Source organism: Vidua macroura, chromosome 2 (genome assembly GCF_024509145.1).
Source record: "Vidua macroura isolate BioBank_ID:100142 chromosome 2, ASM2450914v1, whole genome shotgun sequence".
In the NCBI taxonomy this organism is placed as follows: domain Eukaryota; kingdom Metazoa; phylum Chordata; class Aves; order Passeriformes; family Viduidae; genus Vidua; species Vidua macroura.
This window is the reverse complement of record NC_071572.1, coordinates 16,494,977-16,599,371: the sequence shown is the minus strand read 5'-3', so window position 1 is coordinate 16,599,371 and position 104,395 is coordinate 16,494,977. Positions and strand designations below refer to the sequence as shown.

The 104,395-nt window shown below is 39.9% G+C and overlaps 1 protein-coding gene across 1 annotated transcript; it reads left to right on the top strand.

Annotated features, from left to right (window-relative positions):
- Window positions 1-8,048: 8,048 nt before the first annotated feature.
- REPS2 (RALBP1 associated Eps domain containing 2) lies at window positions 8,049-103,925 on the top strand. Its single transcript, XM_053970170.1, has 18 exons — window positions 8,049-8,284; window positions 42,157-42,280; window positions 44,503-44,651; window positions 46,173-46,296; window positions 49,083-49,180; window positions 50,829-50,967; window positions 52,462-52,525; window positions 54,847-54,989; window positions 58,049-58,143; window positions 61,414-61,483; window positions 63,350-63,415; window positions 67,699-67,741; window positions 70,648-70,784; window positions 82,063-82,127; window positions 93,233-93,316; window positions 95,866-96,011; window positions 98,077-98,182; window positions 98,777-103,925. Exons 1-18 carry the CDS (start codon window positions 8,069-8,071, stop codon window positions 98,843-98,845), a joined length of 1,938 nt encoding a protein of 645 aa, XP_053826145.1. The 5' UTR covers window positions 8,049-8,068; the 3' UTR covers window positions 98,846-103,925.
- The last annotated feature ends 470 nt before the right edge of the window (window positions 103,926-104,395 follow it).

Sequence of the window (104,395 nt, the reverse complement as noted above, 5' to 3'; positions counted from 1 at the left end):
CCCACCAAAACACCAACCAACCAACCAACCAAAAGAACAAACCCCCCAAAAACCAAAACCAAAAAAACCCAAACCAGGGTATCTGAACAATTCTTACTCCTTCAAATTAACTACACAGCATGTTCATTAAATTATAACCAACACATTGGAAATATTCCTCCCTTAAAATATGCACAGTTTTGGAGGAGGCAAGTCTTGCCAAATGTTTATGATTTAAACTAAGTGCAAAGTACAACAGTGTTCAGAAATACAAATGTTCAAAAATGCTTGTCTGCTTGCTAGGAAGGAGGGTACATATTCACTACAAACCCAGGGATTCCAGGAGCAAGGGCTTTGCTTTTGAGCCATCCTAGTTTGAAATGCTTCACCTGTGGCTTCAGCAGATCCATTTGAAGTTTCCACAGGGCTACAAGACATGGACACTTTTAATAGCTTGATATGTAAAAGCAAAAGCACCAGACATCCGTGGAAGTTTCAATATAGAATGGCAATCTTTTGTAAAACCTTTTGTCTCTAGCTGTGCTTTCTCAGGACAGAACTCATCCTGAGTTTCACTGCAGTGTTCCTGCACCTGAACAGAAGGGATTGAAATATTAGTTATGAGCAGAATTGGAATGGTATTGTAGGAAATATTTGTAATCACCTAACTGACCAAGCACAAGAGAGTAGCTACACATCCTGTGGCCCAACTCCAATTGGTTTTCTAATATTAGGGCCAGGAGCAGTTGATGTACCACACCCAGAGTAGTAAACAGGAAAGGCTGCATCTATTGCTTTGTCCTGCAGAGCTTCATGACAAGGGGAGACACAGGATATGTCCAGGACAATCCATGCAGGCAAGGGGAGACACAGGACATGTCCAGGCAGATCCATGTGTGCAAACCTGAGCTCTTCAGTGCTAATGCTCAGACAGGAGACAGGTGGAACCAGTGGAGAGAGCTTAAACTCTGCCTATGCAGAGATGTCTTTCTCTTTTTTTTTTTTAATATTTGGTCCCCTTCACCCTTTCAGAACATCTCAATGCCCAACAATCTCACAAGAAATTGCCTGTATCTCAGAGGAGATTGCCTGTATCTCACAAGACTGCAGAATGATTGGAAAATGTTTTCTTTTACTACTACTAAAGAATCTGCAGGATTGCACAGCAAATGTAGCAAAGGTAGGAGCAGTACCACACTTTTCTGAGTCTTACTCAGAAAAATCTTACACTCCTCAGTCACAAGACTAATTTATCTTTCTTGCACACACCTTTGAGATTTAATATCTCATCTCTGTACTGAATAATAATATGTCATCTGTCAACTGCCTGGAATTCCTACACTGAAAAGATGGTGAATGTATATAAATGACAAAGCAAGTAGTGCTCTAACAATATTTAGTCTTTGTCAATCAAATACTGGCAATAAGAACACATGTAACTAAAAATATATGATTTTTATAATAACTGACATGATATTGGCTCAATAGCACAAAAAGTATATATGCACAGACTAGCCTTTATTTCAGGCCTGATTCTATTCCTATTTTAAATTGTTCTTTAGATACCTCAATATCAAATCTATGAAAGACTTGAAATATATTACAAAGAATAGAAGCCATTTCTTTTCTCACATTGCGGCAAATTAAGAATACCTTCAGTGAAGTTGGTCCAGAGTTAAGAAGCAAGCTGGCAGTACTCTGTGAAGAATGGGTCAGCCAGCCCTATTCTCTCCTGGAGTCTGTGAGCAGGAGACATAGTTTAAAGAGGGAGTTGGGGAGACCATCTTGCTCTATTCTGCAAAAGGCTCTCAGGGGAAAGCTGTTCCTGTGACCATGCCATAAACCATTTGTGTTTTGTCTTCACTGTGGCCCAGGTCAAGCTGTGTAATCCATGTGGGACCTCTTGTGTTCAACTCTGCAGCTCAGCCTTCCACATGGGAGAGAGGCACTGAATTACCTCTGTGCTGCCTTCCCGTGCTTGCTGGCTGCTGACCGCTGACCAGGAACAGGCTGGTGATGTTTGGGCTGGCAGTGACACTGAAAGGCCAGCTATGATTTCTGTTATTTTTCCTGTGTATCTCCTGTTTGTGGCCTCAGGGGCTCTGACTGTCCAAGGCTGTCCCTGCTATGAGAGGGCTTTACTAAAAAATGAGATCTTCTCCTGTGCTGCTGAGAAAAAAAACCTGATCCAAACGAACACCACTCAGGTCTCTCAGGTTTCTTATCTTTGAAAACAATATCCCAAGTATCTGTTGTGAACTTAAAAGGGAGGGAGAAGGGAAAGGAGGTTCCTACATGATTGTGTCAGAGTGGTTCTGCAGCCAGACTGTGGCTGGCACATCGCAGAGCTGTTCCACCAGCCTGTCCATGCTCCTGAGCTCTGTCCCACTGCCCTGCACCAGGCACAGCTGCCCAGCTCTGACAAACCCCACTTTGTGGGAGGTTGGAGGAGGCAGTGAGGCCAGGGCATGGTGCTGCGGGTGAGGGAGATGCAGCTCTGGCTGCTGGGGAATGTGAACCACTGTGGCTTTCTCCGTCTTGGCATGTGGGATTTGAGAGCTGGAGGTTGCTATCACATTGCAGGACTGGCTGCTGTTACACTGCCTTTTGCATAAAGAGCCTCGCAGTGACAGTACAGCCCTTCTCAGGCTGATGCTGAATGAAAAGCTTTGTCATGTGCAGGTTACAAGCTTTACAGCACAGTGCACACTCCTGCTGAAAGTGCCTCCTACAATACTTTCTGCAGCTGCAATGGAGTTGTTGTAGCTGGTTTTAGTCTGGGAAAATGAGTCGTAAATAGAATTTATTGTTGGTTTATCTCCACTGTCTATACTAACAGCAGAGGCCAGAGTGAATTGCAGCTGATTTGTTTGTGGTTTATATTGAGTTCATGGATTAACTGAAGGACAAGATGGACCACTTGCTATGTTAAAATGTAACCAGGAAAATGGCATAAGGGCATATACTATTTGCCCAAAAGGGAACAAATTTAGGTCAAAACTGCATAGGAAACTTGAGACTACAGTAGCAGCACTGAAAACCCCTTAGAGTCAATAGGTTATTTGATAACTGAACACTTACTAGAATTTGTTTCCAAGTCTGGAGGCAAAATTTTGAGCTGCAGGACACACAGAGGAGTAAATGTACAGTGATTTATCACCTATACTCTTATAATAGCCCCTACTGCCTAACAGTTTCTCTCCTTGTCCATGAGAATAGAGTCAATTTTCAGAATATATTGCAAGTTGTACATTTTACCTTGTGTGTGTGCGAGAAGACATTAGTAAGTCCTTCTTTTATTTTACTTATTTACTTTTTTAAAAATTTATTTTTCTGTGTGGGATTTCTGGGATCACATAGATTTTCCTCTGGCAGCATTTCTTGGTTGAGGCATTCAAATGTCTGATTATAGAACCTTTAGAAATGATCACCCTGCAAAGTAAGTTTTGGTGTGTTCTGGGTGAAACCTGGTTGAATAGTTTGAATAGTTGCTGAAGGCTTTGTGAATTTCCTAAGTTGAAGGACAAATGATAGAGGAACAACGTGTTCTAGTGCTTGGTTTGTTGAGTGACCTTTTGCTTCTGCAGAATACAAAAGTAACTGGATATTTCAAAACTAAAACTAAACTAAAAACAAACACGCACCTAAATTGTTTTACAATTTCACATGAAACCATTATTTTAAAAGAAATAAACTGGAGGCACTATGATGGAAATCAATGGAAATGCGGCTGTATTTTCCCAGAAAGTTACCTGAACAGCACTGTACTGTTTTTGTCCTTGCTCTTACAAAGATGTGTGCATGGGCTTTGCCTTCTGCAACTAAAACTCATACTATATGCATAAATCTTCATAAAAGGACTTTACAAAAAGACTCTCTAAACACAACTAGTTGTAATATCATTTTAAGTTACAAAGCTTTCCTGGAACCAAGAAACTTTAATACCAGTAAATCAAAACAATTCAAGCATTTATTGTTTGCTAGAAAAAATAATGTCAGTTATGTAAACTGGATTGAAATTTGACTTATGAAAGTATGGCTTAAATCTGTGTGTGGTCCTCTTTCCCTCCTTCCCTCCTCTCCTCCCAACTAATTAATATACGGATATTTGTCATATATTTTGTGACACAAACTCTAATTCTCCATTATGTACTCAGCTGCTTACAGAAAACAAACAACCTGCCAGGAATTGCATCTTCCACAATGTGCAATTTATGATGCTATCTAATTTTTGAAACAATGAATTGGTCAGAGTAGAAAACAGTTACTATTTCTTAGTCTTCTTCATGCATTAAAGGTGTTAACAAGCTGGAGAATAGAGAATCAAATTGTACAGTTCATTAAGCATTTCTCCTGTTTTTCTTAGAAACAGGATCTCTTCATGTAAGCAACAATGCAAAGAAGAATATGAGTATTTGCATGCTGAATCTATACACTAAACAGCAGGCTCGTCAAGTATATTCCAAGCATGTCTGATACCATGGTCAGGAAACATGCCCCACCAGTTGCTTGCCATCAAAGTCTTCTTTGATTTTGCAAAGAAAGTAAATAAAAAGAATTGTTATGAGGAACACTGGGTGAGATTCACTTGAACTGGTTTGGGAAAAGCTAAATCACAGTTTTCCAGCCAACCATTTGCATGAGTTTCCAAAGCTTTACTTGGCGATATATGGAGTGTTTCCACTGTCAATGGAAAGCAGCTGCCAGCCAGATCTCATTCCTTTTGGGCCAGGACAAGTCTGACATGATCTCAACCCTAAGACTTGTGAAATAACACATGAATTTGAGTGACTAGTGTTTGGTTGTACTGGTCAAATAAAAATTCCCAGGATCTCCTAAATACTAATATATTGGGAGATTTTTTTTACTGGAGGTTATGTTTTATGTCATATTATACATGATAATTTATACCAATTTATATCCTGAACAAAAATATGCCTATCATTCGTATTACTGTTATTTCCATTAGCACATCTTTGGAAGTAGTATTTGTTTTGGTTGGGTTTTTTTTTTTACTACGACCTCTGTCTCCCTCCCACACGTGATCACACAATTATTTGCAGGACTGCTGCTGGCTGACTTCAGAGTAAGTAATTGCATTACTAGTTGGGTGGGGAGGGAAGGAGGACCACACACAGATCTAAGCCATAGTTTGATAAGTCAGATTTCAATTCAGTTTACATTACTGACTATTTTTTCCAGCAAAAAATAAATTCTTGAATTGTTCGGATTCTGATACTTATATGCAGTGTTTCTTAGTTGTAGGGAAGCTTTGTAACCTGTAGTGATGTCAAAACTTCCATGTAAACAGGAAGGCTGAATATCTCTTCCTATGATATTTGTATGGCTTTTGTTATCATTAAGTGCCTCTTAGTCTGAACTAATGTACCCTCACAAGAACTTTACAGCACACAAAGGCCATAAATGTCATTGCACAGGGTGCACTGGACTGTACAGAAAGTGGTTCTGGCACATGGGGTGGGATGAAACTCCCTATAAGGAGTGGGTACAGCAGAGTAAGTCGGTGTGGTTGGTATTGCTGAGTGCAGAACACCTGCAGGGAGCAGGCAGGCACTTGAGCACTCCCTGTAATCCCCAAAGGCGAGCAGGGCTGGTCAGCTCACACCAGGTACAACTCTCAGCTCACACGTACTTTGCAGGCATAAGAGGCATGGATTTCCCTGCCTCCCCCCTCAGCTTATGGGGGTTCACTTCTTTCATGTCTTGGAGACAACATGTTGGAAATAACAACACTGGGGTAGACTGGTTGTGAACACAGTTACTGTGTAACTTCTGATGAGAGTGGGCTGTATGTAGAGAGGAATGCAAGTTTTAAAGGTCAAGGAAGAAGAGAAAAATGTCCAAAGGAAAAAAAAAAAAAAAAAAGCAGCTGTATGTGTTGGCAGTAAGAGGTGTAGCTGGTGAAACAGACTATTGTGTTCTGGACTGTGTGTGTTTCCAAAATCTTCTTGCCAGGTTCCACCTTAGAAGAACTTTGAAGAATTGACTAACACATCAACCAAGATCAAATGGTGTCTGCTGGAGTCTTGGCATAGGGTGTATTTGTTGTGATGAGACATCACAAGTATTGAGCTGGTCAGTTACAAATGAGCATTTTCAGGCACAGAAAAATGCACAATTAGCACAAACTATTCACATTGTTTTCTTTTGCTTGTCAGGGTAACATCTCTCCTGTTCAAGTTCACGTGGAAGCCAGCTGTTCTTCCATAAGCTAGGTTGAAGATATTTTATCATGAGAGACATGTAGTTAAATATGGCAATAGTTAGGTATGGCCCTACTTCCTCTCCACATGGCTGGCACCATTTCCTCAGAGCAGTACCTTGTACCTGGCTGAGATACAGGAATAGGCCAGTGACATCTTAGGACTCTCCAGATGATGTACCTTGCAGTCGGGGGGTCATTCACTCTCTGCTCTGCAGAGCCTTCTCAAGTGGACTTGCCTAAATTTTTTTAGCTACTACAGATATTTGCCACTTTAAGTTGGGCTACAAGATTCAGATACTGAAATAGTCTTGCCCTCCTGCATAACAATATGCTTTAAAATGAGAAAATGCCATGACAATCTCTGTCCCTAAAAGAAAAAAGACTTCTCCATGAAAGTCCATCCTTAAACACATGTAGAAATTATTCACCTGCTAATAGCTGTATCTAACAACCCATTCAATGTGTTCCATACACTGAGAAGGCAGGAACAGATCTTCACTTTGGATTACAGAAATTAAGAGTTTGCATGTTTTGTGCAAATGAGAAGGAGGCACAGATATGTGGTGTGAAGATGATAAAGTAGCTTAAAAAAAGTAGTTTTAAAAAGAGGTAACAATGTTTGATTAACAAGAATAGAAGTGATGAGATCGTAATTTTATTTTTGGCTTTACAGACCATAAATTGAACTATTTTCTAGTAAAAATGTTATGTAAAATTATTACATTTGGATTTCATTTTTTTTTCTGAATTAATAGTAAAGAAGCATATAAAAATTAAACCACATTGACTTCCCAAATGTTTTGCATTCAGGAACACAAGTAACAACGCTGGCCCAACATTGCTAATGGCACAGGATGGAAATAAACAGGACGTAGTCTATTTCTCCTGGGCCAGGCCATGTCTATGCACCAAAACTGCTGTGAACAGAACTTGTTGACTCCTCACAGATATTTACAAGGATCACCTCGTAAATATCTGTGATCAGCTTATTCCTTGAAATTCCCTAAAGAACTGCTGCGAAGAAAGGCTGCAAAAATCAGTATGAGACACACAAACAACCTCCTGGCTGAGATGTCCCCAGCCCTCCCACCTCGGTTGTGACCTGCCTGACTTTTGAGGTGTTGCTCGACCAGTAAAGGGAACATTTACAGTGTCACTGCTGACTAAGGAGTAATAAAGAGGAATCTTGTCTCCATGAACAAGGGGCTTTGCCCTTCACGTTAAAGCAAACACGAGAGAGAGAGAACACGGTGAGATGCTTCTCTCTCAAACTGTCATGGTTAATGGATTAGGACTCACTGCAGAGTATCGAATGATGCCATTTCTTTTCTGTGGTGCCCACGTGGCACGTTCAGCACCGGGTGGTACTTTGAAAACGCTACTTGTGAGGGATGCCCCGTCGCTGGCAGCGTTCAAGGCCACGCTGGATGGGGAATTGAGCAACCTGGTCTAGCGGGAGGTGTTCCTGCCCATGGCAGGGAGGTGGGAACAAGACGTTCTTTAAGGTCCCTTCCAATCCAAGCCATTCCGTGATTCTACGAGCTGTGGAGAAGCCCGCGTGCTGCTGAGCGCCGTGAGCGCCGTCCCGCAGCGGGGCAGGAGCGGGAGGCGCGGGAGCGCAGGCGGGCAGCCGGAGGGGCCGCGGCGAGGGCAGAGGCGGGGCCGGCGGCAGCGGCCGGGGCACTGCGGAGCCGGCGCGGCGCTCACCGGGCGGGGACTGCACCTTCGCCGCCGCAGCGCGGCACCGCCCCCGGCCCCCGCCACACCTCCCGTCCCCCCGCCCGTTCCCCCGGCCGTCCCCCCGCTCCCCGGCGGCGCGGCACCCGCTGCCCGGCCGAGCGGCTGTGCCTGCGCCGCTCCGTCATGGAGCAGGGGCCGCCGGGGGGGTCCGGCCCCGCTGCTGCCGCCGCTGCCGCCGCCGGCACCGGGGGTCTGCTCCTGCCCCTGAGCGAGACCGAGCAGCAGCGCTACTCCGAGCTCTTCTCGCGGTGCTGCCCGCCCCCAGAGGCGGCCGCAGGGGGGAGCAGCGTGAGCGAGCTGTTCCGGGCCTCCCAGCTGCCCCCGGACACGCTGCACCAGGTGGGTCCGGGACTATCCGGTCCAGCTCCCCCCGGATCTGCGGGGCGCGGGCGGTTTTGGGGGGTGCGGAGCGGGACCTGGTCCCGCAGCCCTTCGGGAGAGGGGCTGGCGCTGCCTCCGCCGGGAAGTTGGGGGCTGCGTGCCGTGGGCCGGTGCCCCTGCGCTGCCAGCGGGGCCGCGACGAGGCACAGCCCCGTCGGCAGCGGGGCAGAGCGGAGCGGGGCCGGTCCCGCCCCGTAGTGGCGATGCTGGGGCCGCTCCGTGCCCGCTTGTCTCCTCCAGACAGGCGCTGGCAGTGCCGGCGCGCAGCGCTCCGCGGTTCTGAGGGGTTCTGAGGAGCCGCCCGTGCCGCTCTGTGCCGCCCTGTGCCGGGCTGCGCACCCGAGAGCGCTGCGCACCCCCCGGGCTCTGGGCGGGCTCTCCTGTCAGGTCGGTAGTGCCGTCGCCTTTCTCGAAAGGGCCCCGAAAGTCATAAAGGCAGTTGTAGGAAAGGACGTGCCATGTGCTAAATTCCTGGTTTATCACTGAGGGTTTTTTCCTAAATGTTGTTTCAGTGGGAAAAAAGTCCGCAGGTAAAATGATGTCGCGGTGTTTTATGTCAGTTCATGAGCGCGAATACAAGGTGCGAAGTGAGAGAGTCTTCCCCGTCAGAGCAGCAGAGCCCCAGAAGTGGTCCCCAACAGGGGCTGAGAGGCGGAGCGCTCCTGCTTTTTGAGGAAAAGCTTGTCCGGGGTGGGAGAAAGCTTGTGCCAGCCAGTTTCCAGGAACAGGGAGGAACCGGATTTGGGTCTTGTCCACCTGCGGATTAGTAATTTAACTAACGCACTCTAGTTGCCTAATACTTACTGAACAGAGATAGGATATTTCTGATTGTTTATTTATTTATTAATTTAACTTTTATTTACAGGAATTTTGTTCTTCAATGACTTTTACTTACCATGCAGAAAAAAGTTATGTTGAAATGGAGGTCATGTACCTAGGCACTGCCCAAAGGTAGTGAACTCAACTGCTGTCCTGATAGCTGGCAGATCATCTCTTAATGGGTTATAGATATTCATATTGCACAGGGGATTCTGAATGAAAATTGTGGTGTTTCAAGAATATTTTTCTTCCTATTTGTGCTCTTTACCAGATCAATTAAACAAAAACCTTACCAAGCACTGTATTACTACCTTGTATTGAGCCACACTATGACCTTGGTCTTGCAGGTGAATGGAGTAGAGATTTTGCATAGATACAGCACTAGGAGTGTTCTTCCTCTTTCCTCTTTTTGCAAAGAGGAAGAACAGGACATTTAATTTCAAATAAAAAGGCTTGTCCAAATAGCCACTTAATTTTTCCAAGAACTGTGGAAAAACATCTTATTTTAGCTATGTAGTTTCTTTCCCTATCATTTAAGTGAAATTTGTCATTATATTACTATCATAGTTTTTTTTCAGGGTCGTTTTGGTACTAATATGTGATTTAAGCCTGGAAATGGTGAGGTATTGATTTTGGTTTTGTTTTGGGGTGTTTTGTTTTTGGATTTATTTGTTGGTTTTGACATTCTGGGATTTTTTAAACTATTTTAGATTATTTCCAGGTATATTTGTGTTGTGGTGAGAACATTACTGGCAAAGAAGCCTGTAATTGGCTTCAGGAATATTCAGATAATACGGCCTTTGGGATCTGGGTCTCTTTCTCTTTTTCCTTCCTTCCCTCCCCCTCTTGTTTATAGGGCACTAATCACAGTGGCATTCTGCTCTACTGCTGGTGTGCCTGTCCTCAGAACCCACCGCTGCCAGGTATTCTTACGTTTGCTGAGACTTAAGGAAAAATGAATTAATGGAAGGAGTTAAAAAAATAAATTGCAAATGGGGATGTTTTGATAGGGAAAATCTCACTATGTTATTTGAGATATTTTTCTGATGTTTTGTCTTATTATATTCCAAAAATGCATTTTAATATTTCCACATTAAAAAATCCCACCATTCTAACAGTTAGGGGAGCAGTACACAGAGATTCCTGGTATACGTTTTCTGCTAGTACAGGGAACACCTATTTTAGTCCAAGACAGCTCATTTGGGTTAAGATAACATGCTTTCTTTGATATAATTTTTGAGTATGAATGTTTTTTGGGAGTTTTTAATGCTTTTCAAAATCTCCATCTGTCACTCTTAGTGCTTTGTATACAGGCAGCATCCTTACTGACCAACTGAGAAATGATCATGCTGAGTTTATTCATGTCAGAAATGGGGAGATTCGGTTTCGAAACCAATTTTGGATTTCTACTAAGCAGATCCGGCACAGTCCGGGCAGGTACTTAACACCATTTTGTGGCCTTGCATGGGCGATGGCAAGGGACAGTTATGGATGGTTTTGTAAGCAATGTGCAATTTGCAGCTTTTTATTCTCAAGACATTCATTGAGGAGTGGTTTTACAAATCAGGATGCTTCCAGAACTGTCATTTAGTGCTGTGGCAGTCTCAAACCTGTGCTGTTGTCTTCAGTTGAACTTGTGTAATAAGTGGGAGAAATCTCTGAGAAAGAACGAGCTTTTCCTTCTACTCTTTGATTGAGATTTATTACTCATCAGGATGATGCTCAAAAGCATCACAAGAAATCTCCCCCCATTTCCTTACCTGTAATGGCAGGGTTTGCTGTTAAGACAAAAATCAGTGGGTGCATCCTGGATGGAGTAGTGCTGTTTGGGATGTCAGTTGGTAGGGGAAAAGCAGTGGTGTGTGCTCTCAGACAGCAAACAGGCAAGGGCTTGGTTTGGTTTAAAGGTTAGTTGGCTTAATCCAAGAAGATATATGGATGAAATAGGCTAGGTAACAGAGAGCAGGTAGGGAATGCCAGAGCATGTGGTAGAAGAGGAAATGCTGGAATAAATGGAAAAAGTCCAAGAGCAGCCGGGTCAGTCGGAGCAGATGGCGTGCACCCGAGAGTCCTGGGTCTTGCTAAGAATGAAGTGATTGAACACAGATTCATTACACCCAGGCTCATTAAAAGCAGCAATTCTGCTAGGCAGTAGGGTTCAGCAGAGCTTGTACTGATTTCACTTTACTTACAGACAGGATCGAACAATGAACTCAGCAAGAGTTATTTCAGTTCTGGAAAAAAGGTTGCAGTTAGCACTAAAATTAAAAATGTCAGACACTTCATAGGACAGAGAAGGGCATGACAGGGACAGAACAGCTTGGGTTTTGTGGACTGTATAATCATACCTCCCCAGTGTACAGAAAGTCTTTGGCTAGACATATTGTTTGGTTAAAGACAGAGCCATTAAGATTGTATTTAGATTTGAACAAAGCCTATGGCAGATCTTTTACCAGGGGCATTTAAAGTAACTCTGCAAAATGTCTGTAATTATTTGCCTGAAAGGTCTGTGCTGGGTTGTTTTTATTTTTTACAATATTTATGTTGAAGGAGCAGACTAGTTATGCACCAGGCACTTACGTAGACTGTCAGAATTAGAAGAAAATAAATAGCATTTGCTGGATTTAAATGTTTTTGCATATGTGTTGATGAGGTTGAAAATTGTGTTCTCTGTGCTTTAGGCTCCTAACAAAGGGGAAAAGAACTGAATTTACACAAAGAAAAAATAAACTTTGAAAAAAGTAAATGTTTTGGACTCACTGGGACCACAAAAACACCAGTGATCCTGCAGCATGCTTTGTTACATGGATCAGTATCAGTAACCCTTCCAACAAGGGGAAACAGCAGGCAGAGGTGTGGGAGGAAGGCAGGAGGCACCACTGTTGGTCATCAGTGGATGACTAAAACAGGTTTGTGTGGCCATGTGGGCAAACTCTCTGGGTTTTGGGGCCTATTCCTTGGAAGAAGATCTGTTGGATTATGCTCCCCAAGTGCACTGAGGTGTCAGTACTCCACACGGATGGCTATGCCAGGTGCTGATAATGGCTGGTTTGCCCTGTCTCATTTGGGGCAGTTGATTTGTGACCCTGTTTTGAAGCTGGTCACTAGCAAGTACACACAGCCTCTGCTGTTTGAGTCTAGGACCCCAAGTGTATCTGTTGGTAGTTAGTGCCAACTAACAATGGGCTGATGTCTGCAGGCATCTTGGATAAAATAATGCTTTACACAGTCACTGCCCTCTGATCAGCAAAGGAGAGAGGTAACCTTGTGCTAGTTTTACTGTCTGTTGACATTACTATTGTCTTTGAATATTTTGTCTTACGAAATTGAGGAGCAGAACTGGACTCAAGATTTACATTAAAATGCATATTTCTTTTCATTAGTTTCCAACTTATTTGATTAATTCTCACTTGGTTGTCTGACAGTATCTTTTAATTCTCACTTTTATAAACCTTAATTGTATTTGTGGACTTGGCGCTATCAGTACAGAGATCCAATTTTCTTAAGAAAATGCATTCTTTCCTCTGCAAATGAACACACTGTGTTATTTTGAGCTCCAAGGATGACAAGTACTAATTGTGTGATGCTGGAGCTGTACAGGCACTGCATTTTTTAGCTGGGACTCTCCTTCCAGCACTGTGAATAGGGAACACAGACAAACCATCGTGCTTTTCTTCCACAGACTTAGTGAGTTAACTTGTGTTTACTGTGTTTTGTCTCTATAGTTACAACTCTACACTTTAACTGTATTATGTTCAAAAAGCAGAAGTGTGAATAGACTAAAAAAAAATGGTTAAGTTGATATTTCTTTGGAAAAATGCCGGTAAGGATTGGCTTTCTGAAATTTGTTTTTCTTAATTCCATAAGTATAAATTATTATCTGCATGGTAGCTGGGGTGGAACTAACAGTCTGCTTCGAACAGGCAGAAAGGAAAAAGAACCGTGGCAGCTACAATGCGAGCTGTTTGAGTGAGGAAAGTCTGGACTCAATGTTACTTTACAAAAATAAAGTTCACTCTATTGCAGCTGCTGACAGAACGTGGCATTATGTGTGTGCTGGCCATGTGATTTTGCTGAGTGAACAGTTGATCCATCAAGAAATGGTGTTAGAGAGAAGTTGCATCCTACTGATGTCTTTGAGTCAGGAAGAAACAAAAGCATGGTACATCATTGTGTAAGCAGTGCAGCAAGAGGAGGAAAGGGAAACTGACATTTCAGTGTCAGTACTTCTGACCACAATCTCCTAAGTTGTCATTGCCTTTCTAGAATCACAAGCAAACTTGTGTTTGCATAAGTAGGAAAATGAAAAACCCAGATGTACAAGCTACAGTAGTATTGTTACTAAGAAAATTTCTAAATTTTAACAAAGTAAAGGTTAAAACTTCACCTGGAGCTCTTGCTGAATTAAAAAATATAAAATAGCGATCTTAATACATCTTGGAACTATTTTTATGATGTAAACTATCACTTCATAGTCACTGCTTACAAGATTAGTAGTTCTGAGTGCCTCAGTGTTGACATACACAGAAGATGATTTGTAGAAGCCATTCCTTCCAAGTGTATTTCAAATCACACTGTGAAACAGACTCTTAGACCTGCCTGTCGCAGACATGCAGTGGGATGGTCAGAATTAGTCTGGTCAGGGCCTGCAGCCTTTAGTAATTAACCCTTATAACAGCCAAGTGTCAATTAATTATTGAATATACCAAGAAAATAATGCTTTTCCGTGCCAGCGATTTAAAATAATACAAAAGAGATGAGGGAAAAAGATCCACTGGGGTGAAAAAGAGTTAACTTTCTTTATGAGAGGTTACTGCAGTATGAAACTGGGACAATGAAGAATGGTTTTCATTTTTATGTTTTCAGTGAGTGGTTTTGTCATGGTACTTACATAAGTGCAGTGGGGTTCACCAAACAGTTGAGTATAACCTCTTCTAGTCTTGTGTATATCTATAGCAATCTGCTGTCAGTATTGTGATGTTTATACACAGATTGATGATGTTGCCACAGTGTGTTTTGCAAAGGAGATGCTGAACACAATTCACTTTAGTGTCTGAATCTGGCTCAAACACCCCCTGTGAGAGAGGGATGGTATAAAGTCTGAAAACATTAATTTAGCTGAGCTGGAAAACTTAGCCAAGATAGATTAATGAAAGATGGAACAAGCATTTCTTGAGCAAGGAATCAGGATAAATGACCAGGATAAATGAAAATACTATAATTTGAGAAATACATCTGATATAATATTTGTAAAGCAAGATTCTTTGATGTATTAACATCTAAACATACCAACAGTATGGTAAAATAAAACATTAATGAGCCATATGTGCTAGTTCAACTTTTGAGACAGTCAAGCAGTTTAACAGCTGAGTTAGTGGATAATTAACTAGAAAAGGTTGCTGGAGTAGAAAATCAACTGTGGACAAGTAGTAATCCCCTCTTCCTGAACAGGGGGAATATTTTCTTTATCCATTGTATTCAGCAGCATTATTGGGTGACACTGCATAAAATTGAGAACTCTGTTGGGAATAACTCTTTTTTTGTTTATAGTTATTTTTTAAATTTCATTTTTATGTTTTAGATATGATGCCTTTTAGATATGATAATGAGGTGGAAGGTTGTAGTGGGATGAGATCCATTAGTTCTCTGATCTGGTAGGACATAGTGACTAGGACTAATCAACTAAATTATTAACTGCAAATTATATTTACTTCATTTATCAAAGTGTTTAAAAGGCAAAATGTGTTTATAAAGTTCCAAATCTTTGTATATATGTGAAATGTGTAGTTTTTGGTTATTTAGCAGATGAAAACTGTATTTTTAAATGAATTCCAGTTTTCAGCTAAATTTAACTTTGCACATGTTATACATAAATACATACATACAAGTAGGTGTTGCTCTTATTAATGATTATAATGGAGCAAATTTCTTATTATAAATAAGAAATTAATTATTATTATAAAAATTAATAAAGTAATTAAACAATTAAATAATGAAGTTAATTATTATTATAAAATAAGAATTAAGATGTATATTAGGTGATGTGGTTGCTCAAATATATATTAAATTATTACTTTATGGTAAGAGCAAAAATGTTACAGTATTTTTTAAAAAAAAGTAAGAGTCTTGTTTTAATGATGACCAACTAACAAGGCAGGGCTTTATCTAGATAATTATGAAATTAAGGTCTTATCTCTTTGGACTTAAATAATGTTTTAAATAGCTTATTTTTCCCAAAAATCTGCCTTGCAAACAGTGAAGTTCAGACACTTGGTGCTGCCAGTTGTTTCAGACTGGGTGGTATATTTGCAGAGGGGTGTTGAAAATGCTCCTCTGTCCCCTGGGCACTCTCTGGTCTGGATCAGGCTGCTTAGAACCTCTCTGAGATTACACAGTGGCTGCCTGTCCAATCATCTCTTGTGCCTGTTTGAGCCATGCAGGCCTTTACAATGAGCACACATTGCTGAGCAGAGCTACAGGAGTGCCCCATGTTCAGCACTGTGGAGCCTGCAAAAAAAGGGGGGTCTTGAGTAACTTTCAATAGCTTGACTACCAGAGCACAGCTTCAGTCTTTTCTTCTGCTTTATTTTTTACATCTGTAGGATTTTTTAATTTTTTTTTTTTTGCCCTGCAGTCTTTCCCCCATCCAAAAAAGCTGCAAATACTGGTTCTAGTATTTTAGCCCTGCCCTTGTGTAGTCCTCCAGTTTGAATATGCAGGACTGGGTTGGTCACCTTCACTGTCAGGAAGGGGTGGGGAGATGCTCCTTTAGGCCGAGCCATAATAAAATGCTGGATTTGGGCCCCATAATTCCCACTGGCTTGGTGGCACTGAAAGTTTAGTGCCAACTAATAGGAAACACTTGGCTGAGCTTGAATTCAAACTGTCTGAACATGGTCCGTGGTGTCTGCTTGCTCACTCCGATATGAGTCATGAAGCTGAATTCTACCTCCAATAGCAAATGTCTGTAGCATTACTTTATTATTATGATTATAAATTTCAAGTGGTTTTTTTTTGTGTGAGCCTTTCAAATTAATTTACCTTTTTTTTTTAATCCTTTCTTTTTCTTAAAATCTCTTTCCACACCGAGAAACATTAGATCAGCTTTGGCATAGGCAACATTTCACATTTCATGCATTATTTACTTCTGGCATAATTTACACAATGATGTCCTATGGAAGCCAAGATGATGGTATTCGGAACAAAACAATGTGTCTAATCATTTGCGAAACAGGGTGACTGCTGTGGGCTAACAAACAGAGTCAAAATTATTTTGTTGAGAACAGTAACAGCAGTGGAGCAATAAAAGGTGAAGTACTTTGAGATCCCAAATGCCAAAAATAAGAATAAAAGGGGAGGGAGGCCGAAACTCAGTTGTGTGATTCTGTATGTATTAAAACTTTTTCTTTTTGCTTTCCCTCCTCTGAACAATTGTTGTCTTTATAAGAACATCTGTATATTTTAATAGTCATAGTCTGCCTTTCCTTTATTGTGTTCAGATAGAATTGGAAATAGAAATAGTGGTAGGAGATGTGGCATAAATGCTGGCATACTGTGTACGGAGACAGTGTCATCTTTGACTCTAGTGTTGCTGTTTTGAAATCCTATGCTCTTTAGCTGAATTGAGGACAAACCCTTGGTTTGGACACAAACAAGTAGATTCTTACTGACTGAAGGATGCATTTCTGCACATAAGGTGCAAACATGTTGGGTGAAGTAGTGATAATTTTAGTGTTTTGTTTAGTGGTGCGGAAGAGAAAAAATTTAACCTGCTTTTCCAAAAGATGTGTTGATTCCAACTAGAGGTAAACGGGATATGAGATCAAGGAAGGGTAGGAAGTGTCGTCAGCATACACCACGTGCAATGGAATTAGGAACAAGAGTACACCTTCAGTTAAGAAAACTTTTGACAACTCTCCAGTCTTAAAAAAAAAATCCGTAACTGTCAACTAAAGAAGGGTTTTAATAAATATTATTGATTAAGATAACTGCACAACTGTAGAAGATAATGTTTTGTGTGTTTGCTGCATTGCCTTTAAAAGGACCTGCTGTAGTTGGAAACACTAGGGAAGTGAACTCAGGAAACAAGCCAAATATGATAAAACAGGAGGGGTACAGGAAGCTTCAAGGTTTTATTGGTGTATCCAGTCCAAAAAATCACATATCAGTAACTATGGAAGAAAGAAGCTCGTTTGAAATAAAAAATATTTTGATGGAGTGGGAGATATGTCTGTAAGAGATTTGTTTATGGCAAAAAGTCATAATGTGTCACAGAATTTCTGTTTATTTCTGTATTAGTTAAGTCTCATTTTGCCTGAAAGCAGAACAAAACCCAGAACTGCATTTTTATAGGAAATGCCAGAATTTCTTCCTGTCTTCCAGGGCAATGAATGTTTGCAAGTAAAGTTGCTTTAGAAATGTTTAAAAACTTTTAATTTGTTGAATTAAATCAAAACACTTTGTTTTGAACTGCTTGGATGTTGAAACACTGTGACACCTTAAACACATGATTTTTGGGAAAGAGGTTGTTCTTGTGCATCATCTCTAGTTCTTTTCTGTTCCTTACACTAATTCTGCCCTTACAGATAGAAGTGGTGGTGGCCGGGCAGCCTGTTCAGAAGGGAGACTGTGGTGCCTCAGAGATGTCATCTGCTGAGGAACCACAAAGGTGTGAAACATCAAAACAACAGCTTCTATGGGACTCTGTGGTACCTTTGTGTTAAGGTGACCTGAAAAGAACCCATTTCATTTCCTGGTAGAAATTGGAAAGGTTCTTTGGAATCCAATTCATTGGAATTGGTTTGGTTTGTTGTTTTTTTTTTTTGTTTTTTTTTCAGGAAAAGATTCAAGATATTGCAGTATTTTCATTTAGTCTTGTTCAAGATGACTAGATCTGGTGACTACCATCTAGCTAGGGAGGATTTCTCACATTTTTCATGCGGTGTTTCCTACTTCCTGGATATTAACTACAGTGGTTTTTTCAACTTCAAATGCTTTCAGACGCTGCTTTTAGAATGAGGGAGACACCAGCTGTCAGATCTGCCATGCAGAGTCATCCGTAACTCATTCTGATAAGCAAGAAACAAATTTTTAAACCTCTGAAGAATGAGCTTTTTCTCTATTATTGCTAAAGGTTGTGGGAGACCTAGATAATTGTAGCTGCTAGAAGTGTTCTCCTATTTAGCTGCATGGACATGTCCCCTACCTTCAGGCTGTCGCCTGTAAACTCTGACTTCAGTATTAATGGAAACAAATTTGCCTTTGGACCTAATATACAGTAATACCCTTTTTAAGAAGCGTGAGAAGGAGAAACAAGCCTATTCCAAAGTAGGCAGTACATATCTGCAGGTTGTGGTGGGCTGATGTCTGGGTTACTGGTCGGGTTCCTTTCTGGGTTTGGTGCTTGTGAACTTCATGCCTCCCAGCAGCGTTTTGTGCTTCTGGTACTTAACAGGAGATCCCTTATGGTTGGAAGCATAAAGAATAGAAAGGCTGAAATGAGTTTTCCCTTTTAAGAATGTATAAACAATGACCTTACCTGAGGCTGAGTGAGATAAATACAAGCAGGACAGCAGTGAATGGCATTGCTAGCAGTGGATGTGAAAGATATTGGAGGAGCCTGAAGGAGTCATCCTGGTGGCCAGTGTTTATTGGGGCTTCTCTGGTTTGGGAGGAGATCAGAAGGCAAAAATAAATAAAACCCAATTATGTTGTTAACAGCTGCTCTCTCTCTTGTTGAGTAATAAAAGGCAGGGTCCAGATAGCTGCTTTTTTCTGGTTTTTATTAGATGCTTTAGGTATCATGGCGATGAGTAGGTTATAAATATAAATGTCTGCTGCAGATGGAAGATGAAACAGGCTAGAACCCAGTAACCTTTAAAGAGAGATAACATAAGGTTTAAAACTGTGCTGAGACCTGAAGCTTCCTACAGTCTTTGGGTTATCTCTTGGAAAGCCTGGCAACAGCAAGAGAAGGACCAAACCCAAAACAAATAAACAACCCCTCAAAATTCCCCAAAACAACCCAAATTTTGGAGTCAAAATCTAACCCCGTTTTTAGGTTGAGTTTTTCACAAGGCGCTGCCAGGGTGAAAAATGAAGAGAGCCTCAGCTTTCTGTTTTCTATGCTTAATATATGATGGAGATGTACCCCTGTAACAAATAGTGTGCTTGGGGGTTTTTTTGCAGTTGTACTGTACCCTGCTGCTACCCTCGCTTAACCATGGAATTCTTTTTAAAAACAGCACTACATTATCATTCTGGAGATACAGTATACCTCGAAAATAATACGGCTGTGAAGTCATGCCTGTCAAAACATATTTTGAGTGTTGTGAGAGGAAGGAACTAGGATGGGGAGCCTGGGATTGACGATGTTACAGCACCTGCTACCTACAGCCTGACAGGTCCCAGGTTTACTGTCCGGAGCAAATGTTTCAGAACAAGAAAGAGCAGCATTGGGTAGTACTGATGTCAGCAGGAAAATAATTCTTAGTGTTATTTACATCAAGTTATCAGTCCCTTATTTTCTTTCTCTTTCTCTCCTCCCCCTCCTCTACCCACAGCTGTATTATAGTAATTATATCTTTTATTTGATCTAGTCTAAATCAGGACTGTCCTTGAGGAGTATATTCTCCAAAGGAGTATTTTTCCATAGGAAATACTCATTAGCTGTTTTTAGATTGCATTACTTACTATGCATATATTTGATTGCAGGGGAAGTGTGCAAGAGGTAAAGCTTTAGTTAAGTCTAGCAAGGCACTTTGTATTCAGTATAACTACTGAATTTAAGCTCTGCAACAAAAGAGATTACTCTGGAAATGGAATGAAGGTCTTCTGTTCAGGTACTGAAGGATGGAGTTTAAAGTAAACATCTCTGAGTGAGGGAAACTTCCAGAAAGGCAGAAGTAAAAGAGACATTGTGAATATTTTTCTTTCCTTTTTACCCTTACTACATTGTTTAAATTTTATAGTTTAAATTATTTGGGAATATGTCAGTGCAAATATTAGTAACCATCTAATTAATAGTTGAGCACCATAATACTTTTATAGTCCTTCTAGTAAGTTGGTCAAGTTAAGTTTCAAAACATAGGTGTTTCACATTTTAATGAAAAGAAAGAGGAACGATGTGTCAAGAGCTGTAGATGTGAAATACATTTAAGAAAGTCGATGAGTAGTACTATCTAGCTTTATGTGTTCCTGATTCCCATCCATATGGAGAATTCTGGTAATATTTAGGGCCCTAAACGGAGAGTTGCAGGACCATCCTATGGTCAAATTGGCATTGGCCCAGAAAAGCATTTCTGCAGTTTTCACAGCACTGTCTCATTGAGTGGCTTGGGTCATATGTGACTCTACAGAGAAAAACTTCATTTGGAGCAGTGAAATTATTTGGGCCAATTTTAAATACCTCAAATTCTGCTTTGCTTCCTGATGACACTTTCAAGACAGCATGTCTTGCAAGAAATATTGTATGGAAACTTTCCTTTGCAGAAGGATATTAAGCTATTTCAAAAGCATTTCATCATTGCTCTAAGATGGCCAGGGCTGTAGTTTTATGATGAAAGAGTATAATGGAGTTGTGTAGTTCCAAGAAAAGCTATGTTTGAATCATAAGCTAATACACATTGTCATAGTGGACCATTTCCCAAACTTAACACCTAAAAAATGTTTAACGTCAAATGGCTTTTCAGTACCATGTAATATAAAATGTTTATTTTGCTCTGCTGCTGATGTTTCTGTTCTGTTAGAATTTTCTGTCAATGCTTTTAATGGTGGTCTCGCTCTCTGCTGAGTTCCCCTTTTCTTGTGGTCTATCTAGAACTGCTGCAAGCATACTGCTAGAAGTACTTATTTGCAGTAGAACATTCAGTTTACCCCTCTGTAGCAGCAGTCGCTCATTTATTACCAAGGTTGCAAGGAGAATATGAAGGCTATTTATATCCCTGTGTGAGCACCCATCAGTCTCATTAACCATTAAATGGTCAAATGGCTGAAGACACCTTTGAGTTTCTGAATGTGTAATGTATACTGCAGGAAAGGCATCCTTCATCTGGTTTCACATTAGGAGCTGGCTTAATATGTCACCCTGTTCTTTATTCAATTCAAGATTTTATCTCCTGCTAGCAGTGACCTATCAGCTCATGGTCTGTTTGTTATCACTATATGACTATCCACAAACCTATATTCCTGAAAGGTTTTGCCATTTCCTACATAGCTGTGTGCTTTCAGCAAAAAAAAAAAAAAAAAAAAAAAGGTCTCCTTTATTACTACTTATTCTACTTCACTTTTCTTACTGTAATCTAAAATTTGTCAATTTCCTATGTCAAGGGCTGAGGTTTCTTTGGTCTGATTTTCAAAAGGGGTAAGGCTGGTGCAATGATGATATTAATTCAGCCCTGTAATAACTTCTGAATTTCTTAACTATTTCAACAAAATTTCAAGAAAATTGAGAGACCTTGAAGAGTACCTAATAGTTATGTGGAAGACTTAAGTCCTCTGGTGAAAGAAAAGCCTGTTAATTTTGCTGCTGAGATGAAGGTTCCATAAGGAAATGAGCCCATGGTTAACATTAAAGAATCCCTATAGGAATGTCACCTCAAGACAAGGGTTTAGAGAACGTTGGGGTTTATTGGTTCTACTGCTCGAAGACAACTCCTTGACCGATGTAGGCTGCCCAGGGAAGCGGTCAAGTCACCGTCCCTGGAGCAGTGCTGGATTAACAGTTGAACTCAATTAGAGTCTTTTCCAACCTAAATGATTCTGTGATTCTAAAGAGTGTTGTGGGCATGAGGTAAAAGATGGCTGTAAAATATCATTTTAAAAACCACTGTAGTAGTGAGTGGAGAATAGCAAAAGGGACAGGCGAGTGTCTCCGTATCTGCTCTGTGTCGCTATTTTTGTGCCCCTCTTTGCTCCCGTCTCTTCCCACAAGGCTCCACCTGCACTGCTCTTTGTTCCCCTCATTTCCAGCTGGCGACTTCCACCAGCCAAGAGAGCTGCTGGTTCAGCACTTCTCTGCATCTGCCAGGAAATAAATAAATAGAGGGATGAGAAACGGAAGGGATGTGTTCTTGCTCTTTTTGTCAGCTTTACTTAGGGCTTTTTTTTTAATTGTATGCCTTGCTAAAATGCATTACTTTGAGAAGATTCCCTTGAAACTAGAGCTGAATCCTATCGCCTCCTTGGTTTCCTTAGTTTTCTGGCATTAAGAAAAATTCAAGTGCTTGGACATTGGTGGAGATGGGTTCTCATATATTCTGCTATTAAATAGGCCACAGGCACCAAGAGACTTAATGTTGTCCCCTAAGGGCTTGCCAGGAGTTCTGTTTGCAGGCATGCCTTGCCCAGGGAGTGCTTTGTAGGATGACCTGCACCTGCACCCCCATTTGATCACTGCAGGGCTTTAGGAGATGTCTGTCCTATAAATTCCCTCTAACTCCCCATGAAGCTGAAGACAATGTGCCCCAGCACTATTCTTCTTCCTTTTGTGCCAGTTCTTTCTCCCAGTGTTTTCAGCCTTTGTGACTGCCATCTGCCTGGGAGCATCTGGGAGAGAATGTCTGTTCCTTTCCCCACTCCTCCCCACCCTTTTTTTTTTTTTTTTTAATTATACTTAGGCCCAGGTTTCTGGTGACCACAAGTGATGTCTCATACTGGGGATTGAGGTGAACAGGTAGATTATCCTTGGCACAGTAAGGAGATGAGCCCCACACACAGTGGGCCAGCTCAGCATATTGCAGTTGATGGCTACTTCTAAATTAAATACCCAACATCGTTGCCATTTGCTCATTCCTCACTTGTTTGTGTGAGGAGGTATTAATTTCTTCAGCTATGTCTAAGAGGTCTAGATCATTTAGTGTTGGTTTCACTGCAGGTTTCACTGCCTGTGGTGAGAGAACTGCCCTAGTTGTGCTGGTGTGCAGGAGTTTCTTCTGCTTGCTTAAGACTCCTTTGCAGCAAGATTATGTCTTATTACAAAACATTTCTCTTGTGATATATCTATCTCATTAATTATCTTCGTACCTATTTCATCCTTGATTAAGAGGATTGTGGAACCTTCTGAAAGTACTTACAGATTTTTTTTATCTTTAAAAAAATCCAGTGGTTTTTATTATGAGCAAAAAAGAGTAATAGACTTTCCTTAATTTCTTATTATTCCTCTGCTGTCTGTTTTTCTTTATTTGGAAGGAACATTTGTCTTACTTCAAAACTTCTGTTATAGAAATGTTTAAGTATAAACATTGCAGGAAAGTACTTTTTTGTACAAAACCTTCACAAGTATACTCAGTGGAATTTTAAAATAACAAACTCCACCATTCATTTCATGGCAGAAATGTTTTTTGCTGATACTAAATCCTGGAAAAAAAATTATGTAAGGTTATCTAATTATGAGCCAAACTCACCTTGACTATGTATCTTTTGACTTTGTAAATGTGTTTTTAGATCTTTTTAGATCTTGAGCTGTATAAAGTGTTTGCTTGAAAGACTATTTGGAATGCAAAGTAATTTCAGAGGATATATGCTTGTGTTTAACCTGCTTCCCCAGTCTAGAGAGATGTTTGTGCATGTTCTGAAAATGCCAGGACTGAACTTCCTCTGAGAAGCAGGATACAAGCAATGGGCAATGCTCACCTTCATCCCTGCAGCCCTGCTCATCTGGGTCTGGGTGTTCCTCTGCTCTCTTCTTCATTACTGACTCTGCTGCTTTTGGAGCAGTAAGCTGGTAGGGAGGAAGACCAGTGAATCTGGAGTGATCAAGGATCCCTTTAGTGTACAAAAGAAAGAGGGTTTGATCATTAGGAAGAGAGGCTGCCCAGTAAGACCAGACTTTGTCATTTTCACTTTTATGATAGGGAATAAAAGAAAGGATAATCAGTAAAAGCATGTATGAGGTTTTGTAGATGTTAGGTGTCATTGAAAATTAGTGGTCTTCCTGTACTTTTTTCTTGAAATGGCTGCTGAGGTATGGACCAGTGGACAGTCTTGTCTTTCAGGTCTTAGGACTTGTGCCCTAAGTTGCCCCTGGGTTGCCATCCCTTGCTCCTGGCCTTCTACACTGCCTTTTCATAGGAAAAAGGCAAGTGGCAGCATGAGCACAGCATAGCACTTTTCATGGGCCAGTGGTAGCAGGAGCATTAACTGCTTCAGAAACAGCTCGTGACACCTGATGGCTGTGTTAGCACAGAGAACGGGCTGAGCTGTGTCAGCAATACCCATAAGACCTGTGAAAAATCATAGTCTGGGAAATGCATTTCTTGACACCTCTGCCCTTCTTTCAAACCAAATGGACACCGAAGCTTATGAGTTCTGAAAAGTGTTAGAGAGAGTATTGTATGGTGTGATAACATCAGCCACATCTTTACAGGACGCTGAATAACTACAAGCATGGAAAGGACCTTGGACCATCCCTTTCCTGCCCATAGCAAAATCCCATTGCCATGTATTGAGCAATTTGTTAATCCTTGCTGCTAACTCTGCAACTTTTATAGGTAATGGACTTATACTGCTGCCTTATCTTTGGGTTCAAGGTTGTTTTTAAGCCTGATGTTGTTTGTATCCAGGGTAAAGAACAGATTATTCGTCTCCTTCAAGGCTACTGCTACCGTGCCTCCTTTTAGTTTAGTGCTGCAGACTGACATTTACATTTGGACATTTCTGCAAGAAGTCTTGGGAAAGTGCAAGCAGAGAAAGCTTTTCATCAAGAATCTTGAGGTAGCATTTGCTAGTAAGACAGAAGACAGTTCAAATGGTCACATCAGATGTAAGCATAAAGCCCATATGGGAGTGATTCTTCGAAGAAGTGAGAATTCCACTGTGGCTTTCCTCTGGGTTCTGAATGGGGAGTCCCTTGTGCCTGAGGCACACTGGTATGTTTTCAAAGGCCTGGGGAGCTGCAGTGGCAGGAGAGGTCCTCCCTGTGGACAGGGCTGTACCGCCCATTCTGCTAATCACAACCACGGACCACAGCCCTCAAGACAGTCAAAATGCATCAACCAACTGCAGGATCTTTACTGTCCATCAGTGAACTGTGTCTGGGGTCATTGCCTGCCCCAAAACTGTCTCCTTGCCCAGTGGGCTAATCCATAAAGAGTTCATGAAGATTTTGAGGTTCATAAAACCATGTTAGTTTCCAGCAAGGCAGGGTTGTGGTTTCTACACGTGTTGAAATGGTGGATTGTGTTGTATGGTGTGTTCACCTGTGTCTGTGTTCTTTCCTTTAAATTTTAGTTTTAAAAATATACTACTGTTAGTAGCTTCCTTGTGTGGTCTTGTACACTTCTTGTCCCTGAAACCAGCATTGGTTGTGGATCAGAAAATAAAAGACTCGTAACAGCACCCAGTGTTCAAAGGGCCCTCAGCTGGAAATACTGGCACCAAACTGAACAAACAACCCCAAAATTAAAATCCACACAACCCCCCTCAAAAGTCATCCCTCAGTAAGGGAATGAGTTCACAGTAAATTCCTTGTTGAGTCAGAAATGTTTCTTATTAATTCCTTTACAAACAAGTCATATATGAAGCTCTTGGGAGCCAAATAAGTTGGATGATTGCTTCTCATATGTCTGTCAAGTCTTATAGAAGATCAGCAATTACTGTGCAAACAATTTCATTACAGAATGCTTAATAAGGAGACTTAGGAAAAATGTTAAACTCTAGAATTAGTTTTCTGTTACCTTCCATTTTGTTCCTCCTATTCTCAAAGTTTCATCCAGTGTGGACTCGTTCAATGTGTTGGGTTTCCATATGCTGCACCCTCACCTGTGGGCTGTGTTGTAGGTTGGGAACCAAATGGACTATAAATGTCTTGCTCAGGAATACAAGTTGACCTCCTCCCAAAGTATTTGTAGAAAATCAGTTTCCTTTGGGGAGTGTCAAGGTTTTTAAAGTTAATACTCTGTGGAAGTGCCTCCAGCTTTTTTAGCAAGAAGGGGAAAAAATCTGGCATTTTTATGCAATCTGAATTAAATTTGTATTGTTGATGTGCAATAAGTACAGTTATATACCTCATTAAGAGTTCTTGTTTAAAAGGACAAAAGGTTTTGTATTCATTCAGTTTGAATTAATTCCTTTTGACATTAAAGTATAATGCCAAAGATTTTCAGTGTTGTGGGAATTATTATTGTGAAAGCAGTTCTGAGGGATTTAAAACAATAAGAGCCTGAGTAAGGTGCCCAAATATTGTGACATTAAAAAGAAAGGTACAGAATACAAATAAATTCTATTATACACTGTAATTTAATTGAGTCATTTTTGCATGACTTGTTCATTGTGAACAAAAGTTTTTCTGTATTTCTGAATCTGGAAGGATGAAACACACAAGTAAGCACATAAGATTCTAAAAGGGCATGGGTATTTTAAGAATAAGGTTACCTTTCTGATTTTTTTTTTTAATTGGTGTTACTAACTGTATTGTTTATGTGGCATTTTGAATGTTTTTTCCTGCTTAATGCGTTGTGACATTTGCAATTGTCACAGTTTTTTTTGTGATTCTTTGCATAGGAACATACAGATTATCTGTAAATTTGGGTAGTTATTAGGGTTTATTTGAGAGGAAAAGGTAACACAGTTTGTTATTTGCCAGAGTTAAAATCATCCTGCTTTTGCAGGTACCTCAAGATCACTGGAACCTACAGGCATAAAATTCCTCAAAGCTGTATTTTATATGTCAGTATTAAATACCTTCTTTGTGCCAGTAAGGTATGTACTGTGCTGAGAGTCAGAATTATTTGTGACATCAATCCCAGACAGGGTTTTGAAATTGTAGTGAGTAAAAGCTGTGTATCTGCCATACATGTTCAGAAAAGACTTCTTTTTTTTTCCCAAATACTTTAAGAAATTGTACTCACCAGAAATTTTTCTGAGAATTAGGAAGTTTACATTTTTAAAAATGTATAATGGACAGTGCTACTTTTAATTTCTTGTTGCTAGTTTGAGTAGGCAAGTCTTTTTAATTCAGAACTACTGTCATACCATAGGTTATTTTAAAAGTAATTTTATCTTGATGTTTCACTTTTTAATAAAATCTGAGAGTCTTTCAGATAGTATTGCAAAATATGTATGTATATGCAAAATATGTATAAATATGTTTGCACATATTGCAAAATACGTATATTGCAAAATATAGAGAAAAAGTGCTTGTGGATAGATAGTTTGATTTTTTTTTTTTCTGCTTAAAACAGTTTTTTTAGAGGCTGAAACTCCTCTGTACAGATACTGTAGAGCAACTTAGAACGTTAGAATGGCTAAGGACTTGAAGAAAAAACAAACTCCCATTCATACTCGTCAGCAATGAGCTCACAACTGTGGTGAGAAGCAGATCATCAATGGAGGTGCTTTTTTGTTTTCTTGGTGGACAAGTCACCAGGAGAGCAGATGTAAAACTGGCATTTTTCCTCTGCCCCGTGCAAGCCTCAGCAACTTAAAACACCTCCCTCTCCCTGCAAAAATTCCCAGAATCTTGCATCAGCCCTTCTCTCCCTGTTAGCCTACCCTCAAAACCAACAATGAAATGTAATCTATATCTATTTTAAGTATTTACACATGGAAAAAACACTCCTGCTTTCTGACTGTAGACGCAGTTTCAACAGCAAAATAAAACTAAGCCACAGTTGAAAAATGACAAGTGAAGAAATGTGACAATAATGTGTTTTCTGTTGTATTCAAATATTTTCCTCTTCGATTTAAACTTGCCTTCAGTAAGTTGTCAGTAATAGGAACAGCTGAAATTTAATTTCCCAGTAAAATAAATCTTGAGATATCCCAAACTGACAGCACTTTCTGTGGTAGTCTTGCTAGGCAGCAGCTGGGGAGGTAGAGCAATATTTGTTAGGTGGGACCGGAGTGAAGGGCAGTGTTGGGAATAGGACTTGCCTTGTTATCTTGCTTCTCATGCCTAACAAAGTGGTTGTTGTAAGTCTACTAAGCCAACAGATTCCTGTGCAAAAGCACTAAGGGAATTAAAAGCTTAAGCTGTTCCTGCACTCTGAGGAGTTTAAATGGTTTAGTCAAGGAAAATAGGGGAAAGAGTATTTATTTGTTAAGTACTTCTGCTTGTTCTCAGGTAGGCTTCAAACTAACATAGCAGTTAAGAGACTCAGGGGTTTTCAACCCTTGAGCTTTCCTAGTGAATTTTCATGTGGTTGTTTTAATGTGAAGAGAGAAATTTAGAAGAAAAGAATTTCTAGCTCACTTATTCAAAGACTGCGTACTTAGTAAAATACAATTTTATTAAAATCTTCTGCAGTTTGTTTTTTCTTGCTTTTAAGCTGCTGTACTTTGGCTTCTTTGTGAATGTGTTGTGGGGTTTAATTGCATGATAAACTATTTGCGCTGCAGGACTCCTCTTTCATTTAGTGCAGAAATTGTGCAAAGTATAGGGCAGAGGGTTAGGAGAAGGAAGAGAGGGTGCTGCCTTTAAGAATTGTTGTGCAACACAGGCTTGGGTTCTGGTATTTAGTTTTCATTTACTTTAAGCAATAATTTGCCTGGAGACATCTGCCTAAATATAAAACTTCCCAGTATTAAAGAACAAGAAAGAAAATAAAGCAATTGAAAGGAAAAATGATTGCTAACTAGTTCATTCACTGTCCTGGTGCATAGGCTTAATTTTCAATACTGAAGCAAAGTAATGCTAAAAACGAACAGATATTTAGAAAAGCTGCATGTGACAAGCTTTTGCAAATAATTTTTTATTCTAATATCTAGTAATGGGTACAGATGTCCTTTTGTTTTTCTAGATTAATGCCAGAAAGTCCTGTGAAAGTCATAAAAGCCTTACAGCTAATATTCTTAAATACTTTGCCTGCTGTGTTTTCTCCTCAATAATAGAGGTGCATTAAAATAAGCATAATGTTAATTGTTGCATTAAGACCAAAAAAATGAGAAAATGAATAATTTTGCATTTCAAACACCTTGTGAGCTCCTCTTGCGCAACCAGCTGTGCTGAGAGCTGGAGAAGGTGTTTCAGCAACAGCCATGAGTGGAACGGTACACACTTGCTCTTTCCCAGTGCATCTCTGCTGAGCTTCATTTTCATGAATGATGGGCCAATGCAATATAATTGCTTAATAGAATAGTTATTTAGAGCAGATTGTAAATATTGAATATGCAGCACAACAGCGGACAAGCATGGAACTGTCTTCTGGTGGCAAATGCAGACTTATTGTCCTGTTTTTGGGTTATGTTCCATTTGTGAACTGATCCATTTGATTGTAGAAGGATTTCTTGCAGGGTTAAAGAAGTGCTAGCTCATGTACTTTGTGTCAATCACAAATAGATCTCAGTATAGCTCTTTGTGATTCAAGTCTCATTTGATACAGAATTCACAGAGTTTTTTGAATTCTATATCAAATGAGACCTGGATCACAAATCACTATACTCATATTCTTATAAAATCACTAAGATTTGACTGGACCTTTGTTTCTTGCTTTGCAGATAGTAGTACATTTCCTGCAGTGATCATTAGTGCCTTTGGAGAGCTGAAATCAGCATGCGGCATTGGTCACTGATCTCTCTCCATTTTACCCATCTCTTCAGAATCAAATAAATCAGCAGTCTTTTCTCTGCACAGTGTTTTAATTTCTCCCTTATTAATTTGCTATTTTGAGCTATAAATTTTTGTTGAAAGTTGTGCCAAGATTGGAGAAATGAAACAGGGATTTGCATACCCATCACGAACCTCTGTCATTGAGTTGCTCCCCTCAGCTGTGCAAGTGTGTGAGTTCCTTGGTTTGGTGCACAGATACCCTGTGTATCTGTGATGTCTTAGAAGTCCAAAGCAATATCTGATAGTCTTTTGCAAGTGCAAGTTAGGCTGTCATTATCAGAACAGGAGAGAAAAGTTGAGCAGGAATGGCTGCTGCAGAGATCATGCAGCATCTCTGATAGCAGAGAAATAGGCTGCACCATTAAGTGACTTTTGCCTTTCCAGAGTGAACCAGCCTAAGCTGTTCCGCACAAATTGCCACTGACCTGGTGGTTAGAAAATCCTTTTACAGAATTTCACTCCTGAGTTACCTCTTTGTCAGTGAATTATGCCCATTTCAATTGAGTGCAATGCTTCTAATAACATGTCAATTAATTTTAAACTGCAGAAATCTTCACTCTGCCATGAAGACTTGGAAAACAAGCTTCATCACTTACTCCCTCTGGGGTTTTGGAAAAGGCATAATTTAAAACACTCTCTAAGATTTTTGGTCTCCTTTTCTAATGTACAGAATTTAATTTTTGTAACCACAAATTTAATTTTAATTTAAATTTAATTTAATTTTTGTAACCACATTGGTTAAAAAAAAGAGTAGTTTTTCTAAATAGTTTCTGAATCTTTAAAACCATGTTGCTCGAGTTTAATTCTGGACAATTATCTCTTTCTGTAGTGCTACAGAAGATTTTGCAAGACGGTGTTCTTAAGTGATGTATTATTTATTTTTGCATATTGTGATGTTTGGGTCTTAGAGTTGTTTTAAGCAATTAAAGAGTAGGGAGGAAATGTAATGAAAACAAGCGTAAAGGTGTTGCTGAACTGAATGTTTAAACACTCATCTGTATTGCACTGGCTGGAGTGAAAAAATCTGGTGTTATAAATCATATGTTAGAGAAAAATGTGTAAGAAAAGCTTTATTCCATTTCTTTACTGGAACCAAGGCTCACTGAAAACAAATAGATCCAGAGGGGTCAACTAGAGTTTTGTCTTGTAGAAAAATCTTGCTGTTGAAGAGTCTTGCGTGGGAGAGGCCATCCAGCTTTGCTCCATCTGCCAGGCTTTCAAAAGTTCAGTCCAGAAACCTGGAGCTGATAACTTTGCTGCTGTATTTTTTTGGCCAGCTCTGCTATGTATCACTGGTTTGGTTTGGGTCACTATATTTTGGTGGGGTCTGAGAATATTTCACAGGTGCATATCCTGGGAATGCCGTCTGCATGGAAGTACCGACAGGTACTCCAGGAGTACCGCCTGTCCTCCTGCCATGGCCCTGAGAACCCAGTATTCCAGTGGGCTTTTGGTAGGGCAATCTGTGGATCCCATGGGCAGCCAGAGACATGACAGTCATGCAGCTGATCCACAGTTCAGCACAGCTGCACAGAATTCAAGTCTCAGCTCTGTTTAGGATCACTACCTTTGCTTTTATTTCTTTCAATAATTATGGAAGCTGGTTACTCCTCCTGCATTTTAAAGGTCTTGTCCCAAAAGTCCTGAAAAATCTGACATAATTGCCAATTTTTTAGAGCAAAGTGAGCCAGTTCTAAGCCTTTGTCAGCACATCTCCCAAAGGAGGGGTTTTCCAGACTCCTCTGAAAACCCTCAGTCAGGGATATGAGCTCATGGAAGTGGAAGGTCTGCAGCCGGGCGCTTTTGGGTGCAGCCTGGCCGCCAGTGCCCTGAGCTGCTGGGGCTTCTGGAAGGGTGGGAATGAGAAGTGGCAGTCTCTTTGGGCTAGGATTTTGTAAGGGTTTTTGCAAGGAAACCTGAAGAACAGATCAATGCACTTGTAGTCAGCGGTGCTACTGCTGCTTGAGGCCAAAAGAGCTTGGCAAAATGAGTTAAGTGCTGATGACAGCTGAAAGGCGAGTTTTGATTACTGCCTCTGCCAGTGACCTCTGCCTATGGCTTTTTAGTTTTTCAAAGTGCCTTGTTATTTGGGTATTTGTGTATTTGTTATTTGGGTATTTTGTGTATTTGAACTCAAACAGCAGAAAACTCATGTTTATACTGAAACTTCAAAATATTTTGAATTTCTTCATGGGCCTTGTACTGTAATGATGCAAGTTGTCACTAAAATGTAAAAAAGCTAAACACTGGATGTTTTTCTGCAATCTTTCTAAGCAACATTAGGTGTCCTCTGTGTTTGATCTTTTGTTATCTACAACCCACACAAAAGTTTGTCCCGCATGATTAAACCGTGGCCCATGTGGCTCAGCATCCAAGTGTTTTGTCCCTTGCAGAGGGGAATTGAGTGAGGTGCCTTGTTTGAGTATGATCAGAGATGAAGAATTTATTTAGATCTAGTTTGTGAGTGGGTGCATCAAGACTGCAATGGTGGCTGGAGGAATTGTGTCCCATCAACAAGTAGGAAAATGATTGCTAAGAAGAAAAGGCTGCTCTCCTTCCAAGATAAGTAGAGAAATGTTTTTGCCTGGATATGAGAAGATAACAGCAATTGTGATGAGGTTTGCTGTCGGTCGCTCTTGGTATGCTTTTCAGCTGTGAGAACGCCTACAAATGGAACAGATTGTAAAGTTATCCTGGCATAGCATCTGAGAGTGAAACTCCTGAAGTATTTCCTTGTAGTTACAAAGAAATGTGGAAATAATAAGGCAGCTGTTGTAGAGGCAGCAGGAGCACACTGCAGTACTGTCTGTAGGCAGTCCACTAGACCTCTCAGTGGTGACTTAAAACAACTCTGTTTTCTGAGGTTCACTTATAGCAATGCAGTTACTTGGATAGAATGGGAAAAGAAAGATTTGACTGTAAAGGCACATATTTTGGGTAGCCTTGGCTTGAATTTAACAGTGGAACTGTCAAAAGAAATTTCTGATAACAGTTATTTTTTATACTTTTACAAAAAAGTTACAAGACTTTTGGCACGTTTTCCTCACTATACTTGACTTCAGCATTTATCTAGCAATGGTTTCCATAGTTTTTCTTTAGGTGCTAAAAGGGTCTCTGAATTTGAGAAGATGTTTTGATTGTTCATAAGACATTATGGTGTTTCCACAGGAGATGTTATCTCCTTAATGCTAAGCTTTTTCAGCATTTTTCTATATACTCTTTGCACCTCGTTGCACTCACCCAGGTGAGTTTGGCAAGCTTCTTTATGGGTGGTGGAGCAATGATTTCACAGACTGTTACTTATACTGAGGCTTTTTATGATGATGTTTTAACATGAGAACAAAACGGACTTGTATTGCAGAACTTCAGATGTTACTCACTCATTGACAAGTAAATTGCAACAAAGAGTTGATGTTTGCTTCTTCGAAGGGTAAATTAAATCCTGTCTAGCAACACCTTATGGAATTTTTTGTAATATGCATTTGTTTTGTAGGAGTAACAGCCAAACTGAATTTTTACTCTAACAAGAAATAAGACATCAATCCAACCAATGAGTATTTATTTTTCTCTTCAGAAAAATCTGTTATTTCTCAGTCTCTGGTATGCTGCTAAGAGACTGAAATTTAACAAAGGTAGGATAAGGATTCTCTGTATGAATGACAAACTACAAGATTCATATATATGTTTTTGTGCATACTTGGAGAGTCCAGCATTTTAAATGGCCTCAAGTTCCATTATAAAATGTCAGTATTTTCAGTTTTTTTTTTTAGAAAACCCTCATGTTAGGTATTTTAATTCATATCTGAACTGCAACAATGGAGAGACAATTATTCCTTTTGTGAAAAAAGCCTTGGACAGATTGCAAAAATCTTTCCTTTAAAGGTTTGATTTTTTAGGCTGGGTTTCAAGTTATATTTAATTTCAGTTTTGCATATGTACAGACACACAGCCTTTTGAATAGATTTTGAAGTACATTGGATTAACAATGAACTCAAGCTTATAAATGAGTGCTGTATTTTTAAGTCAGTGAAAATGTACTCTGAAGAACAAAATATGCTAACAGATATGCTGCTTGTGTAAAGTATTACTCAAAATAATAAACAACTTTGTTGCCGAAGTAGTCTAAAATGCCCAAACCACAAGGATTTTGCATGGCAAAAGTAGTGTTGTCCTTTAATTTTACCATGATCATCCTGTATTTCCATTCCTAGAGGATACTGGTGCAGCTCCTGTGCAAAACATGGCATTTCCACTTGAGCTAAAAAGCAGCTTCCCATTCACTCTAACTAGCAGTAAGATTTAGATATTATTTTTGTTCAACCTTCAGAAAATTAAAGTGTTAGGAAAAGATGGATATTTTGGTTGGCCTAGTTCCAGCCCTGGCCAAATTTCAGTGTGGATAGTTACATCCTGCCTCCATCAAGCTCTTGCAATGTCAGTTGCTTGTGGGTAAGGAGAGTTCAGGATAGTCTCTGCTCAGTGGACAAGAATTGGAGAGTCTGGGTTCTATTCTGTCATGTCCTGGACTTCTCTGTGTTATATCTCTAGATATGCTCTTGAAAGAGATGAGGTGAGCAGGAAAATGAACAGAAATCCTGGGATGACTAGTGCCTTTACCATATTTGCACTGTATAAAACATACAGTGTTAACCATCTGTAGGATGAGCTTTATGAAACCCATGTCCAAGAGAATTAAATGCTCTTGGCAGGGACTTGCATGAGAAGAAATTTGGATAACCCTTGTGGAAATTTTCTGCATTTTACTTGTTTGGATGGGGCAGTGTGACAGCTCCGTGCTTGCCATTTTACTTGCTCTTACTCCCTTGCTTCCACAGTCGAGATTTGAAAAGCAGATAAAGCATGTATAACTCAATTTTGTTTACTTTGTAAATTTTTATGGATTTTCAGATTTTAACAGTGATTTTTGGCAAGACTGCATGCAGCATTTCAGAGAGTGACCTGCTGAGTATCTGTGTTGCCATATCTAGATACAAACTGATTATCTACAAAGAAAGTGAAGCAGTTCAGTGAATAAATGGATTTATATAAAAAATGTGTAGTGATTGTTGACATCTTTGTGCCAAGTTCTTAAAGCTGGAGTAACCTGTTCTCAGACTTTATTTTTGTGTTCCAAGCATTACTAAAATTTTACTTATACTCCTACACATATTTATTGACATGTGCTGTATTTATCGATCTTGTTAATACGGATTTGATACAGACAGTGATGAAACACAGAACAACTTTAGATCCATGAATGCTGTTCTTGGAGCATTCATTTTCCAAATAGGGAGAAAAAAAAGGCAAGGAGGTTTTGAAAATAATTTGCTTCATCTCTTTCACCTCTGTAGGCTTTTCACACGCTCCTAAAGGTATGTGTTTGGTGAAGGTCGTGCTAGGTTTTCCTATTAAAGACAGAATGAAGTATCAGCAAATGTGTGTAATGACCTCTGACTTAAGGCCCGTAGGCACTGTTATCATGAAACGAATTTACTTGGTTTGGTGATTGTCAGATGTTTCTCAGGAATGGGGCTTCTTAAACTCCCATATGAAACTGATGTGAGATGAAACTATCCAGTGTTTCCACATCACATACAGGTAAATGGTTGAGTAGCCTTTGTGTATTAAAGACCAAAGGTTGAGCATGGGAGATGGCATTTCTTTCAGGTACATTTCAGTGGTTATGAGTATTAGCATGCATCAGCAGCCTTTATTCTCTGGCAGATTTTTTTCTTGTCAACACTCCTTAATAATTGAAATCTTTTACTTATCAGTGCTGACTCACATGTCCTCACAGCTGTATAATTCAGATCAATAGTTTGTGACTTGTGGTATGCTGGCATTACGAGTCTTCCCACTTGAAGAGAAGTACTGCATGATTCACATGCTTGGGTTTCCTTAGGCATCCACAGCTCACTGTTAAACAAGAAAGAGGACTGGACAGACTCTTGTACTGACCAAGTGTGACTGTCCTGCTCCTGTCCTGCTCCTGCTCACAGGCTCTTTAAAGATTGAAACCATTTGTGTTACAGATTGGGGTTATATTTAACCTCTGCTAAGGAAGCAACATTTTCCAGTACATAAAATGGTTCTGCTGTTAAGCTTCATTGTCAGACTTGGTGTTGTTTGAACCTGATTTTTGGTTTATTTCATGCAGTTCTGTTGGTGGTGTTGCGGACAGTGGGCGCTGAACCGTGAGCCTTGTGGTTCTCAGTGTTGGTATAAAATGTTTTGCTTGGAGCTGATAGAAATATATTTCCCTGTTCCCAGAGTGAAGGCTTTCCCCTCAGATATGTAAAGGTGTGATGGAGCATTAGTGCAGGCAGATGTGGATGGTTCTGGGTCATGCCAGGAGGAGAGACTTTAGGGAAACCCTGATGATGCTGTGAGCAGGTTTTTGCCTAACTCAGGGGGTTGCTCTCTGCTGCTTTTAGCACTATGTTTGTTATGTGAAGTTGTGAAACTTTTGCAGTTTATCTGTTGCTTGCCTTGCAATTTAAAATGATGGTGTTCTTAAATGTAAAGTGATGATCATGCAGAACTTAAACAATGAAAATGTATTATAGTTAGCTCTTTAAAAATATACTATGTATGCGGTGTCTTCTATGCCATAAACTAAGCTGTTTTAAATTTTGTTTTAAACATTGGAACCCTGCTTGTTTAAAATAGCTTGATTTTTAGTAAGCATTTCAGGTGATGCTTAAAAACATCCAAAATAGATAGAACATCTGTTTTTAAAAGTCAAGATGACAGAAGAAAATAAATAGTTACAGAAGCACCACTGATATGATGGAGCAGAGGTAATGAACCTAATCCATGGCAGAGCCTCTTCCTATGTACTTCTGGGAATGTAATGCCCCCCAGCATATTCTTAATGCCTTCCCAGTCAGTAATCCTTGATGTGTTGTTTCTTACTTTGCTTTAAATATTGAAGAAACAGATATGTAGCCCTGAGCTCCAAATAGTATTACAAATGTCTGAACAATGATCCATTGAGAGAGAAATACCTGTTTAAGAATGTAGCAAAACTTGTCTGTAATAAGCAGATCAAAGAGTCTGTAAACACAAATTAAAAAAAAAAAAAAAAAGAAAGGGTAAAGAGGGTCAGATGCATGACACAATTTTGAGATAAGCTGTTGATAAGCCACTGCTGCAAATATTTGCCTTTGAAACTATTATAAGTGGCTGGCTGACCCAGAAGGGAACCTGAGGTCACTCTGTGGTTGAGGACTGAGCAGTGGCATCACGGTTGTCCTCGGGAGAGCGCTGGGTGAGGTGTGCATTGGGTAATGGCAAAAACTTTTCAACATTTTTTCTAAAATTGAGAGGCAGTTGATAAACTGGAAAATATTTCTACCTCATTATAGATTGAGCAAAGACAAAAAAAATAGATGTGCATTCTGGGTTGTGCTGAGATGGAAATTGTAGAGACAAAATTTCCTTTGACACAGGAGCCAGTGATGGTCGCCTTGTTTTTCTCTCCGAATGAGGTGACTCATTCAGCTCCCATGTGCTCTTGCAGGATCCCTCATCCCACATGGAGTTGTGAGAGCCTTTGAGCTGGATTTACCCATGAATGACCAGCAGTGACCATCTATGTGGCAGGTATCAGCAGGGTAACAGAGAACAGACAAAAATTGTGTGCCAGCCTGATACAGAGGATGCCACAGAAGCTAAATGAAAGAGCAAAAGCCCCAGATCTACCTTTGCCTTGAGGCTCCAGGATGACCGTTTCAGCCTGGCCATAGGAATAGGGTATAATTATTTCTGATCATACTCCTTTTTCTACTTATTAAAAACAAGCTTCAGCTCTTGGCTTGTATTCAGTTTCTGAAGTTTAGTTCTTGCAATCTAAATTAGACCTGCCCAGTGTGTTTGTGAGGTCAGTGCTCTTGGAGACTGCAGTGGAAACTTGTTTGGAGAGAACTGGAAAAATGTCAGATTGGGCTGGGAAAAGCTGCTTCATATGGGATGTCTTCAAGGAGCAATTATAAAAATAACACTTACTGTCAGCCAATAGAGCAGAGCAGTGAGTGGATAAAAAATACAAAAAACTGCTCTGTGTTCCAGTACCTGAAGATGTAGAGCTTTTCTATTAGAAGTTTGCATGGAGCACAGTGGTTTCAAACAGCATCTCTTCTGAAGAGCTCATGGCTACTTTTCAAATTTTAATGTTTATGAATTGGAGATTTTTTTTTTAATATTTACTAAAAAGTATATATTTTTACAACCCTAGAAAAACTTCTGACCTGTCAGAAGGTGTGCAGGATTATAGATCTTGCTCTTGCTCTCCTTTTTATGGGTGCTTGGTAGAGAATGTGGTGCAATTCCTCTACAGAACAAGTGTGTTAAGGCTACTTGCTGAATACCTATTGTCTACTCAGCAGTGTTCTTGCCTCACAAACCATTGAACAGGGCAATTTTCCATGACTGGAATATTGCTGCAGGCCACCTGATTAGGAGAAAGAATCAGTGAGACCTTCTACGGACAGCTGGAAGTACCCTCATGATCACAGGCCTTCACCACCTTCTTTAACCACTCTGGTATCTTCTGGAAAGACAGCACAACTGGACACACAGACCAGGACAGTCCTGCAGAGCACTGGTGATCACTTTTTGATACAGGTAGTAGAGGAGCTAGCATGAAGAGGTGTAGTGCTACACCTTGTGCTAATGAAGAAAGAAGGGCTGGTTTGGGATGTGAAGGCTGGGGCAGCCTTGGCTGGAGTGACCATGACATGGTAGAGTTGGAGAACCTGTATGGAGGAAACAGGGCAGAAAGTAGGGTCCCAGCCCTGGATTTCAGGAGAGCTAAGTTTGGCCTCTTCAGGGTTCTGCTTGGAGGAATCCCATGGGTTAGGGGTCTAGAAGGTATGGGATGGGTCCAAGTGGTTAAAGTTCAAGCATCACTGCTCCAAAGATGACCAGGGGACTGGAGCATCTCTTAGGAGCAGACTGAGGGGCCAGGACCTGTTTAGCCTGAGGAAGATGGAGAAGGGATTTTATCAATGTATGTAGGTATCTGAAGGGAAGTGTCAAGAGGATGGAGTCAGGCTTCCTGGTGGTGCCTAGCAACAGGACAAGGGACAACAGGCACAAAATAAAACACAGGAAATGCCTTCTGAATGAGGAAAACTTCTTTACTGTGAGAATGGCACATTCTCCTTCTCTGGACATTTTTGGAACCTTCCTGTGTGCAGTCCTGTACAACCAGCTCTAGGTGATCCTGATCTCCTGAGCAAGGAGATTGGACTTGAGGATCTCCAGAGGTCGCTTCCAACTCCAGCCATTCTGTGATTCTATGTGATTTTGGACTAACTCTCTTTATTGTCCTGAGGTTAGATTTGGCAAATAACATCTGTAACCCACCACCATGGAAAATTATTTCCAATACATTCTTGATTACACTTCAGTATTTTGCTATCACTGGAGGATTTCAGTTTTCTGCTGGAGAATTAAAGGAAAAATTGTAATATAAATGGACAGTCAGTTGTTTTGCATTAAAATCCCTTGAAGTACCAAGGCATGCAGGTTGTTTTATTTATATGTGCATCTGTTTAGCAGCGCACAAGCAGAAAATACCAGTTCTTTTCTTGGTGGCTTGCTAAAAAACATGCAGCCCAAACTGACAACAGATTCAAGGATTTAAATGAAAAATTACCATATCACATTCCTATGCAGTGCCTTTAACTTGGATGGACCTTGGGAGATTCCTAATAGTATATCACACAAACTAACTTAATTTCAGAATTGCATATCACTAAGTGTAATCTGCTCATCAAAAAGCTATGTGCACTGACCCTGTGAAAGGTAAAACCAGGAAAAAAAAATAATGCAGTGTTGAGTTTAAGCTGCTGTGAAAATTTGAGCAGGCAGCATGTTCTGAGGATTTACTTTTGGATAAAGGCTAATCTGCTACCAACTTCTGTGGTTGCTGCAGAAGAGGGGCTGCTCTGTTGGCACCTCTGAGCAGGGGTTCTGATGCAGATACTGTGAAATGCTGGCTGGAAGGAACTCAAGACCCTCTCATTTAACTGGACAAGGAACCTGATGCGAGTAAATGCCTGTAGCTGCAGTTAATCTATATAAATACACACAAATAATTTATAATAAATTTGCCTACTCTGTCAGCTTCCATCTTCTGTTCTGGACCATTAACAAATAATTCAGAGTCTGGTTGCACAAATAACAGAAGCTTGTGTCTACAAAATTTATTTCTGTTGATATCATCAAAAAGCAAAATTACAGAGAGGCAGTTTCTGGTTGATTGGCTGTAAGTATGTTTTTGAGGGGTGAGATATCCTTGATAAAAATTTTTAGTCTGCTTGTTCAGAATAAAATATTAATGTTTCCATATGAGGAGTAAGAAGAGCATTTGCAGCATTCAGCAACCTTAATATTTCAAATTATAGAAAATATATGGAAAATGAACTCTTTGGGACGGTAGTAGCATCTCTGTGAAAGTCCCAGCTGCTCAGTATTTCCTTTTTCCAGCAGCCAGCAGGAGGAAACACATCATGGTGACACTGTTGCTCCATGTCAGCAAGCTTAGGCAGGGCAGGAAGTGTGGCCAGGGCAGGAAAAGAGCCCAAGAGGAGAAAAGTCCCTATAAGGTATACCCTGTAGGCACAGCCAGGGACTTTGTGTGCCATTTCTGCCCCACAGCAGGAGCCATGCCAGGCACTGCCCGTGGGTCACGCAGGAGCTGAGCACCCGCTGCCTCCATGGGAGGGCCTGGCTGCCGGTGGGTGCCTAGCTTTTGCCAACTGCCTTGTTCAGTGCTGGCATGTGTTAAACAAACATCTCCATTACAGACCAGAGCTGTGAACCCAGATTGAATTTCAGCTTGGTTGTGACCCTTCTCCATCTGCTTCTCCCCAGGCTGGTGACTGGTGGCTTGGATAAGCTGGTGGCTTCTCATATACCTGCCACAGCAGCATTGTCCCCAGAGCTGCCGGATCCTGGCGTGCCTGGAGGTTTTGCCCATGAGGAGCAGTCTGAAGTGCAGCTCCTGTGCATGTTCTGTGTCCATGGTCCAGTCCAGTCATCTGTACTCCACACCACTGCACCAGGCAGAGCCAGGGCATCCAGGACCAAGGGGAGAACCCTGCGTTGCAGCTCAGAAAGGGTAGCAGGGGTGTGCCCAGTCATCCATCTCCGGTGCATCCCAAGTGCCTTGCTTTCCCACTGGAAAATGAAAGAAGCAAGGCCAGTGATAGAGGGAAGGGCAGAATAAAAAAAGGATGCAATAACAGAGAAGAAAGTAAAGGAAAGAGAATGACAAATGCTTCTGGTTAATTGAAACTGTCCTTATACAGAAACTCAATCTCCCTTTTGATCAAGCAGTAAGAGAAAAAAAACTATTTGATGTGTCTTGTGACCAAGTCTGAAACTTGTAGGAAGAGAAAGTAGCCAGAGCTCATTTGGTCAAAGCAGAGGCCACATACAGAAAAGAAGGGGTTTGCTTGAAAACAATTGTCTCTGATTAGTAAGAATTACCATTCCAAAACATTTGATTTTTTTCAGTAATTTTTTGACCTGACATTTTGCCACTGTGTATATATGTGTATATATACATATAAAAAGAAATCAGAAAAAATAGACTTTTCATTTGTGCTGTTTGCTTATATGCATTTTAATACTTTCTGTCAGGCTGTTGTAGCTTGGGAGCCAATCCAGAGACATGGCTTTCCAGAAGCAACACTTGCCCATGGAGAACTGTCACAGAGGCGGCAACTTGCCAGCCAGTAGACATTGCTAATGTCGGTGTATTTTCAGGAAAATAATTTGAGATTTCCTATTATGTATGGGGCAAATGGAGTTTTGTTCTAACCCCAGTGCTTGTCTGAGGTTTATTTGTGAACATCTGGTAGCTCCAGGCATGGGAGAATTTGTGCCTATGCTTAAAATCTGCTGATACTTGCTGTTTAGGCATTGTCTGAACATGGTGCTCTTTCCTTCATGAAAAGTGGCAGAGTGAAGCAAATAATGAAGTATACACAGAATTTAAACTTCAGTGCTGAGACCATGTTAATTTTTCACACAAAAAAATTTGTTCAAGTGGTGTGCTGGGGTCTTTTGTTATGTTTATGTACCAGTTATGGTAATTATCTGAACTCTTGTTGTTAGGGCTAATATTATATATAATTTTCCTGGTGGAAATGTTTTACTGGACAGTGTACTTAAGAACTTTTAGTTTCTCCTGCTGCTAAATCTTACATAGTATGAAAACCCATCACTTGTTTTAGGATAGCAGTGTTAACCAGCAGTGCCTCTGAAAAGCATAACAGCTACCAACCTGTCTCTCACGTACTAATGCTCTGAGTTGAAACAAATACATGTAGTAGAAAGCTTCAAATACAACAAGCATTTTGTGTTTTTAAAATTCTTTCTTTGTTTATGTGGAGATGTTGACATCTGGAAGAGCAAAATGCATTTAACTGACAATGTGTCTCTTCTCTCTCAGATTACAGAAGTTTGTGGAGCCAAGCGTGTGGGTTATTTTGGTCCTGCTCAATTTTACATTGCTTTGAAGTTAATTGCGGCAGCACAGTCAGGGTTCCCAGTACGGATTGAGAGCATTAAGAATGGTAAGTAGCAAATTTTGCTTGCAGTGCTATGTACTTGTTTCTCCCTTTCTTTAATGCTTGTCAACTCTCCATGGTAAACTCTTTCTCCTTACATTTCTATGAACAATTTTAAGGAGCAGAGAAAGAGTGGAAGGTAATGTTACATGCTCCAGGTGAGTGGTGGAAAATTGCAGAGAATTACAGATATGGGAGATCTGAGATGACATCTCCCTCTGGAAAAGGCATTACAAAGGAGCAGCAGGAATGACAGATGATCAGTGTGGAAGATGCATTTCTCTCTCACCTTCAGCCTCTAATCTTGTCAGCTGTCCAGAGTGAGAGCTGATAGCTGTTTTGGGTGGAGGCGCATTGTGGGAGACATGGGCAGGTCAGGGAGTCTCTCTGTGCAGGGCAAATTGTAACACTCGCCTGCTTTAGCAAATAATCCTACTGAAAGAAATGGGTAGTGGTGATAAAATCATAGTGCTTACTGTGAATAGGTGTGAAAATGTATATTAGATATATTTTAAAACAGTTTTATTCTTCCCAATGAATTGACAGTAATATAAAATGTACCATTTTTGTTGGAGAAGAAAGCTTCTTGAAATAGTCTTATCTAACCCAAGCTATGAAGAGAGAAAGCAGGTCCCTTTCAGCTGTGAAACCTTGATAGCAACTTGGAAGGGGCTCAGTGTTCTTGCTTCAGTGATGCACACTCTGCCTCAGCAGGGCTCAGGCTTCAAAACACATGGCTTTTTGCTTGAGCTGGAACAGGTTGGAACCCTTATTTTCTGTATCCTGGGTGGACCTTGAAGTCATGCCCTGAGGCTGTGCTTGCACCATCCCACTGGAGGAGCAATGCAACCAGCTGCAGGATCAGAGAGAAGGCTGGAAAGGCAGCACCTACTCACAACTCTGCGGTCAGGTCGCTGCTCTCAGCACAGCTTCTTCTCTGCTGTCCCTGATAAGGGCAATGAAATGTCAAATCCATGTGTGTTGCAAGGCACAGGGAGGGGATTCCCAGGTCTGCCCCATGCCAGGGAGGGAAGGCTAGAATGCAAGTACATGATGACCTGTGTGAGCTGAGCTCCTGTGGTGCAGAGCTCCTGGCCAAGTGTAGGGCATCAGATGCAGCTGGCACAGTTCAGTTCAGTGCCTTGCTGGAATAGGAGCTTGAACCAAGGGTGAAGAGGAGTGGCCTGGATTTGTCTGTCAGTTTTCCTTACAAACAGCTTGTGCACTCTCTCTTGCATTGCTGTCCTTTTAAAGATGTTAATTAAAAAAAAAAAAAACACCAAAAAAACCCAAACAACAGAAAACTCTCAACAAATTAAATTAGAAACCTGGACTGGGATTTACTCTGTATGTTTTACAAATCCAGCATATGCAAATAATCCACAAATTTGAGTGAAAACAGGTACTTGCAGTCCTTGTATTGATATACTGCTTACTTACTGTTTCAATAAAATTTTAATAAAACTTTTTCCAGTGCTAATTACATTTTCTTTTGAAAATATGAGTGCCTTTAGAGTGAAGTGAGTAACGTGTACCAAATTCCAATTTATTTATTTTTCTCATGGTTGTAACTGTAGGTGTAAAAGATTACAGAGTTGATGGATGAATAACTTTACTTGGTGTTGAGCATTCTGTTAATTTTGATAGCATTGATCTTTTAGGGTGACTGTGCACAAACATAAATGGTGTTTCTGCAAAATAATTGGGAATTGTCTTAAAGAGTGAAAAAGTGTCAGTCTCTTGCTCAGCACAGCAGATGCAACGTGGGACCTTTTGACACAGCTGTCTTTCTAGGCCTTGGTGTGATCTCTGAACCCTAACTTTTTTGATTTGTTCCTTTTATGATGGCAGTATTGAGGATACTCTGATCCTCCTGATTGATTAATTTATCTGTCCCACAGTTTCTGTGGGAAACTATTCTTTTCATTACAGGAAAGGTTTTGAAGGCAGGAAATGAGTTTGCTGCTTGCTTTAATAACATGCACAAGGCTTATTTCTTTCTCTTTGCATGGAGAGATTATATATTAAGCTAGTGAATGTAGCTTTGTGTAACATTCACATTTTTATTAAGACATAAAACAATCAAAGGAGTCCCACACTTTAAAATGTTACAAAATATAACTATCAGTCTTTTATAGATAAATTTTCATTGGTTTTAAAAGATGATACTGCTTAAAGTGCTTCTTATGTTCTGTAGTCTCAATTGAATTTTCTCTCTCTTAATACAGAATTGCCTCTACCACGATTTATGGCGCTGAAAAATGACACTGAAGTACGTTATGGGACTGCAGCAGAATTCCATGGAGTTAAATTTCAGGTTCCACATGCAACTTTAGAAAAAAATTCCTACAAAAGAACAGATGAAGGGGACAAACAGGTAACAGCCTTGTCTCCTTCAGGCCAACATGTCATTATGGATCCTCCTTTTGGGTCCAGCCCTGTAAATGATTACACTCACAGGGGCTTACTCAATTTTCCAGTACTCTACAGGAGATGAACTCCTGATGTGCAAATAATCCCCATCATGCCGGTGTTCTAGTTTTGATGCATTCCAGTTGCTTCCCTGAAGAAAATTCTCTATATGATCTTGTATAAAGCTGTCAGCCCTGTAATATTCTGTGTAAGTTCTTTCAGTGTTTTCCTCCTACTTAATCCAACACTGTTTCTTGGAGAGGAAGTGTGAGAAGCAGCAAATAGAAATCTGTGTGTGAAAGAGAGCAGGAAAGTGCTGTCATGGCCAGTATGGTAATGGTCCTTAGTCACTCTAGAAATATTCAATTGGAGACGAGGTGTTCAATCATGAGCCACTATTTTTGGGTGGGGTAAGGACCCCAAGTTTTCTTTCATTTTTTTATCTCCCCAAGGGAATAGTCCAGAAGATGCCTGCTTTTCTTTTTTCCTGAGTGAAACGTTGTCCCATCATCTGTTGTTCTGAGATGCTAGTTTAATGAAGCATCCAAGGGACATTCATATTACCTGTATTTAGGAGAGTAAAGAGCACTTGTTCAGATACGAGAAGCTTCACAGTGCTGCATAATTTTCCTAAAAACTGATTTGCATAATTTTCCCCAGGCTTAACACCTTCTCCTCTGGTACTGTATCAGGTCATGTTCTAAATGCCTGGTGGAAGCACTTTTACCTTCCCAAAACATGTGCCCACATTTATCATGGGGTGCACTGCCATCAGTAACGGCGTTCCCAGCCTGAGGTCAGCCAGCAGGAGTGAGCTGATCACAAGATGCACAGGTGGAATAGCAGGATCAGGAAGAAGAGCATGTATGCCTGTCTTCTGTGTACTGACACCCAAGCAGAACACTGCCCTCAAACCCCTGGCTCCATCTGGATTATCTGTGTTGTGTTATATTTTCCTCTTTTTTCAGTAAAACCTTTCAGGCTTACATTCTTTTCTCAAGCAATCTCAGTAAATCAAAGGAAAGAGGAAGCGTTAGGATAATTACCCAGTGAGACTTAAAAATCCACAGTGTTTAAAATACTGATCCAGATATGAATTTTAATTTTTTGTACATTTTTTTTAATATGAAAAATGATATCCCACAAAGAATGCACTCACGCTATGTAAATTCAAAGCTATCCACCCACACTGAGCCTTCTACATATACTACTTCAGACATCTTTGGAAGTAAAATACATGGAGCTGACCATTGTAAAGCTTTGTTATAGCACTGCCATGCTTTATCCCTCAAAGGCTCAGTACCAAAGCCTGTCTTGTCTGTTTTAAGCCTTTTCTTGGAAATAAAGGGCCTGAGCATGCTGCAGTAGTTTCTTCTTGTTTGTCCATCATATTGTATGCACTTGGACCACTTTGCAGCATTACTTGGTTGTTTCTTACAATTTTGGTCTCAGACTTGTGTTTTGTGTTGGTGTGTTTTTGAAATAGGAGCCCAAGTCTCCTCCGATGTCTCCAATTTGCTCACCTCCTGCTTCTCCATCTACTTACCAGAGAATACCCCTAAGTTATGGATATGGTAAAGCAAGAAGTGGGCTGGAACAGCAGCATGGAGGTAGGATAAAAATGGCAATGCACATTGTATTCAAATATATTTTCTTTTTTTTTCCCTTTATGAGAAGTATCCAAATTCTAAATGCCAGTGACAGTCAGCCTAATGATTTTAAAATTCAGTTAGACTCATGTTTTGAAAAATTATTTGATCAGTATATTTTGACTGTTCAATCCTGTCTTCCTATTCACTTTCTATTAAATTAGATTTATGTCTGACTGCTCACAAATGCTAATACCTAATCTCTGACAAGGCTCTGCAATATACCCCAGTGGCAGAGAGCCTGCAAGGATTGTCAGAGTGCATGATGGTTTTGGTTTCATTAGAGGGCAAGAAAAGCCTGCTCCCGATTTCAGTAGATGCATATTAATTTTCAGATTGGAAGTGAACCATCATTTGCAGGAACAGATAATATAATCTGTGCTTTTGTAACAGAAATAATAATAGGATGAGAGTATAGAAGCAGTCCCACAGTGTAACTTCAGCAATTCAGACAAAAACTAGCCACTATGTAGGTTATTCTGTCTCTCATTCTGGTGCCATTAGAGTAGGTGGGAAAACGTTCAGATTTTAATAAGATGCTAATGGAGCAGAAACCATTTTAACTATGGCTTTACAGGTTCCTCTTAATGGTAAAGCATCTGTGCTCTGGTAATTGCAACATATGGTGACCAAGTTGGTGGCAATAGGAGGCATTGGTGTATACCATCATGCCTCCTACTTTACATTAGTGTGTTTGTAGTGAGTGAAGATTGAAGCATGCTAGTCCTTCACCTTTTGTCCTTATTTACAAATAAGTGACAAAAGAGTTATTCAACATGTTGAAACTCAGTACAGCTGTGATAAGAATGTGTTTGACACTATAAAGTGGCCTCCACCTGAAAATTGTACCAGTACTGAGTCACAGGCATTCCCCTGCTGTGTAGGTAAACTGCAGCTTGTTCAGAGGTGGGATTAATTCTGAAAGAAGCACACTAGTGCAGTTGCTTTCTGGTACAATGCATGTTCTGCCCCAGTGAAGAAGAGTGGCAAAGAGCCCGTGCTGTGGAGAGTTGGGCAGGGGGTGTCTGTCAGGACTGGCTGACCATGTACCTGTTGAGTGCTCTGCTCTTTTCTGGCACTCTGTCCCAGATCTGTCAGTGCTGTGCGGGAGTATTTTGGGTTTGGGTTTTTTTTTTTTTCCTTCTAAATTTGTTTGCAAATGTAACTTCTGTGAAATTTCTCATGGACTCAGCAGCTATGCAAAGTGACCAGGGACAGCAGCATCCAGTCCAGCTGTCAACATCTTCCAAAATTAATTATTTAACTGCTCAAATTTCTAAGGGAATAAAATCTTAGAGGTGCAGAACAATGGCTATTTTTCAGAAAGCAATTTTTCCTGTTTTCCAGAAAAGGAATCACTCCTATTTTAATCCCACTGGGGATACTTCAGCCGAGTGTATTCTCAATGGCAGTGAGCAGTTAACATTTTATGACCTATGCTGTACCAAATGCCAGTCCTAATGCAGGACCTGCTGGTTCTTCCTGGCCTTTAAGATTAAGACCATTCCAGTTTCCTGAAGAGCACTCCAAAGGGCAGCTGTGTGTACTGCGTGTGGAGGAGGTTCTTGTGCCCTGCCCTGGGCTGGGCTGTAGTGCAGATCTGACCCTGAAACTAGACAGGATGTCTTCAGGGACAGCGCTTTGCACTGCAACCACGACTGTGTACATTTTATAGTTCTGAAAGTTTTTCATGCTAGCAAGCATGTAGCCATGAGGCTTCATGCTTAAATCTCCCCTCTGAGGGCATCTAAATGTTTCTCACCTTTCACCTTCCTTCCTTTTTTTTTTTTTTTTTTTTTTTAATCTGAAATTAGCAGTGAGTTGTACAGGAATAAAAATAGATAACAGTACAGGATAAGACCCCTTAGGAAAACAAGGGGGTTAGGGGCATAATTTTTAAGCTCTTCGTGAGATCAAAAATTATAAGATTTCTTGGACTCCTTTTTCATCATGAGTCTTTAAGGTTCTGAGTATCTAATGTAGACTTTGTAATGGTAAATTTTAAATAGGCTGGCGGCAGTTCTCAGCTGTGTAAGGGTTTGCAAGTGAGTTGCCTTTTTGTTTGCATGCTTTCCCTATTTTTAAAACATTGTTCCTAAATGTGTTGTTGTGTCACTGCTTACTATATTTGCTGCAGTGGAGCCTAAGTGACTTATTTTAGCAAAAGAAGAAGAAATTTTTACTTTTCTTCACTAACTTTACTCCAAATAGCACAAAGTGGTGAATCGTGTATTTTGATTTTCAACAGAAATTAGGGAAGGGAGAGGAAGAGTATATGGAGAAGTAATGGTTTGCTATTTTATAGCATTGTCAAAGCATATTTTTTATAGACCAAATGAATTATTTCTTCTTACTTAAAATAGTTACTGTGCTAAATGTGGTTATAAGTATATAAAATGTATAAATGCATGGGCAGGCTGTATAAATGTATATTTAAACATGATGAACAGTGATTTCTGTTGTCTAGCAGTATATAAGTGACAGTGTCTCAGTAATGTCTGAAGGAGAATGGTGCAATGAGAAAGACAAGTATGTGGCTGGAGTTTTGTTGCATAAGACAAAATGAACTTTGATACTATGATACTGGGTTCACTTGGTAGATGCTTGACCAAATGGACTTTGATGCTCAGATACAATGTTCACAAGCTACATTCTTGATCTCGTGGTATTTAATTATTTCCTTTAGCTTAGCAGTATTTTTTTATTATCCTGATGTTTATATATTTAATTTTAAATATTTATTGTAGCTCCTTATGAAGTCAGACACTCTACTCACCAGCAGGATGGACCATCTTCTGGGAATTATGGAACCAAATCTGCACTCACCTGTTCAACTCCTAACAGGGTAATGAACTGTATATTTTTCTTTAGTAGTACTACTAACTAAACAATAGAGAAATTTTTAAAAAAGGCAGAAAGTTCTCACTTTGAAAATGAAAAGTGGTGTTTTTATACTAGAGACTGAAGTGTGCTTTTTTTGGTATATGAGGGAAAAAAGCTGATGGGATGGAGAAATTAGAATAAACAATCAAATTAATTAAATCGCTAAAGGTAAATCAAGGTAAAACGTTTTCATTGAAAGTACATGAGATTTCACAGAGATTCCTTCTTCATTTAGATTGCTATCTGTAACACATGCACAGTATTTATGGCTAACTTTCTGCATATTTTGGTTTTTCACCCCAGTTGGTTAAATTGCACCTTAAAGAGAATATATTAATTTCTGGGCATTTGTTTTTATGAAAATGGGTCTTATATTTTCCTGCTGGTTGCGAAAGCAGATCTTTCCTGTGTTCCAGTATGCCTGCTGTGCATTTATTATGCAAACAATTAGTTTGCCCTAAGGAAGGGCAAAGTTCTCTTAAGCAAGAGATTTTCCTAAATAAGTAAGACTCAGAGACTCTACCTTTTCCTGAGTGCCTAGCACCTCACACCCACAAAAAAATGTCACCTAAGCCTCCAAAAGAGATCTACAGGTAGTGTCACATGATTTGTGCCAACTTGAAATGAAATTGGGTGCATTTGTGTAGCACTTTGAAATGAAAATTAATTTGCAGGTGTATGATGTTGCCTGTTTCAGGGATCTTTTGATGTATTTCAGAACTGGTGTTTTGCATTTGATTCTTGGGAAATAGACAGGTATGTCAGAGAAAGGGTTTCACAGCTGATTGTTGTTCATTCTTACCCTCCCTTTTTTAGACTGTTATTATGCAGGCTTAAATATTGAATACTCATTTATTCCATTTTAACAAAGACACCAGCTGTACTGGCAACCTTCTTGTAGATACCTCCATCCAACCTGCAAAAGGTACAGGCCTCTCTTAAAAAAGTTAATCTGAGAGCAAAGATAGAGCAAAGAAATAATTGGATTGAATACCCTTCTCCAGAATATTCCTTTACCCAAAGGTAGATTTTTGCTTAAACTTTGGGAAGTGATAGAAATTTGAGGGGGTCTCTAGGGGCTTGTGTGTCTCCCGAACTTAGCATAATGAGTGCTGAGTTACTGGGGTGAGCACAGGGTCCAGAAGTGAAATATTTCCATAGTTACAGCACCATTCCTAGATGAAATATGTAGTTTGATAGCGAAGATAAATTTTCATGCACAAAGCTGCATAAATGCAGCTTTAGGGGCTTTACTGGTTCCATCCATTTGAGGTGTACAGTGTGCAGTTCAGGGTTGTAATGCATGGCAGAAAAAAAGGACCCCCAAAATGAATCTAGAGGTAATAAAATATGACTTGGACTTTTAGTGGTCAGCAGTAGCCAGATTTCCTTTGGCCATTGGTCATGTAAAGCTTTCTTTAATTGCAGGGGTAAAGGTTTGTAATAATAGCCTCAGCTTTCACAGGTAAGTAGTGGGATGGTGATCGGTGTGGCCATTTCTGCTTCTCGTCTTCTGAAAATCTGTCTGTGCTACATAGAAGAGTGTGAGTCTGGTTTCTTGAGGTTCCCAGTGCCCTCCCTGTGGCTGGTGCCAGTGTCCCTCCCTTCAGTCTCTTTCAGTGGAGCGGGAGCAGCAGGACAGCAGCACCCAGTACTCAGATGACCCTTGGAGGATAACGGAGGAGCAGCGAGATTACTACATTAACCAGTTCAGGTCCCTGCAGCCCGACCTCAACGCCTTCATTTCAGGTAATTTTTACCAAACACTGTGCACATTGAATAGGGGGACCAGGCTGGGAGGTGAAAAGTGTAAGTAAATAAATTATTTTTTGTCTCTGGCAGTGCATTTTTAAGAGTTGATTATGTTTTCTTTTTAAAGGCAGACTATTCAAATCAATATTGTGACCCTTACATTTTCTCCTAAATGTCCTGATTTTAGAAAAGTGGTTACATCTAAGGGAGAAGTGTTGACAATTTGTTAAAAATTAAAATTAACTCTCTTCATTTGATGTGCTGTATTTGTGGATCACACCTGCAGTGTATATTGAGTTGAAAAACCCCTGAGGGTTGTGCTGGCTTATCCAGCAGAATTGTGGCAGTGTCCATGTGATGACAGTGAAGCATGCAGTTAACTGCCATGGGAGGTCAAGCCTGAGGGTTTATGGTTCTAGAGGACTGAGATTTTGACCTCTAGGTAATTAGGAAACAATCCTGGAGAGCACACACATGATTGAAGTATTGTTAAGAGCATACTGAGATGGCCCTGATCATACTCAGATTTCCATCCTGAATAGAAGAAGGTCCAGACTTGGCCATGTACAGACAGCTGGTTTGGCAAGGAATATGTTACAGGTTTTAAACTGAGGCAGTTGTAATGAGCCTTGTCACTGGGGTTCAGGAGGCTTTGATGCAACCAAAAGTTTAAAGAAATGACCTGCTGCTAACTGAAATTATTGCTTCAGCAGTTCTTCAACTCAGTTAAGTCTCCTTCATGCAGTTTGCTTCAAAGAACAAATGGTTGTTCAGTGTTGGTTCTTTCCCCAATGGCTGCCCAAGGGGAAGAGGATTATTGTCCCAGAAGTCTGTGCTTTGTTTCCTTATGATTTGTAAGCGTGTACCCAGGAAGAGCTTCCAGGGTACCCCTGACAGCCTGTGCATATGAGATGGTGAAGAAGTGTGTTTGTTAACTTAGAAATATGAGAAGGGCTGCTATGGCAGAGTGAGTGAGGATGCCTGCAGTAGGACAGGAGCTGTGTGCTAGCTGAATCTTCTGCAGTTTCTTTTTTATTTTTTTTTTTTTTTCCCTGTGTAAAATTTTCACTGCAGGGAAAAGTTATGGTTGAAGCAGCACACTGGGAGAGCAGTGCAGATGTCAAAGCACCATACTGCTGTGCACATGACTTCTGGGTGAACAGGGCCATTTGTGTCTGTTATTTAATCATTGGTGACATACTTGTTATGCAGGTTAGAGTTACTAGTACTAAAGTAGGTTTCCCTTTATTTATTTTTCCCATATGGAGGGAATGGAGAAATGAGGTCAACAGCTCTGTCTGACTTTCTCTGTCAATTACTCAGAAGGAGACAAATGGTCCAGCATCTATAGTAGCATCCGATTAATCTGAGCACCTCTCAGACATAAATTAATTGTCTGCTTCTAGCATGGCAGTCCTGATAAAAGGAGAATTTGGAGAATTAATTGGAGAATTAATTTCCAGTGGTTGATGAGGCATGCTTTCCCAACAGGTTCCGTAGCAAAGAATTTCTTCACAAAATCGAAGCTGCCCATCCCAGAACTTTCTCACATCTGGTGAGTACTGTAATATTTTTGGGGATGCCTATCACATTTTTTTAAAAAACACTTAATTCAAGAGTCCTTGTTAAATTTTAAAAGTGTCTTCAATTATAATTATTGCTCTTCTCTCCAGAATCACTTTGAGGCCCAAGCAGCAAGGGAGGTCATTGGTCTTCCTGACACACTTGTTTTCTGGAGAGATGTTCACCTACTCAGCAGGACTGGGAAGGTTTGAACCACAACGTAGCTGAGAGCTGTTCTTAAGTGTATTGTAAGCAGCATCATTAGCTCAAAGAACTGGCATTTTTCATGAAATGACACAGAGGAGAAGCACCTCTGGAATGTTTTAGATGTGTTGTTGGTTTTATGTTTCTGTCTCTGTTCTGTCAGAGGAGGCCTAATTAAACAACTACATAATTCATTAGTGCTTTTCTAATGAACCAGTGCTCTTACTTTTAATGAGCTTATTGCGAAACAATTGTGGATGGAACTGTACGTGATAAAATTTGACAAGGATTCTATTATATTTTCATCAACAACATGGTGCTTTGTAATTTGTTGTCATCGTTGCATGTCTGATAGGAGGAACAAACAGTTTTAAACACGGATCAGAAATGCTGATAGTGATTTTGTTTTTATATATGCTTTTATGAAGAGAGATGAGAAGAAAAGCTTGCAAGAGCCTAAACATCTGTCAGGGTCAAAGGATACGTCTGGAATCTTTTCAAAGCGGATTGTCAGTTGTGAAAATAAAAAAAAAAATAACTGAAGAAACGTAGTGCTGGGGGAAGTGAATATTGGAATTTAAATTTAAGATTATTTAAAAAGAATGGATTAACCTAATATGTTAGCAAATCAGGTTTTTTTTCTATTGCTGACACAAGTTGTTCTCTGTGCAGAGTTTCAAGAAAAGTATTCCTTTCTAGTAGGTGCTTGTAATTTTGTGGCATTGTGATTTATCAGGTTGTGTTGCTGTGTTAAACACATGGGATGTTTCAGTCCTTGTCACTATAACCTCAACAGTTTGAGAAATGCTTGTTACTTTCAAACAGTAAGAAATTGTATGTTTATTTTAGACCATGTGCCCAAGATAAAATATTACTCAATTTTTGCAAAGAGTTAATTTATAAAATTGAATTCTTGAATTTCTGAAGTTTAGTTTTTGTGAAGTGTGCTAGAATTGGAGAGAAACGCTTAGTAAGAAGTTAACAATATTTAAGCTTGTCAAGAGCATTAATTTTACTCTTTTTTAAAAGTTAGTCAATGGTGCTGAGTAACCATTGCTAAAGTCCATATTTAACTTTTTCTGCTTCAAATGTTTTAAGATCCTGCACGGATTAGCCAAAGTGCTTCCTAATATTGGAAGGTTAATTTCATCCTTGGAACAATGTGCAGTTAATTGCTGCTCAGATGGCCAACTACATCCTGGGCTGCATCAAAAGAGATGTGACCAGCAGGGCAAGGGAAGGATTCTGCACCTCTGATCTGCTCTGGCAAGGACCCCATCTGGAGTGCTGCATCCAGCTCTGGGCTCCCCAGCATGAGAAGAACATGAAGCTGTTGGAACAAGTCCAGAGAATGTCCACCAAATTGTTCACAGAGCTGGAACACCTCTCTTACGAAAACAGGCTGAGAGACTTGGAGCTGTTCAGCCTGAAGAAACTGGTCTGGGAGGTCTTCTAGCTGCTTTCCAGTACCTAGCGGGGTCCACAAGAGAGCTGGAGAGGGACTTTTCACAAGGGCATGCAGTGATAGGACAAGGGGAAAGGGCTGTAAGCTACAGGAGGGCAGGTTTAGATTAGATATTAGGAAGGACTTCTTTACTATAAGGGTCATGAGGCCTTAGAACAGATTGCCTAGAGAGGTTGTGGACTTCCCATCCCTGGAAGTGTTCCTGGCCAGGCTGGATGGGGTAACCTGGTCTAGTGGAAGGCTCCCTGTCCATGGCAGGGGAGTTGGAATTAGATCTGGAATAATCTAATGGAATTGGTTGGAATGGTCTTTGAGGTCTCTTCTAATCCAAACCACCCTATGATTCTATAAGTATAGGTTATATGTTTCACATTCTAATATCCACATACCATCATATTCAATGGCATGATGTATTAAAGAAATGTACTGAAAAAGAAAAAAGTGGTAAGTCAGTTTCAGAAAATCAGCTTGCTTCATCTTCCCGGAGACAAATGTGCAAGTCAGGATCAAGTGTACATGGCAGAGATGCTTGTCTTGTGTTAAAACATCCCTTCTCAAAGTTGCATTTTTGTCTCCTTTGTGATGGCACACATATGTTTCCCTGAGGTAACACCTTGGAAAACATGTGCCTGTTTTATCCACAGGGAGCTGAGTGATGTGGATTGTGATGGGGCGCTGACACTCCCGGAGTTTTGTGCCGCTTTCCACCTTGTGGTTGCAAGGAAGAATGGTTACCAGCTGCCTGAGACATTGCCAGAGACACTGCTGCCCGAGTACCTTCAAACAGGTAAAGCTCCTATGGCAAGTCATGTCCCTGCAGTCATCTTAGAAATCCAACGTGTGTGTAAGACAGGTTCACTTTCCATCCTGGAATGGGCTTCTATGCTGTGTAATGATTCTCCAGCTGCATTTAAGGCATGTGTTTTTAATTGTGCTTCTGAGGTGATTGCTGAAGAAGTAATATACCAAAGCATAGAGACAGGGATGCAAAGTGGAACAGTTTCCTGCCTCTTAATGTCTGCCCCTTTGCTCCATTGTGTTTCAGGTGTCAGGACAGAGTGCCTGTAAAGCAAAGGGAGCCCAGTAATGGCTTTAAACTGAAAGAGGACAGGTTTATGTTAGATTTTAGGAAGAGATTGTATACTGTAAGGGCAGTGAGTCACTTGAACAGGTTGCCCAGAGCAGCTGTGGCTGCTCCACCCCTGAAAGTGTTCAAGGCCAGGTTGGATAAGGCCTAGAGCAGCCTGGTCTAGTGGAAGGTGTCCCTGCCCATGGTAAGGGAGGTTGGAACTAGATAATCTTTAAAATCTCTCCCAATTCAAACCATTCTGTGAATCTATGATACAGCTTTTAATTATTTTGATGATTTTTCCTTAAAGTAGCTATCTATTGAAAATTTGTTAAAAATGATACTGGACTGCATTAGAACTTAATATCCTAGTGTATTTTTTTAGATGGAGACACTGGTTATATCAAAGGTTTCATTTTTTTGTAATTTATTTTATATAATCCACAGGTTCTTCTGTGGGTAGTTTGCATTAATGACAGGAGGATTACAACAATTTGGGTAGCACAAGGGTGAATTAATCCAAAAATATAACATACTTCAGTAACAATGTGCAGTGAAAGACCTGCCCTTTCATTTGTTCTCTTCAGTTATGTCTCTTTAATTATAAATGAATGTTGAAATATATACTGTTACGTCTAAAGCTGTGCATGACTCTTGAGGGCAAGGAGGATTAATCACAGATGATAATTACAGTGCTAAGGGATAATATTTAAGACCTAATAAAATCTCCATTAAATTTGATGACACTGAATATATTAAAAGGCAGGAAAAGAACAAATCAAACTGCAGTTAGGAAAATTAAATGTTGACCCCATATCAGATTTGTGAAATAATTTCTGATGGAGTCATGTTCCCTGTAATCCATTATATTCATATCCAAAGCAATAAGCTCCTGGAAAACATGCACTGCCAAATCTTCATCACTTCTAGTCTCTCTGATTACGTTCCCCTGTCATAATTACAACTACCCTTTTCCCTCCAGGACCACCACTTTGTTCACTACTTTCATACCTGGTCTCGTGATAAATTGGCTTGTAAACTCATCCATGCAGGTTCTTTATGATGTGTCTTCACATTGAACCTTTTTGGGTAAAACTGCAATGCAAATAACTATCTCTAGTAGCAGGGAATCATTATGTCAATGGGAGAAATAGCATGGTAAGCTGCAGTTGTTCCCTGGGAGTCCTCTTTTTCCCTATTTGTTCCTTTCAGCACTTAGTTCTACCATTTTCTTAGATGATTATTGTTTCATACTGTTGCACGAGACTAAGCATTTCAAGCAAATCTACATGGAAGAGGTGAAAGGACTAATTGTTTCTTGTGGGTCCTTTAAATACCCCAGCTACTGAACTAATTCTGGTTAATCTGAGGATCTGAAAATATCTCGTGCTCATTCTGCTTTCTGGTAAGGATTCATAAATCTGTCTTTTGAAGGACTTGCATTAACAAAAAGCAGAACATCTCAACACACTGTGAAACTGTGAATCACAGAAAGCATAGAGCCCTGGTTGTATTACTTCTGAAATAAAAGCATTGACAAGAATGGAAGTTCCTCATACAGTTGCCTAAAATGTCAAAAGCAATTTTCAAGAGAAATCTTGTGTATTAATGTTTTCATCATTTGATTTCTGTGAAATTTAGACATTTTTTTCAAAATTCTTTGGCTTCTTAGGACTTCATAGAAGAGTACAGTTTTTCATTAGGTTGCTGTGTTAGTTTCAGAATGAGGCATAATTTGGTTCAATTGAAGTATTTGCATCTGAGAAGAGTGCTGTTAAAGCTTCAAATAAAATGACTGGGAGCAAAAAAGCATTTAAGAATGCATTAATCTTGCTAGTTTTATGGCTTATACCGTGAACTACCAGCACAACTGGTCCAAATGCTCTCCTGGCACAGCTCCATTGACAATTTGACCCACCACCTTTTTTTGGAAACTTTTTGTTAAAACTAATTTGCAAAATCTCAAAAGCTATTTGCCCTTTGTGTAACCCACTGTACTGTAAATTAAGATTGATTTCCAAGAGCTTAATTTACTGAGATAAATAAATGCTAGCCAAAAACTAGAAATGTGGTTGTTCTGCCTTTAATATATTGATCTTTAAAAAAATATGTTTTCCAGCTCACAAGACAGACTTATCTCAGAGGAGCTAATCCCAGAGTGATACCAGCAGAAGGATCTGAGCTGTGGGATAGAAATTAGCTTGTTGTGAATATTCCTTTGAGAAGTTAGATGTGATTTTTTTTTCCTTCTGTTTTTTCTCCCATGCTTTCAATGTTGTTTAGTTGAATGTGGTATATACTACAGCATCCACTCTGTTGAGTGCTTTGCTTTTTTCTGGCCTTCAATTTTAGAGTACAATGTAGATTCTACTATACTTTTCAATATTCAAAAAGTCAAAATTGCAGATGAAGGTAACATAAGTACCTTTAACATTGCTGAGAGAACAAGATTAAACTATAAGATAGTTGATACTGGACTGGGAGAAGAAAAAATGTCTTCCAAATTTCACCATTATTTCTACAACAGAAATTATACAAGCTATCCGTTTCATGACACTGACTTACTTAAGATGCAAGATACAAAGATTTTCTTCATGGTGTTTGTCATCCATGTCTTATGGATTAGGTCTGACATGTAGAAATGAAGAGCAGAATTATGCTAGAACAGGTTTCTAAGAAGTATGTATTAACCAAGGACTTGGTGTGTCTCTGTGTTTGGCTTTGGGTTGATTTGTTATTGTTTTGGGGTTTTTTTTACTTTTTTCTTTTCCCTGCAGCTTGTTTGAAGCCCATGCGTGACTGTGCACTGTTTGATTCTTATTCTGAGCCATTGCCAAGCAGTCAGCAGACTCGGGACTTCAGTCGGGCAGAGGTGAGAAGCTGTAAGCTGGGTCATTACCTTTTAGAGGGGAGGGGGCTGCACCAGCTTCACAGAGACTGTGCTATGTGAGCAGCTGGACTGTGAGTCTCTGAGAGGACTTTAGGAGTATCTAAGCTTCTTATTAAGCCACCTCAAACCCCCAGCTCAGCCATTTCTTCTGTGTATGGAAAGGGCTGACAGACTTTTCAAGAGGTATTTCCACATAACAGAGTTCACAGTAGTCACTGAGGGACTTGTGAGATGCTGGAATCTTCAGAGAAATAGGCTCTACCTGTTGGTGTCCTGCAGGGCAGCTGATGGAGGGGCAGTGGGGCATATGGGCCTTGTTCAGGTGAAGTATCTGCTCAGTCTGAATTGGTTGAAAATATGAGACTTCAGCACAGACCTAGAATCATAAAATCACGCAGTTTGGAAAAGACTTCCAGGATCATCAATTCCAACTGTTAGCCCAGCACTGCCTTCTTTCAGATAGTTGTAAAGAGCAATAATGTCACACCTGAGCATCCTTTTCTCCAGGATAAACAACCCCAGCTCCCTCAGGCATTCCTTCTGTGCTCTGGACCCTCCACCAGCTCCTTTGCCCTTCTTTGAACATATGCCTATGTCCTTTCTTGTAGTGAGGGGCCCACAGGTGAACACAGGAGGTTTGTTTGGATGGAACAGGAGCTTTGGACTAGATCTCCAGAGATCCCTTCCAAACCCAACCATTGTATGATGCCGTGAAATCTGCTGCAAGCAAAACTGAATTAAGGAGAAGAGTTTAGCATTGAGGTTAAAATCCCAAACTTTTAAAGACCCTATAGAGCTGAACTAATAATCATGGCCACTGAGTTGTGCCTGAATATTGCAACTCTCAGTATACGTGCTGTGGGATTTAAAGGTTTAGTGTTAAGGTAGTAAATCAAGTGGCAGACTGACTGCAGGAACCGGCTCTTCTGACACTCTTCCAAGTTTAAAAATAATGGTATGTCATGGCAGCTCAGCAAGGCTGTTCTCCAGCTATTTTCTCCCAGTGCCTTGCTCTGGGGAGTCCCTGGGCCAGAACACAGCTGCTCCCTCATCAAATCCATCTTGACAGTGATACCACCAAACAGAATCTCCTAAGGTTCTGTGGAGTGCAGTGTTCACTTTGGGCAGTGCAGCCAGCACATCGAGCACCCATTGTATCTTCTGGAACTGTTAAAATTTATGTTGTATCCCTGGGAGATGTTGCTCCTCCTACAGCAGCTTGGCCAAAGCACAGCAGCCATGCTGGGCTTTGGAAGAAGCACTGCAGGTCTGGTACTGCAGGGTGCAGGCATGTTGGCAGCATGGGCAGGTCTTTTACCAGAATCACCTAATCCCTTGCTTATGACCTTATTTTGGGTGGCTTGCAACCTGAAATATAAATGAAGATACAGATATAATATAGAATTAAATTATATTTGAAATGTAAACAAATATATGATTATGTATCTTTCGTACACATAATTTAAAAGCTTCAGTTTACATTGTCCAAGATTAATGGACTTTAAAATCTCCTCAAAAGTGATTTGAGAATAATTTCGACTTAATTTTCTTTTGTTCAACTTATGTTTTTACATTCAGAATTAATTCACTGTATGAATACCATTTGGAAGGTCAGTAAGTCATCTTCCATTCATCTCCCTCAGTGGGAAGTGCAGCAATTCACTGTTGCAATTTCATTTGTATCTTGGCTAGTGGAGGAATTACACTTTAGATACTTGATCACTACATTAAAATTATTACATTATCAATGCAATCTGTTATGCATTACTTCCATGTCTTTTTAAATTTCCACCTCTCATCCATTCAGGCTATTTAATTTCATTTCAGATGCCTGTTTTTACTGTGACTGCTGAATTACAATAGTGCAATAAAATAGAAGCAGTTCCTGAATGCATTCATAAAGAAAATAATGGCAGGAGACATGTCACCTGCATGCTAGACTCTGTTAAACTTGAAAAACACACCAAGGCTGCTGATACTATGCTTGGGAATGGCACGGGTGACTGATTTCTGTTTACCAAGGAAGGTTTGTCTTCTTTTTTCTCAAGTTTTTGTCTCTCACTCTCATTTGGTTCTTTTCTGCAAGTTTTCTCACTGCCAAAATCCTAAAGTTAAAACATGCATAAAATGACTGGCTGGGGTTCCTCTGGGCTCCCTCAGAAATGTCATGCTCACATTTCATTGAAATCTCTGAAAGTCATTCCATCAATTAAAGCATGCATTGAGTTAGGTCTGTGGTCTCATGTTCTTCACTTGAGTGTCAGGGCTAGCTATGGATGTGAAATATTTTGTTCATACATTATAAGAGTCCTCAAGCCATATTATTGTTGTGTTGCTTTCTCAGAAGTACTAGGGTATCCCATTCCTCAGAAACTTTATAAAACAAATCTCACAGACCTTTACTGTGGAGTTTTCCTTTCTGAACTGACTTGAGATTTTTGTGGTCTTTTAAAAATGTCTATGAAATCTAGGTTTCTCAATTCATTTATTTAGGCCAAATTTATTTCAGGACATTTTCAGGTCAAACTTCTTCTGTGCTCCCTGGGTGAAAAACAGCATCACTTAATATTTAGAGAAGTTTAGGGTTTCTGATATTTGCTTGAATATTTCATTGCAGAGTGTATTCTTGTTCTTACAGATAACAGAGGTAGAATTTGTTCCAGCAGAAGCTCCAAGAATAATAAATGCCTATAAGTTGCTGCTGAAATAACAGAAAATCAAGGAATAAGACTGGAGAGAAATTCCCTGTTTTCCTATCAAAGGCCTGAATGGGCCTCCAACAGACTTGCTAATGAAATTTGTTTTTCCCATCTCTATGACTGCATGTTGAAAGAAAAGAGTAGTTCAGCCAGGAGCCTTTAAAGCATAACCATCAGGCTCTGCAGTACAGCTGGAGTTTTGGTTAGAGGGACTTTTCTCATGGAGACCGGAGAAGCTTTCATCTATCCTTACACAGGTGTTACATATGGCTCTGGTGGGAGAAGTCTCTCCTTACACACAGTCCTTACCTCCTTCAATTGCTCACTGTTGAAGTGCTCCTTTAACTGATGTCTGGTGTGGAACTGCTGTACCTTGAAAAGTAGAGTTATATTGTCTTTCTATAGGTCCTCTATACTTCTTTATCTAACAGAGAAATTGTGGTGCAAGAGCAAATGTCACCGTTATTTATGCTGATCTGTATTCTTAAATATTTGACTGTGGAAAGGTACGAGCTGTAACAATCAGTGTAATTAACAAATCTTCTATCTTTAGAAGTCATCAGCTGAAGAGGTACCTGATAACTCTGCCCTATTACAAGATGGAAAGAAAGATGACAAACAAGGTATTCAAATAAATAACTTTTTTCCATTAGGGATTGAATTATGTGTATTTTTAGTAAACCCCTATGTTTGCTGGGTGTGTTTAATTTCTAAGCTGACTGTGTGTTGCTAAAAATTTAAAGAGACAGCTCACCACAGCTGAGTTGAAGACAAATAAATGGAGGGGTTTGCTTCGAAATTAGTTAAATTATATGTGAATGATATGAAATGTACCTCCTAAAATATGTCTAGCCCTAAGACAATTAATGTTGTGCTTTTTACTTAAACAAAATTTTAATTGTTATCAGGAATTTTTTAAGAGTAAAGATTGCACTGTGCCAAGTTTTCAATTTCCATTTTTGCAAGAAACATCAACACTTCAAAATCAGTTTTTACTCCTAATTGAAAAAAATAATCACTGTATTTTCTTGCAGAACGAAAGTTTTAGTCAAATTGGACTGAAAAAATTAATTGATTCATTCATTTCATTTGACATCCATCAGCAGCAAGTCATGTGAAATTGAAGTGATCGTTCTCTTTTTTGCTGCAGTAGCTTTTATGGCTTCCAGAATTGGCACTGGATCATCACACAGCCATTCATTCCCTTTTATATTCCCTTTTCCTAATTCTTACTTGCTGTCCCTCTGTTGCAGAAACAAAACAGTTGTGGGTATTTTGTTGCCTGATTCTCAGAGCTGCAGATTATGTATGAATTAAAATAAAAAATATCTCGACCTCCCAGATGTCCACACGTTAAGGTTGCTTCAGAGCTGTGAGACCAGGTAGTCCACATTCCTGATTCACCTTCCACACTCAGGTGTGACAGAGTTTGACAGATTCCCAGAGTCCCTCGTTCAGAGAAAGTTTGTAAAGGATTGACATATGTTTGTAAAACATTTTAACACGTCGGCATATTCCAAGAAATCAATGTTTTGTTGACAAGGTTTGTTTTGTTGTAAAATGTATAATGAACCAGAGAAGTACTTGAACCTTGAAGGTTATTGCTTTGAAATGTCTAGGGAAGATTTACTTTTTACTAAGGGAATATTTTTTCCCTCTTCAGATGATGAAGTTGTGCTTTTATTTTTGTAGCTGACATGTTAAGTCACATGGGAACCTGTTTTGAGACATGCAGTCCTCCTTCAGGGCTGAAGATATGCTGTATTTATGACACAGATTGCTACTTTTTTAGCCAAAGAACAAATACTTTTGTTCTACCTTTTATTACTATTCTGACAAACATGAGAACAGATCACTCTCCTAACTGAGGGGATCTCCCCAGAAGTCAAGAACCTGCAGTTCAGGACAGTAGAAGCAAATTTTCCTACATTTTCAAAAGTATCCAAGTAAATAAACTTCACTTTGGTTATAGTGTAGTTAACTTTGGAAGATAATGTAAATTGGACTGGGTTACATGACCCAAAACTTTTCCCACATGTTTTGGTTGATAAAGGCAGATCATAGAGCTGGTAAGGTTGGAAGAGACATCTGATTCAACCTCCTTGCTAAAGCAGGCTAATCCTAGAGCAGGAGAGATTTAATTCCAAGTGGTCATTTAACACTGAGTGTTAAAGTTCATCAAAACACACTACGGTGCATTAAAAACTCCATTAGAAAGGATGTGAAGGGGAATGTGGAAGGGGAATAAGCACTCAACCCCACAAATTCTCAAAATTTGAGATTATTTGGGAACTTGAGCATAGCTCTTTCTTTCTGGTCTTGACTTTGTGCTCTTGGAAATTGAGTACTTCAGTTTTCTGAGGGTATTTGGCCACTTTTCAAGTATGCTTGGCGTTATAAGATGTCTAATACCAGTTTAGGTGTTCCTTTCTCAGACCTGGGTTTTACCCACACATACTTAAAGTGATTATCTTTTTTCTTTTCTTAAGCTCTTAAAGTAAACACTACTCTCAAAACTATACCAAAGGAATTTCAGCACTTGACTGTGAAAGCAGGTAAGGAAAAAATTGCCATGTGTTACTTGCATGAGAATTTTGATCGAGTATTTTAAATCACAGTAAGCCTTAATTAGTGTAACTTGATTAATTTTTGAAAGAACATTTTGCACTTGTACTACTTCCCTACTGATACTAGCTTTTACCTCATAATGACTACTATTTGTAAGATAAATATTAATTACCTTTTCAGGTTGTCAAAAGGTTTTCTTGCCTTTTTTCCCTCATTGTTAGTGCATGGGTTCTTCCTGTGTGGAAGATATTTTAAGCTGTTTTAAAGATTCTGAAGTTCTTCTGTGCTACAAACAAGATGCAAGAGCATGAATATTGTACCTCTTGGTAAAAACTCATCTAAAGTATAGAATAACTATGTAATGTTTTGGTAACTATTCTGAAATTGCCTATTTCTTTGTGAAAGCTCAGCTTTCCTATTTTGTGTCAAGGAGTTACAGGACAGAGAGCCTTTGGAAACGCAGACTTTGAGGCACCCAAGACACTGATACAAGCTTTTGATTCAGGGCTTGTTTCTTTGTTGAAACCACTCCTGATTTTTCTGTCTTCAGCTCCAACATACACTCCTTGTTCCTATCATTCTGGAAAACATTATTTTTGGAACAGCATATGTCAAAATTACTTATTTGCTCCAGAAACTTCCCCTGCATTCAGTTCAGTTCATCAGACCTCCTTTGCCTTCCTCTTTGTTAATCTCTTTCTACAGTGGTAAGAATGTTTGTAAGCCCTCCCTGGTCCCAGTCAAGCTAAAATCTTCCTTTCTCTTTCTTTTGCATGAATGTTTTTACTCAGGAAGATATCCTTGATTAAGAAAATGGACCCCACACGTCTGTCACAGCAGTTTTGTCTTATAGCTCGATTTATTCATGGCTGCTCAACAGCTGCATGCTTCATTTCCCAAAACTTTTTTTCCTGGCCTCTTCCCAAACACTTGGCAGCTGCCAGATTTGCTATCTTCAGCTTCTATTCTCAAAAGATTGCTGCTTCTCCTCCACACACACTCTTGCACATCCCTTTCAGGGAAAGGGGAGGGTGGTTGCATGACTTTCTGTTCCCCCTGGTTTTGCCCAGGAGCACAAGGGAGTTTTAATTTCAGTTCAGCAATCTGTCTTTAGTACATTTAGGAAAAACACTTACTGCCATCTCCACATCTCCTTCCCCTGTATCTTTCATCTCCTGGTCAGGGAGGTCGTCCCCATGCTGCTGCACTCCTCCAACAGTGTTGCTGTGTTTGTATACCAAGGGGGACAGTGGCAGAATTTCACTCCATCGTCGTGGCTCCTGTCCCTGCAGGGTTCCACTCTTGCTGTGCTGCTCATTAAGGATTTGAGCCAGCACATTCTCAGGTTGCATGCTACAACTGGTGTGAAAAGTAAAAATGTTTATCTATCCAGCTGAATAGATGCAGCACAGTAATTGAGTGGTTGTTTCAGAATCAGTTACCATTTTGAAAGGTCATTTGTAATCATTAACCTCCAGCCTGAAAACTCAGTTGGGGTGAAGTGGGAGAAATTCTGCATGCTTCTTTGGTTATTCATTTAGGGTGTTTATGTAAACTCAGGAAAGATGATAGTCTGTGAAAGTTTTATTTGCCATCAGAAGGTCTGGAAATATGAAATCAGTAAGAATTTTTTAAACTCAGCATTCTGAATATCTGGCCAGTTTATTTAGACTCCTAAGTGCAGGAGCATTGTTGACCTTAGCCTTTTAAAGGATTGAGGGCCAAATTTTCAATTGTTTAAATTGTACATTTCTCCCTAAATGACCAATAAGAGATAAGTTGTTGATGTTGACTAGTGGGGAATGCTTTGTTTTTTTTTCTTTAGCCTTTTACCTTTTTCAGCACAATTTTTCCACCTGATCTTAAGCCTGTAAAGCAAGGAAACAGCTGTTGAGTGTAAGATGTTAGAGCACAGTTAAAAGTTACCAAATCAGCATCCTTCAAAATGTTAAAATGAAGTTGTCTTGCAAGAGGGCTGTTGGAGCAGCTCAACACCCAAGCCAGGAACTTTAATTACAGCCTCTTTAATTACTGCATACCAAGCTACTCAGTCCGTCAGGCTCTACTACTCCAGGAATTGTACAAACTTTTGAATAATCAACGTAAATTATTTACTCAACAGGTTTAACGTACCCATTTCATGAAAGTTAGGCTTGTGTAACCATAGCAGTAAAAATATGGAAAATTTGTGAACTGGATAAATAGTTCTGTATCATCTTGAATGATTTTGTCATGTCAGGTTTATACCTGCTCTTCAGGCATGAAGTGTGCACACACTGAATGTACCAAAATAGCTGCACATTTCTTGGAAATCCTGCCACAATTATTTGTATGTCCTAATAATAAACTACCTGCTTCATAGTATTTTTTGTATTATACTACTGATTTTGAAAGGAAAGCTAAGTCTGGGTATTCTGTAATTTTAGCCTTGAATTTCCTAGTTTTTCAAAAGCTTAAAAAGAAAATCCTTGGTAGTAGCATTCTATTGCTATCATTTTTTATTAGTAGTCGTTTTGGAATTCTCTCTTGCTTATGTGCTTTCCTGTTTACCTCAACAGGATGTCCTTGGAGAGTTTGAATGTCAGTTTTATCTACAGGTTTTTTATATGAAAGGCTTTCTAAAAGAAGTATGAATAGAATTACAGTCTCCATAAGAGAAGGAAAATTTGAAGATTCTTAAACTAAAATGGTTTCGCTTGGAAAGGATTTATACTTCTTATTTCTAAGTGGCATATTTAATAATTGTGCATGTAATTTAATAATCAGCAATTTCAGCATTGGAAAATTGGGTCATATGGCTGTAGGGAAGCAGTGTCTGAAGTTGTATCCTCTGGGAGTTTGACACGGAGAGAGGGAGGAGGATTATCACCACTGCATATTTTAATATTAATTCCCTCTCCCTTCTTTAGCTGCTAGAAAGAGTTTGTTGCAGAGAAATCTGGAATGACTGTGAACCAGTTTGGTGATGACAATCTCCTAGAACTTGGTTTATAAGTGGTCACTAGCAGCTGCAGTGGGGTTTATTCTATCCAAAACACCATCTAGCTCTGCATGATCCTAAAAGCAGTTTCTTTTACGAAGAGCTGTTGTGTGGCTGTACATGTGCCATATGCTGCTACTTGTCTTCTGTGAGCCTAAAGCCGCCTATGGATGGTCTGTGCAGTAGTACAGTGCAAGCCATTAAAAGCTCAGTATTTGCCAGCTGCTGCCTCAGGCAGCTCCCGCTCTGTGGTTTGGAGGATCCATTGTATTCTCAGGTAGTGCTCTGTAGTAGCTGATGATAAATGCTCTGTAGTAGCTGGTGATAAATGTCTGACTTGAAAGTAGGCATATATCTGAAGAGAGCTAGAAATTCTGACAATTATTTTTTTCCCCAACCTACTTCGTTTCTCTTGAGTGTTGTACCTTGATTAGTAGACTGAGAAAAATGCAAGGATTCACTTTGTATGTGCCCTGGGATCACTGATGCTGCTGTAATACCTTGAGGATATCTCAGTGGGATGAATTTGAAAGCAATCATGCAGATATGTTTTCTCAAAATTATCTGATTCTAGTAAGGAGAGTAACAGAAAACACAATGTAAAGCAAGGAACAACCTCAAGGAATTACCTAGAGATGATAATTCAGCACTGTTGTTCTCCTATTACATAAAACCTGCATGTAGCAGGATATTTGGAATTCATCCAAATAACAGAAACACATTTTTACATTAATGGAAAAGTGTTTGATCAACATTTAGACTTAAAAGCTTTCTTCATTCAAATACCTTTCGTTCCCGAGGTCAAAACAGTCTCAACATGACATGTTAGTATTTTGTTATGGGTGATGTACATTTATACTAATTAGTTAAAGTATTTCAGAAGCACATAAACCTTTGTGCTTTTGGAAGCAGACAAGTAATAGATACCTGGACTAAGAACAAGATGTTTTCTATAAAAAGTTTGTTATTCATTACATGGCTGTATCACAGCTACATCCATGACTACAGGTCAGAGCTACCAGACCTATTGTTCTTCCTGTGTTCTGGTAACCAAATTAAAAAGGTGAAGCTCTCACTACCTGTTGGCTTTTGAATTCTTAGGACATTCACACACTACAAAAACAAAGGGGAAGGAGAAGTGAAAATCAATCCCCATTGCTCATGTGAGATGAGTGTACTCTCACATCCACATTTGCAACACTCACATGTTTAATGGACACTGATTTTGAAGCTAAAGACATTTATTTAAAATATGATGTTTTAGTGGTTCTTTTTTCTTTTCTATTCCAGTTGCTCAAGAACCTAATGCACTCAGAGCCAGACCACGATCCAGGTACTGCTTTCACTTCTGTTTCAGGAAAAGGCAATGTTCCTCTGGTGTTAGATACAAGGCATCTGAACTGGTGTTGGATTTTTTTTTTAATTGGTGTTGTGCTGGAAGTACAGCTCAGATCAGACAGATTTACCAGAAGGAATCTGTAAGCTATAGACCCTACACAAATACTGCGCTAGGGCCCCATGATCTCTGGTCATAAGATGCTGGAAGTTTTGCCTATCTGCCCAGCCCTGCTGCCTTGTCAGGGTGGTGACTGCCTCCAGCCCAGCCCCAGGAGTGTTGTGGCAGGACAGCTGGGACCACCCCATTGCAGGGAACATCCTCAGCAGTTCTGTGCTCTTGCAACCTGCACGGTGATTTCAAATGGAGGGAGGCACTGCACATTCCCACAGAAACAGCAGTAGTAGCTCAGCTCTTGGCTGTGGGTGAGTGAATTCTTTTATTAGCATCCATGTGCTCGGCTGTGGTTGATTGCTGTGTGATGGAAGGACTTCAGGACTGTTGTGTGCTGAAAGTGACACCTGCTGAATTTGGATATTTGAAAGAAAAGGGAAACCTGTGCCAGAAAACATTTTATATAAATGGATTACATCTTGGGTTGGTTGTCACCTACTGGTGTAAAGCCATATTGTTAATTCACCTTAAACTTTTTATTTTTGGTGCTAGTTAGAGGGCTCTGCTTGGGATTTTTTGCTTGGGTAATGAGAGTATAATCAGAAGCTGTCTGCTTACAGTCTTGTCAAAGCCTGCTAGTAAGAGAGGATCAGCTATAAGCATGGTGATTGAGGGTTGAAATCCTCTGTTCTTAGGACCTATATTCGGGAAGGCTGAAGTGCCTTGTGTGCTGTTTTTCTGCTGCTAGCCAAAGCTTTTTCGTTTCTGCAGAGTTTTAAATTTTCTTGCTGTGTTACTAAATTGCAAATATGCAAAAAATGTGCACAAATACATAGAACACTAAATGCTTAAATAAGCTCAGAAAAAGTCACTTGAATGTGACTACTCTGTCACATGTGGCTCTCTCACATCTGACTGGATGTCACTGCTTCAATGCAGAAGTTGAGACTAAAGATGCTTGAGCACATCCTTGAACTCTGATCTGCTGTGCTTGTTGGAAATGGGATAAAATACCATAGAGTGATTTATTTTTCTCTTTGAAGAATGATTGGGATATTAGGAAAAAATGTGTATTAATGGACTTCAAATCCAGATTGGAATATATTCAGTAACTGAGAAAATAAATAAAAACAGTGAAAGAAATTGTAGTGTGAAAAGTAATTCTGGTAAACTTGGTAGTGATAATGAACAAGTAGAATTGTTGGTGGCTCCTCTGGTGGGTCCTAAAAATTCAGAGGGTGAGGAAGACTCTGACAGTCCTCTTAGAGAAAAAAGTAAATCAGGAAGTCTTGTCTCTAGCAGAACCAGAACAAGAGGATGAAGTAAATCAGTGATTCAGGCTCCTTTAAGAAAAATTGTGGGACTGTTGGGAAAGCTGTCTGTGTGCATGTACTGTTTACTAAATGTGAGTTATTGACTTGGAAACAGGATGTAGCATCTCGTTGTAACAATCCAAATGATACGCATTTTTATTATTAAATCTGTGATGATGACACGTAACCCCAGCTGGGGAGATACATAAGTTTGGTTAGAAATTTGTTTATTTGTGAAGAAAAAAAAGAGTAGTTCTAGAAAAAGCAAAAGAAGGACTGAATAGGAGAAAAGTTTTAGATCAGAAAACTGGGGGAGCAGGAATATCAAATCCTGATAAACCTCTCCCTAAAGAAGATCTTGAATTGAAGATGTTGGATTCAAAGGAGTAAAAGTGTTGATTTTATATGGAATTCATAATGGAGTGGCAAAAAAGATGTCTTGCAAAGTTGTATGAGGTAAAGCAGGGAGACAGAGACTCTCCATGAGCTGTTCATGAATAGTTGTGTGAAGTGGCTCATAAAAGGACAAACTTGGACCTGGAGAGTGAGGGTAACAGGATGTTGCTCAATATTCTCTTAACTGGACAGCTGGCACTGGATATTAGGAACCTGTTCGGCAAAAAAAAAAAAAAAAAATAGTCCATTTGTCATTAGTGGGAGTTACTTCTGTTTTACCCGAATGTGCTTTTGGTCTTGCCCTGACATGCAGTATGTATTACAGTAAGTCTCACATTGCCAGTGCTCATTTTGAACAGAGTCTTGGTCTTGCTTCGTTTTAGTTTTTCTAACTGCATACATAACTGCAACAGCTGAAAAAAATTGGACAGTATTCAGCAAAATCAAAATTGTTAGCAAATTCACCATACCACATTGGGATTAATATGCTATGGGAGGACCTGGAAAGAGATACTGAGCCATGTATTTGACCAGTTGTAGTCACTTTGGAGCCATTCAGTTTTTCTGGATTTTGTGGAATTTGGTGAGTGTTTCCTGTGGAAAATTTATTGTAATAGTTAAAAATTTATTCTACTAGTGAGAATATCACAAATTACAAAATGCATACTTGCAAGAGGTAGGTTGAATAAACCTGTATAAACACTACCCTTGCAGTTGGGAAAGGCAACAGAAACTCCAAGGGGTGTATGTGGGGAATTTTACTTTGGTTTATTCAAAATAGTTGCTACAATTATCCTGCTGGCAAAGTTACATAAGAAGGCCTCAAGCTGTGTTACAAAAAGCCTTAAAAAATACTAGCCCTGTAAGCATGACTCATTCCTTTCTCCACATGCTTAGGTCCCTCTGTTGCCAAATAAATCTGTGTTATAAGAGGGAGCTCTTAGTCATTAGGGCAAGGAATTTCCACCATGAACCTGACTTCTGGTCAGTGTATTTTTAAGTACTATTCACTGTTAGTTGTATAAAATTAATTTTTGAAATAAAATATTTTCTGCTTTTCCCCAACATGTTTTTCCTTAGGTCTTATTCTAGCACATCAATAGAAGATGCTATGAAAAAGGGAGAAGAGCCCCCTACTCCACCTCCAAGGCCACAAAAATCACATTCCAGAGCTTCCTCTTTGGATCTGAACAAAATATTTCAGCAAAACACACAAGGTAAAGTTTGCTTTCTTTGCTCCTTCTGAGACCATTCAGGTTAGCTCCATGCTTGGCAACTTGATCTGTTTGCAGAAATGCTTAGCAATATGTGCATATGCTGGCCTTTGCTGCAGACAGTAATGCACTGCAGAACAGGAGTTCTGCTCGTGCACTTGCTTGTGTTACATTGTCACTGAGGGGAAAAATCACTGTTTCTATAATTAAGGTGATTATAATGTTTTCTGGCACAGTGATGGGAAGCTTAACATATGGTAGTCTGTCATCACTGACTGTATAACTAGTCTGGCTGTTGAGACAACTCTTATCAGTAACTACAGTATAACTGATTTTTATTACTATTTATTTTTTGTAGTTCAGAAGCAGGAAGAAAACCCTTAATGTTTAAACTGGGAGAAAGAAAGCAAACATTTTTGATGTTAAAGTCTAACATATGCCTGAGAACAATCAGAAGCTGCTCTGAATAAAAAAAAAAAGGTGATTTCTTTTGACATGGGTACATGTTGAGGGGAGAGAAAGAAAATGTAGACCAGTAGCTGGGGTGAACTGAAAGAAAACGGCTTTTCAGCACGCTACCCTTCGAGTGTGCCTCTTGCCTTGAAGTGGGAAGAGGAGCTGTTTGTTCAGGGCAGCAGTCAGCCAGCGTGGCTGAGCTTCAGCAGTGTCCTTGAAGCAGACCAGGGGTTTGTGTGCTGCACACCAATCACCTGACTCAAGGACCAGCTTAAACACAGTCATGCTTATGCTTCAGAAGAAAGCCAAGGTTTGCCTGTGTCAAGGAATGTTTAACTGGGCTCTCTAATGTGGTTCTTGGAGTAGAAAAGAGTTTTACCTCCTGCTATATGGGACTTTTTTGTGCAAACACTAGAGAGAATTCAAGAGTCCTGCTATGTGTGCTGGTCTCTGAAACTCAATAGGAATAAACTTTTTTTTTTTTTTTTTTGCCTTACACAGCAGAGTAATTCCTTAACTTTGTTCCTGTTGAGGGATCTGGTGCCTCTAATTTTGATTTTGTTATACATCAAAATAAAACCCAAACAGAGCCAAGTGCACATTTTCTACTGCAGCAAATCTTCTTGGAATCCAGATAACAAGTATAACTGGAAGAAAACTGGAAAGAAATAAACTTGGGTTTAAATTTCGCTTGGAACACAAATGAAAGAAGAATGTAAATTCTTGAAGAAGTCATTCTGTGAATGAAAATGTACATCTTGCTTTTGCAGTAGTTAATTTTGAAAGCCACAAAGTGGTTTCTTTTGGAGAAGTTAACAAACTGTGTGCAGTTTTGAGTACCACATTATAAAAAAGACATGAAGCCATTAGAGAGTGTTCAGGAGGGCTACAAAGATGATGAAGGGTCCGGAGGTGAAGCTGTATGAGGAGCAGCTGAGGTGGCTTGATCTGTCCAGCCTGGAGAAGAGGAGACTGAGGGGAGGCATCTTTGCTGTCTGCAACTTTCTTGTGAGGGGAAGCGGAGGGGCAGGCACTGATCTCTTCTCTGTGGTGACAGTGACAGGACTCAAGGGAATGGCCTGAAGTTGTGTCAGGAGAGGTTTAGGTTGGATATCAGGAAAAGGGAAAAGGTTCTTCACCCAGAGGGTGGCTGGGCACTGGAACAGTCTCCCCAGGGAACTGGTCATAGCACCAGCCCTGAGTTCAAGAAGGACGTGGACAATGCCCTCAGGCACATGGTGTGACTGTTGGGGTGTCCTGTGCAGGGCCAGGAGTTGGATTTGATTATCCTGGTGGGTCCTTCCCAACTCAGGGTATTCTATGCTTCTGTGTATATCTAGCATGACTAGAATAATCCTATTTCAGTGCATTAGTTTTTGTCCTACTAATTCTAGTTCAGAAATAATTGTAGTTTGGGGAGATCGGTGGCTAATCTGATTCCAGACCCACAAATGAATGCTCAGCAGTACTGAGTTTTTTTTTCAATTCCACATGGGTCATGTTGATCTTATAGGTATAATTTCTTCAATTGTAAAACCATCTGTGCTTTGAGGTATTTGTTTTGTTTATTTCAATTTTAAAAGGCAGAAAAAGAGAAATACTTCAAGTAAATTCAGTTAAGACTGTGGCGAATCCCTGTTATGGGCACTGGATTTTTTTTTGTTTGTTTTTTGTTCTTCATTTACTGCTGCTATATCATGTTTGTCATCATCTTATTATGCGTTTCTCCTAGCCAGTATACACACAGAATATTTATCTGTGATGGCTGGGATGTCCAGCAATGGATTAGCCATAGAAATGTGCTTTACAACTGTTGCACTGGGAGGTAACTGGACTGGAAGAAGGCACCTTCATAGCTGCACTTCTCTGGGTTGCTGCAACAAGTGTTACCCAGGACAGACATAAAAAAGCATGAGAACTTATTGAAAAGCACCCTTTCTGAAATATCCAAATGAATTTCTGTTAAGAGACAGAAATCTCTTCTGTTTTTATTCATGTAGTCTTTATGTTAGAGAATGCTGCTGCATTCTCAATGTATTTCTTTTTGTTGAATGTGTAATCTCTGGCATTTGGCCTGTGTTCATGTTAAGAAAATACTTGGCTAGAGTTTATGCATTCCTGGAAGGACAACAGCAGGTTTTAAGTAGAAACAAAAATGTCATTTTAAATGCATACATGACCTAGTTTACTTCTTCATTTTTCCCCTAGCCCAGTCTCTGGTCAGATACAAGTCAAGAGCTCCCAGAGTAAGACCTGGGTATTGAGGAGGCCAAAACTGGGGCAGCTCAGAGCCCAGAGATCCTACAGCAGAGCCCCAGCCACCTTCTAGCCTCAACAGCAGCAGTAAGCTAAGAGTCTGCCTTGGGGGGACTCCGAGGCTGGGACAAGTCACAGTTTGAGTATTAAAACCTGAAAATGCATCCATTGTCTTCTGTTTTGTTCAGTTCTGTTTGCTACCCATGACAGCCAATAAAGAATTTACTTCTGGGCAGTGACAACAGTCTGAGTCTTATTGGATTCATACAGTTTGCTCTTAAATACATTTTATTTCCCATTTAGTTTCATTTCTGAGTCACATAACTACTTTTAATTAACAGTTCTGTTGAACAAAGGATACTTGTTAGGAAAAGAGAATTTGCTTTGATTAAATGACAAGCTTGTCATAAAAAGCGTAGTTTTGTGTTATCTGAAACCAGATTGAACAAAACAGCCATATAACTATTTACAAATGAAGTTTTGACTGGAGATTTTCAGCACTCATTTGCTTTGGAAACTCACCTCCTGCTGTGGCTGTCCCTGTGGTGAAGAACATGTGGAATGCGGGCACCATTTTTTACATAGGCTTTTAAGGAAACACTCACTGTAACTTGGATTCTCTGTTTCTGGGGTGCTGGTTTCAACCAGCAACAAAGGGCTAGTATTCTGGGGATTTTTCTCCCTTTTAAAATGTGAGGTGTTAAGTTCCACCCTAGATCAGGTGGAAACACAGCAAGCATTTTATTGCAAGTGCAGTATTTTCTGTCACAAATGATGTTTTCCTGACGACAGTCAGATCTGTAAACTGTACTTAGGACTGCTGGGCTTAGTGATGGCTGCCAGACAAGAAAACATCCTGTTTGTTCTAATTTGGTGCTCACAGGAAAGGAACAAGGGAATAGAATTTATTGGTGTGCATCAGCATTCCCATCAGTGATATAAGTGTGTCCCCACATCACTCCTGTATTCCTTCACCTACATGTTTCCCAAGCAGTTTGAAGTGGTACTTGTATCATTAAGACTCTACCAGTACAATTGTCTTTCTGCACCCTCTCATTTTCATTAGTGCTAAAGGAAGACTGTTCAGCATCACATTTTACCCTCTTTTTCATACCTTTGAAGAAGGCTTTTCATTACTTCTTTACTTCATCAGAGTTCCATTACTTCATTCAATTAGCACATCCTTTCCTTCAGCTTACAGACTTGGCGGGTTTTGTGTGGAGATTTGTGAATAATTAAATGTATGTTGACATATCTTAGCTTTTTTATATTTACCTAAGTTGAATTCTTTGTATTTCTAAATGGTTTTAAGTCTACATGTAAAATGAAAGAGTTCATAACTGTGCTGGAAAGAGGATTTTGAGAATTAAAATTATTGTTGCTGTGGGGTCATGGATGTTTTGATACAAACAAACCCAAACAGTAACCATAATACTGTTGTCCCAGTTGTTTTCAGGAATATTTTTTCAGCTAGATTGTCTTTTTAGCTGAGTGAGCCAAATGCAAGTGACTTTCCCTTTTGTACATGTAACTGAATACAAAAAAGCCTGCAAAACTTAACCTAGATAAGCATGATTACTGTATTATCTTCTGTATTCTTTTATCCTTAATTGTATTTGCTAGGAAATGTCTGTGCCCATTGAGGTTAGCTGTCTGAAAGATGTGGTGGCTAAAGACAAGCTATTAATGGGTGGTGCAGTTATGTTTTTGTGTTACCAAAAGTACAGATTTCTTAAAAATTTTATTTGAAAGCCAAAGTGACAAGGGGGAACTTAGAAAAATAATGTTCCTATTTTAAGGCTGAATTTAATTAAGTCATTAATTTTCAGGTTTCCCTCCTCTCGTTGCTCTTACATTAGTCCTGATTTAATAAAATCCAGCTACTTTCTTGGGGTTTTGTTTGTGTTGTAATACTGTACTCTCTTGCATGTTACTGTGTTGTGTTTATTAGCCAGACCATTGAACATTAAATTAAGAAGATGAAAATTCTGAAGGACTTTTATTTTAGAGACGAGATAATGGCAAATACCCTCACCAAATATGGCATTTCACAAATTATTGTTTGCATAGGGTACAAGAGCGCTAATATTGCAAACTTAATTGAGTGAGGAGTGTAGAGTCATGTGAGTGACTGGTTGTAAGAGCTGTGACAAATTTGAATTAAAAATGTCTTGTATGTAGAGCACAGAGAACACAAATTGAGCTGCTATTTGTATTTTTTTCTATGAAGTATATTTTAAAAATAATTGCTGCAAAAATACTTTCTTGAATCAGAAAATATTTTTTTTTCTTTTGGGACTCAGGCCCTGATCTGATACTGGAGCTGTTGTTTTTTTCTAGTCTTACTCCCTTTCAGAATATATTTGATTACTGAACTGAGCTTATTCTGAATAAAATATTCATGTCTTCCTTCTGATTTGAATGGAAGCGTTTTGTGCCTGTCAGCCTTTTAGAATTTTTTATGAAGGATATATAGGTTTACAACTGTGTAACTTCTTTATCCAACTGGACAAGAACATAATTAAGGTTAAAAAAGAAGGAGAAAATAGTGAGAATATATATGGATGAATAGTTATTACATGACAGGAATCTGATGGGGTAACGTATTTTTGCATTTTTAGATTTTTGTATATATCTCTAAGGGTTGAGTCTGGACAGTACTTTACTGGGGTGAATCTTACCTGCCTTTCAAGTGTAGCTGCTTTTTTAAAAATTTATGTGAATGAATTGAACTTTTAAAAAATTATATTTTCCCATTTATCTAAGCTTAGCTCTTTCAGGGATTGAGGAATGATTTACAGTGTATTTTCATCCTGTTGCAGGTTGTTAAAAATTAAATTTTAATCCAAAAGCTCTTCTACAGAAAATTGTGAAGGTTGAAATGTTCTTGACTAGCCCTACCAGCCCCACTGATCTTTTTCATGATCCCATGGGAGTTACTCTGTTCTGTGAAAAAATGTTCATCCATCATGGAACAGCTTTATAGGTTCAACAAGATAGGATCTGTTGTGTCTCATGTGGAACAGGGATCAAGGTACTTCCCTTGTGAGGAAGACCCTGGAGATGCAGATGTCCCCAAGAAGTCTGTGAGCTGCAGGAGGGACCAGAGGGGTGATGACTGGTAGCCCCCTGCTCTTCCTGGCTCCCATGTGCCCTTTCTGAGTGTGTGCACATTGGAAGTGGTCACAGATGGCCAGTGCTGGAACCTCCAGCTCTGCCCCCAGGTCTCTGGGGGGAAGAAGTTGTGGCAACATGGATCTGTAGGAGGTAGGTGGAGGGACTGTGCCTCCCTGTGGGTGGAGAATGAAGCTAAACATGAAGTGAGACAGACCAAAATCTTGGATAGTTTTGTTTAAGGGCAAAGGAAGGAGGGGGAAACAGTCCCAGATAGAAACACACAGAAAAGGAAAGGGTAGAAAAAACAGTAACTAGAAAATAAAATGGTTTAAGGAAAATGAGGGATAGGGAGGTAAAAATACAGATATGGATATATGACTTAAACCAGAAAACAGATGTTTAAAAAAAATCTGTTTTACAGAATTTCTTAACACATGCTGAAATGAATGGATAGGAGATTAAAACCAGACATAATAAAAAATCCTCTAATGATATTTTGCTTGTTTGATTCGGAAGTGACCCACCAGATACATTAGAACACAATGTTCTAAATGGTCACACCTGTGAATTGATAGTGCAAAAACATTAATTACTTAAGGCCTGGCTATATCTTTTCCTAATTACTTGGAAAGTACATGGGTAATTTTCCACTCATTTAAGGTACAAATAACGTTCTCTATAGTTAGCATTGAAACAGACCTGTAACAAGAGTGTGTGTCTCTAACATCAGGTGTGTGCATCATTTGCTGTGACTGCCAGCTGAGCAGGCTCCCAAAACTAACTGTGAGAAGAGAGGTCATTCTGCCAGTGGCAATGATTTCTACAGCATTTCTACAAACCTGGTAACAAAGTTAATGTCAGGAGTCTAAAACAGGTGGTTTTTTTTTTTTGCAATGCTATTACCTTCCAAGGAGACATTAGCAAGAATTATTGAAACAGATCCCTGGATCAGTGGTATTTCACAACCACCTTACTATAATCCTTTATTAAATTTATATTCCTGGCTACAGCTTTACAGGGTTTTGTTTGTTTGTTTGTTTGGGTTTTTTGGTGTTTTGGTTTTTTTTTTTGTTTTGTTTTTTTGGGGGGGTTTTGGTATTTTTTTTTGTTTTGTTTTGTTTTTTGTTTTTTGTTTTTTTTTTACATAGCAGTGAGAATTAATAAATCAGATCTCTTGAGAAATGGTTATTTCACAATCACTTAGTAATGCTGCTGTCAGGAATGTAAATAAATTTACATTATTTATTTATTAAATGTAAATACATTTGTGCAAAGAATGTTGTCGATGTTAGGGGATAACCAAGTACTAATTTCTCTGAACAAGAATAGAAGTTCAGTAAGGAGGTAAACAGAAACCAGCTTAGACACAGAACTTCTCTGTGCTCTGTCTTTGGCAACAGAAGCAGGAAAAGTATCTCAAAAACCTCTCCAGAACAGTGGAAGGGTGAAAATGCTGGCTTTCCTGAGGAACCAAAGCCTTAGGTACCTGGGAATAGAATAGTAGTAGAAGAATAATTCATTCTGTTAGCTTATCTTTTTGAGCTGACTGCAGTATCATACTCCCTTTGCTTACTGATAAATTTAATTGGTTGGTGTTTTGTTAAACCTGCTCTGGGAGCTCAGGACTTTGAAGCAGCATAAACTGATGGAAATCTACCATGCAACCAGCCTCTCCTTTGATCCAACAGTACTGTAGCATCCACTTGAAAAATGCCAAATACATCAGCCAGACTCTCTTTTGACTTGAGATGAGGTCAGTCTCCTTGGATAGGCAGGATCTCGTTTCAGTTTGGTCTGCAAGATGCAAAATGCACCCTTCCCTTCTTTCAGGAGACTGCTTAAATGTGTGTTCAATTCAGATGGGAACAAGGGTGTACATTTTTTCCATCCAAAATTTAACTTGTGTCGAGGTGATTTTGAAGCTAAGGTGATAGACATCTAAAACAAAGATGTCATCCAGATGACAGTAGGGAATTAATATTATTAAATATCTGACATGGAAATATTTCATGAAATGTAGTTTTATATGCTGCTGTTCCAGTATTAATTTTCAAAAATAGCAGGCATCCAGAAGCTCAGTGTATTATGGCAGTTTTTTTTTCAATACTGAAAGCCAAGAGCTTAAGTGACTGTCATTGGGTAAGAGAAGTACAGCACCTTGCTCTTATATTGCTCTAAAGGATCCCGTGGGCCCAGATTCATTCATCCTAGTTTTGGGATTCTCCACTGCTGCTATATCTGGTAACTTAAAGACCTACTTCCACAGGTTTATGTGGGCTGTTACAACTTCTATTTTTCCTTCATCTTCTCTTCCTACGTCAAATAAGTAAAGGAGTTATCTGAGTGGTTCCTAGGATTGTCATTTTTCACTGACACAAATAATGATTAAGTGCTGAGCGTTGTTGTCTGCTAGGGAGGCTGGAGGCAGAGTGGTCAGATAAGATGGCATGACCAGTTCTCAGGGTATACAATTGCAGCCTGCTGTTTGTTTTAAAATATTAATCTACCTTCAGATTGGAAAACCTGTTTTTTTAATCTGCTGTGGTGTCATGTTAGTACTATCAGACCTTTGTGGTTGCCAAAATAGGGCAGAAAAGTGGTGTTGGAAAGTTTCCATGCAGATAATCCGTCTTAAAATGTAAGCATGCTAAGTAAAGAGCCATGATTTTTGAACTGAAAACACTATCTTTGTGGGAGTGACTAGTGCATGAAAATGCTGTCAGAATACATCTGATATGGATACTTAAATCTATTTTACTGGTACCTGCATGGGCTTTCCACAGTGCTCTCTGTAGGATTTGCCTTATATGATGGGGCTTTGAGCAGTCTGGTCTAGGGGAAAATGTCTCTGCTTGTGACAGGGGGGGTGGATTGAGCTGATCTCTAAGGTCCCTTCCAGCCCAGGCTGTTCCACGATTCTGTGGCTCAGCCTGGTTTGAATGCCAGCAAGTTGCTCAATAGCAAGAGGACCTGTGCAAGGCCCATCCAGCTCCCTGGGATTCTGCACAGGGTGAAGACTTGTGTTCAAAGATCAGGGACATCAGCTTCTCCAAACTCTGAGGTGTGCACCTGCAAGCACATTTGTTTATTTGTCTGTTTGCTGCTCAGCCCCAGGGTACTTGCTTTTATTTTGGAAACAGATCTTCCCCTCTTTTTGTGTTTCCTCTGAGATAAGTGGTGCTGCTACCTCTGACAGCAAGAGCTGATCTGTGCCAGGCACTGTCCCAGGAAGGAGAGAAGAGCCCTGTTCCAGGCTGTTTGGGAACAGCTGGATAGTATGAGTCACCTGCCAAAGCATACGAAAACCCACGAGTGTCTGTTCGTGCTGCCGTCTTTTAGGATAGTAGCACCAGAGAAGGCTGAGGCCTGGGGGTTTCTTTGTAGGTTGTTACAAGTCCTCCAAAGTCAGCTAACTTTCACTGGTAATTGTGCTCACATAAGCATGATTTCCCTCTAACAACAGGCCAAAGATCTTCTGCAACAGCAGGAATTCTATGAATATTTCATGAGTAGCTTAAGCTAGAATTTTTAGGATTAAAAAGAAACTGGGTCAAATGCACATGTTGTAAGCATCTAACTTCTTTAATGCTAGATTCCTATATGTTGCATTTTGAAAGCTGAAGAAGGAGGTTTTGTGTAGTGGCTTATTTTGTGCCATGATGGGTGTTTTTTCATTGGACTATTTTATGGAACAATTACTTTTCCCTTTGGAATTTTGTGGGCCAAATCCCAAGAGACTCATGGAGTTTCACAGTATGTCCAGTGACTTCAGAAGATGCTTTTCCAACATGTGGTGTCTGAGCTAGGTGTTGTTTTCAAATATTGTCGCAAGCTGTAAATGCCAAAGCCACTGCCAGTCCCCAGCTAAATGAAGTAATAACTTGAAGTTCAGATTAAAGAAAATGAAGGTTTCTTCCTTTCTAAAGATCACAGGAGAGTGAGAAAGTTGCACAGGAGAGATGGAGAATGTAGTTGCCACATCATGCTGTTATTGCAATGGTCTTATAAACAGAACTAATTAAATGCAAGAGAAGGGATCCTGATGACTGTTTTTTCAAATCTCTCTTTACACCTGTAGGTGTGTTAGTGGCTCCCTGGCATAACTTTGGTTCTGTTTTAGTTGCTTTAACTCTCTCTTTGGTATTGTGTGTCATATTAGGCTACATTTTATAAGATACAAGAGACGATGAAGCAGAAAATGGAAAAAACCCACCAGTGTATTATAAGTCTCTTTGGAGCTGTAAATAATCAATATGACTGTTCTCAATGTTATCACACACAGTTGTACTCTCATGTCACAATTACCTGTAATGGTTAGTTTTTTTTTTCTTTTTATTTTCAGCCATATAGACATTTTTAGATTTGGTGTATAAAATATGTAAGTGGCTAAGCTATAAGACAGCTCTTAATGGTCTTTGTGGTCTTTTAAAAATATGTATGGAAATAGAAAGTGTATAAATGTAATTGACTGCTTAGCATTATTGTGCTAAAGAGCATTTCTAAGTTGAATACTGTTGGAGGTTTTTTTGTTACACAAAAGTACACCAGTGCAAGATGGGCTGTCTGGTGTCTTTGCCAGAACAAGTGCTGAGCATTCAGCGCAACAGGAGGTTGGGGAGGGTAACCCAGTTAGTCCTGGTTGATGTCTCTGTGCCAGCCTAGTCCTCCTCTCTGCCTCCTCACAGTTGCCTTTGGAAGCTATCATCTGTCCTCTAGTTTTGTCTCTTTTAGGTATTTTAAGAAAACTAAAAATGACTCCATTGTACCTACATGATGATTACCCTCCCTTTTGCTGGCTCAAACTCAAAGCTGACATGATGTTGTCTTACAGGGGCTTGATCAAACTGTTAGGATTTGTCTTCCTCTTCCCTCTGAAATATCTGTACTGAGTAATAGCATGCAAATACAAAATATAAAACCAAAGAAATGGATTTATTTTTTATTCACTTAGGCTTTTGTTCTATTAATTCCATGGCAGATGATTTCTTTTTAAGGCTGTACTCTATCAGGGAGTATGTTTTATCCAGAGTGAATGCTAGTGTCTACATTGGGTGTCACTTTTAAGAAGGGCAATATTTTTAATGACAAAGAGCAAAGTCCGAAGAACAAGTGGACCCTGTTTCTGGGTTTCTTTAACTGGAATCGGATTGCTTTACCTACAGGTTTTGTGGCTGACTGGCTTCTTTCTCTGCTATTTATCATAACATTTGAGGGTTTACAGCAATTAAATCACTACTCATTCACTGCTCATGAGGTTATTTCAAACAAGCTTTTGCTCAATAAAGATCAAGTTTGGGTTTTGTTATTAAATCTTGAATACTGCCTCTTCACTAGGAGGAATTTCCACTTATCCTGGGATTTAATTCTGGGTTTATTTGAAATTAAATTACAGTGGTTTTGTTTGGATGGGTTTTTTTAATCATCATCATCTTCTTCTTTTCCCACTGTTCAGCTGTGAGGTCTGGCTGGCTGCCCCCACCACCACCTGCACTGCCCCCTCGACCTTCTGTATCTCAGGTATGGACAAACTTTAGTTCTTTGCTGTGTGTTATTTGTTTATTTATGTTACCATCACAGTGGTTAGCACCAGTTGGCTTGGACACAGCAGTTGTTCTTGCTTCCAAGTTAATGAAAATCTGCATTTTGGAGTTCCATGTCCTCCTTCCTGTGTCAGTCTGGCTAGTGTATTGCAGAGTCAAATTACAGACTAATTAAACCTCTTTGCAGTGAAGCTGACATGCACCCACTAACTTTTATTTACCTAACTGTAAATAAAAGGCTAAGAAAGTTAGTCTACTAAAATGTGTTTCATGCCTGAAGGCATGGGCTTGATACCTGCTGTTGCTATTTGCTTCTTGAGCTTTAAAAACACTGAGGGCATCTGCTAAGGGAACCATGGCATGGAAGTGTGTGTTGTACCCATGGGCTTAAAAAAATAATGCTGAAAGTAAGCGAATGCCATGTCAGTTATGTTGTTAACTTTCAAACCATTAGTGGTGTGCTTTTATTTTGCATTTTGGGGGAGTTTTTGGGTTTTGTTTTTTATAGCATGGCACAACTACAGCACAAAACAAATTGACAATATCGTGTATGTCTGCTTCAAGATAATTCTTCGCCTTTCAGGAAATCATGGAGGATCACAATATTTTTCTGTGTTGTTGGCTGTGTTAAGTCTTAGGCAGCAATAATGCTTCATGTATTACTCCTTTAGATGAAGTGTATGATAGGAAACAAATCCACAGGGGAGCTGACAGCCCTTACATACAAAAAGCTGGTGAGATACCTTCTTTAGGCCAGAATGGTCATCACTTGAGCTGTGGATCTACCCTTTAAGAGTGGGCTGTTGAACACCTCTTACTGCACAGTGCTTATGATAGAAATGATTGGAGGCTTGTTGCCACATGCAGCTCCATCAGCAGCTTGTTGTGCTCTCCTTCTCCCCATCCTTTGCTAGAACTGAGTGCAGTTTCTGCCTTGAGGACTGTAGAACACTCTGGTTTGAGCTTGCATGTTTCCCCAGTCAGGATGGCATTAGCCATGCTGCTACCAGCACACACCCCTTAGTGTCCCCATCACATTACTGCTTTGTCTGACACTCCCCAGAGAGCAGCCTTTCCCTCTGGCTTCCCCAGATCCCACAGCACAGCTCCCTACCTCCCAGTGGTGTGCCTGCAGCAGTTACTGCCGCAACCTATGCCAGCCCTCCTGCCGCTGCTTCAGCTTCCCACAGTGCTGGCTTTTTGCAGTGCAAGCCCTCTTGCTGCTATTGGGAAAAGCACTAAAGACAGCAAATCCTGTTCTCAGGGAACGAAACCATTGGTTTCAAGCAAGGTTCTGTTAATTGTCCATTTTTTTGTCCTGTTATCAGGCTGCGTTTCCTTGGGGAGTGACAACTTAATTTGTTTATGCATGTCCAGCAGCTTCCTAACCAAATACTGAACCAAATGCTCATCCTACACTGGGACATGCAGAATACAGGACCTTCCTAAAATTATAAACACAATAAGATTCTCATACGAAATTTTTGATCCAATCCTCTCCATTACAAATTCTGGTTTCTAAAAGGAAGAAAGAAAAAAAAAAAAAAAAAAAAAGAGTAGTTTCTCTGCTCAGTAATGAACATGTAGCTGATGCTTTGCTAACATGCATCACTTACATTTACTTAATTTATATCTGATGATATTTAAAGATATTGAATCAAATATCAAAATATTGTTGTACTTATGTCTCTCAAAGCTCTATCTAAAACCAGTTCTTGAAAATGTAATACACTTCATGCTCATCACGTTTATTTTTTCTCCAAGCATGCCTTTCTGTGATAAAGGTAACAGAGAGTAGGGAAATATGTGTGATGGGGTCATAATTCAGCTGAGCTGACCTTTGCAAATAGCATATAAGCAATAGTGAGCATATGGATTACCATAGTCCAGTGGGGCCCTTGATTTAAAGAGCACAGAGAAGTTAGAGGAAGGGATCTGTTTTCAAAGCTGAGACAGGATCAAGACCTGAAGAAAAAAAAGCCATGAGGCTGAAATTGCATATTCAGCTTTTTCTTGTTTCAAGATTTACCAAACTTTCCTTAAATTTCTGTTTTAACCTATTTTTCAACAATGTTATTGAAAATCATTCTTTAGTGTTATTTTGCTGTATGCCTGCAGTTAAGCACTGTTAATGACAAATGTAGCTTGTAAGTGAAGCAAACCCTGCATATTTCAGGTGGCTGTGCACCTTATAAGTATGCTCATGATATGGTTATTTTGGCTCAGCTTTGGAAATCAGTTGATGGAGGAGGAGAAGGATATAATTTTTTTCTGAGGTCTGTGGTTTTCTATGGATGACTGAGAAGCAGATTGAACCAGTTGGCTCTTCAGAGTGAGATTAAAGGGCTCATGGGATGTAAAGACCAAAGTGCATAACAGAGAGGTACCCAGGGGTAGGTGTTACATTTCAGTGGATCACTAATCCAGAATATAGAAAGCAGAATATAGAAGTGGCACCTTGACTTTGCTCCTATGTTGCAGTGCTTTTTAGTAGAATTTATTTCAGCCTTTAGGAAAACATTATTTTTCCTGTCAGAACCTCCAAGATAATCCGCCTTGGTAAGTTTCTGAATCACTCGTTACTCAGAGCGTGCCAAACATCTCTACTCATATCACAAATTTCCTCCGTGATGTCCACATCCAACTCTGCTTCCATAGTCCAGGAAGCTGAATTATGAGGGCAAGGACTGTATCACTGGGTGAGCAGAGCACAAGGTGATACAGCTGATGCTGTTGTGGCCATGACTTCACAGCTTAGGGGATGCACAGGCTTACTGTGGCAGGCTTGAGTCTTGGGATGCTGTGAGGATCTGGCCAGTTCATGGCAAATAGCAGCAGGGCTGGCTTCTCTGCTCAGCTTGCTGCTGCCAGCCCATGCTGTTCCACACCTCTGCTGGGCAGACAGCTTTACAGGTGGTGACTGCATCTCTTTTTACTTCTACGACAGTTTTTTGAGCTGGTGGATTTAACGCTTTTTTCTTGATGGCCTCTAAAAGGCTATGGTAGTTCCTTCTCAGGATGTGTCTCCATTGCCAAAGTCAGCATTTTACTGACTTTCTATCAGTCCATAAGCTGTACTTAAGGTTTCTTCAGAGCTTTCACCAGACACTTCTCTGATGCAGTGATGCTTTTATCTGAGGTCCCTATGGTGACTGTACATAACCTGAATAAATAAAGATAGACAAAAGGCCAGTTTAAATAGCGTGGATACATAACTATCATCAGTTCATGATCTTTTAACCCAAATTCCAGCCCATACCTCTCTGCACCCCAAGCCCTTTTTAGTTGGTGTTTACAGTAAGATGTTGTGAATTGCAGAATGAACTCTTGTATTAGATTCATCAATTCATACTGCTTTCCTATTAAAAGTCATTCAAGTTTTGTCGCAACTTTGTAAACAGTTCTTGGAAAGATTATGTATGAAAAAGCACTTATGCATAGATGAGAGGGTTTGGTTTTTTTTGTTATTTTGAAGTGTTTTCCTTTTGTGCATAAGGCTGTATGTAACTTCACTGACACCTTCTGTGATCTCTAGTAGCACATCTCACATTTAGCAAGTCTGCAGTAGCTTCTTGGATTTAAGGATAATTTTATCCATATCGTTTTTCCAACTTTATTGGCCATTGATATTTAATATACTACAAGCTGTTGCAGACTTAGGATACTGGCAGTGCCTTACCTCTGCTTATTTTCCATGGCGTACTGTAGTATATAGAAAAGATAACCTGCAGCTTTTGGAGATACCTACTGTGGTTTTTTTCTGGGCTTGTAGAGAATGGGGTTCAGTGGCTTGGGTAAGTTTTCCTTATCCTGTGTTCCTAACTTGATAGTGAACTGAAGTCATCAAGGAGAAATGGCATAAAGGTGGCCCCAAAACTTTTGTGCAGATCCAGGGCTGTACAGAGAAAATTTATGTAGCATGGAGGTGCAGGGATCATGGTAGGAAGTCAATAGCTATGCAGCTAATTTGCAGTGACACAGATTTCAGATAGAAAATAACATTGGGTGCTCATGAATAACGTTTTGCCGGAGCCAAGCATGTATGCACATTTCATATAAGCCCCTGTTGTTATTTTTTAAATGGAAAACAAAATAGTATTTTATTACTGTTGGCTTTTAAACCTGCAGAAGTAATTTACCACAGCTGTTTTCTCTGGGAGATTTAGTAACCTATTTATGTTAATAGGAATTATGGATGAACACTGAAAAGCAAATATAACTTTAGGATTTTAGCCAACATCAGCTAACTATCTGCGGTGTTGCCCAATTATATCAGTGTTCCTTTATTTAAATTACTGTATTTCAGTACTTTCCCATGCAACAATGAAGGCGTATCTTCAATACTGCTTGTGCTGTATAAGGGAATTTGAAAACAGTGGGACTGGAAGAAAACTCTGTGTATCTTGGCTGAAAAAACTGATGTTCCTGGTCTCTTTTCCCAGAGTCACAATTTTAAGCCTGTTGGTTTTGTAAATTCACAGTGGTTTGTGCTGCACTTTTATTTCTGGAGACCTTGGGATGTGTTTTTCCCACTGATTCCATGCTGGCAGTTTTGGCAGGCACTGAAAAAATTATGGGTGAAGGCAAAGCATTCAAGTGAAGTAGAGTAGGTAGGCAGCTGTTAACATTATCACATTCAAGTACCCTGAATACAGTGCAGCTCTGAAGATTAAAATCTCACTGTGTTACATGAGCTCAGAATTCAGCTCTCAGTTCAGTGGCCATCATTAGATGTTAGATGTTATTGATTTGGTGAAATCTTGGAAATGAAGCACTGCGAGGGGTGATGGGTGGGTCACCCTGCCCAGTCACAGCCCCTGGTGGTGTTGGAAAGCAAAGATATTAGTCTTTTTAACATATGAAATGTTCTGCTCTCCAAATGTTACTTGATACTTCATAGCTCCTTGAAGCTTTTTGGCCATTCATCATCCAGAATTGCAAGTGAAAACTGGGACCCATTTCAAGAAGTTGTCTACTAACATACCTCCACGTCCTGCTGAATCCGTGGAGAGCCACGAATGTGGCTCAGGCTGGATTTTTAACCATCAGTTACACGTGCCCATGCTGAGACCAAGAGGTGGGGAAGGACTCGCATCCATCCTGCTGAGATCTCTGGGTCTCCAGAGCAGGATGGCCACGTGCAGGCTCTGTTCTGGGAGGTGGTCCAGGTGTCCCCCCCAACTGGTGTCTTTGGCTTAAGCAGAGACACATGGAGGATGAGGTCAGACTTGCTTACAAGGTTGTTTGGAGAAAATACTCAGGCATTCCTTTATTCTGTAAAATTATGTGAGGAATTTCAAGTGCTGGCAGGACACCTTGAATTTTACAGGAAGGAACTTTTCTGTTACATAAATAAAAATTACCCCCACAAAAAAGTGAAAATTTTGCTTTTGGCACCATGCAATTTTATACATGGTGGTACTCTCCCAAATAACTATTTTATATTAAATGAAAGGAATACATTTTAGCTTGCATTTACAGCCGCCATGCAAGGAAAGGTTGGGATTTTTTTTTTAATTATCTCCATGGTTTTGGCTGCAGAATAACATATGTTGTATAAGCCGTGCAATAGGTACTGAAGAAGCATGTAACAGTAATGAAACTGAAAGTCTTCTATAACATGAAAGATTTTGCCATCTGCCACTTTAATATAATACAAATGGATTATCTTCCTCTCATGAAAATTATGTATTAAATCTAAGACAGCCAGACAAAATAAATTGCAATTTAAGAAGTGGTGGAAAGTAGCACAGTTAAAATTGAATTTGAGGAATAGTTGATGGATGCTGTAAAATCCTTTCAAAAGAGGTTTCTGGAAGAGTGGAAGAAGGCGAGTATCTTAATTAAAATGTGTTGTAACAATTTTTTAATTTGGCTTCACATTTATCATAACAACAAAGAAAGAAGCTAAGAACCCAATGCCTGTATCTCTAGTGGAATGCCCATATGCCTTTCTAGCTTACGTTAATCTGGTTTTGTGGAAGTTGAAGTATTAAAACAGATTGTTAATGCTTCCATCTGGGTCCTATTCTTTCCTTGTGAATGAGCTGAACATTGCAGCAATTTGTTTGTATTTACTGCTTTTCTCCTCAACCTTATCACCAGCCCTCAGATAGCTCAGGGAAAGAAAAAGCTTATCAAAACTTCAGGGCTGCACGGTGCTGAGAAAGCAGGCAGCACACTAAGACCCTGGCAGCTTGTTGCATTTGCATCCCTGTGGGGTTTTTTTTCTGTTTCATTCTTTTCAGTTTTTGTAATAAGCAATAAAAAGAATTGATTATTCAGTGTGGGATGCAGGAGACTCACAGCAACTGGAATTGAGATGTCTTGACTTCCCAGAAATTGGCTTTAAGCACAAAAATACGAGTGTTTAGAAAGGAGCAAAGTACCTCTTAAATGAACTTACGCAGAGATGATAGAAGATTGCAGTGGGCACATGCAGAGCGTTAAGCATATTTAGTAGCCTACTTTTCCTTACAGATAAGCTGTTCTCAACACTTTTTTTGCAAAGCTAAGCAGTGGCACTATATAGGTAATTACTATGGGCTACTCCAGTGAATGCACAAAGAGAATTTCATTTCTGTGAGTAGTACCAATGACTACAATGGGACTATTTCCATGTGTAAAGTTAGCCTGGAGCATAAATGTGGGCGAAATTGAATTGTGGCAATGATTGAATATATATACTTGACCTCTTGAGAAAAGGCTATCAGGTAACAGAAATTACGAAAGCTTGGTGTAGATCTTCTGTTCTGGAAGATCAGTTACGGATTGTCTTGAAAAGTGGGTGTGTAATCTACATGTAATCCAGCACTGAACTGGAAAGAACTGGAAATGTAAGTGAAGAACCAGTTGTTAAGATATTGTGTTCTCTTACAGTTATGAAATTTTTCATCTGAGGCTTTTGAAGCACTCAGTGCTTGAGTGAGCATTACATATTCTTGTAGAAAGGTACTGTTAAGTATCGTCACATGGAGCAGTGAGGAGATTATCAATGGCTGGTCAGGGATCATGCGATGAAATAATGAGCATTTGCAACTCCTAATACTCTTCTTAACGATGAGGAGTTATTTGTTCTAATGCTCAGTTTTGGCCATAGGCTGCAGTTTGGGCTCTATCTGTGGCCATTGCACAGAAACTTTGTTGGCCAGTTCTACCTTCTGCCTGGAAGAATGAGAAGGGTATGGCTATTCCTAGAAAAGTCAAGACCGTGCTAAGGAAACAGGAGACACTGTCTGCTAATGTAACTGGACTGCTCTCTGCAAAGAGATTCTCTTCAGGAGATTGGGAATAGAGCACTCTCTTGCTCTTTTCTGTGGTTTCTTACCCTGCTTCCCAAAATCAAGATACCCATAGGCCTGGTCTGCAGACTCTGCAATGCACTATAAGCAGTGCAGATGACCAGGATATTCTTTGCCCATCTCCTGTAAACCTGTATGTGTTCCCAGCCATACCAACCAGCACAGCAGCATTTTCAGGATGTGAGACACCCTCCATCAAAGCACTTCTACACTACCATAAATGGAGTTTCCCTTGGAAGACCATAGTGCATAATTTATATTTAATAAACCAATGGTGAAGAATTTAAACCCAAAAATAATTGTGCCAAGATGTGTGAAAATGTAAGACATTTCTGTGATTGGAGGGAGGTAATTTATTGCCATGTTTCTGAATGAGTTGTGGGCAGACTATGCTAAGCATGGTATTAAAATGATGAAGAACTATAGGGAATTCACTTCAGCTGCTTCTGAAGGACATCCTTTTCCTTGTACTCCACTAGAGGACCAGACTACTGCTGAGTCAGGTTCTCTCTGCCCAATACCCACAGGCTACAAATACCCCACATCCAAATCAGTGAAGGAAATCTGCGAAGAATCCTTCTCTGCCAAAAGAGAAAGCAGGAGTTATTTTTTCCTTTAAAATCTGTGTGGGGACCGTGGGGGGACGCATCAGCTTGCAGATATATTCACAAAGCCTTTCTGAGAGGACTTTGTTGGGTCGGCTGCATCAGCAAACCTTTGCAGGGATGCACGAAGCATGTGCCAAGCACTCAGAAGTGTCCTGTCCCACGTGCCACTAGGTGGCAGTTTAGGGACACGGCAGTCACTTGGTTTTATTCATTATGCAGGAGCTGCATCACCAGAACTAGGGGATTTTTTTTTTTTTTTTGGGTATTTGTTTGGCTTTTTTTTTTTTCTTTTTTTGGTCGGATGTAGCTATTTCTTTATTTTTACCTGCCCCTGCACCGCTGGCTGCCGAACTTTGCCATCTGCATGTCCTGGCAGGGAGACCTGGCCAACCCAGTGACCCAGCCGCAGCCAGCGGGTACCACAGCCCTGAGCATGGGCTGCAGGCTGGCCCTGGCAGACACATCACAGCACCCAGCTCGCAAAACATGTCCTGCTCTCACAAATCTTGAAATCTTACCCTTTTTGACATTTTCACTGTGATTTGTATTTGCTTTCACTAGAACACAAGGTTTACCCTTTCTTTTCCTTTCCAGTTCCCTTTGGTTTAAAACAGTAGTTTCCTGAAATGAGACCATTAAAACAAAGGAAAAAAAAAAAAAAAAAGGGAAAAAAAAGGATGTTTCTGCAAAAGTTTGTGTTCTGTTTTTTTTTTTTTTTATTTTCTTTCCTCTATAGGTCCCTTATCTGACCGTGATTTCAATGTTTCTGATTATTTGAAACTGACATAATAGAAAACCAATCTGTTCAGTTACTTCTACACTGTTGGAATAAACTAGTTCTTCAAAAGCTGCATTTTTTATCTATGCATAAATAACATAGAGTTGATCAGGTTTTTTTTTCCTCTCCATTCTGTGGAATAAGTTAATATATTCTTGCATTTGATGCAAGGTTTACTGTAGACTCCAACAAGACTGTGAGCACCAGAAACTGCCTGCCTGCCTGGTTAAGGCAGGTATCTAGTGCTCCCTGTCACTAAAGGGTAATTAAAACCTCTCTTTCCTGAACCCTGGCACTGTTCTGTTGTGCAGCAAAGCTATATCATGAGGACTTTATAGTATGTGTGTTACATATCTCACTGAAGGGCTGGATTTACTCTTGCTGTCCCTAAATGAATGAATGGGTTGTCAAATCGATGTGGCCCAAACTTACTGTGTGGTTCTGTTAATTATTTGAGCTTTGCCATCCCCAAATCATTCATGAAACCCTTGTGGACTTTGCTAGGCTACTGTTAGCAGTGCTTAGAGCCTTCATTTCTTTCAAATATATAAAAACCTATTGTAGAAATCAGGGAGGTTATGGGCTATTCAGCTTGCTGATAAAGAAAATATTCTGTTGCATTCAATGGATGTTTAAAGGTCTTTGATTTTTATAGACGCACAAAAAAATTGCTTTTTTCCATTTTACTCTATTTCACCAGAAATCTACATTTACAGAGGAAGCCCTTCAATATATAAAAAGCTTTTCAAAATTCAAATGTTAGCATCCAGTAGTTATTAAAATTTTAAATAATTAAGATATTCATATTCAAATACTGGAAATATTACAGTGTGAAGGGATCTTTGGGGGTTTTTAACCATCAGGTAACACTACAGATGTAGCACGCTTAAAAAAGGGGTGGGAGAGAAATCTTGTCAGTGGGAGAGAAATCTTGTCAGTCCTTCTCTTCCCTCTCTTCTGAGGAACTTCACGTGTGTTTTTAAAAAACTGGTTTCAAGACTTCCTCCTCTGTGCTCACGTTTGATGCTGTATGGTTGGAGAAAAGCAGTACCACAGAACCACATTTACCCTGCGCCTTTCTGTACAGCTCTTATTGTGTCTGTTACGGAAGAAATAAAAATGCTATGGAAAAGTTCCTCCTTTTTAAATATACCAAATTCAGTGCTTTCTGTTGTTTTTATTTAACTTACAGTTAAGCACTTGGAAACTTGTGACTGCTACAGAGCTTGGTGGGCCTATGCAGAAACCTGTTGGCAAGAGCGAGTTAGGTTCTTTGGTCTGCAACAGATTGTTATTACGACTAAAATCCTGGCCCCTTAAAGGTTTGAGGTTTGCCTTTGACTTGGTTTTAAACACAGACTTTCACCTGTGTAGAAATGAGCCTCATTGGGAACAGAGCAGGATGGCAGGTTGCCCCTGCTGCCTGGGGGCCATTGCCAGCCTGGCTCCAACTTGGCAGAGGCTGGGAAAGAGGAGAAGAGGCTGTCTGTCAGTGCCAAGTGGCCTCAGCCTCCTGCTCCTGCCTGCCTTCCCCATCTTGGAGAGCCAGCCCTATGTTCTGGACAGAAAACAGCCACACCATGTTTATAATACCATGTTTGCTGCTGTGCACCTGGGGACAGGCAGTTCTAAATCCTGCCACCCTGCCCGGTGCTGTGCCCTGTCCTGGTGGAGGAAATCAAAAGGTGCAAAAAACTTTCATGAGAGGCAAAGCAAGTGATTAATCCTCTGCTTTAATTTGCTTCTCAGTCAGATATTTTGGGAATCAGGTGTTTTGTTTTGCCGTTGGGTGGTGGTTTTGCAGATCTGGGTGGTGAGTTTTCTGCTGGGTTTCTGTTTGAAATGTGAGAAGGGAGGAGGGAAGACTTGTCTGCTTTTTCATGACTTGCGTTTTCAGTAGCTTTGCTGGAATTTTTGCTACGATTCTGGCTTTGCCACTCCAGCCTCACACACTTCAAAGACAGAGGCTTACGCCTATTAATTTTCATTAGTTTCAGGTGATAATAAGGTGACAGGTCTTTATAGACAGGTCCAAGGTCTTAATAGCGTTTTTTACTGTCCTAGTTTTTCTCACAGTATTTAGGCCATAATGGTAATTCTAGAAGAAATTCTGGGTACTAGATTGTTTACATCCAGAGACATGGTTCCTAATGCTTCATTAAAAAAACTTTTCTCCCATTTTCCCAGCACAAAAAAATGCAAGAGTATGGTTTCATTAAAAATCTGCAAAAGACATATGTCATCCATTCAGCTGTCACTCTAGGTCTCCATTTTCCCTACTGTTGAATTGTTAAAGTAACTTTTCTTTTGTGTGTAACATTTCCTTTCATTGACTTTATTGTATGTGACTGCTAGTCATTTTCTGGATATAGCAATGACTGATTTGTTGTTGCAGACAGAGCAACCATCTGAGGTTGAATTACATCCTCAGGTGAACAGACCCCCATCACAGGCAGAAGAAAACAGTTCAGCAAAAAAGGTGAGATCTGCACACATTGTACCATTATGGAGTGATTTGCCTTCATCAACAAATGTGGTTAAGTTTAAAAGCAGTTAAACAGAGGGTTAGGGTTATGTTTTTACATGTTTACCTTCTCTGGAGGTCAAGACACTGGAGAGAAGTGTGACCATATGTGACATCAACTCACATAAATCATTAAGAAACCTCTTAATATGTACACATTGATGCACGTGCTTTGAGAGTGGCAGCTTGCCATTTATTTCAAATCAATAGGGGCTTGTGGAGCCTTAGGGAAAACAAAAAAGAGTTTGATTGTACTCTAGCCCTGTCTCACTACAGTTCCTCCAAATTGTGATGCACTTCTTGGTTTCAGTTATTGAGGATTTGATTTTGATGTAAGCACCAGTTTGCTAGAGGTCAGGATCTGCCACTAAATGTACGCAGACTGGAAGGGATTTGCACAAGATGTGCAGTTTCTAATATGTTTTTTTATGAACCTGTCATTTGTAAAAAGTAAGCACTGAAATTAAAACAGCACACTTCAAAGGGCCTTGCTTAGGGATGGAGTGGCCTTAGCAGTGGCTGTGAGCATCTTCCCTCTTCTGATCATGCTCTGACGACCTCCTTCTACCAGCCCCAGCCAGAACAGCTTTGGATAGGGGGCAAATACAGATCCTCCCCATTCTGGCCCCTCCTGCAGCCAGAGAACACCTGCAAGACATTTACTTAGCCCAGCCAAGAACTTTTGGCAGGTGCTGGATGTAACTTTCCCAGGGAGCACCATCACACTTCTTAGTGTAACATGTGGCACAGACAAAAATCCAGTGTAGTCATGTTTTGTATGAGACAGTGCTTTCTGGGCAGTGTCCTTGCTCTGCTTGTGCTTATCATATGCTACTTCTAGCCTGGCCCTGCTTTTTCCTTGCTATGCTTTGTAGACCTGCTGGGGAAATGAAGTCCTTGTGGTCCTCCTACCTCATGCTCACCCTCATCCCACCTGGTTCCCTAAAATGCAGCGAAGCCCCAGGCTGTGGGGTGTGGGAGGCAGGTGGTTGTTGCCCTGCTGAGCCACCTTCCAAAGCCTGGTGCAGCAGCAGCCAGCCAAAGAGCCCCTGCCAAGGGATCTGCTTGGACCATTGCTTACAGTATTGTGTTTGAAAGGGAAGAGGGAATTATCCTGTGGATTTGGTAGGGTTTGGGCAGTTTGAGGTAGACTGGCATTGTGTGTTTGGCATTATAGTTGTGGAAGGCATATTCAAGTTCCTCCCTTGCTGTATGGGTTGTGTTTGCAGGGAGCTGTGCCTGTGCAGAGGATTTCAGAGCACGGCATTACCAGAGATCTGTGCAGTCATGATGTGCTGACATCCTGATCAGAACATCTGATAATATTTTTAGATTTTCTTTCAGTAATTACAAAACTCTTTTTTAATGTTTAGACCTTTTTCCTTATAATTCAAATTATTTTTATAATTGCAACCCTTCTAATATGAATGATTGCTGGTCTTACATTGGTTACATTTTGTATCACTCATAGTAGTCTCTTCTTGTGAGTCAGGCTGCTTACTACAGTGTTGGTTTTTTTAATTGTAATTGCTTTGTCATTAAATGTTTCCCCATTATTTTTTTTTCTTATTTTATTTACATTTGGCAAAAACACAGTAGCCAGTAAAATGTGTGATAGTGAAATTTAATCACTGGTTTTGTCTTTGATGCTGAAAAAATGTGTCTCAAATCAATTCAGCTTTTTAGTCCTAGCTTTCTCATTCATGAAACAAACAGTAATAGCTTTATCCCTTGTGAAATAGATCTAATAATAAAATGCACTGAAGAGGACACATTTATATTTATAATTTAAATCAGCTGTATGGTGGTAAAACTACTTCTCATTGCAAAATAAAGGATATCTTAATTTATAATAATGAAAACACTTCTTACCACTGAAGTCATAAAAATCCAAGACTCTGCTTTACCTAGGCAACACAGACTATTTCTCTGATGTAACTAATCAAGAGAAATAGCTGACCTTCTATACTTCAACATGTTAATTTTGCATGGATAATTTAATGTATTTGTATTTCAAAACTATATTCAGTGTTCCTTCATGTAAGAGAGGAGGGGAGAAGGGAGAGGCTCTGTGCCAGACGTGTGAGGCAGTAAGTTGGGATGCAAGTGATTAATTATTGATTCTTTCCAACTGAGCATAGTCAAAAATAAATCTTGCTCTGTTTTTAATGCTTTTGGGTCAACTGGGGGCTAGTACATGTGTTTATACCCCTCCCTCCACCTCCACCCAATGCACACTAAGCTGTACAACCCAGTTGAGAAGAGCCTGTCATCCAGATGAAGGCAAAACACTCTTTCATTCATGAAGGGATTGCAGGAGTTATTGTTCCTTTTTCAAAGTCAGAAACCTGAGAGGCTATTACCAAATTGGAATTATGCTCTGTATGTCTTTAAATTATGAAATCTTAACCAGCTGTCAGCAATTTATGTGACACAAGTATTCTCCAGCTTAATGATGGGACACATATGGCCTGACTTAATGTTGCTGTGCTTTTTCCTTTCAGGAGGTTGTTCTTGCTCAACCACCCTCCAAACCCGCGCGCAGGAAACTCCGGACGGAGGCACAAGGGCTGGAGACCCCCGAGCTTTCTCCCACTATAAATGTGACTTCTTCCCTGCCAGCAGTCAAGCCTCACCTCCCAGTCCAAAAGTAAAAACCTGTACCAAGCATGCCAAACTGCAGCATGAGATCTGATGGAGCAGGGTTTGCTCTTTGTGTAATTTTGTGCTTAATAGTTCTGTTTCTGAGAATGCGTCACAGGACACGGGTCTCTGAAATCTACATCAGTCTTCTCAAATGCAGACTAAGCCTGTAGTGACTGTCAGTGGTATTTGATAGGTAGATAACCTCTTCAAAGGTGTCCTAGTTCTGTATCTGGTAGACATGACTGAGGAGCAAGCCTAGCTATTTAACCATCTCTAACACAACTTGTTTTATGTGTGAGGGTGCGTGTTTCTGCCTTGCATGGGTCTTCTGGAATTTTGCTCCTTCATGTGGACAGATATGACCAAATAAATGCCCAGGAAGCTGAGTCATGAAATGCTTGATGTTGGTCATATCCTTGTGATATTTCTTCATTGTGAGGCATGTTGGAAATGGGCTTGTCACTGGTGTGAGACAAGCCACAGACCACTCTGATAATGGCCAAACCCAACGTGTGTTGTTTGCTCTTGTAAATACAGCTGTCAGAGCTGTCAGCTGACTTACAGGGATTTCACTCTATGTGTATTTAATAGTGGTGGAGAAGGGGCTGTACCAGTGGTAAGCAAAGCCACTTGAAATCCTTTTGGGTCTGTGCATCTCCCTCAGCTGAAGCACTGTGCAAACATTATACCCCACCATCACCCAGGGCCTTGCAAAAGACATCTGATTCAGTCTGAAACAAAATCAAGCTGCCCAAATCAATTGAGTGTTTCTTAGCAGACTGTTTATCAGTAGACTGAATCTGTGCTGCATAATTGGAGATTAGAATAAGTAATAAGGCTCCTAGGATGCTTTTAAAGTACTATTTTGTGCTTTGGGAGTGACTATTCCATAGTGGTTGAAAGATAACAGCATTTGTTAACATCTCAATCCTGTCTTGTCTATATCTTTCCTAAAATGTTAAAATGGCCACAGACATATATTGCCCTGTTGTTTTTTTTTTTTCTTTTCCTGTAATTTATTACTTTATAGCCTATGGAAAGTAGTTTGCAGGAAAATAGTGAAGCAGAAAACTGACAGTTCACTGGAAGATAACAGCATAAAGTCCTGTCACCATGCTGAGAGAGAGTCTATTGCAAAAATCAGTGTCAACAGCTCTGTTAAGAGAGAAGAGCTAATGGGGACTGTGTGCTCCTGGACCATATTTGAATAGAGCATCTGTTTTAGATCAAATCTGGCATTAAAGAGCTCTTGTTTCCTCATGTAAAACTTTAAAATAATTTATTTGGAAAGGGGCTTGGATATTCAGTCAGTATTTTCTGTATTTTCTTTCTTCTTTGCTGTTGTTATCTCTCTTGCTTTGAATACGTTGGTCCTTATCTACAGCTGTCTCTTTTTATACCTGTCTGCATAGCTGTCATTTCCTCCAGATCAGTTACCACAGGCTATGAAGCAATAAAAATTCTTAATTAATAAAATTAATTCTTAAAATAAAAAAGGTACATCCTTTATTTTAGCGGCAAAAGAGCTGAGGGAAGTCAATCAGTCATCTTCCCGTTTGTGATGTCAGATGGTTTTGGTGGAAATGACTGCTTTGAATAAAAGTATTAATTTTTGAAGTAAAGAAACATCAGAGTCAGCAAAACTCTGAGACTGAATTTTCATGCCAATGTCCTTTCTTTCTGTATAGAATGATTTTTGTATTTTCTGTTAACCTCTCTTGGCTCTTTAAACTCTACAAGTCTCTGAAAACAGCTAATGCAAAGATACTGCAATAAGCATAGCTATGCAGGGATCATTCTTAAGCTCAATGAGAATGCAGTGATTTTGAAATAATTGAGACAGCCTAAAATATTTCTATCATTCAGGTTAACAAGTTTCAAATATTCCACCTGATTCAGTCATCTTATTTCAGTGTTACATTTTTCTTCTCTTAAATCTGTAGTTTATATGTTGTCTTTGATGAATAGTCCAGGGTGCAGAGAGTTATGCAGAATGGGTGGCTGCTCTTCTGGCATCAGCCAGTGCTGAGACTCTTAATTGAAATGTCTTGTATTTATCTGTCTGGCAGACAGTCTTCCAAGCAGAAAAGGGCTATTCAGACTGCTATACGAAAAAACAAAGAAGCCAATGCTGTGCTGGCCAGGTTGAACAGTGAGCTCCAGCAGCAGCTGAAGGTAAGGAATGCATTGAAAAAGTGACAAAGCTCCCTGCAATCAGTTACATGTCACCTCCAGCAGCACTGAAAACAGAGCAAATATAGGACAGTAGTTGAAATAAGCACAAAGATGAAAGCTTTTAATGAGAGCACATTGCTCTCATTAAAAGACCTGATCATTCCTTGGGTCAGGTCTTATTTGCTTCCATCTTCAGCAGGCCAGTGCTGTTACCTGTATTTTGCAGCAGAAAAAGACAGAGAAGTTTGTCTAAGTTCACAAAAGAGAAGAAAACTGAACTTGTCCTTCAAATTGTATCGGTGTCTGGAAGCTTTCTGACAGAGCAGAGCTCTGCTGTTTTAATGGAGACCAGAGGACTTGATGGGTACTCCTCAGGCACATTTTGCACTGAGGCTCAGGGGGAGTGCACTCTGGGCTCTGAGCCTGCCCAGATGGGGAAGCAGACCCTGGAGGAGTTGCAGTCCAGCCCAGCTCCCACACTGGCAGGGAGCCCTTTCATGGGAGGTCAGTGAGAGCCTACCTGGCTGCCCTTTCCTGGAGCAGGCTGCTGCACGCGAGCATCCCCAAAGTTCTAACACACCTCTCCTCCCGCAGGAGGTTCACAAGGAGCGCATTGCCTTGGAAACGCAGCTGGAGCAGCTTCGTCCTGTCACCGTCCTGTGACTTCCTGCGTGGCTGTGCACGAGCAGGAGCAGAGCAGTGTCCAGCAGCCTTGCAAGGAGAGAAGTTCTGTGCAGCTGAGCAGGGTGTCTGCCAAGGCAGTGGGGAGGACTGGCCTTGCTGGGTCTCTCTTTGCCCTGTTACACACATTTTGCCTTTGCTGGTGAGGAAGGTACAGAAAACAAATATCTGGCTGTGGAATATTTCCGAGTGGGGGATGCTTTGCCTTCTTTCCTCCCCCTTCCCAGCCTAATGTGTAAATGCAGTTTATCACTGAAATGAATAACCTGAGAGTATTTTATTTATGTAAAGAATTCCTGATTTATATGCATTTTGGCAGCACCTCCTGCCCTGATCATTAAGAGGTACAGCATTCCTGAATTCTTGCTTAAATTGAAAACTCATACTCTGATATGTGCTTCTGGATGTTACTGATTCCTGTAGGATTGTATCATTGTAGAGTATCTGTGGATTTAACATACCACAGGAATAGAACTTGCAAGATGTACAGAATCTTTATCCTCAATCACATGTCAAATAATTATTTTCTTAGTACTGTTTATTATGCAATCACGGATGTATTTTAATGTTAGAGAACTTGTATTTTATTAGTTCAAGTCATATAAGAGAACAGTAAAAAATAAAAAAATATAATTATTTTGGAAATTAGGAAAAAGAAATCTTTTTGAGCTACAGCTGTTTCTAATCACCAGTATTTGAGCACTTGCTTGCATCTACCAGTGTCTCTGCATTCTTTTAGCATGTTTGAGATGGCTGGTGTATAGCTTTTTTCTTTTCTTTTTTTCCTTTAACCAACAGTGTATTTCTAACAAGAGGTTAAAAATGCATTCAGGGCATTTTTATAAAAGCTATTCTATGTACATTTGTATTAGTCTGCTTTGTTGTCTTAATAGCTGCTGATTTGTTTTAAGGATGTGTATAAGAACTGTACTTCCAGAAGAGGGAAGATAGCAGAAGTGTTATGTATGAGGCTATAAAATGTGAGATGGAAGTAATTGCCTTTTACAGCAGACTTTTGTTAAGGTTCCTTTGCACATCAGTGGAGATGCTACTGATAGGAGAAAACTGCTAATGCCCATCTGTTTTCTAAAGGAAGAAGCAAAGATTAATCTTTAACCTGCATTTGATCCAGGGCCAGCTGAATCCTGTAGGGAGTTTTCTGTGGCTGCAGTGGTGGCTTTGGTCTCGATTCTTACAGTGGAAGCTGGCTAATGAATGTTGCAGTATTTCTTGGGGCAATACTCTTGGATTGGCTGACTTCAGACATAATAAATGTCAACCCTACTCCCACCATGGGTATGGTGTGCTTTACTGCAAGGGGATGTTATACCTGTTGTCCACCTTAAACATGACCCTGCACGTGTCTCACTGACCTGATTTAAGTGTATGTGGTTGCCTTGCAGAAAGGTGCAGCAATTTTCTCACCCTTGTGACTGTGATGCTTGCTCCCCGTAGCTGTAGGATAGTCCTGGGGCTGAGAGGAAGGAGAAGCAGGTTTGAAGCAGCGTAACGTCTCCTTGGGGTGCGTCGTGGAATGGCTGCCGTGGCATATCAGAGGGCACCAGAGCAGCAAAAAGTTTTGTTGAGAGATAAGAAAGGCATCACTGGGAGTGTTTAAAGTGGTAAGAAAACAGTCTACTTTTGCTGAAAGGAATGTGGAAGGGGGACGAGAATCCAGAAATCTGCAGGTGATAGTGAGCATTAGCAGAATTGTTACTGAAAGTCTCTTTTTGTAATGTGCTAGTTTTGATTCAACTAAAGATCACTGTGTCAACAAGCAACAACTGTTCTTCTGGATTTGGGACTTCTCTCATGTGGCTGTTGCATAGCTGGGGTCAGATGGTCATTCCTGGTCAGTGACAAAATGTGAGGAATGCAAGCTTTTCTGGGAATCTGCAAAAGAGCCACTGCCCTCTTGCTAACAGTGGTATTGCTGAAAATTTGTCATCATTTATTTCATTTGTTCATAATACTACTGAGTCATTCCTGAGATTTAATGAGGTTAAGTGCTCGCCCTGTTTGCTTTTTTGTTCATACATTGTAATTTGGATAATAAGACCTAACTGCTTCATAGGAAATAATTATATGGCACACTTGTTTTTTGTTTTATGGGTAATTTTTTAAGGAAGGCTTTTAAGTTATTACAAAAGTGTGTACATTGCATTTTTAAGGCAGTAGAGGACTTTTTCATGTTTGAAAGGAGCTTCCTTTGAAATAGTCTCCCATTTATTTCACCTAGTTATTCATGGACTAGACACTCTTCAAGGGAAGAGTGGAAGAGTCTGCTTTATACTGTCTTTTTCAAATGTCTCCCTTCTAAAATCCAGGAGTTCTTTTCATGTACTGGAAATTATGTTACTTGCTTAGCCGACAATGAAATACTTGCTTGGCTGTTACTTTACCGCTGGATTAATAAATAAAAGTATTTAGCAATCCCTGCCTTTTAGCGTTGCAATCAAATACTCCACTCAGCTTCAATGACTAGAATGTGAGTTGTATTCTTTTTGGTGAAATATCAGCCATGATGACGATACACCACACATCAGCAAAGTGAAATATTCGAGGAGAGGTGTTGATGTGTTATACATATGATGCAGGAGGTTACCCTTCTGTATGTCTCAATGGTTAAGCATTTATGATAGCCCACACAAAATGAAAAAAATGTGTCTGTTCTTGGGAAGCTGTTAGCATTTTGAGGAGAGGAGAAGGCATCATGAAGCTATCTGTGACAGTGCTTCTGCCAGTTGCTCCATACAGCCGTGTTTATGGCTACTGTTAGCAGGCTCTGGCTGGTCCAAATTCACATCTAAATCCAGTATTACAGACTTTCTTCAAAATTACTTTTTCTTTAGAAAAATGTAGGTGGAGCAAAATCATAATTTCTTTCAGAAACCTTTACTTTCTCAAACTTTGCATTGGAGATGCTCCTACATCCAAAACCATTTGGTCAGAAAGGGAGACCTCACAGGCTTAACGTTCAGGGTACTTTCTTGAGCTACAGGTGAGTGTTCAGCTTTAAGCCCCTGACATCCCTGATGCAGAACAGCAACTAAGGACTGCCTGCCCCAGCTGCCAGCCTGCTGAAGGAGTGAGATCACATTCCCATGCATCAGTTCTCACTGTCCTCAGTTTCTGGTTTCTCTAGGTACTTGGGCAGAGCACAACATGCCCAGCAAGAGAGGATAAGTGGGAACAGGAGCACGGCATCCTTGCATCTGAGAGGATGTGCTGACCATGAGCCTGGTGCCCCTTCTCAGGTCTTCAGTGGGCAAATAAATATTTTTGCCTACAGAACAGGGCTAGGAAGTGCAGATAAGGATCTTCCTCAGTGTGTGTGTGTAAGTGTGCATTCACATGTATTCCTTTTGTTCATGCATTTCTTTATGGGTCATTCATATCACCTGATACCTATATTTGTTTCAATCTATGGTAATTCTGTGCTGAAAAAAAGAAAAATGCCCAGCTAAGTGTAGTGACTGATTGCCTTTGTAGATAAGCCATTTTTATTTGAGCCTTTCAAAATAAATAATGACCTGGTAATTAAGCAAGGCAAACAGTTCCCATTTCTGAGGCATTCCTTTATTAAACAAACTACCTGTGAACACACATTAATCCTTAAGGATCAATGTCCTTCTCCTAGTTATTAATATTATACTAGGATGCAGTGGAAACTCCTTAATTAAGGACTTTCCAGACATTTCTGGAAAGTCCTTAATTTGCTCTTCCAGAGAGTTTTGGTGATGTAACAAAAGTGTGTTTAGTCAAGGCAGCCTTGTTACTGTTAAATTGTTGGATATCCTGTTAAAGTCAAAATATTATCTTCAGACTGCATGGCAGTCTTTCTCCTGTTGGAAATTCTGTATCCACATCAGGGAGAGGAATTTGTTTGGCTATTACCCAGACAGTTCCAATTTGACAGATGATCAGAGGGCTGGAGCACCTCTCCTGTAAAGACAGGCTGACTTCAGGTTGTTCAGCCTGGAGAAGAGAAGGCTCTGAGGAGACCTCATAGCACCTTTCAGTACCTATAGGTGCTACAAGAGAGCTGGAGAGGGACTTTCTGTAAGAGCATGTAGTGATAGGACAACGGGGATTGGCTTCAAACTGAAAGTAGACAGGTTTGGATTAGATATAAGGAGGAAACTCTTTACTGTGAAGGTGGTGAGATACTGCAAAAGGTTGCCAGGCAAATTGTGGCTGCCCCATCCCTTGAAGTGTTCAGGGCCAGGTTGGATGGGGCTCTGAGCAACCTGAACAGTGAAAGGTGTCCCTGTCCATAGCAAGGGGGGTTGGAACTAGATGATCTTCATGATCACTTCCTATCCAAACCAGTCTCTGATTCTACAACACTGCCAAGGCTAGTCAGTGTAGGGTGATGAGGCTGTGCATGGTAAAATGACCACAGAGAGATGGCTGGGATTTGGAAACCTTCATGGAAAGCATTTAGGATGGGCATAATGTGAAAATTGCCTGTTGGTGGTGCATAAGTTGCTTTCCTCCCAGCTGAGCTTCCAACTCAGGATGCAGAGATCCTGTAAAAGTTGCTAGCTGGGAAATGAGGGATGTCCATTTTCCAGTACCATCAGCCTTTCAGTCTTCAACATACACAGTCTTAGACAAGAAACCACACGGGTTCATGAAGCCGCATATTTTACTGACTAAAGAGTAAATTTTTTTTTTTCAGGAAAAAAAGTAAATCTTAGTGATTTAGTATCTTTGAAAAGAGACAATGTATTTTGAAGCTTTTTTCAGCTATCTTGATATGTGCTATGAACATATGCATTATGTTTTACTCTGTTACTGATTTTTTGATACAAAGAAGTTGTATTGCAAGCATTATGGTTGTTAACCTAAAAAAATGCCCCAAGGCTATTATATATTTGAATTTTAACTTATAAATTAGATAGCCAGATTTAAGTAATTTGTTTTCACAGCTGCAGACTGTCCCCATGGTAAGCTGCAAAATGTATAGTGTTCTATACTATGCCCATCTAATTTTGAAAAATCTATGTGATATGAAGCTGGGTGCTACATTAAAATAAAAGCGTCCAATGAGTTCAAATTGCCTTGCTTTTGTGGTTTATTTAGGATGTTGATGGTACAGATCTGCCAGGAGACCAGAAACTATGACACCCAGTGGAAAAAATACCATGTTGAAATGGCTGACCTTCAGCTTTGAAAGATGAAATCACTTACATTGGAATTGTGTGTACACAAAAGAGACAGAGAGAGACTTACTTAAAGTGAAATCATATTTCCTTAGGCTCCAGTTAAGTCAGAACTTCATCTTTGCTTTGTCAGGCCTTGCTTTGTCAGAATTCAGCCATAACTCCCAGTTATGATTTAGCCCAAAGACACTCTTTTCACCACTGTGAAGGAAAAGCTCCCAGCCTCTAATAGACCCTCAGCAAGAGGGTGGCCAGACAGGACCTGCGGGAGGACTCCAGGTGTTCCACCCAGAATCCCTGTGATCAGTGGATTTGACCCCTTGTCAGCTGCAAGCGCTGAAATTAGGCTGGGAAAAGGAAACCA

What these genes read in the sequence shown, in the direction of transcription:
- REPS2 (XM_053970170.1), top strand. Translation starts at nt 8,069, where the DNA reads ATGGAGCAGGGGCCGCCGGGGGGGTCCGGCCCCGCTGCTGCCGCCGCT. An exon ending in GCTGGAACAGCAGCATGGAG is followed by an intron (nt 46,297 to 49,082) that starts GTAGGATAAAAA and finishes TATTTATTGTAG; the next exon opens with CTCCTTATGAAGTCAGACAC. An exon ending in CCAGAACTTTCTCACATCTG is followed by an intron (nt 52,526 to 54,846) that starts GTGAGTACTGTA and finishes TTTTATCCACAG; the next exon opens with GGAGCTGAGTGATGTGGATT.